The sequence below is a fragment of the Rhea pennata genome, chromosome 6 (genome assembly GCF_028389875.1).
Source record: "Rhea pennata isolate bPtePen1 chromosome 6, bPtePen1.pri, whole genome shotgun sequence".
In the NCBI taxonomy this organism is placed as follows: domain Eukaryota; kingdom Metazoa; phylum Chordata; class Aves; order Rheiformes; family Rheidae; genus Rhea; species Rhea pennata.
The window spans coordinates 12,338,517-12,462,071 of NC_084668.1; the positions used below are offsets into that span (position 1 = coordinate 12,338,517).

The window sequence follows — 123,555 nt, forward strand, 5'->3', positions numbered from 1 at the left end:
GAAAACACCAACAGTGATAGCCCGGAGACCACCAGGGAGAGAACGTATTCTGAATGTGTTCTCACCTGCCACAGTGAAAGCCAGTCATGGTCAGGGAACTACTGAGGTCCTTGCTCCACAACTATGTCTTTCTCAGGCCTCACACAGTCCGTGCATTCATTTAAGCTCCTTAACATTTCCAAATTAGAAACTCAACCTGTCAGGGAGAAACTGTCCCTTGCTGGGTTTTTGTGGAATTGAGCATAACAGCATCTCCATCCTGACTGACTAGGCACAACTATAATATATGTTGCAAAGATAACATGTTAATCTAAATAATTTCAACGGAGTCCTTATCCCGTATAAATAGAGTGTATGGTATTACAAGCTGCTACACATTTTAATGGCATATGATAACATCTACTAGAATGCTGAGAAGTAGTGATTGCTTAATTAGAGGCTACCTAAAGGTCTGTTATAAGTGCATATGTGTGTCATTTTAATTTTTCTACTTCCTGACTGTGAACTGTTATCTTTGAACCTAAAAATTCTCTTGACCATTTGTAAATGTTTTGAAGGGAAAAAGATAAGCATTTTGCATTTTTATAAACAGAACTTTAGAAATTATATACACATCTATTAATTAAGCCTGATGTATTCTTAGGGGGGAACAAAGGTAATGTTCTCTATAATCAGGTGAGCAAATTGGCCCCAAGAGGTTAAATAACTTGCATAAGGTCACTGACAGAGGTAGAAGCAGAGCAAGAAATGGAGTTACAGCTCCAGAGCTTCTGACTCCCTCATGGTGCACTTAAATCATGCACGTTATTCAAGAATTTGCATGGCTAACAAGGCAGTTACATTTAAAATATCTTTCTTCTTGTTCCTTTGACTCCCCTAAGACAATGAAACAGTAAAACATTATTAGAGGAGCACCATGCACTGAATAAATTATTAGTGAAAGCTGCAGTGAAAGATAAAACCAAGAATCCTAAGAACTAAATCCAGTCAGTGTAACAGCAAATAAGTGAAGCAATGCAGGTATTTCTAAAGGAGGAGGAGAGATAGATCAAGAGGACTACAAGGCTGGAATAGATAACATCAAAGGTTAAGTGAGGAAGCTGAACTTTTAAGGACTGTTGCCAAGTAAGTCCCTGTGGTGTCAAAAACCTCTGAGATGACAATGAGGTGCTTATTCATGAATGCATCAAAATAATGAAATATAACATGTGATAGTTTACCGTGTCATCAGCCAAGCTAAGATAAAAACCCAACAGCAGAGATATGTTAGCATGGGATTTATCCCACCAAAGTTTAATAATCTGAAAATTGCCCAGTGTGCAGAAGCTAGTTGTTGCTATTCCTCCTCAGTCACTGCAGGGGGAGCCAACACGACCAACCTGATTTAGATGTCTAGTTCTTAGCTGACTAAAGATAGGAGAGATCAATCCCACCCTTGGGCTCTCTCCACTGTATTTAAGGACAACTTTTAAATCAAGTTTCTTAGAAAAGAAATCTTCAGCCTGAGGAGTTTGTAGTAGTTACGCTCTTCAGTTACAGAGTTACAGGAAAAACATGGAGGTAAAGATCTGAAAGGACCCTCAACAGGTCATGCAAAAAATTGTACCTCAATTTCTTTTTAGCAAATAAAACTGATAAACACTCAGTGGATGTGGAACATATCAGATCACTGATCCCCTTTGCAGCCCATTTTATAATAGGGAAAAATACTGGCATGCCCCTTATCCTCCTTGGATTTAGACTAATTAAATCCAAATCTGTTCATTCTTTTCTAAAACTTATGTTTAGTAAACATCTTCATAATCCCATTGCTCCTTTATCTGAATTTAGTCATTTTTATATATCTTCCTTAAAGACTGGTGCCTGAAGCTGCAGAGATTATTCAAGCCAGGGCTTTAGCTGTAAACCAGAGACTATTCGTTCTGTAGTATGCTTCCTGTTTCTTGTATATGCGAATTTCCATGAAAACACAAGTATATTGAATCAGTTCCTGCCAGTTCGTGTTTGATACAGCCACAACTTCACAATAAGTGCTTAAAGCTTTACATCAGGCTTCCTGGAATCAAGGTATTGGCTAAGAACTCCTGATATCCTAAAAAATCTGCACTTTGAAAAAAATTGCACCTGATTTTAGAGGTTTTAGAGAAGCCTTTGTCCATAATCACAAGAGCTAAAAATATATTAGTTGGAGCAAGAGATGCTTTCTACTACAGCATCAGCAGAAGTGTGAGCAAGGTCATAAAAAAACATAAGCATAGTATACACTTTATTTCCTTGTTTATTTTTTAAAATGTTTTTCCAGTGATACATTCTCAAGAGTCTACTGGGTAGAAGAGGTTCTTTTCATGAAGCAATAATGTTTAATTCTCAAGGACCTAACAAGTCTGAAGCCACCTCACAATGCCACATGAAGCATCTCACTAGTAATAAATGCAGATGTTAAAATAGCATTATCCCAATGGCTTTTGTTGCAGTAGGGTCCAGCATGATCTCTTACACAAAGAACATCATATTTCTGAAAAGTAGTCTTCATGCTGCATCTCAATTAGTTTTCAAAGCGATGTGTTGCTAATGCATTTTTATTTGCAGGGCCATCAGCACTTTGGGCTTCTGGGAATAAAACAAGTGAGCTTTTAGATGATCATGTCCTGAGCCATTCCAGTAGTAATGGTATCTCTTTGGAGCTTTTCTGCTTACTTTATACCTCCTCTGGTAGAAGAAACTAATCTGGAAAGCCACATTAATACACTCCTAGTACACATAATCCCTTTAGTTCCCTACATGACTGTAATCGAACACATTGGCAAACTTTGTTTGTATTTAAATATTTTCATGGAAGGGAAAATCATTTAAAGATGATCACTTTGTGAGGCCAAGAATTTAATTAGGAGCCATTTAAACAATTATAATAAATAAGAAAATCATTATTTGTTAACAAAATTATGTGATAAATCCTTAATTTATATTCCAAAAAGTCTTGGTTCCTAAAGGCATTTGCCTTTGTTTATGATAATATCCACAAGAAACTCTACTTGAGTAGGAGAAAAATACATGGTTTTGTAATCCAGTTAGGATGTTCTATCTGAAATTTAATTCGGATGGATATAAGGGTTTCTTAGGAGTGAAGGGATTATTAGCTACTGTAATATCTAATAAGATTATAATTGAATCAGGTGGAGGTGGTAGCTCACTATAATAGAAACTCACTAAGACATACAAATATACTAAGACACAGGTCTGGCAGGACTTTTTAGGTTATCATATCCAGTCCCCCACTTACTGCAGGCCACTGTATCACATCATCCATTGCACAAATTTTGTGAGGTTCACATTAAAATTATATGTGTTTTTGTCCCTATATTTTCTACACTCTCACTAGCATAAAAATCATCTAATTTCTAGCCTAAATTATTCATGGTCAGTTTATATCCACTTATCCTTATGCCCGAATTGCTCTCTCATTTCAGTATTTTCCTACCTGACGTATTTACAAAGAGCAATCAAACCTTATCTTGGCCTTCAGCTAAATGAGCTGAGTACGTAGAGTTTCCTTTCATAAGAGGTTTTCTAGCCCTCTAATTATCCTCGCAGCCCTTCTCTGTACCAGTTTGAGTGAGAAGCCATATTCCTTTAACTTGGCTGATCAGAATTGTACATATTATTCCAAATGAAATCTTACTGGGGTCTTGCACAAGGGCATTCGTACTTCCCTTTCTCTACTGGAAATGTCTCTCTTTCTGCATTTTAAAATTTCAGTTGTCTTTTTCATGCCCACACCACAGTGGGGGCAAACAGTGAGGGATCTTCCTTCATTTTTTTTTCTGATTTCTTGGAGAATTTTTTTCTACTGTTAGCTATCACACTAGTTTTGTGACCTTACTCTTCAAGGACATTCATTTCTTGCTCTCTGCTATTCTGAACTTTCTCTGTACTAATGATACCTCCTAACATTTGTGACTTCAACACATTTTAATTATCAAGCACCTCTGTTTTCCATGTGGGTCACTAATGAAAACATTAAATAATAATCAGTCCTAAGACTGACTTTTAGGAACTCTGGATAGTTCCCCTTCAACACAGCTCAAGTTTTCATCTGACACCCTGTCCACTTTGCAGTTCCCCTACAAACTCCAAGTAGAAGTAATTTTACAGAGGGCTCCTCATCAGCTACTTTACTGACATCCAGACAGCCAGACTTTCCCTCTTTGTCTAGCTAATTAATTACTGTATCAAAGAAGGCTATTGAGTTTCTCTGGTATTATTTAGTCTTAGCGCCAATGCCAAATGCTAATTCCATTTTTCTCTGTTTTCCACTGACTTTCATGTCTTCTGTAATTCTTTCTTTTAACATTTTTTCCTAAAGCCTGACATAGACATCATTGATGTACACAAAGCAAAATATATTGTGCCTTTTGAATGAATGTCATGTTTTATTTCTCCTAGGCGTGGATTCATTATTTTCCATCAATATGTATATTTAACAAGCAGGTAGGGTTGAATGGGGATTACACATATATTGGATACTGTGTTTGCTAACAAATGTGTATATATTCTTTTTTTTCATTACTCTAAATAGTGCTAGGACCACTTTTAGAAAGGATCAGATTATAAATTTAGCAGCCTGCTCTCACTGGGACATGGCACCATTTTGAACAGGGTCTTTTCACTAAGAGGTTTGTAGTCCAATGCAAACATGATGCAGCAAATCAGAGGACAGACGGTACAGAAATATGATATGTAAGGTGATCACAGGTGTAAACCTGGAAAGAAATACAGGTTCTGAAGAAACAGAGAAGAGTCAGGGAAAATTTGGCCTAGAGGTCCTGGATGATTGTTCTGGATAAAGATAAATTACATATGGTATTGTCTTCTTTATGCCTCATTTTTATTTTAATTATGTGTTGTGTGCAGTAAACAAATTGAAAGAAGAGCCAGAAAGAAATTAAATCGAGACTTGAATTTCAAGTCCATTGCTGACCCACAGACTGTGTGTCCTTGGGCAAAATGCTTCGTCTCTCACAGCCTCATCTGTAAAACAGAGATAACAACACTTCTTTTTTTCCCAACCTGACTATTTACATAATAAAAGCCTTTCCATGCATGACAGTCTCATATATTTGTACAGCGTCTAGCATAATGGGAGCCCGGATCTTGGGACCACAGTGCAAACAATGAACAACAATTAAGATTATACTCTATCCAAAGTATATCTAATGTGCTGAATACTGTGCTAGCTCACTGGAGATATGTGACTTCATGCTGGACTCTACTTCTGTTTTTTTCCTTTTAGTCCACCATTTTATTCTGCTCTTTCAGCTACGGGAGGCTTTGGCAGAGAGGCAGGTTTAATGGAAAGTGAGTAGTCCTTCTGCAGAGATCCTTTCTCCATCTCCATCTCCACTGACTCCAGGCCATAAGGTATCCCGAGAGCTGTATCTTCCACAGGACCTGTTGGAAGCAAAGCAGAGCCACATGGGGGCTCCTGTAGCCCCATTCTTCGCCCACCGGATCAGGGAAGGGCTACCTTGAAGCCAGTTCCCTTCTCAAAAGGGAAAAAAGCCTCTGCCCGCGTTGTTGTTTCCATAGTGCCACTGGGGAGACAACCTCTTCCAACCAACACAGCCTCTGCAGGCCAGGCACAGAGCTGTCCTTTTCCTTATTCTCTTGGTAAGCAAACTGTAGAGGTATCAGTAAATTTGGGGGATGCAACAGGCAACTTGGGACCTGGTCACTCTGTTTCACACAAGTACGGTGGAGTACAATAATAAAATCCCCCTCACTAGCAACCTGACAGCTAGGAGATGGCAGCTTTCATTATCACGCTGCACATTTTCCAAGGAAACGTCATCTCACACAATGTAGAAGTTATACCCAGCTTGGAGGGTGGCTTTCCAGGCCAGTATTTTTGGGAAGGGACGAAAGAAGAAAGCTGGCAAGTGTAATTTATGAGGCAACAGGAATGCGGTGCAGGGAGAGAAGCCCTCATGCTCATGCAGCTCAGGGTGAGGGGGCTACTGCTTAGCCAACCGTGGGATATTTTTTTTCTGACAAGAATTCTGAGATTTTGCTTTCTTTCGCCCTCGCCCCGAGTTGTGCAACAGCCCTGTCCTTCCCTTCATCTGTTCCCTGCCTCCCTGCCCAGCAGGACACATCCCACCGTGATGAAAGAGGCCCCAGCTGCCCCCTTAGGAAGCCCGAACCATCTCACGGCTCTCAGTGGACTGGCACGCACACGTGTAGAAACCCTTCCTGGGGGAAGCGGGCAGCTCTTTCCTGGAGCCCGCGTGGCCCGGAGCTCTGCCCGGGCATGGCTCTCGTCGGAGGGCCTGCTGGGGCTGCGCCGCGATTCCTCTGCGCGCCAAGAAGCGAACCCGGAGCCTGCCCCGCTGCCCCGGGCCCTGGTGAAGCTGGCGCGTAAGCGTGCCGCCGGGTCTAGGCCTTGAGGCCGGGCTGCCGCTTGGGGCTGCAGCTGCTTGGCGTAAAGAGGAGTAAAAGCGCACACAAATTAGAAGCTCTCCAGGCCGAGTTCCCTGTTCTGTCCCCACTGACTGAGGGCTCTCATCTATTTCCAGTACTAGACCAGCCTCCCCGTCCACGAGTGATGTTTTCTAGCAGCTCCCCTGTGACGGCAGGCAGACCATTACGTCGAATTTAACTCTGTGACACTGCTCTTCCTAAGGAAGGCAGACATGTAAAAGTTCTCATTTCAGCAGAGCTGTTTTTCCCTCTGCTCTTTCTCTTCCCAAGTTTGTTACAAATGACAAACGAGCAAGAAAAGCACAGATAACTGGATTTTTAATAACACTTATTTAATAACTGATTTATTTAGTTGCATGTACCATGCAAGGAAGCATGTGTTGCGGTATGGCTATCGTTTTATGGAAACTGAGACTAGGTATCAGACGTCTGTTACAAATGTTAGGCACAAAATTAAACACCCACACATATGAGGAGGACCATCTACACGACAGGAAGCATTATTCATTTTACAAGCAGAAAAACCCAGCAAAGCAGAGCGGTGACAGATGCTCTAGGTAAATCCAGAGCTCCAATGTAACGCATGGGATAAAGACCTCTTTTTACAAGACCGCAACTCTTGCAACATTTCTTACTTCTCCATCATTTAGCTGTGCACATATTTGGCATTTAGAGTGTGACAGATTTACACATTTGCTAGCAAATGAGCTGCAAGAGCTAATCAGCTCACGCAGAATTGCACATATTAATGAAGAAGGCGCTTTCTTCTGCATGCCTATGATGTAGATACCCACTTAACTGGGGCACCAGAGACTAATTTGAAAAGATTTTGTTCTCACAGAAGCTTTTTTCCTGTGATGAATGTTTGAAGGGAATCATGTGGTATAGACAGGGCGGGAGGAGTATGTGCAAAATCTGACTAAATGCTACTTGGTTGTGAGTGCTGGAAGTGCTGCAGGAAGGATAGCTTATTAATGGCCCAAAGCTAATGAGGGTGATTAGCATTATGATGGTTTCCAAACACACACAGAAAAACAGCTTTGTGCACACGGCAGGCGCTCTGGGCAGAGCTGCAGAGGACCTACAGGGGCAGAAATCTTTACAACCAAGGACCAATTTCCACAGCTGGGCAGAGGCACCTGTGCATCCTGCTAGCTTTAATCATGGACCCAAAATTTGGGGCTAACAGCTCAGTGTTTGCTGACCTAAAAGTTCAACTTAACTGCTAAGAAACTACAGTCTGGAAGTTGCTACCTTCAATACAGAGACTTTTTCCCAGCATTGCATCATAGCCACATACTCAAAACGCCTGCCAAAACCTTGGCAAAAGCTGAGGCAGTTGAGGGTGCTTTGCTGGGAGTATTTCAGCAGCTCTGCTCAGTGAGGCGTTCCAGGACTCTTGGCTGCCAGCAGATAAAATGGTATTTGGACTCGTTTCCTTTGTAGAAACACCCAGGTACACTTCTTCCTTAATCAATAAATAAAAGCAGGATGCACAGTGAAAGCAGATCATCTTCTCAGGTAAGCCAAAAAAAATAATGGGAGAAATTTTGTTTTCAAAATAGTTTCCAATCATTTCCAGCAGAGAGTAGTTATGTATACAAATGGATTAGCCAAAGGGCCGTACAACCGAGGCTCGTTCCTTGTTCTGCCTTCACAATTACACTAGAGCCACGAAACACTAATGCTGGGATTTCAAAGGAGACAAAAATGTCAGCCTTTGGCCCCGGTGCTCAGCACCTGCTGAGACAAGCTAAATCCTTCCCCCCTCCCCCCGGCTCAGTTTTTAGAATTTACTCCTGCAACCCCAGTCTAACATTACACACCCCATCACGCTAAAGCAAGCCTGTTAAAGCGAGGTGCACGTGGGCAAGAGTCCCTGCTCTGCAGACTGTCATTTTGATCAAACAGTTAGTTTCATAGTTTGTAAAATGCATGTTGCCAAGGGTTTGGTATTAGTCTAGGAAAACCTTATACAGACCGTTTCTTAATGTAACACGCTCAAGAATATGAACAGTGATTTTTCTTTTCATTTTTTAAAAGGAGAAAAACAGATTTTGAAAACACCTGTGGACTGTAGAGTCACTGGGTTTTGACTTTTCTTCTGAGAAGCAGTACAAGCTTCTGAACTTCAAGTCACCCATGAAGCAATCCCATCAAACTAGACTATCTAAAGCAATCACTTAGAACTTATTTAGGCAGGGACTTGCATCTGCTTTTCTTTTACTAATGAATTAAATACTGTAAGAACACAAGCTTATACCCCTGTAATTTTTTTGATCGTTAATATAGATCCATCTTACTGGATGATTGAGAGAAATCTAAACCAGTGAGATCTGGGGACCTAATTTGGGCTGAGTAGGAGTTTGGATGAATTCCCCCCAACTGGTTTATGCATCTGGGCGTTTTTTTCTGGGTCAACAGGGTTTTCAGATCCTGAATGCAATTTTAAAGGCAAGGGAGGAAGAAATGGAGATTTTCTGGGTTGCTTTTCTTGATTCAAATTAGAAAGCAAGTCTCTTCAAAGCTCTTCTGTGGAAGTTGGTCCAGTTTGAACAAATAAGGAAATATTAATTGGGTCAGAGATCGATGGACAACCTCTTTGGAGTGGAAGCCAAAGAATCCATTTTGGGTGCTGGGGACTGGGATACAGACCTGTGTCATCTCCAGTTCAGTCATTGGACTCCAGTCTGGGCCCCCAGTATCTCAGAGTATTCACTCGACAGGCCAGTGCTCTCTTCTCCGCAGACTGATGTGTTTTGGTGCACTCCATAGCTGGATGAAACAAAGCAAAAGTTTCAGGCTTTCATTAAACGGGAAAAACATTTCCTACCAGCTGCATTCTCGTTCGCACACAAAACCCAGTCCTGCTGCCCAAGGCTCTTGGTCTGGACCCGTGGGCCATCTGTACCTGGTTTAAGCCAACGCTGAGGAATGAAGCCACAGGCAATCCTTGCTCAGCCTCTCTGCTGGGGTGCACTGTTGCACCCTTCTTTGACAAGGGTTGATCTGCCTGGAGTTAACTGCGTAGCAAACGTCAAAGATGTCTGAATCACATCTTAAAGGGCTGAAAGACCAAACCTATAATTGCAAAAGCAGAATCTCTGATTCACTGCAAACTATTTGTTATCAGCAATTAAATTTCTCGCTGATAAATGATTCATGATTTGAAAGACCTGATTACTCATTTTTAACCATAGCAGAAATTCCTGTGTGCTTAATGAATGCCTTGGCTGTGCATTTACTGGAACAGGCTGAAGTCTGAATATGTGAAATAACTATTTAAATGCACAAAATAAGAGCTCTTATATTTAAGATATTTTTCATTCATATTTTGTAGAAATGGGGAAAAATCAATTTTAGCTTAATTTGACTGATGCAAACAAAAATACAAACTGATTTCATTAGAAAATATAAACACTAACTTTTGCATTACTGGATACAACAGATTAACATCAGTGTAACTAAGATTCAGACCTGGTCTGCTAATTAAACAGCCTTGGAAGTAAAGCTTATAGCTCATGATATACTCTAGTTCACAGTAACTAAGACTTTTGGTCAGCCATTACACACAATTTTTATGGTGTTCAGAATTATGTTTTTCCAAAAACATTCAGACTAAACCAGGTGACTCATGACCCTGTAACAGAAGGTAAATTATTCTCAAATATTTTATATTTGTGAATAACACATGATTAGAAAAAAAAAAAAGAAAGTCTAAGTCCAAGAGATAATTGGCAAAATACTGAAGGGAAAAATGAGAATCCTTAATTCTATATTATGGTGTAACCAGCTGTAAGGAATTACAGGTCTAAAGCACAGTGTGTAATTGTCTTATCCTAAACATTTACTAAAGCCTACAATTCAGAATGATCCTGGCAAATGATGTTACCACTGGCAAGCCATTTTTTTTGTCTGCATTTCTTTGCAATTAGTGCAAATATAGGCACAGTGTACAGCTCAAGCATTTGGGGATACTGTATTTCCTTTTCTTAATTTCAACTGCTTTGACTCAGAGATCAAAAAAGTCTGCAATAACTTCCAGACTAGTGATATTTGCTGCTTTGTAGTCTGCTGGTAAGCAAAAAGCAAAACAAAAAACCCTCCCTATATCAATACATATTCTTAAATTCAGGGCAAAATGCATGCTCCCTAATGTGAAGGTAGGTTGAAAGAAAGTTACCATGATTCTTATGCAAAAGCACAAAACACAGTGTGAAGTTACTGTGTTACAAAAAGAAACAGCAAAAAACTTATGAAATTAACCTAGTTCCATACTAGGATATTACATGCAACCAGGTAGATTTTTTTTTCTTTCGTTTTGAGTGGAGAGACTCATCAGGTGCCTAATAAGAGAAAATGCTTGTCCCAGCTCCATCCCCATATCACTCTGCCATGGTTAACCAGCTGCTCACCATACAAGGCCAGTCAGGCTACTGGTATTCTGCATTACTCACCAATGGCTTCAGCAGCCAAACAAGTGCCAAATATATAGCACCGTTTATTAGGCAGGAGCGCAGAGGAAAAGATACCGCAACAGCGGTCGGATGCCTTTCACCTCCCAGCAGCACAGCACAGCACAGCACTAGGTTGTCCATTAAAAATGCGCTTCACCAGGCCACCAAACCAGCAAAACAAAACGTGATCAGCACGCTGGGAGCAAAACGAAGATTTTTGGACCCAAGAAATAGTTATTTCTTCATTGTAAAAGGCCCTTTGATCCACCCACCGAGCGCCAGAGCAGACGGGTGACAGCCCTTGCACAGGTGAGCAGCGCGGGGTGCCGCACAGCACGCGCAGACGCGGGCGTCCCTGGCACCGGGGAGCTGGGCTCCGGCCCCGCAGCGCCTTGTCCCTTCCTACTGCCACGAGCTACGGGTCTGCGCTCGGGCAGCCCAGCGGGGAAGAACCTGGATGAGGCTAACTTATTTATTTATTTATTTATTTGTAGTTCAAAGTGAATCACAACTTCCAGCCTCTCCCTCTCCCCCTCCTTTGAAGACGTAAGTACCTCCAGATCAACGTAACCTCTTTTTTAAGCATCCAGAGTGTAACAAGTTTTGACTGCTGCTTCTAATACAGTTTTTATAGTGATGACTCTTTGTCAAAGAGAGATTCTTTACGTAACTCCTTAAAGAGCAAAAGGAAAAATCCTATATACGAATATAGACAAACTTCTGGGATGTAAACATGTAGCATACACAGCTGCTGCATTATCAGAAGTATTATGCATTAATCAAAACAGTCAAACATAACACTTTCCAATACACATTTCATATGGCCCGATCATAAATTTTAAGGGCAATCCTGTAGCCTATAAGGTAATTCCTCCTACTGTAATTTATAAGGGCATTTAACAATACTGATGCCAAAAAAGGAGGAATTTTATTGGATCTTGTCCATGCTGTGCTGATTTCTGCACAATTAACTCAATACATTCTATAAAAGCTATGTAAACAGTCCTGGCAGAGAGATTAAAACGAAAATTACTGTATCTGGACTGGTCAATGTTAATGTCTTCATTAACTCAGATACCTTATTTATCCCTGAGCACCTTAAAATTGTTCCCCCAAGTTACATGTTCTTCAGTGAGATTATTTTACAAGAATGGAAACAAGAATGGAAAACTGCATTTGGATAAACTTGTTTCTTACAAGTTCCACTTTCCTTCACCGGTTTAAAAGACAGACCTGCCCCCCCCCCCCCATTTAAACATGTACTGCAGTATCTTTAAAAAAACACCCCAACAAACAATATCACCTACAGACACACTACAGACTACAAAAATATTGCATAGGAGTGTCAGTGGGCATAGTCTCACAACATGAGAGAAAATGCTAAGTTTTCTTTCAAACATTATGGCAACATTCTAATTTATTTTCCTTTTAAAAATCAAGTGGTTTCACTTTATTTCAAAATTGTACAAAATGGCCATGGCTGTTTATAAAAAAAAAAAAAGTCTCTGTCTTGAGAGTATGTGAAGTCTCAGGTGCAGCAATGATAGACCTGGAACCATTCACAGTGCAGCGGAAAGCTTCCTTTGAGGCAGAAATTACAATTCATCCTTCTTCTTTCCTACTCTTTCATGGTCTCTTTCTCTAAGGGTTCGCATGAAAGTGATGAATCCAGACTCCTGTTTTTGAAGAAAGAAGAATATTGGTCATATTTTTAGAAATATACAACCAAACAATGCACCAAGAACACTTTTAGCTTCTGTACTGCAGGCAGAAGGAAGCTGGCAGACTATAAACTAGGAAACAGTTATTGCTTCTGCATTGCCTCATCATGTGGTACTCTAGTCCAGTGCTGCTCCACTGAAATGCAAGGGAAAAATATCTGGAGACTCCAAATTCAACCTTTCTTTCTTTTTTTTTTTTCCTAATAAGAAACTCTGAAGAGTTGGGGTACATAGCGAAAGCAGCCCTGGAACTCACAAGACAAGGTAGAATCAGTCTCTAGAAATGCCATCAATGCCTTTTGGCTGAAAAAGCACAAGCACATTTTCATGCTGCATGTGTCATTTTAAAAGTAGTCAGTGTATCATTTGTTGGTTGTACGCACATTTACCACTGGTCTTCATCCTGTAATAATTCGGCTTATGATTTTACTCCTCCTTTATGCATTCAGATGAAGGAAATTTTATCTTTTCGAGTCAGTATCAAAATCACAGTTTCAAACATGGATCCTAGATGCTGCCCTCTGTATTTTGACAACCTGCAATTTCCAATTTTCAAAGCTGTTGAATGCCAAATGTTGAAAGCAGTTCCTATGATCTGACTCCAAGGAAAGCTGTAAGCACAGGGCAAGGAAACCTCAAAGGCATTTTAAAAGGCTCAAAGATGTAATGGTGTAGGGACGTGGGCTTGAACACACTGCCCATTGGTACACAAACATTGTAGCTGTCTAGGCAAATAACCTCACCCAGTGTGATGCATTTTTACTGTTAAGCAAACCTGAAACACATCAATGAAAACTGGTGATAAGGAAGGAAAATACAAAGAGGAGATGTAGAGAATAAACAGAAGTAAAAGTTTGATTAAAAAAAATAGCTGGGATACTTCTGAGAAGGTTGAATGACAAAAGGCTGTTCTAAAAGGAATTCACTATTTTTACTTGAAAAAACTGAAGTGACAGCTCCCGGCCATCTGTGATCTGAAGACATTTGGCAATCACTAGATCCTACAGGAGGACCCTGTTTTTCAAATCTCTGGATCTGGAGCCCATTAAAAGCACATTTAAGTTAGAGGGTGTCCTGGCTCCTCCTTGCTTGAGTTGCTTGGAGTGAAGTGCCTTAAAATCTCTGCCCTGGCACTGTAATTCCCTTGCAGGTGTGGAAGCCCCCTTAGGAGCTACCACAGAGGGTCATGCTGCCCCTGTAGCCAGGGCTCCAGAAGAGAGTAGCAGGGAGCCAACTGCTCGTGCTTCACCTGCCATGGCTCCTGTTCTAGCATGTCACATTGCTCCCATGGTAGCTGAGGACACCACCTCGCATCCTCCCTGCCCATGTGAAATTGCACTATGCCAGCTGGACCACACTGAGCTAAATGTTCATGGACAGGTACCAATGTAGTGGCAGAACTGTAAACAGACCCCAGGTCCCCTGGCTCCTACTACTTTCTCCTGAGACCTCTGCAAGGTATGAGGCAGTAGGCTGAGGTGCTTCAAGTGCTGTTGTCATGCTGATGAAAAAGTCCTTTTACAGCACAATCTTTTGACACTGAAACAGTTGCATGAACAGACCTAGAAACTCTATGGAAGGCCCTCTGCTGAGTACTACCCTCCAGCATTACCATGATAGGAGGTACCAAAATCTAATTTGATGCTGCAGAAGCAGAAGACCTTAAGGCTCAGGAAAGGTGGAGAGAACAGAGTTGTCAGTCAGAGTCTGTGACATTCTGTCGGGTAATTTAATTCTACCCAACAAAGAGTTGACTGCATGCAGGGGAGTAGTCAGTCCTTTTTCCAACACAGTCATCTCCCAACTACTGTGGTTTCAGAGCACTCCTGTCTTGCTAACTTCTTTATCAGCCAGAACAGATACTTCCTTTCATATATAATAAGTATGGGTAACAATTACAAAGAACATTGTGGCTAAAATTTTACTTGTTGGCTATTGCACTCATCTTTACCTTTAAGAAAAGATACACAATCTGTACCAAACGCAGTATCTATTAACAATGCCTGGATCAGCACAGTAATTACTGTGATCATAAAGCTGGAGAAAAGTGGGAGGCAAAGCTCCATGAAGACTTCCCTAAGCTCCTAACTGCCAAAGGACTGGAGAATCTGTTTTTTTTCTTCATGTTCCTCTATAATTTGGTGAGCTGTAATAGCAGCAATGATTTTCAGCCAAGGCTCTTTTAGCAAATAATTGCTGGATGGTTTGCGGAAACCACGTTTTTTATTGTGGTTCCTATCCCTGTAGACAACCCATCACTGCAGAGAAGTAACATCTCCAAGAGATTATGGCAAAGAATGCACACAAATAACTAGATTGCTTCCTTATTCTCTGGCATTTTATAACCACAGAAGGCACTGTGCCATCTCTGCCCATTGTACTCATGGCACATCATTAGGTGGCCACAGGAAGACAAGAGGGAAATTTCAACCCATGGGCTAGATGCCACAACTGGTCTTCCCACCCTAAGCTCCAGGAACGAATCTGATTCAGTGAGGATGAGCCATTCAGCTTTCCCCAGCGTTCAAACGACAGTTTTGGCCTTGCTATAAAACCAATGGTCTGTCACAGTTTGGCAGACTGGTGGAACTATTAACATGTTTGTAGTATATAAGAGATCCAGACCCAGAACTGAGAGGAACAAATTTTGTATTTTCTGACCTTTCTGCACCTAACTGCAGCCCACGCAATAAATCCCTCACTTTCACTTGGTCCACATTCACTTGCAGGCTCTAGCTTAAAAAATAAAATACGTAACAAAGCATTACCAAATCCACTCCTTTTTATCCTTGTGTTCCCCAAATAGACCAAATACATTCCTAATGTGGAGATATATAGGGGTGTGATACACAATGATTCATCCATATAAGTTAGTAAAAGAAGCAGTTAAACATCTTTTCAGCATGACAGAAACACACCCTGTATCTTTCATTTGCAGAGGCAGTACAGGCAGAGGAGGCCTTCCTCCTTTTATAAGATGATGACTCTTGCTTCTACTTACCCCTCTCTCTCCAGTATATTTTTCTATGAATTTCCCATAGTTGTAATAGTTAAAGGTGGGGTAGCCATCAACCCCCTCCTGCTTACACAGGTCATGGTTCTGTTCTTTGGCACAGTCCACCGCAGCATAGGCGATCTGAAATGCAAAAAAGTAGCATAAGGCAGGAGAAGACGAAGCAAGACTACTTTGTGGCAAAGTTGCTGTTGCAGCTTAGACCTATGACTAGAAGACACAAGTGTCTTCTGCCAAAAATGCAACTGCTTTTGTAACTTCTCAGTTGTGGAGGAGAATCAGGTGGTCATCATCAGGTCAAGCCACATGAATGTAAAAGCAGAGCTCTGTCCCTCCCAAGAAAGCGGTGCACTGCACTTCCTTGCAGCTGCAGGGTGTGTTCGAGCCACAGAGTAGAAAATCACCTTTGTGATCTCCACGTTAAATGCCGTTAGACTCCACACAGAAAAATAAGAGAATGCATTAGCAAAAACAAAAAGGAACCAAAGCATGACAGTCAGAATTCTGTCAGTCCACTGTATTTTTCCTGTGCTTTGGTGCTAAGTGACAAACAGTGACAGGGTGACCTTGATAACTGTAATGACCCATCTGACACAACCTTCTTCCTGTGACATGACAAATGCCTGGAGATGGTTCCTCTTCTGTTCATGGACTGTTCATGGCTGATCACTTATGCAGGCTATTAACAGATTAATGATTTCTACTCCAAATAGCTTTAGTAAACCCCACTCCGTTCTCCCAAGGTCAAACGGGAATGGGTGAGGAGCCAGAATGTTGTCTTTTGCATAGGGCATGTAAGGAATTAGGTTGCTTGCTTGCAGTCTTAGCCTGAGTTTATATATTTCCTTTCCTACCTTTTCTCGATGTGTCCTTTGAGGTAGGGACTACATTACGTACAGCCATTAGCAGAGTGGGCTTCCAATTCCTTTTGAAACCTCTAGATGCTACTGTCACACAAACAAACCATTGGTAGGAAACCGGCTGCTGTGCTCTCAGCCTGTTTTCAGCACAGCAACATCCTCCTTCCCTGCCTGCCTCAGGAGCGACAGTCTGAGGAAGCCTGGAGCCCTACAGCATCAGCTCAGACTAACCCTAGTTCAGAGCATCTGACATTTGAAATCTGAATCTATAAATTATTGCAAATAGGCTGCACTTAACATTTTTGATGTTAAGGCAGAATGCGGTTCACAGGCTTTTACTTACAGCAGCCTAGCCCTCTGCTGAAGTTTCACACCAACTCTTCCAATGGCAGATACGGCTCTAAACTTACTTTGTTGTTTATGCAGATTTGCCTTTGCAACCCCATGGTATGCTCTGCTGAAGAGCAAGCAGATTTCGGTACAAGCTATAGAAATAACAAATTAGAGGAGAGATTTTTGCAATTGCAGGTTCCAGTGTATCAAGTGCTAATTTCATAGCAGCCAAATCTTAATTTGAAATTTCCATTCCGTACGCCTCCTTCAAACAATCTGATCAAAACGCCTTTTGTTGCAGTTGAGCTGTTCTTCCACAATTAAAAGATCACTTAATATTCCAGCACCCTCCAGTTTCATCGTAACACCATCAAAACAAGAAAACCTGATCTCGTTATCCTAGCAACAATTAAAGAGATTTGCAAAGTCAACTTCAGTTAGTTTGCTTGATTTTGTTTGGCTTTGAAAGCTTAACAAGACCACGCTCAGTAAGATCTCACTTGGATCTATCATCAGATGGAAAGCACTATATCAACTGTGCAATATTCTTACCTTAAATATTTGGTTTCTGTTTTCCTGTTTTAAACATTAATAAGGCTATTACAGAAACAGGACTCTTGAGAACTGTTAAAAATATGTATGATCATACTTCCCTTCCCCCCTTCCCCTTTTTTTGGTAAACAAAAAGACTCCCATTCATTCAGGGTCAATTAAAAAGAAATATTAGGAATAATACACAGCAAAAAAGGTTTCATCCAAATATTTGTGCGTTTCTGACCTTAGCAGCTAGCCAAAATTTAGAGTCCTGTGGGTTATTTCTGTGTATAGGAAAACTCGCAAAGGAGAGTAACATGTTTTGATGTCATAGTATTAATTCACAGAGCATACTGGAAGTCCTGGTTCCTTGAAAACAGGAAGAATAAATAAAACTTTTTCTCAGTGCTCTAAACATCACAAGGGGAGAGATTATGGCCAGAAAAAACAGAAGGTATGTGTGTGCTCCTCTGGATATTAGTAGCTGATCTGAGGCGCGTAACTGCCATGACCGACGACCCGTCTGTTCTCAGATAACACCTTGGGGATTAGGAAGACAAGTTACTAAGACACTGGAAGGAAGAGAAGCCTCTTGACTATCTCTGTGGAAACATCAAGACTGCCCTTGGCTGGGCCAGAAAGCCCAACTCCATTTATAAAAGGCTTTTGTGACAAGACTCCCCAGCAAGGCCCAGGAGAGGGCACCGTGGAGAAACACTATGCTATAAGCCACTGTCAAGCCTGTTCAGCATGTATTTGCTGTCTCAAAACAGGTGAGCGATGGACTATAAGAAGGTGGCTTCTGAACAAAATGCTCAGTAGATTGATTGAGGTACAGCTCTCCTCTGCAGCACATGGAAATCTAAGTTGATAAATCTGCACTGTCGTGCAGTGCAACAGCGCAGAGAGAACCTGCTCCAAATCTGCCTGCAAGGGCCACGTTAGCCTACCACTATGCCTGCCCGGCGGGACCAGCAGTAAGGGACGCATCCTACGCCCAGGGTAGCGGCTGCAGGATGTTCCCGCGGTTTGTCATGCTCTGAAACATCTCTGATGCAAGCTCCCGCACAGCCCCACAGACTTGCTGCTGCTCCTGCAAATGTCATTTTGAGTTCAGCTCGGAAGAACATTCACATTCAGTTATTTTTACAGTCACTGAGAAAAGAGAAATGGCAATTTCCAAAAAGCTTGCAGCTCATACAGACCTGAGCAAAATTTCAGAGACACATCTAATTCCCAAGATTGTATCCTGAGGCTGGATTTCAAGTGCCTGCTGCCAACAGGAGTAGAGTAAAAATACTTAGGAGAGTTTGCGTGATTATTTTAGAGTGGAAATGTTAAGGCAGCCTAAATATAGAGGTTGCTATCATCTCTCTGCATCATTACCATAGCATCAGTTCTAATTGTCTTGTCTGTGTCACGGTGGAAGATCAAATACAGTACATTACAAAAAGAAAAGTAATGCTGAAAAACACTTCTTGCAGCAAAACCCGTTTCTAGATCAAGGACCAATTCTCAGTTTTAGACAACTGAACTCCAAGACACACAAGAATTTCAGCAAACAGAATCGATGCCCTTTGCTTCATTCTGATTAACATCGATGAAAATACAAACTCCACTTCTGATAGAGAAGTTTCCTACAACAGTTTCAGTGAGGGTCAATCACTTTATGACTACATTGAAATACTGCATATGAAAAGAAGCAGCCCACCTCTCCCCAAAAACATCTTTGCTCAAGTCCTGTCTCAAGTGAGCAGTGATACATTGCAGGGCAGTTTTCCTCTCACACTCAATCTTCTTATCAATTGTTAGTTTTTCTGTGTCATTAAAGAAGAAAAATGAGTCAGGAAAAATGGCTCAACCTCTGCCACAATCTGATTAAAGATTTCTGGGAAACATTACTCTCAGAAATGATCTTCAAATTTAGCCATCAGCAACAAGCTGTATGGAAGCTTGCTGGAAAGCATAGGTTAGCAAGAGCTGCATGGGCTGCCTCATAAAAACGACATATTTTACCCCAAAATTTCAGACAGATTAAGCGCAAGACATCCATGAAGAGTATCCCGCAGCCAAGGAACTCTGCATTAACGCTCATGAATTCTGTACAAATTTACTCTCATCAAGAGAAATAAAAATTCTAAAAATCTGTGAGAGCAGGAAACTCTCCTGACACGGTTGGCACGACTCTTACGTATGTTATTTGTTCATTATGAAATTAAAAAAAAAAAAAACAGCTAACAGCAGTTTTTAGAAGAAAGCTTTGCACTTGGAATAGCTTTTGACTATTAGGACTAAAGTTTAATTTCTTTAGACTTGTTAACTTTCTTGTAGCCGGAAAGCAATCAACCAAAAAATTATTTTTAAATATAGAAAACCAAACCCATAACTGCTATTTCTGCAATACTCACAAAATTGTACAGGGTTATGGAGAATCCATAACCCAAAGTTACATGCCTTGAATATTGATGATATATCAAAATCCTTTCCCCAGAGGCTCTGCCATTCAGGTTTATCACCACCCTAGCCAATAACTGCAGCAAGAACAAAACAGTTACCAAATGAAAAGACAATCAATTGGAAGACTCTGGACCCCAGAGGAAACTCCTTGGAGTACATCCAGCCCTCTTGATATTACTGGCAGCTTCACACAACTGCTATGTAGCTTTACCAGCCAGGGTTTACTACGATACCAGGCTAGCATGCATTTCTCCTGTATTTCATAGTCAGCACAGCTGACTCTAGCAACATCTGGGACTGGAAAATTTTTTTTGTCTTGAAAGGAAAGTCCTGTAGCAGTGTTACAGTTTTACCAAAGAAGTGGGAGCTCAACTGTCGAGTTGCCAACTGCACTGCTTTGGAAAGCGACTGTTGTATGACCAGCTCCAAAGAGGCCTTTAAGAGGAAATAGAGCGTGGCGTATTGTTCAGATGAAGTGGTCTGAAATTTCAAGAATGCCAAGCTGTTGCAAAAATCAAAAGTTTTCATTTAGGTGCTTATATAGAAGTGGTGCTCTGCTGAAAATGTGACCACTGATCTTTGCGTGTCACAATTGTTAACAGAAGGATGATACCTTTTTTTTTTCCCGTGGAAGTGTTAGAAGGAAAAAAGTACTTGCAGGATCATCTAATCATACATCAGACATCACAGTTCCAACAGATTTACAAAACAGCTTTTTGTTCTAGAGAGATCTTGCAAGTAAAGAACACAATTACATCTAGTGGTTCAAATGGATGTGTAGAAAATTGAAAGTGGGATCCCTTGACCTCTCAGGTAACTCCCTCTTTCCGATTCTTAAATTCCTTTCATTTTTAACTGTTTCCCAGTCATCACATGATGATACACTAAAAATACCTCCTACAATCCTAGTTGCTTTCCTGTTAAAATATGTGCCACCATACAATAGCTTATTGATTCAAGGAAATAAATCTCTTTTGGAGCTAATATTGACTTTTGTTATGAAAATGGAAGTGAATAACTGAATATTGATTCAAGAAAGGAATGATACATGATAAGCTTAAAAAATTAATTTTCAGCATGGAAATGAATGATACCAAGCAATGGTTTTAGAGTACATTCAATTCCAGATGACAAAGTCTGTTGCTGCCAAACATCTTAAAAGCATCTATGACTAAGACAGATGCATTACTCTACAGGGTTCTGTTTATATTACCTGGTTCAGATCCCAACAGCAGTTATGAGCTAGCCTGCTAAAGCTCGCTGTGATTCAGCTACTGTTTTCAACGTGAATGGCCTTGCAAATGCAAGGTTCATTATTAGATGCCCTGATGTACACTAGCAGCATTACCATAGCTGCAATTCATCAGCTGTTCTCAAAGTAGGTCTATTTGCAAAGGGAAGATCCATTAGTAGTCACCACAATATATAGTGCTAACGTTACCATATTTAATGAGTCTAATTAAAAAGAAATTCAACACACGCTTTTAAGCAAATACAGTTCAAATTCTTGGCCAAATTCAAAACATTTGCAAAACCGGTGCTCCATATGCATTGAGGACTTACTCCTTTCATCACGGAATTGCAGCTCCCTGATACAAACCAACTTACCCAGTAAGTTGTGCTCTTTCCAACAACATCTGCTAAAACTGGTTCTGTACAACCTCACTATATCCCAATTACAGTGCTTTGATTTAGACCAGTGCTTCTGCTTACATATGTGAACAGTTCTGCAGAAGGCTGGTCAAGCAGCAGCCCCTTTTAGGAAATTCTGGAGATTTGTTAACAAGGAGTCTTGGAAAGTCAATAGCTTTCCGTCTCCAAATCCAAGTTGGAGCGTCACAAATCAATTCCTTCAAGATGAACTTTAGGATCAGCCAAAAGGCAGAATGCAGATTTTTGAAGATTTAGCTGGTGCCCTTTTCAAAGTCCCTGGAGCAGTTCGTGAATATGCCTTCATGCTCTTCAATCTGTTCAGCAGTGACAATCCTCACATGTGCGTTTTCTAAAATACACCGGTCATTGCCAAAACTCTAGCTGTGAAGCGTGGGCCAAAGGCTCTTCCCCAGCAGCTCTAAGCAAAGGCCACAGCTCCCCAAGGCAAGGCAAGAATGCTCCAGATCCCCCCCTTTAAAAAAATAAAAAATGAAGAAAGAAGAAAGTAACTGGAAGCAATATGCTAACTGCTTCATTGCACTAGCCTCTTCAGCGCCAGTAGGACCAGGCTAGGTACATGGAAACACGCAGATCCCTGATTTATGCCAGAGCCCTCACTGGTTACACCCAGAGCTGTGTTTTGCAATAGCCACAACCAGCTGCCTTAGGAAAGCACACAGACTCAGTATTTCTGCTAAAACCACCAGCAGTGATGTGGCCAGCAAGAACTGACATTTTGGGCGGATGTTTTGCATGTTGCATTTTTAACTGCTGACTCCAACAGTGCAGATGATGGAAAAAGTACCCAGCATCACACACATCCCTACGATGTTGCAGGGGGTGGGTGGGTGGGGGGAGGAATTCTGTGCCAGATTCACCCTGTTACTGTGAATTTTCAGAGCCAAAGGCACACTTTAACAGCTTTAAGTTCTGCTTGTCTTCAAAATTCCTATGTAAAGGCTCAAAGTCTCCAATAGGTTGCCTTTTAAGATATCATTCATAACCATTAAGGGCTATAATGTTTTTGATTTTTTTTTTGGCTTCTGCAGAATTAAATGTTTAATTAAAGGACCACCCGTACTGAAAAGATGATGCTATTTAAATGCTACCATACTCTTAAATTGAAAAACTTTCTCCAGAAAAAGAATAAAAGCCACTATTATGGACTAAAAATTAAAATTAGTAATGTTTGCATATTTTCGAAAGAAGAAATACTACCTCCCTCTTCCTCCAGCAGCAATTTTACAGAAGTCTGAAATCCTACAGAACTTAACCAAAGTTTTAAGGCTCAAGTCAATTTGAAACATGGGAGTACGCCCAGTGCTGTTCGTGGGAATAGCCATGTACCCTTCTGAGTTTCCAATAGGTTTATTTTCTTTTCTACAAGGGCACAAACCGGCAGGAAGAAGCACCTTGGCAGGTTATGGCTGTACACAATTAAAGAGGGTTCCCTAGATAATCAGTTCCCGGCACTTTCATAAGTCATTGGGGTGGAATAACATCATTTTTCCTAACTGCACACACCTCTTTGAAACTATACTAGCCTTAATATGCCCTACTGGCTCTTCTGTTCCAACTCATTACATTTTATACCTCCCCACTTCAGCCTTAAACTGAAATCAAGAGTTGCAACCATCAATCACTGTTCTGCTCTTTGAGTCCTTTCATAACCTTCTGCGGTCTCAACCGAAAGGTTCACAAGCCTGCATTATGTTCAATAAACTGCATTATGATTCAGATTGGTTGTTAATGCATCCTGGGGCTCTAATAAGCAAGTTGCACATTGTCTGGTACATTTGCTAAATTTTAATGAGTTTAGGAAAGAGAGACTTCATTTAGAACTAGAAGAAAAGTGGGAAAACAGGGATGCGTTCTTACACATCTTTGAAACAAACAAGTAACCATAAGGTATCCGAGCACATAAATTTACAGCAGTAAGAGAGAACTGACAGCTGTACGCCTCTAAATCCTCCACGTGTGACCTGTGCCAGAGGGCATAAATGATGGACTTCTAATTTTATGCATTCGGTGATACAAGAATGATTTGTATCTTGACAATCCTATGCATCTTGTGTGAGTTGAAAAAAAAAAAAGGTGGGGATGTGGGGGGAGAAAGCAAGCCACCATCGAAATTCTTTCCTTTTATGGTAGCAAGCAGATTAACGTATAGCTGTTTCAAAGCTAGCCATTCATTTCCTTATTAAATTGCCAAATCTTTTCCATGCCACATCTAAATACAAAGCATTCATGAAGCTGGAACAAATACTGAAATGAGAATGAACCACAGTCCAGTCAAAGATAATAAGCAGGTTTATAACAAGGTATCTGGTTAGATCCATTAACTCATGTGATTTGAGCAAGCTGTGTGCTTCAACGCATTAATGAAAGACACTTTTTCACTGTTTTGTTCCCGTCATTTTACTGAGTGAGAAAAGGTATAGAATTTCAAAATATAGCAAGAAGTAAAGGGACCAAAACATAGCGGGGATCCAGAACCGCTCCCCCTTTTTTTTGATTACACATTTTATCAAAACCCAACCTGAAATACTTCATTGGAGAATGATACTTCCCAGGAGAAGGATTCTCAGGTGCACAGCCATACAACTGAGCTATTACAGCTGAGGAAGTTACTACGAATTGCTGAGTTGCCATAACTGTGCAAATCCTTTTAGTCTGGCACAAATGCAAGGCACAAGGTAACATGTCAGATGTAAGATAATGTTTTTTTCTTTAATCCCAGATATGCTTGCACTCAGTTGAAATAGCTCAGCTGATGTAAGGGAAGTAATTTGAGTGCTTCAGCCACCAGATGCATTATCAAGGCAGAAGCATGAGGGACCTAGAAGCACACAGCATCCCAGCCAACGTACATAATGTTGTATTTATACAAGCAAAGATTAGTTATATGAATGAGGTCTTCTAGATCTGTCACTCAGCTTGTGGTTTCTTCACAAACACTCCATTTACATTTGACAAAACCTGGCAGTTAATGCAGAAAATGTAAATTCTTTTTTTCCTCATTAAAAGATTAATAAAAATGTTTTGCTTCTTAGAAAAGGATTCTCACACAAAGAATTAAATGGAAGAGACAACAAATGAAACAGAATAGGTTAAAATTATAACTCAGTTTGACCACAGAAGATACAATCCCTGAGATACAGATACACTTCTATTATTTTAACAGCAATTTTAACTACAAGCCACAACCTTATTGGTAAGCAAAATCTGTGAAGTACCAATAGTGGAAAGGTTTTTAAATATCTCAGAAATGATTAACAGCAAGTTACCTTTCGATCTTCTTTAAAGACGTCAGCAGCAGTTGTAAAATGCGGAATTGAATTTTTACAGTGTGGGCACCCTGTTTGATATGAGAAGAAAAAAACAGCATAAACATTTGTGGTAAATAAGATACTGGGACAAATTCAAGACACATAGGTGAATTAGTGGAAAATTAGTACTGAAAAGAATTCTAGGTAAGAGTTCTCCTGTTTTGAGAAGAGCAGCACTAGGAATCTGTAGACCACCTGTTAGCTACATGAACTTAAGCATGTGTTTAAAAGATATCTGACTTCAAGCAGTTTACGTGTACTTACAGTTAAGCAACATTCCATAGAGGCACTACGGTGCAAGTGTCTTTTCTCTGTCTCCGGCACTTAAGAGCATTGAAAGATCCCTAGCCATAAACGGACAAACCATTTTCATGCTGTTGTCCTTCCTCATGGATATTAGCACATAGGTTATTACTGTTGTTGCCACAGATTCAAGCTGCATTTGGGAACAGGAATAAAGACAGAGCGGTTGTGAACAAGAGGAGGGGGAGTCCACAGTGAATTGTAAAGGAAGCTGTTGGAAGACAAACTCTGTATTAAAAACCAAGATGAGGGGTTAGAAGTGTTAGGGAATTGCTGGTTTTAGAGCCAAGTCACTGGGATCACAGGGGAGGAAGAGAAGAGCAAGTCCAATGGGCAATGCACCTTTCACATTCAGAGGATGGAGATCCAGCTGTGGGTTAAGATTACTACTGTTGGCCTTTCTCCAGTTCCCCTTCGTTTACCACAAAACACATCAGCCAGGTTTGAAGGGACTGGCAACCCCAGAAGAGTTCTACAGACTGCAGGCAATGACCCAAAGCTCTGCACAGAAGACTGGCTAAGACCTGCTTATACCACAGCCATCTTCACAAAAGGCCAGTCTGTCCCTTGCCTGCTTTAACGAATACTGAATTTATTCAGATGTTCCCTTTGGGTGGCTTCTTCTGAAACAAACTGCTCTCTTGATTCAAAATCCAGGTTTGAGCACTCTTAATTCAGAAGCGGTGCTTATTGTCTAATCTAAACTACTTTCAAAATGCTCAACACTAAGTAGGACTTTGAAAAGGAAAGCACCTATGTACTTGTAGTATAATAAGGTTATACCCAAGCAAACTATCAGGAACTTTTTATTATTTTTTTTTGCTTAGATGTGAGGGGTGTGAAGAACAGACAAACTTCTGTCAAGCCCATATAATTCTAACAAAGCCACAAGAGTTCATCTTGCTATTATTTTTGAATAAAACAAAGCACAGGTAAGTTGCTCACAAGCTCCAGTTACAGGTTATCTTACTGCTGCTCATCACTGTAAAATACAGGTAAACAAGCGGCCATCTTATTTTTAAGTCAGTACAGAGCAAACACCCTCTTAGGACACTTAAAACCACTGTTCCATAAAAGGTACCGTCTTTTAGGAGACAAGAAAAACAGTTTTCTCAGCATAAATGCCATATGCCCCTTTTCACAAAGGATAACCTGCACATTCCTTTCATCACAGCCAAAACTCAAATGCATTGCTCACGCTCACTGCTTTGAATTTTAGAGTATCTTTTTTCTTCAGAATGGGATTTTAGAAGTACTTCAGTGACACGTAAGTGTATAAATGCCACTGAAAGTCTATGGAATAATTAAAGAGTAAATCCTACCGAAAGTCAAAAGGATGGTTCACAAGAAACGGAGGCACTTCCACAAAGCCACCTTAACAGCCTCAAATGCAGCATAGTGACAGCAGTGGTCTATCCTGAAGACAGCTGTGTTTTAGTAGGAGATAATGTATGTTCACTGCAGCTTGCAAGCTAACTTTGCTGAGCTGTTTGGTATTTGTCAGAGAGAAAATGGTCAAGAAAGAAGATGAGGATGCAGCAGTGGTTAGTGCTCCAGGCTACTAGGCACTGCTCCCATGTCCATCAACCCATTTTGGTGACCTATTTTCTCTCTCATTATTTGCCCATCCTATCTGCCTGAACAGAAAAGCCTTCGGGTCAGGGATGTCTCTTGACACATTTTGTATAATATACTGTACTGTGGGGTGACAGCCTCAGTTGGTCTGTTAATATTACTCTACAAAAATAAAACAAAATCTGTGACAATATTTAAAAACAGAGACAAAATATGCAAAAAATCAGGTACCCCTAAAACAGTAACACTTCTCCTAGCCCATAGGTTTAAACACTGCAGTTTACAGGAATGCATGCCCAACCATCTCACAAAAATGCAAAGGCTTAAACCTTTCAGAGCCCTTTTCTTACTCATGACCCTGAGCCTGAGATTTCACCAAATAGCATCTTTCAAAACCTCAGTAAAAGATATTGCAAGAGAAATGCAAGACTTCAGGTCTTCCTATTCCCTTCTCCATGCCCCCAAACCTTTACACATCGAGGTCAATGGGTTTTCCAGCCTCCTGTGTGCTGGACCTGCACAGGACAAGGCATTTGGTAAATTATCACTCTAAGTCCTGCTGCAGTGAAGTTGGAGCAGGTTAGAGCTTTCTGTGAGCCACATTCTTCCAGGAGAAGTATGTGTACCCAAATGCGAAACCGCAAGCTTATTCTTTCAGACACAGAAAAGTCCAGTTGCTACCAAAAATGCAAGTGGGCATTTTGTGATGGCCAACAGATTGCCATTAAGAAAACCGCCAGAGTGTAAGAGTTTTAGCTGGTAACTTCTCAGAGGAGTGCCAACTGTGTTCAATGTCCCTTCCATCCTAGCAAGCAGCCACTGCCGCACAGTGTTCTGTAGGTGGCATGAGAAGGGCTTTCAGCATGGCTCTCAGCAAGGATGTACACTGTTTAAGACCAGAAAACAGCAAAGAATTATCCAGATTTTTCCCTACCTTTTTCAAAATACTGTAACAACCAAATAGGCTCCGAAGTTGTGGTCAACAGCACTACACAGAGGTGGTGAGTGCCATGAAATTCAAAACACCTATTAAAGTAATCTATGCTCACAGCTTTACTTGTGCTTCTCTGCTCTCCTCATCTTCCTATTCTGATACGAAACGTTACCTTCATTTACTGATCTGAAGGCTCCATCCCTCCTTCCGTCACTTCTCATTTGGCCCAGCCTTTCTTTACTGCACTGTGGTTGCAAAACCAAAACAGAAACATATGGCTTTTGGCAGAGTTAACTCCAAGTCCAGTAGGCATTTTGTTAGCCTTGGACATCTATCCACAGAACAGATGTGAATGCTGTGCTGTATTCCCAAGGAGTTTCAAGGAGTCACCAAAAAAAAGAGGGAAGGAGCATATCATATGGAACAGCAGAACTTCGTCTGTTACAACTTGAAATGATTGCCAAATGCAGAAAACACTTGGAAGTCACCCAATTCAGTCGCTCTATTTAAAGCGCACACACCAAAAAAAAAAAAATAAAATAAAAGCAGAGGTTGATGTCTTCATTTTGACAGACGGAAAACTTGTTCTTCCCATTCCCTTTTCACACCCACTATCACACATTTATTTTAAGTGTTAACACTATCCTGAAGATTTGAATGTGAAAAGAAAGGAAATATACAGTGCATGGTGGATGAAGAGAGGAAAGTGTACAAGATAGGAAACTGTAGATTTCTCAGAAAGCATTTTCCAGATGGGCTGCAATAGAAACTGATTAAACAGGAGATACCTGAAGGTGCAGGTAAGATGTCAAGGACCAAAAAGTTCTACCCCCTTCTCATTGGTACATATAGGACAGTGAGTCACTGCAGACGAAGAAAGTGGGAAGTGCATCCCGTTTCACTGCACTTAGACAATTTGGTTGCTAAGGTAGAAGCACACGCTCCTTCTGAGGCCAAGAGGTGGACTTCCACCGAGCAGCTTCGGAAGTAGCACTGGCTATTCTGGGAGCAGAGCCCTGCAACACAGGCGCCAGCGCTTTGTGTTACCAATTGTTCTTTCTTCATTTTTAGGTCACTCAAATTTGATCTCATCATGGTTAACAGCAGATGTGAACTGAACAGTAATTCCCCGTGCCTGACTTCGGAAAGCAAAAAGAAATCTGCTCTTGGAACATCCAGGCTTTCCACAGGATCCCAACACTGCCTCTCAAAACCTCTAACCACTCTTGAAAATCTTAAGTTAACTTCATTTCCTAACACAGAAACACACTGGCCCTGGTAGGGAAACAAGAGAGCCCTGCTTGAAGTCTCATGCACATGCAGTAGCATGTGTTAAGGCTATTCTCTGTTCCTGGGCTGCAAACGATACAACTTTCTTACAGCTCTGGTCAGATGTTCTCAACTGTCTCTGTGCTCAAAGTTGTGTGCTTCAGAGGCCTGCCCGTTCAGCCTGTGGTGCACAAACACGATAGTATCTGCTCTTCCTCCACCACTGAAGCCTTCCAACAGATTGGCCTCTTTAAACCACAGGGTGATAGATCCGTACAAGAACACCTGCCATAGCAGAGTTCTAGCCTTTACTTACCTTTGTACTACAAAGTTAAAATTTTACTGCAACCAAGTTTTTTTTCCACTATTCACACCATAAATTTGGTAAAGCACATAGTGGTACAATCGTAAGGAGAACAGTCACATTTTCTGACCTTGAAACTAAGTAGTTCCGGACTTATTTAGTACATGAAATACACTGTTGCTGTGGGTAAAAACTCAAGAGGAATGGCTGATGAACAACAGATGAGAGAAATCAAGCAAGCAAGCAGGCTTCATTCAGATCCATCATCGTTGCGGGCTGGAGAGGCAGTCAGGCTAAATCTCCACTAACTAGAGATGCATTTAAGGCAGGCCAGTGTTTGGTGGGATGAAAAGTGATGGAAAATACATGGCCCATCTTATTTTGTGTGAATTGAGTTTACTGATAGCAGGAACAACTGCATGGTACAGCATCTTCTCACAGCGTTTTGAGGAAGGAACAAATGAACAGACTTTGATTTGAACATAGAAAAGTGTTGGAAGAGGCTGGCATAGAAGCAGGATACATCCTCACTCAACTACAGGCTTGAGATCTCTGAGAAATACCAAATGTCAGATCAGGAGCAAATTTAAGAACTGCAGGGTAGAGCTGGAAGGGGTTTCAAAAAACAATGGCACAGAAAGTTTGTGCAGATGATGTTAAAATGAAGCTATTACATGTGCAAATAGAAAAAATTACTAAGTACTAATGTCACCTTGCAAAGTGATTTGGGGGGAAAGGGGAGGGAGACAAAAATTAGACTGAAGAAAAATGATAAGACATGTCAGGCATGCAAGAAAAACACAAAACAGACTAAAAACCAAGTGCACACTGCCCCCAAATAAGAGTAATCAAGCATATGTTGTGCTAGTAATTCATTAAAATCTAGAAATAATATACTGTATCCATAATTGTAAACATTCCCCATAACTGCATGGCCCCTTGGGATGCAGATGGGATGCCAAGAGGGTTTTAAAGAAATGGAATAGTCAAGTGAATAACCTGCATATTTTTACTAGATTCAAAAGGAGGGTTTTTTTTGTTTGTTTGTTTGTTTTTTTTGTTTTTTTGTTTTTTTTGTTTTTTTTTTTTAAGTGTGAGGAGGTGACAAAAGCACAAAATAAAAACTTAGACATTCTTAAAACTCCAATGTAGAGAAGTATTAGGACCAGATAGCAATGATGTCTCCAAAACAATGTGTGAAACAGATGCACCCTGTTGAACAATATTCAGCTTATTAAATTTAAAATAAAATTGTGCAAAATTTTCAGAATTGCCTAAGGAATCAAAGTTCCATATTGAAAAGACAGGTTTCTATTTGCTTAATATGAAAAGGGGTCTTTAAGTTACTTTATGCTTTGTTTAATTTGAAACTACAAAGCAAGTGATTTATTATAACCTCTCTACAGCTGAACAATACAAGGTTAATTCAGTTTCCTTAGAAGAGAGGATTTTGTATTAGCATAGCACACAGAAGAAAGGTGAAGCTGTTTTTAATGAATATAAATCAAAAGCTAACAATTTGTACAAAACAGATAAAGGAAGCAAATGAACATCAAAGCAGTATCTACAGCCAGCAGAGCTAATAATGATGTTTTAAGTACATAAGGGGCTTTAAATATATTTAAAGCAAAAGAAATCCAAACAATGCTAGCAATATACCTTTAAAAGAAAACGATGAAGTTGTCAGAAGGAACTTCACTGAATGCATAAGTGAAAACGTTAAGTAGGACTGGAGACAGCCTCTATGCCTGGCATCTCCAAAATACTGTTTGTAGTCCGCAAACCAAGAATGAGTTTACAAGCTGAAGGGTACTCAGAAAAGACCTGCCAGAAAGACAACAGGACCGAAAGGGATGTCAGTAACCTCCAAAGCTGGCCAGAAGCCGAATTCAGACAGGAAATTCACGTTCCCCATCCCTGGCGACATTCAATTTGGAAGGGAACGTTTTCTAAAAGCAATGCTTCTGGTCGCTGGCTGCCCGCCCGACTCGACTGCAGCCTGCCCTCGGCTGGGACCTGCTCCAGAGGTCACCTGGCTCTGCTGTCCCTGAGCGGGCGGCAAGTGCCCGGGTGCCTGCAGCGTGACATCCCTGCCCTAAGGCCAGGCGGTCCCTCCTGACCTCGGCTCCACCAGTGCCAAGGCAGCATTTCATCTTCAGAGAGTGCTAGCCCATACCTTTTGCCCACCATTAATACATAACGTGTACAACCTCATCCACCTTGTTTCTGTGTTTTCAGCATCTTGTAACATAATAAAATGTGATAACTAAAGCAACAAAGCTCTGTGCATTTATTTTACATGAGATGTTTTTCAGCTAGATAGATTAAACATGCATAAATTTTAATGCTGTAGACTGCTTCCATAAAAAATTTACTAAATTTTAACTGTTAGTATTTTCATAGAGAAGTCCTGACCAACTCCCCAGAGGAGGAGACCCGAAAAGCTACCAATTTGTGAGACTGTAGCATTTGTGCTGCCAGTGCTCAACCCTCTGCACGCACGGGAAGGCTCCTCTCCCCCGTCAGCCCTCAACTTCCTGTAGCATCTCTCAACAGGTGATCTCAAATGCTTTAACCAATATCAATTAAGCCTCAAATTGCCCCGAAGAGAGACAGATATGATTATCCCCCTCTTCCATTATATATAACCCTGGAATACATATATTCCAGGGTTAAATGGAGTCGGGAAGAGGTTAAGTGACTCTCCAGGATCAAAACCATCTTCAACACGGCTACAGGGTGCTGACTGCGGAGCCGTACAGACCTCAAGCGCTCAGCACCTGGCAGGATGGAGCCCTCAGCGTGCGAACTGCAGTGCTAGGAATGACTTGCTGATTCCCCGCTCTAAATAATCACTGTCTAAATAACAGGGGTAGATAGGGCCCTCCATTACTGGTTTTCAAATGACTACAATTCTGCGCAAGCAAAAGCAGCACATTGTACAGCAATCAAAGCAAACAGAGGAGCTTGCAGATTGCAGAGGAAAGCAAAGCCTGTTTCCATTTCAAGAGTTCCAAGTGATTAACTAGAATTAAAAGAAGAATATTAGTCAGTCAAGGGAAGACAGGCTACAGACAGTAACTGCAGAGATAAAAGCTGAAAATGGATATACTGCTTAAACCAGCACAATTCCTGAAGCCACACAAGTTATTGTAACCACGGGCAGATTTGAGAAAGGCATTTAGAGATGTTACTGAAAGGTTAATTTGCTTTTGTTCTACCAGTACAGAACTGGAGGGTCTTTTAATGAATATGCGGAACCAAAGCTCATTTTATGACATGACCTGACACATAACAATCATATTTCCAAGGCACAAGATATTAATAATTGAGGAGAAAGATTTGTCCTTTGATTTGGAAAAGATGCAGTTAAGCATCAGGTCAACGAGGGCTTTCCTCACTACTCTCAACAATGACAGACAACCTCCTACCAATTTCACAACATGCTGTTGGATTTTGGGTTTTTTCTTCTTTTTTTTTTTAAAAAAAGCTATTTGAACTTTTACTATATCAACTTTAAAAAGAAAATTTATATTCTGCTCTGGACTTAAGAGCGAAATCTTTAGAGAGATGATTTAAATGCAGCTGGCTCTCCTTTAGGGTACCAAATCAACCAGATCTCTTTAAAGGTTCCTTTCAAACCTATTTCCTGATTTTTATGAGAGAAAAGGGGATTGTAACAACTTTCCCAACACATACCATAGAAACACACACAAAGCTGAGGATTGGGAATTCCTGAGCAGTAATCCTAGTTTTGCTGTCAACACTCACTGTGCTGCTCACGGCCAAATCTCAATTTCTCTATCTTCATTTCCTGAAGTGTGTATTCGGCACAATTACACCTACCTCTTACGGATGCTGTGAAGACAAGTTAGTTGTCTGCACAGCCCCATGAATGCCAGAAGTGGAGTGCAAATGCCAAATAGAAATTATTTTATCTACTATTGATGCAAAAGATGCAATTCTCCCTCTGTGAAAAACAGGCACCCAACTTATTACTGAAAGCCAACAGGAACAAGGGGTCCAATTCACTTTGCTGCATGTGAGCATCAAATATTATTCAACAAAAATATTATTTTCCATAACAGAACTGCCCTGCTTGTCTCACAACAGTTTGGGATAGAAACAATATGCCCTTAAGTGGTCTCTGACCACGTGCCTATCTGGAAACCCCTCGTACCGGTCTCCAAAATCCTACTTAGTCAGAAGTTCGCGTGGCATGAAATAGGCAGAGAAATCACCTACCGGTTGTTGAATTTCCTTAGCTCTTGAAGAATACTCATTCACAGATTGAACATAATATGCACTGCATAAAAAACACACCTATGCACTCTCTCTGTGCTACTCTTCTGTAGCCCATTTTGGATATATAGAGAAGAGGGATATGTAAACCCAAATCTTAGACATGCCTTAGACATGAACAACAGCATCAATCATCAGAACAGGGCAAACTGCAAAGGTGAGAAGAGGGGAAAGATCCAGATCCAAACCCCTGGACTACCTACTGAAAAAGGCAAGGCTACAACTCACTGCAGTGAATTACAAGTAACATGAAAACAAATGGCACTTGGCACCAACCAATCCTTTAAGATGCAAAGCTGTATAGCAAGCAACCACCAGACTGAGGGTTAAGAGCAATAGTTACATCCAGAAGAAAAATAACATGTCAATCCCAGAACATCAGGATTTTCCAGATCAACTCTGTCACCAGCCAACAAAGCTGAGGATAGCAGTGGTAACTCCAGTTTTACAGCTAGTCTCTACTCTGAGCACTTCTGCCACAGTTATGTGCAGGCCAGTGAAGTGCCTCAACTTCTCAGTTAAGAATGATTAAAACCTGGTACTAATTAATATCCTCAACACAAGAATTAGGGCTAGCAGCAGCTCTGACAGCCTGATTGCAGAGACCACCAGAGATAAATTCATTCGTTATCAAAACCAGCCTGTTAATGGGCTCTGTAGCATCAGCACTGTTTACACCGATGGGAAGACACGTTGCTAGAAAGAGCCTGCAGCGAGAGCACCACTAATACATGAGAGAAACCAGGAGCCAGCAGAGCTAACAAACTGACATTCTGCAACGCCAGCCCACGCAGGATTTGAAGCCTCATTATCAGAAGGTTCAGACCTACCTTCTCCCTCAGTCAACAACCAGAAAATCCTTCCTGCAAGGGTTTTTGCCTCAAAATGAATTATTTTTGTTCAGCATGTTTTAAATAATTTTTGATAGCTTAAGCTTCATTTACAAGCATGCACATTTTGCTCCTACTCTCTGATAGATCTTTTTAATGAAAACTTAACAAGATGTGTTTGCAAATGAAGGGAAAACTGCTTGTTGTGAGCCACTCGGAGGCTGTTACGGGATACTGGCTTTGTGTCGCTCCTTCGTTCAGAGATTGCTGGGAGATCATTCAAACAAGTGTTGCAGTTCAGTACAACTGTGTCTATTAACTACCACACATTTTAGCCTCTCTGTGCTCCCTTCCCATAAAATTATGCCATCTAGATCGACTCTAAACGCTGAGACCTCAACTGGTGAACTTGGGCACAGGCACTGGCTGGAGCCTCATGGTCACTCTAAATTATTCTGCTTCGTTGCAGCAGTCGGGATTTGCCAGAACACAAGCTAATCTTACCAAACCTTCCTGCAAGCGGTGCAAAGGCAGGAAGGCAGAGATTGGGTGCTGTCAGCTTTGTCGTAGCCTATTTCAAAATGAGAGGAAGGAAAAGGAAACACTACTGCTTTCTCAAGTAAAGCTTTTTTACCGGTGCATGTTAGAAGCCAGTAGGGCTGGAGGATCAAACAGGACCTGCCTGTTAGCATTAATAACCAAAATACTATCTGCACATGCTGTGCACCCAGTGTAATCCACTCTAGCATGGACTCTCAGCTAAGTGCTCTGATGTTATATATTCCTCGATGCATAACCCAGACAGAAGAAACTAGGAAGTCTTCTTCTGCAAAAAGATAGAAGGAGAATATCATGTCACAAGAACAGAGTACCAGGATGAACAATATTTTTAACAAAACCTGTGGGTAAAAATTAATGGACATTGCTGTAGCTCTCAGCATTTTATGCACTACTGCTGAGATGCACAGGGATGGGAAGGGCTGATTTACAGTTTGGACAAAAAAAAAAAAAAATGTTCCCTATCTGATTTCTTACTGTTTGCTATCCACAATAATATCTATCAGACAGTGATGATGTCTCTCTCTCAAGATTCCTACTTGACTTGGAGTCAAAAAACAAAGTTTATTTTTTGTCAAAACAATACCTTTTTTTTTTTTTTTTTTTTTTTTCTAATATTCAATCATCCTTCTAAATTCTTTTGCAATGCCATCAGGTACAAAATAGATAAAGTGCCCTCATTCATTTCTTCCACCCTTAAAAGAAAAAGCATACAAAAAAGTTAAACAAAGAGCCAAGGAGAGATACATGTCCTAATTGCACTGCTATTTGTCACTGCACAGCCACTAACTCAATACAAAAATACCCCATTAAAAACATCCTCAGTAAGGTTTATATCCTGGGTGTTCTTTGCATAACCCCTGTGGGTCAGGCTGCAGAGAATAACCTTTTCCAGCTGACAAAAATAATTTCAAGCAAAATGAAAGTTTTGCTGCTGAACAGAGAGGTAAACCAGAAAGCAGCTCCCAGCAACAAAGTATTTATTAAAAATATCCATTCTGTGAGCACTGTTGAGTCCTACAAATTGAAGTCATTTGGCAAGTTAATAACATTGGCAACCGTTGTCCTTACAAACCACAAAAGGGAAGCATTTTCCCCCTTATTATTTCTCATTGCTGCTGAAAATTTTTATTTTTAAGAACACTTACCTTGCGTTTTTACAAAACTAGAAACTGAATGCATTTGCTCGGCACAAAGATCTTCCCCTAAAAGTATCCAATTAAATAAAACAAGCAACTCTACCATCATTCAGATCTGCTAATTACTGGATTCTATTCTGATACAACTACTGCTCCTGACACAGGTGATTCATTTGTAGCATCACTGGAGGTAGCTCTCTTGACACTAAATAATAAAGCATGTTTTCATGTTGCTCTTAATTCTTAAGAACAATCACCACCAGACAGCTTTTTTTTTTTTATTATTTTTTTAAACAGAAAATGGTAATAGATAGAAAGGGTAAAAACCCCACCCTTTAAATTTGAAACTCTAGTGCTGTTCCTAGAATCAACAAATTGCTGAGGATGGGAGGGATAGAGATTGCTTAGTCCAACCTTGAACAATTTGCATTTCTCTATTTCACTGAAAAATGACGACCTAGATTCACTCAATTACAACTTTTTTGTTAATTCAGTTTGAGTAATGCAGCAAAAACATCCCCAACACAACAGACACTTTATTTACTGCAATTTCTTTGCCCTTTGTGATTCTGACAACTGACCGCAAACTGATTCCTCCCATTTTGCAGTTCTCAGTGCTACATCAGGAGCAGGTTAAAATCTAAAGCACTGGCAAAGTCAAGTCTTAATTATCCAGGGTAAAGGAGTGGAGAGAGCCCATACGAAAGTAAAAATGCAGGGAACAAAACACATTCAGATAGACTACATGAATTAACAGTGAGGACATAAGAGAAACAAGAAGGAAAAGCCAGCCCTTTGACCCCAGAAGTAGCACCAATTCAAACTGGTCAGATTAGACCCCTATGCATTTAATGCTGCAGGTCTTGAAATAAGCACCGGACACAGCACCATAGAGTACAGTGCTCTCGTTTCTAGGCTCAGCTGGGTAAGCCTGGGGTCTAATATTATACTTCTCTGGGCTGGATCTAGTTTCATCAGTTTGGCCAACTTCCTGATTTGGTCCACAGCCCCCAAAAGCCAACATACTAGGCTGCGTGAGCACATCAAACCAAACTCAAGACTAATTGGCTTCTCTGCTCTTTTCTGGACCAAGTCAATCAGTTACAAAAAGAGACTTGTAGCAGGTGGCATCTGCTACTCCAAGAGCAGGTCTACAGAGGTAATATAGACCCATGTCCCTTAAAGTTTGGACATCTCCTAAAACATCTCTCAAATGCCAGTGCAACAAGCCTGGTGCTCTCAAATGCCCCTCAAACCCTTCACACAGGCAACAGGACACATAACACGTGCCTGTGGCACCGTAACTCGTTTTAGCAGATTACGACATTGCTCTCTTATTATTGCAGGGGTTTTGAACTCAGGGCTGAGGGATGGGGAAGAGAATTGCATCTAAGGACCACAAGGGCCGCACGGATCCAGAGAAGATCTAGACCTTGTGCTGTGCAGCACAAATGCTGCCAGCCCTGAGAAGCAGTGACAAGCACCAGTGCACGCCACTAGCCTGCATGGCAGGGTGCCCACCTCGGTGGCAGCCACAGAGGATACAGACCAAATCAAGGGATCCTAGGATGAAGATCAGGTCAAAGGCAGTTATTGGCACAAGCAGCATCAGCTATTCTGCAGCTAGCATTTTGTCCCAAGTTAGTAGTGACCAACTGCCTTTACTGCTGCCCCTTGCCTCAAAACAGGCATTATAGTGCCTGGAAATGCTATCGGGGAAGGATGCAACATGAAATCAGGAGCGTTATTCTCTGTGGGTGCTAAGTCCATGGCAGTGGGATTTTTTCCAGTGATTTCAAGGGTTTTGATTCATATTCAGAGTCCCTAAAAGACTCCTCAAGCACCAGATTTAATCTTTATGCTTTGACCATGTTCAGGGTGATGGACTAACAACTTCTCCATCTTTTCCAGCTGGATACAGCAGTATTTTCCTCTGGACTAAATCACTGTGAAGCACTGCTCAGTAGCATTAAAGCATCACTCAGTTCAGTCCAGAGTTACCTGCACAGCAGTAGATTGATGGTTCTCTTATACAAACTAAGTGATTTGGGTTGGAAGTTGCCACAGAAAAGCCAGATCTCATTTTAATTCACATGTAAGATAAATCAGTGGCCTTTCCCTAAAGGTTTGTCACTAACCGAAAGCTTTAAAAAGTTCAAAATATTCACCTTACTGCTTTAAATTCTAATGACAGATGAGAGATACATTTCTTAGCATAAATATTTATATATAAACATACTTTATATATGCACGCATACACCTCCCCAATCTTAAAATATCTCAGCATATGTGTAAGTGTAACAAATACTGCCAGAGAGTCACAAGTGAATGTAGTAACATACTGTGAGTCTGCATTGACCTAAGATGTGGATCTGAATAGAAAAAGAAAATTACTGGATATAATGGGACCTGGCAATTTTAGCAGTGTTCCTTCTGCACTAAAATAAGCAAGTTAAGACTAATTGGCAATGTAAGCTCCAAGAGGTCTCAGGATTGAGAATACGGTAAACAAAAGCTAATTATCAAATTTAGCAGGAGACATATTACCACTGCAGAAAAGTAGAAAAATAGAATGATTTGTACTGTTCTACTGCATTAATAATTATTTCACAGAAACCAGAGACTTAAAATATTCATTTCCTACTTCCCACAGCATCCAAAAAAGAACAGGTTTGATGCACTCCAGTGTTTGTGTGTGTGTACACGTTATGCTTTGCACACAGGCTCTCTCAAATTTACAGAGAGCAAGTTTGACACATCGTGTCCCACATACAGACAGCACAACAGCAATACTGTCTTTGGAGTTACAGGAAGTCGAGAAGTGGTGTTTTCAGTTAACACTTCTGTCTTGTATATAGGTGATCTCATGCAGCACTATATCCAAAACAGTGCAGGAAGAACATGCCTGAAGGGCAGTTTCAATGAACCCAACTTTCTCACATCATGCAAATCTTGCTCTTACAGCGCATTAGTACACACAGGGCAAGCCTGATCTTTATTCACTCCTCCTGGCGTAAGGGTGGAATTCAGCCTTTAAACAATGCTGTCATAATTTGCCCAACAGGCAAGTTGACGCATGCTTTCAACCCTAGAGAGCTATATATTCATTGCACTTATAAGCACTGTCCATTAAAAGAAAAGACAAGACAAAAATCTTAACTGTGTTAAAGAGATGCAGCTGAAGAACAACAGAGGAGTAAGAGCTCTCTCTTCTCCATGGAAAATGGCTCATTGGATAAAGAGAACTCAAGAGACAGCACATTTCTAACTCTTGCCATTTAGCATACAATCATTTGATTTTGAAGCTACAACTTGCTCTTAACCAGTTAAGCTCCATGAATCAGAAATTCTTGGCACATGGGCAATTTTTAGTCAATAGATGGTGGGAACTGGAGCTGAGACAGGTTTAAGTCCCTTTCCCTTTTCTTTTACAACCTTCCAGAAATCTCCCTTCTGAATTCTACCCCTCCCTTCTTCTCCACATCCCACATCCAGCAGGGCTTTGCAGAAGCCCAAAAGCATTCATGTTTAATTCTCTAACAGAGAAGCAAAATAAAAGGCTGACTGATTAAAAATTAAGGACTTGAGCCTCTTCTCCCTTTCTGGAAAACTCTTTCGTTTTTACAGGAACAAGTTAGTAATTGCTGCCTAAAGGTTATCAGTGAATTGCAGGGATGGTCATGTGATAGGGAAGCATTTTTTTTCCATGTGAAATTAACCTATTTACTATCAAGTGCCAGATTTATCTTCTCCCTTTGACAGTCCCATCAAAAGTAAAGAGCCTGGATTGAACCTGCTGTCCTCTAGGACAATACAGAAAAAGAGACGAGACATTTTTTCTAGTTTAAGTAGTACCATGAGAATCAGAGAGAATATCCAGAGGAAAATGGTACCTGCATATAGCATATATCTAAAAAAGTCATTTAAAATGAAAGGGGAGAGAATCATTTTCCTCACATTCACTTAACTTATAAAGGGCTTGATTCAAAACTACACTGGAAATATGCTCAGAAACTTCAAGAAGAGAGTGTGTGGGTGATGTATGCAAAACAGTTTGGAAGGGGGAAGCTATGCCCATAATCCAGGTGGTGATTTAAATGTAGATTTATTACTAACAAAGTTCCATCAAAATTTGTTCTCAGCCTGTGGGGGACTGATTCTCTCTGCACCACTATATTGATTTCATTACTGAAGTGCTGCACTAATGAGCCAGGCTCTGTGTGTCCATTGTACTATTATTATGGATCACATTTTGTGATGTGGACCATAAAATGCAGCAAAGGAAAATACATTCATTTGCTTTTTGTTTCCCTGCCTGCTTTAGTGTCTGCATTAGCACAGTAATTCTTTAAATAAACACTGTACATTGTTTTGCTTCTCATTTAAAAAGATTCATACAATAGTGTCAAGGATGGTCCCACGCAGTTACATTCAGAATTGGCTTTTTACTCCTATGCAGTCTCGGGACAATGAGTAAATTAATTCAGTATTTATAAGCTGTATGGTTTAATCAAACCCAGACCACATGGAGAGGTTTCTACTCACATGGGGCATAGAACATGACAAGGGTGTGCTTCTTCTTCTTCAAGGACTCCCTGAAATCTTCTCCAGCAAGGTGGATAACACTAGTTTGTTTTTCTTCCCATGCAGGCTCAGGCGGAGGTGGTGCTTCAGGACTAGAGAAGATGGAGAGTGAGATTGGTTTGAAAGCGTTTCTGAAAGCGAAGAGGCATTGCAATGCGGTCATAGCCACTACGAGAAAAGCAAGGTAGAATAAACTTTCAGGGTGCCTCTGCAGTAGAAAAAAAGGTGCTCAATATTTCCAATGCCAGGTAACAACAAAAAATGCTATGTGTTAATTTCTGTAAGTCAGTAAAAATACAATTTAAGTGAGCCTACTCAGGCATATCAGATTGCAGAATAAAGATTTCCTATATTACATCTGTTATCTGGCAGAAAGAACATTGCTCCTGTATCACTTTGTCCATAGTATGAACTAAGAACAGCAGGCAGGGGGAATCAAAAGGCAGCTGATACAGGGCAGCATCTTCCCTTCAAACATTCGCTGCACACTCTCTATCACTATCATGCAAACTTCTATAAAGAATTTCATGACCTTCTCTTGAATTCAAATATTAAAGTTTGGATACAAAAATCAGTATTATTCCATTTGGAAGATGGAGGGTAACAGAACTGGATTTTTTTTTTTTTTTATCTTGATAAAGAGAATGCCAGGTTTTCAATTATGACTGCACATACTGACTAGATCAGAGCAATGCTGTACATCTAGAGCACCTCTAACAGAACTTTGGCTATTCACCAGCTCACAGACGTGTCTCAGATTCATTAAATTCATTCCTGCTGTATCTTAAATAAGTGATTACTTATATAAAAGCATCAGAATAGAGCCAAAGTATAAAGACCTTCCTATGTTGCCTTGGTAATAAATTAGCTTTTCAGACTTTCCTGTCACTTTGAATGACATCATTTAAAGTTGTATCAGGGACATAAAAATTAAGTGGAGAAAACATCAAATTTTAAAGCTTCATTCAAGGCCATTTGTTGGACATCCATCAATATTGATTTGCCCCTGATTAGCAAAAAGAATAGGACAGTTGGTCTGAATCGCCCCACGAACACATTTGGTGTGAGCTATCACTGACTGCAGCTACAGTCAGAGATGTGATTTCATCTCACACAGACCTCCCCAAGCTGGCTTGAAACCAGCTACCCTGCTACCGCTAACAGCGTAGTGAGGCACTGCAGAGTACAGACACCACAGACGGACTGGGAACCAAACCCAAAATCTGTACTGCTGTGACTACACCACTCTAGAGAGGTTTTTCCACAAATATAACTTTGTTTCCACCTTGCACCCCAGATGCATCCCTTTTTTTCATCAGCTGCAGTGGAGCTGTGACAATTTTACCCCAGGTCAGCAAATAAACAGCCTCTCTCTCCTTTATTCCTTATTCTTATACGGATATCCTTATTTCTGTCTCTAGTTGGAAGAGTGGCTAGTGCTTAGGGTAGGAGATATGCCCATATTTCTCCCTGTGTTACTGACTGTCTGAGGCTGTAGACAGAAGTCTTGCAGTGACACAGCTGGACATGGAAAAGTTCACCACCGCTGCCTTCCTCATCACTGCTTCTTTACCTAGAAAACTATGCACAAGCTCTGCTTAGCCCACTGGAGAAAAACCTCAGCTACGGAGCATAGATCACCAGCGTGAACACACAGTATCAGTCTGGCTGCCTAGCCCAACACACATTAGCTAGCACTCAAAATGCTCCAGCAAATGACTAGGGAAAATACAATGGGGATTAATATCCATTACTGACAAAACATCCTAGAGCCTGAATAAGCAAAGTGGCCAAGGGAATGCTGGGTCCAAATGTAAAAAGCAGATAAAACTTCCTAACATGCTACAAAGATGCTCCCAGGCTAGATCTCTTACCTGATTTGAGGCACTTGGAGAAGTAGATTAAAAGAAAACAACAAAAGAAGAACAAACAAAACCAAATAGGGATGTGGAAAAATTATGATTATATTCCTCCAACTGCATTTAATGGTTGAAATGACTTTAAAATGTCACAAAACACAGATGCAGTTATTTTCATTGAATAACATGGAAAATACTATCCTTACAGTGCTTAAACAAAGTACATATTTCATTCCAAAATACTCAAAAGAGAAAATTATGCCAGCAATTTTCCTCTTTGAAATAAGATTATTTTTATCGTACAAACATAGTTATAACACACCTCCCAGGAAAAGCTGGGAAGTATACAAAGGTGCTGTTTTGTTGGTCTCAGTGGCTTTCCTTCAGTCCCACGTAGCTGGTTGTCTATGCATTGACTCTGAAATTGCTGGAGAGGGAAAGTACAACTACAAAAATTAAGTAGCTAAATAGTGAAATCTGCCGCTTAATATAAAGAGTGAACAAGAAATGCTCTGTTTATTTTTCAGAGCCATTGGCATTCCTTCTCCAGAGAGAGGCTTAGGGTATATTTGACGAATATTTATTTTGGGAAAAAATTACCAGGACAGCTATGAAAAACCCCAAGGCAAATAAAGGATTTGGTATATTAAAGACCATAATTATCATACATGTTTGTATGGCTTTGAATACTGGAATTCAATTTGTTTTTGTTAGCAAGGGATTTAAGCAGTCGATGAAGCCAGGTTTAAGATTTACTTCCTTGCAAAAGCAGTCTTCAGGAGCCAATAGCCAGGGACCTGAATACTATCTCAGACTCTTAATACTTACTTTAGCAGCCAGTCAATGATCTTCTTCTTTGTTCTGAGGTGTGGCAGAGTGTATTTCTCCTCTCCATCCTTAAAATACTTCAAAGTAGGAAATCCTGAGATGTGGTATCTTTCTGCTAGTGCCTTGTTGACAGTAGCATCTACTGCTGCAAGGACACCTGGACTCTAAAAGAGAAACCACCACCCGTAAATCACAGCAACACACTCACAACCGCATGCTCCAGGGCGATCACTTACAACTTAGGTGTCTTCACTTTCTCAGACACACACTACAGTTGCAAAGAAAGACACAGACGGAGAATGCAACACCAGGGATATCCAGTGACGTCAATATAACAGTCACGCCGATGTATTACCTGTTCTCTTCCTGTTTTCTGAGGAGATTTCCCTGTCACATAAGTCACTTTGTAAGAGCCTAAGAGCTGCTCCTGGGAGCGGCACTCCCTCCCATCAAATTCATCCGCTTCTTCCAGAGAAAGAAGTATTGTTAAAAGTTTATTTCAAGACAAATCCACCCTTCCCTAACTTGCAGGCATCTCTACATCAGCCACCTTTACAGTCAATGGATAAGAGATATTCCTAGGATACAATTCATCTGTTCTTCCCTAAAGTTCGGGGGAGATAATTCCGTTTCCATTTCCGTTCCTTCGTGGCACATGCAGAATAAGACTGAATCAATAAGAGTAATAATCACGTTACTGGGCCTCTGTTCTCCCCCCAGTCGTGCTGATCAAGCACTTATGACGAAGCTAATGCAGTGACACAACCATAAGACCAGGATATCTGAAAGAAGGATGGACCTCCTTTGGTTTTTTTTCCCCTCAATTTTAATTCATAAATAAAACCCTATGTTTCTTCACACTCACTGTCTTTAAATAAGAGAAAAAAATCCATTTTGGATTTGATCATATTATGTATAAGGCCTACAGCAGAATACATAAACATTTTCGATTTTGTTTTCGTTCAAGACAGAATGTTCTTTCTAAAACTTTGGCAGGGCTCATGCATTACCAATGAGACTATACTTTGGAAGCACATTTTGAAGGGTCCTGTGGGAGGATGAGAACAACTGAATTTGTTGTATGGAGAAAAGTCACTTTTACTACTACAGTTATTTATTACTAATTATACGAAGGATATAATAAAGAAAATTAGCTTACATCACTGGCTACATGGAGAAACTCTGCAGCTTTCTCATATTCTGGTTTCATTTTCTTACAGTGTCCACACCCTGCCAAAAAAGGAAGATATACCCAATTAAATTGTATGCGCCATGGTTACTCATTAACTCATCCAGTCATTATCAAAATCCAAAACCATGTGGTAGAGATTTACTGGAATTTAGTATGATTTACTTGACTCATTTGTAAAGCTTTGGAAATGATCCTAAATCATACTAAAGTAGTCACTACAGCTTAAACAAAGAATTTAATTTATTTAAAAAATAATAAAGCCCCCTGCATTCACACCACACTTTCCCTACCAGTATGTAATACGAACACAATACTCATCAAGTCCATTACTCCTAGCATGCTCTTGGGTAAGACAACCTCACCTATTTCAGTTTTCAAATTTTATCTGCATTAAATAAAAACAACACAAACTCTCACGTGATTTGCTCAATTTAAGCTGAGGCTTATACTAGCATAGCTTAATTAGGTAATGTAATTTGAATTAAACTGCACTGATAATAAGCCCTACTTTATATTGGTGCAGCATGTCCCTGTAGTAAGGATTTGCACTGATTTAATCACATCAGTGTAATTACACCACCACATATGTTCTCAACATAAGCAAGGCCTGTAAAACTGAGATAATGGTGCTTTCTCGCTTGCGCGAAGTTCTCCAGAGATCTCCCATTACTTCATTGCTAAGTGCTGACATTACAATAAAGTTAAATGAATGCATAAGTGAGAAAAACAGATTTAAAATAAGTTATTTGGGTGTAAATTAAACTGCTGTCATCTGGTACAATTCCTTCCAAGGCTTCCAGGCAAGACCCGTGTTCAGGAGCGGGTGAGGTTTCAGTCAACACGAGGAGCTCCGCTTGAGCAACAACAGCGCGACCCTGCACGCAGGCCTTTGCAGTAGCCTCCTTCATCGCCCCCACAGCTCCTTCCACGCCGGCCAAACGCCGCCGCAGCGCCCGCAGGACCGGTGCCGAGGAGGACAGGGCAGCCCAGGCAGACGCAGGCCCCCGCAGGAGGGCTGGCGCCGGAGGCACAGAGCTGCAATCAGACACGACCCAGCGGACGCAAGGTGTTCACCTGCCCCTCGCTGTGCCGTTCTCTCTCGTTTGCAGCACGGAATTGAATAAAGTTTATAAATCCCACCTGAGAATTAAGGGAAATACCGAAATGGCTCGTCCCACACTGAACTCCAGTTTGAACACTAGCTAAGGTCTGTGCTACTTAGCAGCTTGTATAGCGACTGTAGCATTAAAAAGCCGGCTTCCTTCTCGTGAGCAAAACCAGGGTTTTCATGTGGTAGAGTGGCAGAACAAGCTGATCTCAGAAGGGCTGGGAGAGTTGGAGGAGAACGTTTTGCTTGGTTTTCACGTGGCAAGGAGAGCGCATGTGGCCGGGGCTCACGTGACAGTCTCAGAGGTGAACTCGGGAAGAAGTGGGAAAAGGCTGAGAACAACTTACTGTCTCGGCACTGCTCTTGGTTAAGAGCAAGAAAGAGGGTAGGAAAATGATTTATTTGCCACCCACAGAAAACTTGCAGGCATATGGTTTTCTGGAATGGGCTGACAGCTCCCTTTGACACCTGCCTGAATTGATTTATTTCTCCTTTTAGGAGGACGGAACTTTGTTGTAAGTGGGGAAGAGCACAAAATGAATAAAGGTGAAGTGGAACATTACATTAATACAGCGTCACGGACTTCCATAAAGCTTACTCACTCATGAAGAAGGGGAAGAAAGATCTGGTTTCTAAAGACATTTAAATACAAACTGATGCCCTCAAATCTTTCTCATGCAATGCTCATTTCTCCAGTGACAGAAAACAACATCATGTTCTAGTCTGCAAAAAAGTCACCACGTTCCACTGAATCTGGAATGAGAACAACAAATCCCAAGAGCTTCTCCCACAATAAAAATATTTACCTAGCCATCTTTAAGAGATTTTTGCTATTCCCTTCTTCTACATTCTACTGCCTGTTTTCACCTACCATTGAGGGGAGCAGAGATTTGAGTTAGAAGTCAGATCCACACATTGCAAATCAATTCATCTCTCCTATGATTATTTATCCTACCTTTCAATAATCTTCTGAGAATTACCATTAAATTCTCAAGGCCAATGAAAAAGTCATTTAAATGAAATCCAAGGTCACTGCCTTTCCTCTGAATGCTACATTATGCTGTTCAGCAGAGCTGCATACCTCTGTGCTAACCTCCTCTAGTTTTAGATGTTCTTCATTTATAAAAAAAAGAATGGAGAAAAAACAACAATCCTGCTGGTCCTTAACCCAGATGCTCCAATGTGCTGCTTAAGGACTGCGGGGATTGTGGATGGAGGCCTATAGATTTTGCAGTGAGCACCTTTGATAGGTGCGTTCTTAGAAGACACGTTATTTTGTTAAGTGCATACTGGCATTAAAAGTAAAAAACTTAAAAAGAGAAATGATATGTTCAATCCTGACAGAGAAAGAAGGTTACAATCAACAGCAGAGATGTCTTGCAGCCTCCTGTGACCATTGAAGCCTTCTAAGTCTCCCTTGGTCAAAGGCTGCTGGGAGCAACCAAGGGACAACAGGGAGCTCTGGGAACTGCACACAAGGTTGGCTGCGGCCTCATTCTCTGCTTGCAGAACACCAGGAGCTCCCATAAGGTGAAAATAAGAGCTACTTTCTGTCATGTAGGATGAAACCAGTCCTGGACTTGGCTCCTGGCTCTGCAGGCTCCCTGAATGATTTTGGACAATTCACTTGATCTCTCAATACATCATCTTGCTTCACTCACGCAGAGGACACCCAAGTCTGCAAGGCTCCACAATGCCCAAGGGAAAAAGAGTATACAGAGTGAGTGTAAAGCAGTGACATCACAAAACAGGAAAAAAAAAGTCAAAGTTTACAAAAATCAGTGCTAGGACATCTGGTAGAAAATAGGCTCTTGCTCATCTTGTTTTTAAAATGGATGTCTATATGAAGTAAGAGTTCTTGTTTCCCAGTTCGTTTACAGTCAATGTTCTCATTTGCAGTACATAGCCAGGCAGATAAACAGCTCCTTCCTTCTGCGTGGCTGCTGTCACATAGCTCAGCTGCACTCCCAGAGCAGTGGGGAGCAAAGGTCTCCAGGTTGTTCCAGCATAAGAGATCAGTCATCTCCCACCAGAAACCCACCATAGACCAGAGGATGCAGCTCAGCCTGCACTTGTCCTGCCCAGAGTGAAGCTGTACCTGAGCACAGGGCTAGAGACGAGCGTGGACAGTGTGAAGCTGTTTGCAAATGGCGAGCAGCACACGGACAAGGAAAGGCAAATGAACACACCAAACAGCGCACATCTGCAGAACTCACTGCAGGAGTTACAGCAGTTGTAGTGACTAGGCTGCAAATAAAAGCAACTATAATTTTCAGTTTCAAACCTTTAATTAAAAGGCTAAGTAGCATTTTCTCTTCTAGCACAAGAAATTGCACACAGATACCAGGAAGGTGCTAGGAGCAGCAGAGAGGTAAGTTGCAGTTATTGCTCCACCACCACAGACAAGCAATCAAGTAGAAGGAATTTTAGAGGAACTTTTATATTTCAAGCCTTTCCTCTCTAGGATCAGTGTAACAACAAGCTCACTGCCACACTTTCCTTCTCAACTGTAAGATATGTACATAAGCACACCCCCTCCTCCATGGCATCTTTCGTGGCTTAAAAACATCAGGGACTGAATTGAGTCTCTTACACAGGAAAAGTTTTCACCAACCAGAAATGCAACCTTTTCCAAATAAATATCTGTACATATTCACAGCAACCATTCTTTGGCACTACTGTAGAGATTCGCAGTACAAAGCACAGTTGCTCCAAACTCTTGCAAAAGTGAGCTAATGCAAACACTTCTACTGTTAAAAATATAAAGTTTTGTCTGAAGAGGACAGGTAGAAAATCAGTCAGCCACCACCAACTAGGCTACTGCATACGCAGTTTTACGACTGTCCCCAGAACATAAATCTCTCTGCTTCTTTGTCATTTATTGTTTACTTCTTTCAAGTTATTATGGCTATATAAACAAACATCATGCTTTCAGTCATGTCTTCTCATTTCAATACAACGTTGGCTGGCGATCTGAAGTGAAAGAAGGTATGTGACAAGCAAGAGATAAAGGCCAACATCCAGGTGACTGCAGATAAGGAATTTCTGACATGAAGAGCCCTAGAGACAAACTAAATTGCAAATAACGATTTTAGAGAATCATTAAATTTCTGCTATCAGCAAGCTGCTTGGGTACTGCTATCATGTACCAGCTATTTATTGTATTGTGCCGTCTCCACTTTCATCTACAGCTGCATACCACAAATACTTCTATTAACTTGATAGGAAAACATAAATTTGAAGCCCAGAACACGTCCTGCATTCAGCAAGCAGGTCACCGGCAGTTCAGACTACATTCACTGAAGATTTACGGACAACTTAAAAGACAAAGACAGATCTCAAAAACTTCAGATCCACCTTAGTTCCCTAAACACATAACACAAGGGTACCACTTTGATTTCTCCATTCTTAATCCCAGAACAGTGAATTCTCAACACAGCAGAACAGCCAATGTTTGTGTGCGCCCCATTTTTAACTTTGAATCATGTACCTATACACATAGAGTGAGAGTAGGTAGGGCAGGATGTGGGGAAAAAAAAAAGGACTATTCTATGGAGCCAGGGCAAGCACACACAGTTCCAACCTCCACATCACCTATCGAAGAATACAAACATATTCTCCTCTGCCATGGAGGTCCTTAACACACTAACATTTCTTATGCATCACATAACAGAATAGCTCTAAGGTTTGCCACAAGACAGCTTACAATTCTTTACCATTGTAGGAGAGCATAAACTAATGGCTGCAGATTCCCTTGCATAATTTAACCTTCTGCATTGCAGACATCTGACAGGAAATAACCCACAGACTTGTCAGGAAAGAAAGGTGCAAATAAATACTGAAAGCAACTCTTCCCCTCCGTAATCACTGGCATGCCTGTGGAGTTGTGCTGGTTTCACACCTACTTAATAGTTGTAATGGTCCATGAAACTTTATTGCCTTATATACAGGCAATAATCATATCCCCAGTTTTTTGCTTACAAGTTCACCTCATAAAGGGCTGGGGGCCTAAGGAATTGTATGCATCCTTCTCCCTCTTCATACCTACTCTGATATATGTAGGTATAGGCTCAGGGGAAAGGGTAAATATTCTCCAAAGCTGACTTCAGCACAGGCTGCTACCTCCCAAGGCTCCCTAAAGAGTTACGTGGAGACAGATTTCTGCTCTCAGAGAGCAGTCTCTCTCTGCATTTAACTCTACAGGGAGCCTTGGCTGAGCTAGGCTCCCGAAGTTAGCCTTTGAAAAATATATCCTCCTGTCCCATGCCACAGAATCCAGCACATATCCAGGAAAGCTCTTGAAGGCTAATCTTTTTCTCAAAAAACTCATACAGTTCCTTATTGCCATTCCAAACCTGACTTCCATCTTCCAGCTACTAGAGCTTATGCTACATGTATACAGCCTGTTAGTCAAAGCTATACGGTGCAGGTGCAACTAGTAGAATTCAGTGCTGGGAGACAACAGTGCCTCCTACCACTCTCCTCGGGTGGAGAAAGAAACCAAGGAAGGTAGATCAACTGGCACCAGGAGGTAAGAATTACACTTCCTACACCAGCCTCAGGGATCATGGCCCTGAGTAGTGTTGAAAATTGATCTGCCTTAAGGTGAAATTGTTGAGATGATGAAAGAATACCACCAGAAGGTTTCCTTCTTGATTAGACCATAATTATGCCACATCCAAAAAAAAAAAAAATCCTCCCCCAATGCCAGATAATAAAGAACATTTTGCCTTGGGAATGGAAGTTGTACTCCTTTCACTTATATTCCCACCTCACTATGAAAGATTTTAGACCTTAGAACATCACATGAGCAAGGTTAGACCAGGGAGTTGTGACTGTCCTGCTCAGTGAAACAGCGTAAGAAGCAAATGATCAGCTAGGATGTAATTTGTACAAAGCATCAGCAAAATGGATGCAGTGCAAAGATCTTGCTAGGAAAGCCAACTATATCCCAAAGCCAAAACATAAAATTCGGGAGCAGGGGTTTAAAGCAATGGTCACACTGGCCATTACTGAAATTACCAATAAGAGGAGGCAGCAGGAAGAGGAATTATGCAAAATGTGCACTTTTTGTCCAGAATTAGAACAAAAGTAGTTGCCAACTGAGATACATTCACCTACTTCTGAGAAGTGTGGTGGGATGCTCACTAACCACAAGCAGTCAGAACCCCAGAAGACACACCTCCACCATCAGCATAGTACCTCAACATCAAAGCAAGAGATTCATTTACGAGTAACTCAGAAAGATAGCGTCACTTGCCGAGTCACCATCCAAAAGGGCGCAAGGAGCAGACAGACAGGAAAGCAGTCTTTCACTGTAAATTTCTCTGCTTGTTATTTGCCCTTTAAAGTAAGTTTCCTACTCTCCCTTCCACAGGATAATAAAAATTCAAGCCATAAATTATTAAGGAAGATAAACTTGATAATGAAAAGCTCTGCCGGTAATGATTCAAAGAGCAGAGATATTGTAAGGCGCTTTCCAAATGTGAGCTCTGCACCACATATTAAGTTCATCCAGGCAAGGAAATTAATTTATTTCAAAAGAAATAAACCTGGCTGCTTTAATTCTTAAAACTAATTCTTACTGTTAACAGTCATTAGAGGCAAGCAAAGTAAACCTACAAAAAATAAATCACACTTCCCTCCTATCCTATCCCTCCTTAAGGCCTTACAAATACACTGGGGTCAAATTTGCAGGAATGAAGTCACCTGGTCCAGGTACTCAGAGACCACAGCAAAAGCCCAAGAAAAATCTCAGCACTCTGGGTGGTGCCTCCATAACTTCATGTCCGTTTCATCTTGAGTCAAGCTGTGTGTGTTCAGTCAAAACACATACAACGTCACCCTACTGAGCTGACATTAATCCATCACTAAGCAAGACGTTCACCGGACAAAAAGGCCAGCTACAATCACAGCAGTCCCTAAAAGACCACTCAGACGAATAATTAATCTGCTAGAACATCCTAAGCAGGAGAGGAGAACAGGGTGAGTCTTCCTTCTGCTGTCACTTTTCAGTTGACTCTGTGGTTCCACAGGAGCTGGAGCCAGTCCTCTGCATTAATTTCAGTTAGACAGTAAGGACTTTTTAGGAGAGAGGAAAAGCAATAGCAAAGGGAGAAATGAAGCAGCAAATCTCCAAAGAAACTGATGTTCCCTTCACACCACCTGCCATGCATTTATAGGAGGATTTTTTCTGATTAGAATAGCCTTCCTAAATGTCTTCTTTAATAGAGAACTAATTGCTCCCTACTGGAAGCTAGGGGGTAGCGATGCATTTTGAACAAATCTCCCTAATTCAACAGAACCCCAGTATCTATGGCTCAGCTCCATTCTTTCCTCTTCTACTATTCTTCTGCATACTCTTAGCAATTCCCAAAATTGCCACCAAGGAAGTTATTCAGACTCTGTTCCCAGCCCCTCACTGTCTCCAGAGCAGCATGGTGACACAAAGCAGGTCACGTTCCTGCTCCCAGGCAATGCAGCCACAGCAGCGCTGAAGGGCTGGTTTTGCTGGTCTCATCGCAGAGCTGAACCCCAGAAAGCCAAGGCTCCTCCGCTGTGGTTCAGGTGTGGACTTCAGCCAGGCTGCAAGCCATCTGCCCTAGCGGTGGTGGTTGTGTTTGAGCAGTGCACTCTCCCTGGCACATGTGGCTCTTCCTCAACACAGCAGCTAAGCCTGTTTGTCGTCACCAGGTCAGCGAACACAAAGGACGTAGGTTTGTCCCCTCCATGTCAATCAAGTCTTCCAAATATTCTTTTCAGTTACGGTATGCCTTCCCTAACCAATTATTACAATACCAGAGGCTCTCAGAGTCTGTATAGAGACCACTACACAAAACTCACACAAGTTGAATCATCATCTCCATGTCTCAGACTGGAAACAGAGACAGAGGTTTAGCAAGTTGGGTCATGGTTTTATAAACTGAAGCAAGGGAAGGGACTAAATGCGTATATCTCCAGGCCAAGCCTATCATTTTTTTAAATCACTGGATCATCCTCTTTTATGACTTTACTCTGCTCAAATAGCACAAATAGCACGAAAGTATTTCAAAACGACAATCACCCTATACAAATTGTGTGCTGTGAAATCAAAAGATTGACAGAAAAGATACAGACTGTCTCTACTGTTCTCACCTCTTTCATTATGTATCCCATCAAGTTTTACTGCACAATCTAGTTATTAGAATTTTTATACTCTCCTCTTTCTTATTTACATTAAGTACCACTAAAACCCCACATTGATTTTTATTTTTAAACCCTCAAGAAATTTAGGTGGAATGGCCATTAAAAAAAGTTACTATGTCAGGTTCTCCATTTGCCTGGTTTGCTGCATTTTCAATAGCTCCTGCTTTAACATGTGTACCTAAAAGCTCTACTTGAAAACCGTTACTGTAATTAGTTCAATGAGGCACATCATTACATGGAATTCTTTACATCCCCCATGACTTCCTTTGTTGATATTTAAATACATATACTATTAAGCAACACCCTGTTGTAGATTTATATGCTTTTAAATATTGATTAATTTAGTCTGAGTTTTATGGTCCTTATCTTGCTGAAATCAACAGCCAGAACTTGTTCATCTCACTAGAAGCAGAATCAGCAGCCAAGAACTTATCCAGCTGATGTGAAGAATCTATCTGTTCCCAGAGCATGCCAGCAAGCATGTTAGGAGTTCAGCTTAGAAGTATATACATACAGCGAACAGAAAGTTGGCACAATTTATGCTTGTCCAGAAAAAGTTTATTAATGCATTTTTAATGGAATGTATAAGGCAACATTAAAGTTAAGCACCTAAGGGATATTAAAAGTCAGAAAATGTTAAGCCCAAACTGAAGCAGATCTCTTCCTTTCACCTATCTATCCAGACCCAGCAACACTCCTCATTTAAGTGCCCTTGCACAGCAATTCAATCTTGAAACAATTAGGGAATCACAACCTGTCCCCAACTCATGTGCACTTTTCCACCAAGAAACGATACACAGCCAGGCCCTGCCTAAAACTTAGGTGATGGTCCAAAAAGAGTTTACCTTGCTCAAAACTTTCTCCAATTACTCCGAAATCAAGGACAGGACTTTCACTGGCTCGGGTAGGAGCAGGATCAAGATAACAGCAAGCATCTTGACATGTGCATGTTCCCTGTGTATAGACCCACGGACCAGCAAGTACAGCTGTATCAGGTGGGTATGGCATCTGACAATTTTATAAATACAGAAATACACAGCCTTACACACTACAAACTTTCAGCAGTCCTTTCAGTCTGCAGCTAAACAGCACAAAACTGCTTGCCTTCAATCTCCTCTGATTACAGCACTATTAAATAATGGTCACAAATATTTTTAAAGTACTGTCCATATGGAAAGCCCAATTTAAAGAGCAGAGTTCATACGTGAGATTGTTCTTGAGTTTCCTGAAAGGTCTGTTTATAAGCCTTGACAATCCAAATTCCTGAATGAGGGCTACATCCTGCCAAGCTTTCAGCTTTAAACTCCCTGCCCTTCTGTATAGTCAAAACACGGTTCAAAAACATTGGCCGTCTCCATGTTCTCAGTGCTTCTACAATGCAAGAAGCCCTTCTCATACAAAGCTGTGTTTTATCAAGGAATGATCAAACTTATAAAGCTGAAAATAATGGCAAAGAGTGGAAACATGGGGATACTCAAGCAGAAGGTAGTACTGCTACTGCTGACACTGCTCCTGGGAAGCTGAGCTCTAACCACATGGACATCAATAGAGTGCATGCCCCTGCTCTGAAGCTGCCTGACTTGGCTGCTGCCAAGGCTGAGGTTTGAAGACAGGCTTTGGTGGTGAAAGACAGTCTTTTCCACTTGAACTAAAATGATACCATCAATAAAGACAAGTTCAAGCTTCTTATGAAGAGTAATCACTAGAAGATGACAATAAAAATAAAAATAGTCTCCTAACATAAGTTCTAACAAGGACAGGTTTCCCAGCTACCTACTTTTTCCTTCATCTTAGAGGCTATACAGTTGAATGCAGATGGCAGAAGTTGTATACAACCACAGAATATAGCCAACATTTTATTTTAAAGTAACAAGGTGTCAGATGTGGTGAGGACAAAAGAAATCAATAGATATTTCCAGCCATTCCACACATTCAATGCTGTTTGTTATTTGGATAACCCAAAACTCCTTAGCCTCCACTGGTGTGATTTACATCGGTTTCCATTAAAGGGGGTAAGGAGTAGGGGTGGAGGGGGAAGAAACATCTTTGACTGAATCATGAATCAGCATGAAAAAAATTCAGAGGATTTTATTTATTTAAGGGCTGCCAGTCTCACACTCCTGCTGACCTGTGCTGGAAGGACTATTTTTTAAGGCTGCACAGTAAATTAATTTTTCAGCCCTTTCAGCTCATGGTCCTTCTGTAGAGACTGCCAACAGAAACACCAATTAGTGCTAACTGCAATGGTAGCTTGTTTTCACAAGGAACCAGTTGGGGTCTGAAAAGGAGACTTATTTATAGCTGTAAAACTCAGTTAAAAAAAAGCAGATTTGATTTTGTGTACACATTTTGATTTTGCTTTACTTTAAATATAAAATGAGCAATAGCTTACCATTTTCTAGTCTTTCCACATTTAACAGTAGGAAACAAAATCAAGTTCACTGAAACCAATTATGGTGCGTTCTCAGGGAGACATCCAGCCTGCTGCTTGGCTGGATGCTGGAGGCCCTCATCTTGTACTGGGTTAACTGGCTGGCATTCTTAATAATGAGCCCACAAAGTGGCTTAAAAGCTTGAGTTTCAATGGACAGAAAGGAGGAGGGAAAGAGAGAAGGGTGCAAAATGTTTTTCAAAGCTAAATTGATAAAACAGCTCTCAGTGCAATTAAAAACCTGTATAGCTGAATATTTGGCTTTAGAAAGCAACAACTGTATAATTTATCAGGCTAGCAGATAGAGAGGGATATTTTCTCAGGAATTTCATGGACATTTCAACAACACATCCAAACTGCAGTGCATTTTATCATCAAGATTTATTCTTGCCCTCTTTTCCATTAGGAGGGAGCAAGAGGTACATCATGGCTGCATCCCCAAACCAGTTTCCAAGAACAAATTAAGGAGAAAAAAAAGGTGGGATGAGTAATTCCTTGCCTTCCTTCTTTATCAGAGAAGAAAAACTATGACTGTTCCAATAACACGCTAAGGGCATCAACAACATTTTTTCTAACCCTAGGTCCTGCAAATGCAGGTCATATAATGTTGCTGAAGAAGTCCTACGAAGAGAGCCAAGTAGAAGACAGGTTTAACTTGAACGTAAGCTTATGTACAAGGCAGAACTGTTGCAGGACAAAAATCTTACTGTTTAACCCTTTAAAAAGCAAACACATGCTCCCAGTAACAGTAGGGCCATGCTGCCTTTTTTCCTCCATTATCTTTGGCATCAGTACAGGACCATGGACTGTTATCTCTCTGATGGGGTGTGTGACATGGGAAAAAGCAACCCTAAGCAACTATGGAAGGCTCCTGATCACTCATTACCAACAGGGAGTGCCTACTAAGATCTGCACTTGCTGAATATACTAGAGAAGGTTAGAGCTCGTGGTGGTGCCAGGAAGTTACTCTACATGAGGTACAAGAACAGTTACACTCTAAAATGTTAGCAGTGTCATTTGTGTTAACAAAACATAATGAAAAGCAACTCCTACGCATGAAAAGCAGACACTTTAAAAACCTATTTTAAAACTGATTTTAATTTCAATCCATGACTTTAAACATCCTTCAGTAGCATTTGAATTGACTCATCAGTGACTTGGTTAGACTTATTTTGTGCAAGACTGAGATCGTGCTTTGGAGAGAAATGCTGGGAAAAATGCACAAAGGGAAATTCATGGAGTTTTTGTTCCTTGACAAAAACCGATCCAAAAGACAGCAAGTTCCACTAATTTGGCAAGTATTTTGACATTACCTTAAAAATTGCATTTCACTCAGCAAGTAGGTTGACATGGACAACAAAAAAAAAAACCCACCCCAAACCAATGCTTTTTTTGTGCTCAAGTGCCTTGAAAGCACAAGTCCCAGCAAGTCCCTAGCTCACTAAAGCATTTAACAACATTTGACTGGCAATATAAACCAAACTCATTGACTTTCAGAACCCAGCTCTCATTTTGGGCATCTAAATAAACTGACAAGCCTACAGCATGGACATTAAGAGGCACATATGGACAGGGAGTCTTTATTTTCATGGCTAACAGAAGACTACAATAAGCTACACAGGTGCCTCTGTTTATGTCACAGCACATAAATAGCTTTGGCTGGTACGATCTTATTCCAAAGTTGGGTGATTGCATGCCAATTTACAATGATGCATCTTCTGCCACAGCCTCAAAAACAGGTCTGTTAACAAAACCCTGCTATCTCATGTTAGCAAAAATAATCAATCCACAAAACAATTTCCAATCCTTTAGAGGTAGAGGCTGTTATTTGTTCTCCTTTTGTATAGTGTTACATGCCAAGAGTTCTCAGTTCATAACCAAAGTTTCTGGGTATAACAGCAACACACAAAAACACACTTCAGAAGTCTGCAAGACAATAAACAACATTAGGTGTTATATGTGATGAACAGCTACACTGAACACACGCTCAGAATGCCTGGACATATCCAAGACAACAACACACCCACCAGCAATTACAAAATTCTAGCAAAATGCTTAAGAAAGGTACTCTTTTTTCAGAGGGCTAGGGAGGAAGAGTGCCTTCAGACTCACAGTTGGCTGGGTTATCGTTACCTATTCTAAATATTCAGATTTGCAGAACATCCTCTTAAGAGCCTTAACAAAGGAATTTCAGAAGGTTAAAAATCCTGCTTCATGTCCCTAGTGACCTGCAGAATGAAAGCAGGATTAATTCATCCCGTCCACTCACCTTTCTCAGGGCCATTACTAATGACTCAAAACAGTCTATTTTCTATTTCACCTCTGTTCCAAGTTATTTCAGAAAAGCAGTAAAGTCTTTGATATCAAAAGGTCCAAGCTGCATGCAACAGACTTTCCCAATACATTTAAATCACACATAGCTGCTCTAGCAGTTATGTTACACTAGGTTGCACTTAATGCAAAATGCAGTAACATCTTTAACTGGGCTGGTAAGTGCAACTGATTGTAAATAATTAGTGTTATCCACAGGGATGAATATCAGGAGCCGCAGGCATGGAGACACTTGGACATCGTCATCACTGCAAGTAGGAAGTATTTTACCAGGGATGTGTTTGGTTCAACTGTATCTACAGCACTAAGGGATGTGTGTGTGGGGGGGAAATTTTAGACATTTTTAATACTACAGTCTATTAATGCTTTAGCCATCTGACTATGAAACTATAATTAAAGCATCAGTGCCATAATTCTGCCTCTAGCAGAAGAACTTCTCATGAACAAGATTTATAGTATATTAAAAAAACCTCCAAGTCACATGTACCCTGTACGGTGACACAGGGTTTTAAGTACTTGCTAATTCCAGGCCAGTGTTGAAATCCCTTTGCTTATTCTTAATTACAGAGAAGTATATCCTGACTTCTTGGCCTATTTTGTATGTTTGTCTCATTTTTTTTTTTATTAATACTTAATTTTAAAGGAAGATACTCTCACAGTCTTAATTTTATCAAGGTTAAAACAAGTAAGCTATCTTCTGCCTTTACCACTTCTTTTACTGGATTAATTTATCTTCTAATATTCATACGGAAACTCCACTAGCAAATTTAAGAAGTGCTCAGAGAAGATCTTTTAATCATGGAGATAACTGCTTATGATAGCTGTCTGTTAATTAGTTTGCAAGTCCACTCTCAGCTGAGGATGCCCAGAGAGGATTCTTACAAGCACAGATCTCTTACACATTTGTAAGCTGGATTCTGCACACAGGCATGCCACTAAAGTAGAGACTTTCTGCATGTAAATAAAATAAAGTCATTTATGCCTCCAAATTTTCAGGTTGTATTTAAAATGGAGTGGTTCTGGTAAGAAACATTCTTTATTCCAGTTCTGAGCAGCTGAAACATGTTCAGAAGACTGCAACAGCCCAATTCAGGCAACCGATTTCTTTTGAAACATTTGCCAAAACACTACTGTGTTTTAGCACAGAAAGCCCCATAGTACAGAATGTACCTTGTTACAAGTGCCTCTTCACTCCAAATGGGGCACATAGCATTGCTATCCCTAAAACAGTATTACTCTTGTTTCAAAAGACATTAAAAAAAAAAAACCTAAATATTATTCAGACACATAATTTGGAATTACTAGAAATTTAGCTGCAGCTGTATTTGTCTACTTTTAATTTGACTTCCTAAAGCAGTAAGGGTGGAAGAACCAACATGTTGATCTCTGCCCTCCCTCCCTTCCTCCTTCCAAACACTTTCCTTAACTCCTTTGCCTGTTTTCAAACTTAAAAACTGACGGAGCTTTCAAATACAACTGCATCTCTGCAAGTTTACAGAAAAATGAGGCTAGACAAAGAGGATACTTTTCCCAAGCCACTGTTCACAGAGGTGGGAAGAAGGGAAACTCAGCAGTTAGGTTTCTGTTTAGCAGCAGTTGCTCAGCCAAATCAGCAAGCATAAAGCTCCAGGCAAGCAGCAGCCTCCACTGTCCCCTGCACGCCGGGGCACACGGAAGTCTTGGGGAGAGAAGGATTTGGGTTATGAAAGGTGATTCCCTAGCAAACCAGGCTTCATCAATTTGGCTACTCACTCTCTGGTTTTCAAACTAGGTGTTTATGTGCAGTCTCACCTTCATTAAGTACAATCCAGTAAATACAGCAACAAAATAGCAGTCAGTTGCCTGCTTCAGTGGATCAAATCCCCAGACATTTCATTAGGCAAAAGCAAAATTTGTTATGGTATGTTTTCCAAATCAGTCTTATGGGCAGATCTTCAAAAAAGTGCTAACTTCTACTGGATTAAAGGGAAGCAGGATTTCAGCCTCTGTGCCAAGACCCTCAGTTGTGAGAGCACAGCCTACCTCAAGAGCCCTAGTCCTAAATCTGTGATCACAAAAATGAACATCTCATCTAAACACAACTGGTAGCACAGTGGTAGGAGGAGAGAGGAGATATACCACCCAACATAGCTGATTTGGGTCTGAACCTTCAACTGCCAGTACAAAGAATTGGTAGCTTCAGCTATGCGGCTGTAACCAGTTAAATCATTAATAAACAAACTTGTTAATGCACTCTTCCACTCTACAGCATAAAGGAGGACAGTCTAGTTGGAACAGCCTAATGAAGGCAATATCTCAGAGCAACCCACTGTGTTTTTCTCGCTCAACACAAAATCTCAAGACATCAAGAAAATCAGCCCAATTTATTTCAAGCAAAATAGGAAGTAGCAACACTACCAGCTCTACACTACAGTTTTCAGAAGTCCTGGGCACTTTCTGAACTTAATTGAAGTTCTGGTGTAATTCAGCACAATATATAATGACCGTAATCTCTTTTATCACCAGAGAACAGAAATTGCAGAGGAGTGAAAGTGAGTCATTCTAGTGCTCAAAATGAAGCATTAGCAGCCACAAAGGTTCAGGAGCTCTTAGTTCTTAAGCTCTGTCCTCAACTTAGTCAGCAACTTTGCAAGCATTTAACGCCTTGTATATTTAAGAACCAACACAACAAGAGAAGCCTGGACCTTGGACTCAGATCTCTGTGAAACCTGCACAGAAAGTCATCACTGATTTTATTAGCAAGCATTGGGATCAGGGTGTGGAATAGAAAAAGCAAACTCACAGGGTGCGTGGAACATCACTAGCACAGATGAATGATCTTTTATAAACTTGTCGAAGTCCTCATCAGTCAGGTGATAAACTACATTTTCCTCGTCTGCCCAAGGAGTCTCAGGAGCCTGTGGCTGAGGTGCCTGTGGGCTGTAAGACAAACAGACATAGCTGAAAAGCAGCTCTCTGCTGCTGAACAGCAATCGTTTTTGCAAGTAATTCTGCAAGAAACCACTTTGTGCAAATGCCAACGTATGACACGCTATCCCTACTAAATGGCTTCTATAATTGTTCCCCCTCAGAACTGATAAGCGCCAAAAATTAGATAAAAATGGAGGAGGAAGAGAAAAAATCCACAAGAAGCTCATAAGGACTATCAGAAATGGAAGGGGATAGAGTGGAGAGATAAACAGACTACTTTATTATGTCAGGTGCATTTTTTATTACTCTTAACCTGCTCAGCAGGATGCTCCCCACTTTCACAACATTCACAGTTAGCAATTCATAGAAGCCACTGCAAACGAAAGGAAAGAAAAAAAAAAAGTATTGAGTGGGAACAGCCAGTCTAACCACCCACCTTGAGTACCTAGAACGGGATTAGGGCTGAGAGAAAACACAAAAAGAGCCATATGGGGACCATGAGCTAGCTATCTGCAACCTTCACTGCAGCATTTCCCATATACGAGGAATATACGAGTGAATTCTCAACCACCCTATGACCCAGGGAAGCATCACTGTGTCCTCATTTGGCAGTGGGCTTGTAGGCCTAATTCAGCAAAGTTACTCAACTACGTGCTTAATCTAAAAGATAAACAACATGTGCAAGTGACTCCACTAGGAATGCATGTGAGCTTAACTATCTTTGATGGATCAGAGCCAGAGATCAGAGCGACTGCTCAAAGACACACTGCCAGATCTGGAAATCAAACCTAAGCTCCTCTGAACCAGTTCAGTGCTCATCCTGCAACATAATCGTTCTTTATTTTTATTAACGTACATTAAAAAAAATTTGGCAGATATGAAGTAAACTACACTGACTGGACATTTAATTTAATAAAGTAGTTTGTATAAAGTACACCCCAACATAGAAACATTTGAAGCCAGACTATGAAGCTACATTATCTGTGCCAGTTGTAGCAATGAGTCCCAAATACCCTAAAGGAATTCCTCAAATTCCTTGGCAAAATTCAGGTCTGGATGCGACACTATCTTTGGTGAAAGCAGATTTACTATTTTTGACTAAAATGTATTATTGTGTTAACTGTCTGGAACAAGGAATGGCAAGCGGATGGTAACTCATTTATCCTGGCTTGTTCATTTCTAGGCAGAAAATCTAGTTTGATAAAAAGCAGTAGACACATACAGACAAGAGATAGTGAATTCTGTTGATGTAGGCAGTAGGTATGATTCAAGAATATTAAGCAACCCATGCAAAATTGTGATGCACACCTCTGATGCTGCTTATACGATAAACAAACCAAGAAAAAAAAAATATCAAAGCAGGCATCAGTGCCGCATTCTGCCAAGCGGCCTACAGAGAAAAAGAGGCAGGTTCCTACCCACGGAAGTTTACTGTCTGAATGGCAGAGGGAATCCACAGAGCAGGGAGCTGAAACTTCAGGAGGCTGGGGCGGGGGGGTCACAACGGTTAGCCAACAACATATTTGCTTCTTGCCAAACTCTGGAAGGGAAGTTTGTTTCTTAGGATTAGGTGGAAAGCGATGAACGTGGACACAGTTGCCAAAATGTACTGGGAGAAAGCTGAAAGCAGGGCCTAGCATGACCTATTTCAGTAAGGAATTAGTAAAACAGGGCATAGAATGTTTATTCAAATGGCCCAATTTAAAATGCTGTGCATGCTAATAGGCCTACACAGGAGCTGCTAAAAGTACCTCAAGGCCTGGAGCAGACAACAAACAAAATCTAAAATGTCATTTAAGACTGAAACGAAGCAAATGCAACACCTAAAGACCAACCTAGGATGACAAAAGTCTGGAAGTTATCAAGAGCTAATTAAGAACAAAGAACAAGTTCTTGATTTAGCCAAGTAGTTGGTGCTAAGAAACTGCCCAAGGGAAGTCCATGAAAAAACAGAAAAAAACAAAACAAATCCTAGCAAGAGAAACTAAGTGTCCGCTGAAGGCTGCAAGAAGCTGTGTGGCTTGCCTGCCATCCAGACTGATACAGCTGTGTAAGCAGAGTGATTTTAGGAAAAGAAGTGTGGTATGTACGAGATAGCATCTTTTGTGTTAATAATGCTGAGTGCTGGAGTAGTAAGAATCTATGATGGTTTCTCTCTATTGCCTCCTAAAAACATCTGAAACTTCACCAGAGAATAGTCAGTGTCTATTAAGAAGATAAGAGGGGTTAAGTATCTGTAGACTGATGCATTAGGGCACTTCAACACCTTTTCTGCTACTTATTGAAGATGTTTTTTTTCCTTCCTGGAGCTGGAGCCCACCAAGCTATCAGCTCTTGTTCTGAGAGAAAGGAGCATGAAAAACACAAGCCTGAGGTCCTCTCCATACTTTAACTAATTCTAATCTTTATTAAGTTACATAACTTCCCCTTCTCCCTCCAAAAAATTGGCACAGACTAACTGCTTTCAGCACTTAACCAGTACCATTTTGAAGGAAAAAAAGAAAGAAGGGGGAGATGGAAAACAGTTGCTCCTTTGTGGTACACACCTAGTGTTCACAAATTGTTCATTTCATACGGCTTATCTTTGCTGGATTTGCTTTTTCTTCTATGTGAAAGAGAACACATGCGTGCACAGTATAAAAATACCACGGTTTTGCTTGCCACAGATTGCAATGGATGCTGGCACTGCCATACGCCTCTCATACGCCTCTGCTGTTCAGCACTGTCAGCACGTCTGCTCATCAGATCAGCGTCCCGCTCCAAAGCGGCTTCCTGACAGCAGCGACCGTCTTGGCAGGTCTCTCTACCCTCCAGCTCTGAAGTTCCTCTTACATTCAAAAGAACACAGTTTGGGAAACCAAGAACTATTCCTGACTATTCCCAAATATTTCAACATTCCCAAAGTTTAGAGACTGGCTACTAGATCCAGGATTTGGTCTTGGGGCATGTCTAATGCATACAGCTCCTGCCTGTTTCACCATCTTTCTGTGTTTTTCAGTTTCCCCTTTCAAGTGGAAGTGAGAGGATACTGATCAAGATACCAGTATTAAAGGGAAAAAATAATGATAATATGATAATACTTAATTCTGGCTAGAGTCATCTGGTAAGTATTTTAATATTATACTATTTTGAAGTATAGAACATACACCCTGCAGCTATCTAATTACAGTATTTGGCTTTCCTAAAGCCCTTGCCATATCATTTGACTACTTGTAGTCCAGATGCCTCAGAGTAATATTATATTATGTATGTATGTATGTAGCAGATCTATCCTCTATACAGTTTTAATTGCAACATCATTTACTGGCAGAATTCAGCCATGCATAATTTCTGAATATGGTCTCCTTAAAAGTTGTATTTATTATAAAAAACAGAGGCAAGAGAGCTACTACTCTGATCATGTTCTGGGAAACTAATAAGCCTACACTGAACACTAAGTGAGGACAAACAGCTGTCTAACTCTGGACTGCTGAAATATCAGCCAAAGCCCACAGTGGCTTGTTAGCAGAGATTATCATTGGAAAGAGCTTGCAGCTGTTCTACTTTGCCTCCAGTAGCTCTGTTCACTTGCTGTCACAGCACTGATATAAAGGCACTGCATGTTACAGGGATTATCTGGATATTATGTGGGCAGACAGAGGGGAAAAACCCACCCTGAGCATCTAGTGTTTCACATGTGGTAGCCAAGAGATAACCACATCCTTGCAGGAAAGAAAAGCATAATAAAGTACATGTGATGAAGTCATATATCCTGGCTCCAAGGGCTGCTCATCTCCTCAGCGTCACTGCAGTTGCCATATTGATTATTCATGTGTGAAAGCGAAACGGCCTAGAAGAGGCTTAAAAACTATAGTCATTTTTCTCCTCTTTGATCCACAGGGCAGTACTCTCCTTCAGCATTTGTGCCTCCTGAGGCTAACAGGATACTACCATTGCTGCACTCTTGGGTCCCAGGACCCTGAAACATCGCGTCCTGAACCAGTTAGCTGACTAGTGCTGAGGACCCCAGGCTCCCTGCAACTATACGCATGTCCCTAGCCTGTCCCCACTAGTAAAGTGGAACACATCCACTCCTCAGTCAGTTTTAATAAGCCATATTATTTGCAACTGTCTGTTTCTTCCCTCGTTTTTGTTTCCTATATTAGCCTCATTTTAAAATTACTTCCTTGGCTGCAACAAAGAAAGGAAGGTTTCAAAGACGATCTAATGCCCAAGGACCAGGGCTTTCTGTTAAAGGCAGTTCTCTGTCACCACAGTATCTAAGTACTCTCCAGATGCCCTGTCAAACTTACTGATGATGTGGCTCCTTTGCATCAACTGAAGATTAACTACACATGCATGCACTTCTGTCCCTCTCAATTGCTAGACCCACAGGCTCATTCAACACCCAAAATATTTATGCCTGCAAATAGCTGCCTTCAGGTAGAAGCAGATGCTTTCAACACCGCTTCACAACACGACAGGAAACACAGCCTCCTTTTTTAAAAAGGACTCGCAATATGGGGTGCTTTGATCTTCTGCTTGTCTCTATTAAGACACTCTTAAGGCTCCATCTAAAGGTTGAAGAATCAGTAAGAACTAGTCACTTGATATACGCATTCTAATAGATCAACAAAACCTAGACCTTTTACAAAGTATCAAGTTCAGGTACCACAGATGACTGGAAATTTAGGTTGGCATTTTTTAATGGAGAGGAGATCCATATTATCTGCATTAAAAAAAAAAGAAAGAAAAAAAAAGAAAAGAAAAAAAAAACCCTTCAGGCAATCTCTGTTCTAGTTTAACCAGTTTCAGTGCAGTAGTTTTGTTTGTTCTTCCTAGCAGAGGGAATGAGAGAGAGATGGCTGTTTCTAACCCATTACATTCTGCAAATACTCAACAGTACATAAGAGGTGGAGTGCACAAAGTTCAAGGCCTTACTTTTTCAGCCACTCTGCTATATCTGTCGCAGTAGCACCATAGTTCTCAAAGTGGAACAGGAACTTTCCTTTCCTATTAAAGCAACAAAATCAGTTTTAATACTTGTCCTGGAAGGTAAGAAAAACATGCAATTATAGTGAGTGTATGATTTTTAAAGTAGTAGCAAAATATAACTAACTCAAAATAGCAGATTGTAGGATATCCCCGGACATTGTATTCTTCCTTTATCCTTTCAAACTCAGCAGAGTAAACATTCATCCCTGCAAGTACCTGAAGGAAAACACATAAACAAACAAAAAACCCAGAACAGTCATATTGATTCTTACAACATTACAACTTTAAAGAGAAGTAAAAACAATCAAGCCTTGAGGAGATACTGACTTCATTAACACTGCAGTAAAGCAAGTGGGGGGCTCTATAAAATGCACTGCAATTTTTCTAATTTTGTGCTAGGGAAGAAAAAGCAACATTTGAATCCAGTCCACAAAAAACACACACTAACTGGCTTGTCACTCCTCCTTGTCCTGTCAGTATCTCCCTTTCTTTTTTATTCACTCATTGACAAAAATACCAAAAGCGAATTCTCAACACCAAATTAATACATTAATTTACCTGGCTCACAGGGTGTTCTGACAGTAGGAATTAACCTTGTGCCACAGAAGTTGAATGAGGGCCATGGAGGTGTCTCAACTTTTCAGACTAGCAAGTAGAACACAACACAGGGCTCACCTTCCCTTTCCCTACCTCCACCAAACATGTCCCCACCTGAGGCTCAGAACTAGTGCTCCCTATCCCATATCCTATCCAACTGTCCAAATCTCCAGGGTCAAGACCCTTTGAAGATGGGACTAGTTCTGAGTTTCTGTGGGTGCAGGATTCACACAGAGCTTGTTTGTCCAGCCCATTGCAAAGATACAACTTCAAGACTTAGTTTTAATGACACTGATGGCCTAAATCATTTTAGCAGCGAGTTCTTAATCCAAACTCCTCCTCTTTCCCCCTCCAAAACTAGGATTTTCTCCTTTCAGCTAAAATACCACATCAGAATTTAATACCAGGTTCCTGACTGCAGCAAAGTGCATAGAACAACCAAATGTGCCAAGAGCCATCATGAAATAAATCTTAAAGTACAAAATCCTCATTTGAAGGTCAATGTTTTCTAAGAATGTACTGGAAAGTCACAAAGAGATGTTTTGTTTTTCCTCTGCTGACGAAGGATTAAAAAAAAGCTAACTCAGAGAACAGGAGTACAGAGGTAGGATTTATAATGGCTGGTCAAATCTCTTATTTTGATTTTTCCCTGCAATTCTAACAACAAAATCGACTTAGTTCATGAGATATCTATACCCAACTCTCTGCTTCTCTTTCTTCTATGTCACCACTTGAGGAGAGGTGAACGTAACAGCATCAAGACACAATGCTTGCTTTATATGGTAAAAATTAGGATAATTAAGCAGTTCCCTCATATACATTAGCTTACTAGACATAACATTTGCCATGACATTTCAGAAGACTTCCTAGGTTTTACACGGGCATTCCTGGACATTTCAGATGCTCTGCTACGACTTCACCTTGTCCAACTGAACTGCCATGATTGATACAAGTCAAAAACCTAGACTGTGGTGTTCAGGGACACACTTATCTCAGATCAATGTGAGCTTTATGCCCCCAAGGACTCTGGTGGAAGCACAAAGCAAGCCCAAACTTGATGTAACAAATTCTTTATGGTTTCCTAAGAGGAAACTATCCCTTCAACTTCCTACCAAACCCCCCGGTCCCCAAAACCTATTATAATGCGATTCAGTTTAATGAGTAAAGTTACGCTATTGCTTTAGCTGGCTATAATGACAGAACTATGTAACATCAGGCTGGCAGGAACCACCAGAACCATGGTGGCAGGGTCCATCAAAATACACCCCAAGCCAGGAACCTACCTGTATACCTAAACCACTCTGGCTAAATGTTTAGCTAATTTGCTTTTAAAAAATGACTGAATGACCCTGACTACAGTTTAAGTCTATTACCTCTTAAAATATCCCCCGCAAACATAAGGATCAGTTTATTCCTTTCACCTCTGCAGTGACACTCAAGGTATTTTAATATTTCTCCACTCTCCACCTAGCCACCTATAATCTGAATAGACTCCTTCTTAGCTGGGCACATCCTCCAGGCTCCTGATCATTCCTTGTTCTCCCTTGAACCTCCTTCTCACTTGCTTCATACTTTTCTTGATGGGGTAGGTCCAAAACTGGTGCACTGTACCAGCACCAGCACTTGAATTCTTCCTAGAATGCAGTTTAATGACTAGATTAAACAAAGGCTTCCTTTATTTGACATCTGAAATAAGAGCAGGAGCTTTGTGCTTCTAAAGTCTCAGATTTCTACCAAAAAAAGACAAGCACCAAAGAAGGAAACCACTCAAGTACATCCTCCTATCTGTCTTTGCTGAGTAAAGCACTCTGGCACGCTATGCTCATGAAGTCAAGGGGAATTAAGCAGGTGCTTAAGCACTTTGCTGAGCACTGACTCCTCAGTGTGCCACGGAGAGTCATTCACCAGAGTCCACCCTGTTCAAACCACAGGGATCTCTCGTCTCAAGGATAAAATAAGTCATTATTTTCTAAATTGGAGCTGGTCTTTTTCTTCCACATTGCGTGTAATTTAATGCAAATTCTAAGCTTAACGAAACACTAAAAATGCCATCCAGCTTTCCTTTCAGTAACAGTACTGACAAGAAACGACCAGTCCCAAAAGAACATAGCAATCAGCCACAGGTACATTTTACCTTTCCATTTTTACAACCTGTTAAGTAGGCAACATTTACTTCATTTTGCTGCTATATAACAACAAAACTCACTTTTGAGTCTGGCACTTCCTGACAGTTAATGACAGATCAGAATAAAAAGCCAAACTCTCAGCTCATCCAAACCAATCATAAACTTTCCAACAACACCTGACCTGGAGGTCAGCATCACTTTAAGAAAATCCATGGATAATCTACGAGGGGTACAGCACATTTACTTTTAGAAACAGCAAACTGAACACACATCCTACTCAGGAAGTGAATTAGGTCAAATTTAGACCAACAGATTGATTTTTGTGCAAGAAACCACTGGGCACGGCCTAACTAGACTTTTCTCTGAACTGATCCTGCATGAAAAATAGCCTGATGCAACTCATCTCTGGTCTGCACAACTATTGCTCTGCACCAGCCCCAGTGCAGGGCCACAGCCCTGTCACTCAGTTGGGCAGGATCAGGCCAGATCTACAGAGACCATTCCCAAGAATAGGAGAAAAGAAGCAACTTGGAGGAGACCTGGAGCTTACATTTTCTGGTATGAATTTAACAAAATGGAACTGCATGTGGCAAGGCAAGAGGTAACAGGAAAATACAGAGTTCTTTGGCATGCTTTTCCTCTAGCATTATGTGTGTAGGTGATTATTTTTTCTAATTCCTGTCCCCTCCAAGCCTTGCAACGTACCTGCCCTGCAAAACAGGAACAGCTTTCCAAAGGACTCAGTGTACCTTCCACTGCAGCAATATTTAACATGAATGCTGCCTGGCCAGATCAAAATGCTCTTGAAAATGTCTTTGAGGCTTGTACTGTGCCCTAAATAAATATGAACAACTCGCATTGAATTCAGCCCTAAGCAAACAGGGATTTAGAGAAAATGCTTCTTAAAAAACAGCTAGTTGGGAGAAAATGGGGAAGTCTGACAACATTCAGTGCTTACGAGACGTGCTGACTGACCAGAGCTGCCCTAGAATCTCAGAGCTTCATCCTTAGCGTCATCACATGCTGCCTCTCCTGAGAAAACCTCAGCTCCAAAGTGAATGATAACAGGTAGAATCAGACCAAATTCAGGTAAAGCTGTGAAACAGCAACCAAATGCCTTTTGTCAATGAAATATTATTGGCGTAAGTTATACATAAAACACATTACAAAATCTTGAATTGAGTGCCTTTGAACTAATAAGGTATGCTGACTTCTTTAAGCAAGTCAAACAGGTAACTAAACTATTGCGACTTTTGCTAATGGACTTTATAAAGGTCAAAACTTACCTTCATTTCAACCTGCTATGAATGCAGACTTGTTGACACAGCTGTAGTAAATCTACAAAATCTATAAATGATCATGCTTAAGAGGTTCATTGGTATCTAATGCAAGAGCAAATTCTCCCTGCTGTGACACTATGATTCTCCACTGAACATGTGGATTAATTATTACTATAAGGGCCTCCATCCTAGATTCCTCTATGAAAAAGCAGGTCAAAAAGCTGATCAACCCTAATATGGTAAACATTCCTTGGTCTGTATTAAAATGAGGCCAACAAGACTACAAACTCAAAAATTATATATTTTAATTGGTATCATTAAATACTCGGAGTGTTAAAAGGACTTTTTACATTTGTATAAATCTTATCTTCTCACTTACATATTTACCCTTCAGTTCTGTGGCTGCTTGCTGGTAAGATGGCATCATTCTCTTACAAACACCACACCCTGATTAAAAAAAAAAAAGCGTAAGTAATATGCAACTCTATTCAGACTGTTCAAGATCTCACTGTGTTCCAAAAACAAAAAAGACATTTTTTATATATAAAAGTTTTTCAAATAAAAAAAAAAAATCAAACATTTCAGATTACCTTCCTTAGGAAGTAATAATTTTTGTTATGTACAGCTATTTTTGCATGTTTTCATGCTATTCTATTTCAAAGCAATTTCTCATCCCAATCTGGGGAAGAATAATACCATCTCATATTCCCCAGGCTCTAAGCTGAGCCCAAAGTGGAACGCAAGATGAAACTCTCACACATTTCAAAGTCAATGAAAACTGTTGTGCTTGTCAAGCCAAGCAGAAAGCCTGGTGCATTTCAAACACACTCCAGTGACCAAGAAAGTCAGAATACAGTCTTTAATTTGAAGGGAGGGAGGAGAGGAAAAAAGGGGGTGAGGTACTTCAGATTCAGCCCAACTTAAGAGTCTTTGAAACTCAGTTGAGACACATTTCTTAAACACATTACATAGACTTCAAAAGTTAAGTAGCACTACATTAACTGAGGAAGATAACTCAGAAGCAACCACATTCCTGGTAAGACACAAGAACTTTACGTTCTGAGGAAAAGAGCAGTGGTGAGTAAGGAAGACTACTGGTGAACAGCTGGAGTGCACTAAAGCTGTTTGATGACGCTGTGGAATGCTAAGCAGATTAACATTAAATCACCTTATAAGCCAGGAGGTTTCACCCTTGCCAAGTAAAACATGTATATGTGCGCTGAAAGGGAGGAAGGGCAGACAGTGTAGAAGAAAGGAAGTAGCAGCGAAGCACTTAAACTTATTGTAAGGACTCGGGTCTACCATGGGACAGTGGTCAACATTTATTTTCTGGTGAAGAAACAGCTGCAAGAGTTTTTAAAGTATCTTCCAGAAAGAAGGAACAGATTTTGCAACCACTGGTTTAGGATCATATGGGCATGCCTGCGACGGACATCCTTTAATCAGAGGATTTATTTCTATGGTCTTTCCAGTTTTGATCTGTCTGCTCAAATGGCCCACAAGGTCATTAAATTAGTGCTGGTTAAATCGACAATTTCTTGGAGGGAATAAACCTCTCATCTGAGGCCTACTGAGCTCTTACAACTTTATCCAAACCACTGAGCAGACATTAGAAAATATGAGTTGTTAACACTACACCTTCTGAATGGTCTCAGTTTCTGTTCTCTTCAAAAGCCCAAGGCCTCAAACACCCTCAACTACTCATCTCTCTCCTCACTTGCCCTCTTCAACCTCCTGTGGTTCTCTGGACTCCCTCTTGGGAGTACTGGCACATACTAGCGACTTCCACCCAGCTATCATCCATATCATCCTTCTGTTCCCAACACAGTTGCTGCTTCAAACTTGCCACTTCCAAACCCGCTTCAGTACAATTTCTCTTTCCCAGGTATTTCTGCATTATATGGTTCAGAACTCTATCAAGCAATATATGCCCCTATCAAGCAATATATGCCCCTATATGGACATACAAGGGTAACTTCAAAAAACTTCCATTTTCTTCTGTTATTTATTCTTGCATTTTGACCATTTCTAAATTTTTTTTTAATCAAATACATATTAGCTTTTCAGTGTTTAACACTTCCACTTTTAAAGCACTGTTGTCAATGACATTATAAACAGCTCCTTTTTGTTGCTAAGTCCAGACTATTTCCTGCAGAAGCCATCTTTGAGAGAGTTACACTACGAATATAAATCTGAATGCCTGCAAGAATACCTTATTTTTCATATTCAGTGCTGTCTAACTTTATAATATAGGCCAAAAAGTACAGTGAATGGTCTTAAAAATGGTCAGGTAATATCTTCTAAGGAAAGTATGCCTTTGATCTTGGTAGTTTCACCCGGATCAAGCATTCCTGAAATATTAAATACATGACATTTAAGTTTGCAGTCACTTTCACCTCCCTCTGCACTTGTACATAATGAAAAAGCCCACTTCCTATGAATCTGCCACAATGAATCTAAAACCTCTTGCTTCCAACAAAGTTGAGAAATAGTGCAGCTGTCCTGCCCATATCCTCCTAGACAAAGACTCCGATGTCCTCTCTGCCAAAGATCTCCCTGACTCACCCATTAAAGTAACAAGCAGAGCAGGAATCCCTTTAGTGACCAGCCCTGATTTGCTACTCCCTACTATGACAGGTTACACCTGAGCACAAGACAGTAACCGATAACCTTAGCTTACCAAAGTCAGTCTTTTAATGCAACTGCTAGATGTCTTTTGTCTTGAGTAAGTGGAACAGGAGCAAGAAAAGAAAAATTGGACAAGAACCAAGTCAGAGAGTCTTGCGTGTTAAATAAAATACAAGGGAGTGGAAGAACTGTGAAATTAGACAGGGAAAAAGCCTTACAAGTAGGCTTCCTTCACAGCAGTTTATAAAGCAGCAGAAGCATTACAGCACTAAAGACTAGCAGGTATTGTATCACTTCAAAAGAAGAGGAACTGGAAAGAGGGTTTCTGGAGGAATGGTTCAAAGAGAACGAAGGGTTAGATAAGGCACATTTCAAGAAGAGACTTAGTTGTAGAAAACAATTTTTCGGGATGTGGGTAAACTGAGAGCATTCTGGGCTGGAACTCTCCCTAAAGGGATGATCTATGGGCAGAGCAGGAGTATCATCTCCTGCTGATGCTAAGGTGGCAGCAGTGACTGGGAGTTACAGCGCACTGTGCTAGTCCACATAGAACCATGCTGCAGCTGCAGAGTTTGAAGGCAGAGAGCTGCAACAAATTTAGTTGAAGAAAAAGACATTCTCTTTTCTCTCATCAGCTAAATCTTGGGCACTTCTGGCCATCTTGGCAATACTCAGATGAGACTAAAAGGGGTATAATGGCAATAATTGCAGAAAAAATTCACTGAGTAACACCAGAAAATACTGTGATGGGACACTCATTTTATAAGAGAAATAACTAGCAAATTGCCAATGATGTCTAACATCAATTTTGCTATCAGGGCAGAGCTGAGAGGCATTTCTAGCTCAGGTCACACATTTATTCCTTTCTCCTGGCTCCTCTGCTTTCCAGCTAAAGAACAATTCTAGTGCAATAATACTCAGTTTTAAAGAGCTGGAAAGCCTTTTGGTTGCCAGTCACAAAGAAATACAAAAAAAAAGCAGTTAGAAATTTGCAAAATGCAGAAATAAGTGGCCAATGCAGTGGTAAGATAACAGCAATGCAAGGTAAAGGCAACAAAAGAAATAGAACAGCTCCAATGTGTTCTTTCAACCCTGCTCTGATGAAACTGCTTGCTTGAGATATTCCTGCCAACATGGAAAGGAGCCTCCATATTGCCTCCTGAATGGAGCAGGAGAGTCTCTTCCTCCTGACCAGTGCATTGCTTCCTCTGCCTGCAATTGGGCAGGACACATACAGCTTCTTTCAGAGTCATGATCTTCTCCGGAGATTTTTTGTTTGTGCGGAATCAGCTTATTGTATACTATGATCCAAACTGCAAAAGGCACATGCTCATAGTTTCATACTGGCCAGAGGGCCAGACAGACCTTTTAACATTTATGTGCTCAGTATACCTTATTTCACAATAGTTTATAGTACAACACACATTTGAAAAGGACAAAGGACACACACACACACACAAAAAAAAAAAAATAAAGTGGCAGCTTGAAAAAACAATGACTGAGAGTTATCATCACAAGAGAAAGAAGCAAGATTGGGATAATGGGAGAAAATATTGACAGTCTAGAAAGCAAGAGATGGACAGCTACAGGAAACTGAAGACAAATGGGCAGAACAACACAAAGAATTGAATGATAAAGATGAGATAGGATAGGATTAATGAAGGAAGCATACATGAGGTTACCAGTCCGACACAGATATCTCTCAGTGGAGATAGGAAGATGGGAGAGGATGTTGCTGGACTACTTACACGGGGCATAGAACATCATCAGAAGAGGTTTGTCTTCCTTCTTCAGAAGCCTTCTCAGTTCCTAATGAATGAACCAAAGATAAGTTATCAATAAAAACAGATATATACACAAGAACGTCTCTTCTTATTGCTTGTATTAAAATTTTAATAGGTAACTATACCCATCAGTAGCACATAGGCTCATTTAGTTGGGCGAGGGAAGAGGGGTCATCTTTCTTAAGAGATAAGATCTGTGTTACTTCTCCTCGATCAATTTTAACTGGGAAAAAGCAAGCACAATTTATTATAGATTTAAACATTTGCTAAATATCCCAGACCAGCATCTTTGGTGTTGAGATCCAGAAGTTGTATTACTCTGTCAATTCTCATCAAAGAATCTTTGACTACAAACATTTCCCTTCCGATTCCATTGTGGGGGGAAGTACACTAATTCATAAAGTCAAACTTAATAATAGGTAAAATAAGTTCAGCTTCCACACTATGAAACCTTGTCAGGGCTATGAGAAGCCATGAGAATAGATTTTTCAGTACCAGCATGGTAGAGAAACCAGATGAAGTTTATAAATTGAAAACAACCCTTGGAAAGCTAATAACAAGAGTACGAAAGGTGAACATTAAAAATTAATCTTTCTACAAAAACTGAATGTCAAAATAACTGTTCCTAATATCAAAAATGAAAGCTAGAAAATTGCAAAGGCCCTTTATGAAATACCAGCTAAAGTCAATTAAAGTTTTTAAAAAAATCAATAGATTAGAAAACTGATACAAAATATCAAGATGATTATTAAGGAGAAAGTAATGGTCAGCTCTATGATGGCATTGGTTTTTTAAGGCAATTTTATCTTATTCGCTGGTTTCTCAATTAACGCTGAGCAGAAAGTTTCTGTAGATAGTTAAATCACTCAAGACCTAGATTCTGTTCCTACCTGCTCCACACTTCCTGAGATAACCTCAGGCACATAAGGAAACCTAAGGTTTAATGACAACCTGTAGCTGTAAGTAATATTTTGCCTCCAGTTTGCTCCCATCTTCCTATTAGCTGCTACACTTTCCTGAGACACACGGGCCTCTTCTGCCACAACATCTGTGATGCTTTGGTACTTGCTGTGTTATTCTGCCAGCTACACCATGACCACGCATAGGGGCAAGGAAGGAAGTAGGAGACTTTGCTCTGTATTATCATAGTCCACAAATTTGGTCAAGTGACTTAAAACAGTTTGCTTTAAATTTCCATTCCAAAGGAAATAATGGTGCTTCATTAGGTGTTCACATAAAAACACACAACCCTTACACTTCACATACTGAATTTCTCTCCTCTGATGTACCTTTTCACTGTCAACATGCACAACATCTTTGGCTTCGGGATCCTCCTCCCACAATGGAGCACCTTCAGGATCTTTGAGAAAGGCCACCATGGACTGTAATGAATGGAAAGAACAGTTTTTAAAGCACACTGAATGAAAACCATGAGCCACCTTTCATCCCAAATCCATCCTGTCATGGGAACAATAGCCAGGACTCCTTCCAATTAGTATCTTTGCTATTTCGCTCTTACACTTATCTGCTATATTGGAAATGAACACAGACTACTTGTTGCTGAACAGAGTGATAGCCTGGAGTATGCCTTCCTCACAACTGGTATCTCACCTCACCAGAGCCAATTTCCACTCTAAAATTGGGGAGCGCAACATGGAGACCAGCACAGAGACAGCAGCTTCAGTAATCCTTCAGATTACAAGATGGCTCTTTCAATTGTATCAGAGCTGTAATACTTCCACAGCCACTTTGTGGCTTAGGAGGAAGTATTTCTTTCTATGCAGATGTCAGGTTCCTATACCCTTCACAGTTCCCAAGTAACCTTTGAATTTGAACAGGACTAGCCAGAGGGCACATTGCTTTTGCTCACAGTGAGTAACAATGAAATCCAAACTTAGAGATCACACTGCTTGTTTGGTCAAAAGAAAAGTAATCCACTAACAGCTCCCTCTATAACCCATTTACCTAGATATTGACCTCCGTGGATTTTTACGTAGGAGTATAACAAGGAAACGTGACAAGAGAAGTGGGAAATACAAGACCCTATGTTTCTGCAGCTCCCATATTGCACAAGTAGAGTACAGGCATATGCATACTTTACAACTACTCTTCCCAAATGACACACAACCAACCGTCTCTATTTTGGCAGATCACAGACAGTCTCTTTATCATAAAGAAATCCTCTCGAGTGATTCTGATTTCAGACTGAGTCTGAGGGAAATTCCAGCCCTCTGAACTCGATGATGTTCCCTCCATGGGTTCCACTGAGTAGCATTTCTCCACATGTACATCTGAGCTGCAGGCTCAGTCACTGATATCTGTAGATATCTGTGCTCTAGGAAGCAAGAAACACAGATTTCTAGGTTCATTCACTGCTTAGTCTGACCCCATCTCTTTCTCTGTGGCATTGTCTGTAGGACGCAGTACACATCAAGTCCCAGGTAAGATCTCTCTGCCACTCCAGGAACGTAGAGAAGTGCTTCAGCAGCTTCCTCCACTGTAAGGGTAGGGGGACAAAACTGCAACAGCAATGAACGAACTTGAAATTAGAGCAAAGAGAGATATGTTGTGCCATTCACTGAAGCCTTTTTCAGCCCATGAGATATTCTGACAAAGCAGCTCATGTCTGAAAAGCACAGTTGCATTTATACTAACACACATCAAGAGCGTTCATCTTAAAGCCCATGTTTGCATTCCCCTTCTCAGAGCAGGTCAGCAGTGCACCTGGTGACACACACCACCAGTCTCAGAGATATTTCTGCCAGCTCTCCGCCTTTGGTCATGCTGCTCTGATACAACTTCCCAACAGCTTATCAACAGTCAGCTCATTTTCCTGCACCTCAGTTGGTTTTGCAAGACCTGGGAGGATTCAGAGCTTATGGTAGCATTCATTTACTGCATTAATGTTTCTGCCTACTTGCTCAGCTAACACTGAAGAGATTTGTCTTATCGCAAGAGGCAACATATATTAGTCACCAGACAGCAAGCAAAGCACTTAATGTACCCAGTGAGAAGAACTAAGAGGGTGAGTTTGGTGGTGTTGGGACCGCAGACACTTTGAAGAGAAGACATTTATTTTAACGTAGCATTAACAGAGAAAGGAGCTAGTTAGAAAAAAATCGAGTTATAGCTGTAAAAAGCACTGAAACTATAGGCATTAACATCCCATCCAATGCTGGAAGAAGACATACTAATATATGGTGAAAGAAGAGAAGAGGACAAAACAGAGGAGATCATTCTTAAATGTAGACTAAGTTCTGCTCACTCTCAGTCCATACAGATCTCAACTATACACAGAGGGGGAAAGAGAGAGGGGTCAACATTTTAACAGCTAACGAGTGCGATCAACTCTACCAGTTTCAAGAATTCTTATGTGCCAAGTTCAGTCACATAGAAACAGATGTGGTTAAAGGATAGGGGATTAAAGAGATTTAATTCATCCAGCCTCTCACTCTCAGCCAAGAGGAAAAAAATTAGACGTGTAATGTCTTCTGGCAAGGATAGGGAGTATATTGCCTCACGTTCATTACTCTGCTCTGTGAAAAGCTAGCATTTCATCTGTGTCTTTAAAAAGGGAAAAACACCCCACCCCCCCACACACACGCACACACAAACCACATTTCTAATCACAGAAAATCAACAGGCCCCAGGCTGCTGGGGTAGAGTTCAGGGCAAGGTCCAGTCCACAGCACAGCAACTCCCATATTGGGGAACTGGCTACACTTCTGCTGGGCCACAATGTGGTTAAGACCCTCTTTGACCCAAGGGGACCAACGAACCATGCTGAGCTTCAACTCTCTGCTTGAACCCACACAACGGCTTTGAACTTTAAACACCAATTCAGCAGAACCCAGGGACATGTCTTTGTCCAGTCTACTCTACAAAAACCAAGCAAGTCTTAACAGCAATGCAGCTTGCTAGTATATATGACCTGGGTGTTGATCAGAGAGGAGGGGGACAAATATACATGCCTATATTTCTCACTCTGACAAAGTATAATACCATAGGGATGCTAATAACAGATTTCTTGATTTCATTCTCTCACACATCTCTCAGTTTTAAAGAGCAACCTATAAGAGCAAATTTGAAAAGGATTCAGAGTTTAGAGCAGGACTACATTATCGGGTTTGTCTATTCTCTTTACTAGTACTAAGCAGATTTCTATTTTAGTAAGTTTTCTCCATTTTAGGAGAGAAAACTTTCCCTGTACCGTACCCTCTAGGAAAGACTTCATCTTGTATAAAAGACAACCTAGATACTGGCCTTCTAGAAGTATGGAAGATTAGGAAGCAATGCATATACAAAAACAGGAGAACAGACATACCTGTTGAGACCCAATCTAAACTTAGGTCTCCAACAGCAGCTGGCTGCAGATACCTGGGGAAAAACTACACTAGGATCATTCTTATACAGCATATACTGGTATATGTCTTCAATTTCTAGCAATCTGTAAGTAAATTTATGGACTCTGCGTATGCTGTTGTATTTGGACCACCATGCTTGCTAACGCACTTATTCCTTATGATTATCTAATCCTGCTTTTAAGATCTTTAGATTTTCAGCTTCTGCAACGTGGTAATGAGCTCCACAAAGAAATTCCACCATGTAAAAAGTATATGCTTCAAATAAGCTACCACCAAATGCCCCAGTTTTTCCCCACATTTTGAGAAAAAACAGGTAATCATTTCCTTTTTGACATTACTCACCACTGTACAAAGATCTATCATAATTCCCATTAGTTGTCCTTTTTCTAAACTCAAATTCTCATGCAAATATTAAACCAACCATACCTTTAATCATCCTTACTGTCTTTCTAAAGTGCTTCTCTGCCTTTAGAATAGACAGGGCAACCAGCATCATATACAATGTACAAGATGAAAGAAGCCAATGGATTCAGATAATGTAATAGCATTTTCCTGTTCTATTTTCTGTGCCTTTTCTATTCATTTGCCTCTTTAACTATGGCTAAGCACAGGGCCAAGGTTTTCAGAGCAACCACTGTTCTGGCTGGTAACTCAAAACCCATGACAACACTATGCTATTACTCCAGCATCAGGGGAGTTTCTTCCCTTTCTCCCCTCATGTTCATTATCCTGCAGGTTACTACTTTCATATTGACACACTACTCAGTATAATGGGAACCTTCCCAACTTTTTGCAGAAGGATTTTTTTTAAAAAAAAACTATTTCTGGTAATTTTGCTTTAAACTCTGCCATCTTGCTGTTCACCTCCTTTTTCAGATATCCCAAACAGCTCAGATTCTAACAAAGTTTTCGCAGCAGGAGATTCCGACTACTAAATTCCCCCCACTGTGAATACTAAGCTAGTCCTTATTGCTCATCTTTTTAACAGTTAACCTACAAGGTGATCTCTGCTAATTACATAAGGATTTAGTTTAAGAAATGAAAAGCTTTTCTCAAAATCCAAGTACATTATCAGCTGGATCAGCCAAATCTATTCAACTGCTGATTACTTCAGAAGAACCCTTTTAGAGCTGAAGCACTCTCTCTTCAAACTGCATCTATTATCCTCCAAAACATCCTGCTAGTTAATATGTCTACTGGATGCCACAGAAGATCGAGTTTTCTTGCCACGGCCTTGCTGAACAATGTGAAACAAATCTTTTGATCTCCCTGTTCTTCAGTCTTTCCACCTGTCTCTAAAAAGGGTATGACACTCTCCGCAACTGTGTTGCTCTGCTGCTCACTGTATGTAATGTACTGGGAGATTCTTAGCAAACGTATCTGAGGGCATGTGAGAAATGTCACTGCCTTCACCCATGACAAGGGGAGGAAATAGTACAAAGGCAGAAATAAAGATAATATTCAGAAAGTTGTGAGCAGCAGAACAAGTACACAATCAAAGGAGTTCAACAACCAGTGCCAAGTTCAGATGCCACTATGCAATCTGTAAATTACTGGAGGCTGGTTTCACAGGGGACAGTTAAATTACAAAAGAATAGAGCTCCCGGAGTGTGCATGCATGCAGAGGGAGAGAGCTTCAAAGCCCCTCTTCCACCCGTACTGGAATCACGCCTCCTTGTCCAGGGGCTCACCCTAGAACTGCTTAGTTTTGTCAGCAGCCAGGAAACATGCATCAGGACACATGGGGAAGGGAAAATGCTCACCATAAAACAGCAACTAAAAGAGTAAGTGACATGATTCCTGTTTTGCTACGATTGCATCTTGGCCAAAGCACTACGTGGGGCTTTGCAGGTACCTTCCAGTTGATCCAATCTGTCAAAGAATCACAGCACTAATTCCTGGTTGCAGTGCTTTACAGAGGGCAGGAAGGAGGTTTCAAGAAGCATTCAAACCACCCAAATTTAGGCAACTAACAAGTCTCTCTTGCTCCATCACTCACCAAGAGGAAGTTTATTAATTTCATCTCCTCATTAACTACACAAGGAGCCTCAGAAATTTGCTGACTAGGCTGAGTGTCTAACATTGCCCTTCTTTGTCCCAAGCAAGATTTCTACTGCAGGAGATAGAAAGAGAGGCAGTTCTGTTCTCCCAACCTCATCCGTGCTCCCTGAAGCCTGCATAATGATGCCAAACACAGGCTCAATAGCTGACACAGCCGCTGTGCATTTCTGAGACAGCTCCCCTGGACACACACCTACCCGACAACTATTTTGAAAAGTACCAAGAGCATGCTTAGGAGCAGCCACTCTGAAAGACTTAGATTCATGCAGCACCTTACACAGCTCTTCCTTCATCCCAGTTCAAACCTTAGAACAAATCAAAAAAAGAGAAGTGAATGTAGTTATGTCAGCCTGGGTTAACTTCGTCAGGCCTCCACAACACCAAGGATGGTGCAAATGCCAGGTTTGCTCGAGAGGGAGGAGGAAGACAAATGCGAACTCTGCATCAGAGCTGAGCAGAAAATATTTCTGCAAGCCAGGTCAGCATAGGGCTGCAGGTTCATGCAAGGATAATCACAGCACTTCGCCAGTGCCTCATACAGGAAGGCCATATACTTTCTGCCTGTTTATTGTGCTTTTAGTCTGTTGTTTACGCAATCATTAAAATCTACACATTCGTTTCAAGTTTCACATCTTTTTCTTTCTCTTGCCCTCACAGAATGCTGCTTCCTGTTGCCTTATGTCAAAGCTTTAAGGAGAAGGAAGGTCATTTTATACTTGCTGCACTCAGGGCATATCCAGAGGAATCTACGCTCCATAATCAGATCAAAATAAGGCCACTCAACTCTTTTTAAAGTTCGTAAGACCTAAAAAACCCAGAAAACTCCCTTATCAAAATGCAGTCCAGCTAATACTTTTAGTTACAGTGCCATAAACAGCATCTTGCAATCAGAACAAACAAAAATAATCCCTATTCATTACCAGCCCACAAGTCAACTCACAGATTACATTACAGTTTAACACAGATTCAATGTTCTTAATAATAATTAAAAACTCAGCTTTCTTGGATCTGTGGTTGGCAGATGCATAAAGATACAAAGATCTCTATGTCACTCTGACAGCTGTTTATAATGCTTAATCCCCTCCCCTCCTGCCTTTACGAAACAAGGTACCAACACCCTTTTTTAACCCACAAATGTCTCCCCCATATCCAGCACAGAACAAGAGATAATAATCAAATATTTAAATTTACCTTCAATGTGACAGCTCTGTTATACTCAGTATGAAATGCACCGTCCCTGTTGAATAAGGAGTGGGGAATAGTGTTAACTTATAATAGCATTGCAAGAAATCATACAGCTGTTCCCCCAGGTTATCTCACTAACTAGAATAAAATTGTCCTGCCAAAGCCACAGAACTAAACAGAATTCATTGTGCAGCAATCTAAGGAAAAAAAGTGAGGAAAAAATGAGGGTGAAAAAACAAGCGTAAAGCAAACAGGTCTCTAAATTTCTTCTTTGAAGCTTTAACATCTCCTAAGAGCATGATCTTCAGCGATGCAGCTGCTTGGTATATCTTACTCCTATTATTTCCAGGAAGAAAAACTCTTACTCTCACATTTTACTTGCCTTTCTACAAGTACTTTGCAAGAAGTACTGTCTCAGGTCAGGAAAGGAGGCACACAGAATTGAAGCAACTTGCCCAAGGCACAGGCCAGCAAGCGAGTGCTAGAGCAAACAAGAGCGCTGAAATCTCAGGACTCAGTCCTTTCTGTTGGGTAGTTCTAGTCCATTACACATCTCTCCTAAGCTTAGCTCATGCTTTTAGTGTACTGTATTCAACAACAAAATAAATTTATCTCAACACATGCTTACAAATTGAAGCAACAACAACCAATTTCAAACGTCAAAGGGTACAGCAAAAATCAAGTCCTCATGCTGCAGCAGAAGGGAGCTGCAAGGAGAACGAATGGTCCTAACAAAAGCATCAACAATTAGGAGCTACAAATCCCAGCCCAGCACTCACTTATAATGGAGTAATTCCACTCCTTTCTCCTTTGAATTAGGATCTACTTTCATCTTCTTGCATAATTTTCGGCTTTCAGTATCACTGCAAAAAACACATATTGGAAGAAAAATGGTTACAAAAAAGAAACCAAACGTATTCAGTAGTGAAAATTTATTACTTTGCTTCTTCACCAGCAATGTATTTGCAGCTAATGGTATTTAGGACCTCTTTAGCTTTGTGGGACAAACACTGTGGAAATCTGCATTAGCCAATTTAAATTCACAGACTGTTTGGTCAGGACAAGGTGAACTATGTTAAAATAAGTTCATGGGCATATTCCAAAACCAAGCCCTGCTCAGTGGAAAAGGATGTCTGATTACTTCAGTAGATTTTGCACCTACAAGATCAATAGAAAATTCAGAAGTCAAGTTTTCAAGACGACATTGTTACCAATGGAAGGGGGGCAGTTGTTTGTGAAAAGACTCAAAGATTCAAAGAAAAAGAGCAGGTCAGCTTCTGTAGCTTGTAGAAGAGAACTCTACAACAAGGACAACAATCTTCATGATCTCTCCAAGCCCACAGTTTTCAGATGCAGAGTGGCTAGCTTTAAACAGGTGCCACAGAAAATAAAAACCTATTCAAGCTTTGGGCGGGCCAGTCATCCCATTCACTCTAGGTATGAAGGAGGCACTCTGCAGCCACCTCTGAAGAGGAGGAGGAAACACCCATTCCCATTATAGCTCCTGGAAAAGGAGGCAAGTAACAGGCAGGGAGCAGACCCTACTGAAGGTGATTTGTAAACTGGAGTGAACTGCTTCCAGTACAATCCAGATTTAACTAAGGAAAAGAAGAGAGAAGGGCCATAGGAGACTTTAAATGGGTAGGATAAGGGTCTAGGAGACCTAACTGCTGTCCTAAATGAGATAAAAGTGAAGCTATATGGATCCTTCCTACTGAAGCAAATACGAAGGAAGTCAAAGACCAAAATGAGATGAGTGAAACAGTGAAACTACTAGGAAAAAGAGGAAGATTCATATTGGCAAGTCTATTCTTTGCTTTGACAAACAGCAAGATTAAAAAGCTTAGAAACTTGTTTCCAGCAGAGGACAACTTGTACCTTTTACACAGATAAATCAATTTAGAAAATGAAAACACTGAAAACCCATCAAGTTTAAACTGATTAGAGACACTTTAGAAAGCTGAGATACAAGGGTTGCAAGGGCCCCAACAAATTACATGCTGGTAGCTAACTCTCCCAATGTTCTCCAGCTGCCTTTCTGCAAATGCGAGGAACAACAAACAGCAAGTTAGTAGTGTGTTGCAGAGGAGAGAGTGCCTTTGTGGGGATATTTCCTAAATACTTATTGTAGATGGAAATGAAGAGGGGGACTATGGGCACAAACATCAAGATCAGAATGGTACACTGAAGACTAAAATTAGCATTTTAAGGAGTTAATAAAGCATGCAACTACTTCACCAGTAAGGAGCACCTGCAGTCTCAACAGTACAGAAGCATGTTTAACTAAGGAGTCTTACTCAATGCATGTTCTGCATTTTCAGAGTATAGCCAAGGCCAGTCACTGTAACCCATACATGCTTTGCTTCCCTAAGAGGCTGGGGATTCAAGCAAGGACAGAATTTCCTACTGTCTGCTGCATCTTTCTTTTCTCCATGCTGCAGTGCAAGATGAAGCTAAAACATGTCAGCTCCAATGAACAGCACAAACAACCTCCCCGCAACCAAACTAGGATAGAAGGAGAATAGCCCTGATTTAGACTTCTACAGAAGTTGGTTTGCAACACGCAGTTTGTACAGAAAGCCTGTAATAAAACCCAGATGCCAGTACATCCAGTCTTCTCTTATCTGCAGTCTTCCAACTGTCCAGTGGGCTAAATCTAAGGGACTGGAAGGTCACTGAATCTCAGAGAAAACATCAGTTTTATCACACTACCTCCTCATCTTATCCCAGACGCACAGATCTAGGGACATGAAAAACAATTTAGGACACTGCTGGAGTTAACTGTTTGGCAGCCAGCTGAAGTCTGTCGACACCACAGCCACCATTTGTAAACGCTACTCTAGACACTCCCAGATGTTTCCTATTCTGGTCATGCATTTGTCTAAACTGACCTATCTTTGTGGCTATTTCAGCCTTGACAAGAAAAATGTCAGAAACTGATCCACATGAACAAGTACAACAGTGATACCTTTGTTGACAGGGTCTGTCTGACCCTGTGATGAGAAGACAGATTTCTTTTTCTTGGAGCTTTGTTCTGGGGCCAATAACTAGTGGACTGAAATCTGCATTAGGACAAGTCTGTTGCCAGATCTGCCACCAATTCTGTGAAATTTCAAACTATATGAGGGAAAAGGGGAATTTTTCCTTTGTCATTTAAAGATCCTGAGGCTAAAAATGTTTTGCAAGGGTTACAGTTGAAAAAGGCTACAAAATATTACTACTCAAACCAGACATAGGTGAGCAAGATAGCAACTCTTACCATTCCAATTCCTACCAACTCCTTTCCTGCTCACATGCCTTTCTACTAAAAAGAAAGATAAGAACAGCTGTTCCATTGGAAACAAACAGACCCTAAGCCTTTCCTGCTTTCAAGACTGCTCTATTTGTAGAGATCCATGTAGCTGCCTGAATGCACATCCACTACTGCAGGTAAGGAAAGCAGCAGTTTGTTCCAGTATGCCTCTTATGATCTACTGGACAGATTCTCTGCACCAGTGCATTGGGAATTCAGTCTGTTACGCACTGATGCAAGGAATGAAAGAGGAGATGGGGACATCTAAATATGTATCAGTATATTTTTCATGCATCAGTGCAGATTTTTATGTATGCCAGTCCAACTCAGATGCTCCACTCTTTTCTTTTGAAAAGGCAGAGAAGGAGATGTACAGAAATGGCAATGATGGACTTCTGCTTTTTCTTCTGTTTTCATGTACAGGCAGACAAATTAACACTAACCTGCAAAGAACAACCAGCTCTGATAGTATTTGGTAATGCCTCTTATCCTCAACAAGAGGAGATATCAATATGGATGCAATCTCTGCTCTGAGTTTCACCTCCTTTGAATCTCAGCCAACAGCCTCTCTCTGAAGAGTTCTTCATCTCTCACATGGGAGTGGATAATTAGGATTCCAGCTCTCACAATTTAATTATATCACTTGAAGGCGCAGAGTAAGAGTTTGCTATAAAGATGATACGGGTGAGGGGTGTGAAGAAGCCATTCCAAAAAATCAGGACGCTACTACCCGGGCCAAGACACTAAAGCCAAGGTATCAGGCTCAAGAAATGTTAGCTTGAGAGATGAGGTCAGTAATCATGTCCCCAGTAACAGGGCTTGGCTCCCTCCTGCCATTTCCATTCAGAGCAATTTGAACACCAGCAGATCCCTGCTGTGCTAGTGCTGAAGAGCCCCAGCTTTGTCTACTGGAAGTCCTACAAATAAGTCAGCTTTATCTCCATGGAGAATTATCCAAAAACATCAGTCTATCTGCAACACCATAAAAGCCCTAGCCAGCAGCTATTCACAGGGTAACAAGGGCAATCCTCGAGCAGGGCAGTGGTCTGCACACACACGGTAGCATGGCTTCCTTCCACTCCCACAGGCACGTTCCCCCCCACCCCCTCCCCACTAAACCCACTCAGGCTCCAAAACACTCCTTTGCTGAAGCGGCAAACACATAACACAGCCTTAAAGAATGATAAAACAAATGATCCAAGATGACCTAACTAAGCAGTAAGTCTAAACATCAATAAAGGGGGTGTAAACTGCAGATTACTTTGTCCCTCTGCGCCCACATCCCAGAATGCTTTACTGAGACAAGTTTGTCTTCTGGGGGTTACAAGGGAGCTGGTGGGAAGCCCCTTCCGCACTGCTCCCTGCAAACCTCAGTCTCCTGTCAGCATTAGCGTGCATGAATAATGACTTTGCCAAGCCAGCCATCTGTCACTGGGGCAGAAGGAGGACAAGGGGCTTGCTAAGGAGATCTGACCTTCTTTGGCCCACAACTAGCAAAGTCAGAATCCAAAAGCGATGTGCCACGGGCACTCCTCAGGGGCGGCACAGGATTCTCTGCCCATGCAGGCCTGGGAGCTCGCAGCTGGTGGCCAAAACACTGGAGAACCAGCAAGCCATACTGATGGTTGCCCTTGATGGCAGAAGCTACCAAGGGAAATGTTTCTGCAGCAGTGTGGCACAGCAATTTGGAGAGAGAAAGAACAGAGGCTAAAGCCAGATAAAAGAAACAGAACGATAACGTCCAGGAGTTTGGCTGCAGCAAGTCCACGTAGGTTTCTAAAAACAAAACAGTCTTTACTGGATCCTGAATAAAAGACAGTGCAAAATACCATCCTCAGAGCCAAGTCAAAGACTGCTCTGGCAGGTACTGATGGAGCAGGACAAGACTGAGCATCCTGAGCATTACCCTTTCTCCCAAGCACAAAAAAGAGCTTCTGTAATCCCTCTAAATATTTGCCTTATCTTGTAACGCTGACAACTGGCTTCTCACCAGCGAGGAAGAACAGCCCTACAACCATATTGGCCCCTAGGGAGGGAGGATCTGACTGTCAAATCTTCTCTCAGAAGATAGCAAAAATTCCTTTTAAAAAAGTTCATGTCTCCAGTTGACGTTATAGCGCTACATGCATGTGCCACGCAGCTGCCTTACTGAAGATGGTGCTGGCATGAGCTAGTACTTTGCAATGCAGGCCAGACCTAGCCATCTTTTTCATCCGCATCCCCAATGTTCCTAGGCACAAGAGAAACAATTAATGAAAACTCTGTGACAGCACAGATTTAACTAACGAGGTCAGTAAATCTGCCTGCACAAACACTGTCTTGCTTTCCTGACAGCATATCTCACAACTACACGTGAACCACACATCTCACAATCTGTGAGCAGATTTTCTGTTCTATCTGTAAATGTCTCAATTTGAAATGAGGGACAAACAACTCACATAAATTATGCTTTGTCAGTCACTTACACTAGTTGCACCTGCAGACGCCACATGACTGAGTCTCTCCTTTTTCAGTGGTTGTATCAAAAAAGTACTGTCGGTGTCCTGAACAGTCAGAAGGGGTAAGACTGAACAGGTAAGGAAGAAAAACAGGCACAGAGAGAAGAGCAATGCAGTCGAACAGTGGCAGGACTGCACACAAAACAGTATTGTTTCTCAATACTGAGAAAAGCTTTCGATGCTAAAAAGGGAAGTATCAGTTAAGAGTGTCGTCATATTATCAGTGCGCTCTCACCTTTGCCTCCATTGTTTTTCACCATAATATAAGAGATTAAAAGCAATTAAACATCATAAAGATGTTGCAGGGTAACTCCAGTTATAACTCCAGGGAACCAGAACTGCAAGTCGAACTAGCCCTTAGAACTGAATTATCAAACAGGGTTTCCCAGCCCAATGCATAGCCTTTGCAATGCCCCTGGCTATCTTCCAGAGAAGACTCTCTCCAGATGACAGACTGATGAATATCCTGAGAAAGCATGGAGTTGAGATCCTGCCAGACAACTAATTGAGCTTGTGACCCAAAAAAACAGCAATCAAGAGGGTGCCAGAAATTTTCTCAAGCCACATAAAAATAAAAACCACATTTGCATTAGCAAATCTAATCTGAAAGAAGAAGTCGTTAACAGTCAGTCATAGTCAGATTTGCTCCTGCAAGGTTTAGAAATCAAAAATGCAACTCATTAGCTGTCTGTTTTGGACAATACTGGATTCTGACCACACTCCTTCCAATCATCAATTCCATTCTCCAAAGACTGTGTGATCCATTTACATTACAGCTCTCAAGTACTTTGCTGACCAAAAGAGAACAAACCAACCGCTGCAAAACCTTCCTCCCCTCAGACCGCAGGCATTGCTTCCATATCATCCTTCCTCCTCCCTCCTAGTTTGGGGTGGCAGCTGCTACAACTACTGCTGCTTACAGTATGTGACATTTATAAGGCTCCTCATATTTGGTAATGAACCTAGACCTTTCTGTATCACTCTCTTGAGATAGATCTGAAAAGAAAGAAGAAAAAAAATTAGAAAAAAAACTCAAAAAAATCACTTCAGAAACCGACAGCCTAGCTTGCAAGAGCACTTCTCCAAAGAGCTGTGCTAAGCAGCTGCTGGATGGTAATGGCTTACATCCTCTCAAACAGAAGGCACACACACAGCTCTCAGGGCAGAGAGGCACTTAGATACTACGCTGATTGAGTGGGGTTTAAGAACCTGCAGGCAGAACCCAAGAGAGATGGACATGGAAATGGAAGTAAAACACAGGAAGCTCAAAACACAGAAATTGTCTTCAAAAAACAAAGCAACAATTTGCCACCATTCTAGGTTCCTCGTGGAGATTAACTTATAAAAGAACTAACAATAGCAACAGGTTTTCATAGCAAAACACAAATAAGCCTCTAAAATAATGCAGTGGACTGAAAGCTTGACTCTGTTAGGGGATGGGGGACCAAGAAAAACACAACAAAATAAAAACTCACTGCTAGAAAGAATCAAAGATTAGGATTAGCAGAATGACAGAGCAATCCCATCTGAATTTAAGGCTTGATTTTTTCCCCTCAAAACTCAGCAAAAAGGCCCTCTGCGACCTATAGAGCAAAAAGCTATGATAGCCTTTAACACTCCCCTGAAACGTGCCAGGACTGCAAATGGCATAATCTATATGCTGCAGAAACCCAGCACTACCAATCATCCAATTAAAATGATTGTTTGCCCATTAGTCAATTAGAGAGCTCAAGAATCTATAGGAATGAGATTGAAAAGTATTTTCCCAAAATTAGAACTCAGGAGATTAGTTCTCCTAAAAGCAAAGGCGAGCCAAAAAGCAGAAAGAAATGCAAGATTAGAAAGTAACACAGGTATCATCAGACAAAAGCTATTAAGAAAGGGAAAATATTACACAGCATAAGCCCCAGCCTTGCAGAAAGTCTGGAAGTTATAATGAATGGTATTTTCCATGGAGATACAAATTAGTAAGGGGCACTCAGCAACACACATTCCTGCACAGAAACGCAGTGAACACATGCAAAGTAGTTATAAAGGCTATGCAGGAACTTCTAGAAAAGCAAAGTGCGTTAACTATGTTCTTTATAAACAAGAAGCCTTCATCATTAGACATGATCTAACCCATGTAATCAGGGCACAGGAGGATATGACAACGCTGTCCTAGTCCGGGACACAGAGGGCTCATGCTTTATCTTTGAATTCACACTAAACCAAACTCTACGCGAAGACAGTTTTAGAATACATTATCCACGTGCATATGAAAGCTGTAGTATATTGCACTTTGTTATGCCTTTTATGATTTTTAGCTCTATTATGGGTCTGGAAAGTATGCTAGAGGATGTTTTAAATAAAGTATTAAAGGCAAGAAAACTGAGCTACTTTCGATTAAATCTTAGCTGATCTACTATTCATTTTAGCTTGAAAAGCAGTAACATTAGAGATTCACAGCTAATTAGCAATTCTAGGCAAAACAGTCATGGAATTACAAGGTTGGCCGAAACTATGACATGAACCCCATCTTGTATATGTAAGCATTACAGGGGCTTTTAGTTAAATGCTCTGTATTTCCGAATTAGTACGATACATCCAACTCCAAATGGGTTTATCTCTGGCACTAAGCACTTGTTTAAAGAGGGAAAAATATTTCAGAATAAAGTAGTACCTCCTGCATGGTCACTCTTAGGGTAAAATAGAAGGGCTTTAACATGAACTTGCATTAACCACATAGCTTACAACAGAGACAAGAGGAGGAAGGGATTGAAAATCTATGTTGCAGAGTTTGCCCATATAAATTACACCCAAATGAGGATCACGTTGCCAGTGTAACTACATTTGCAAAGCGCTCCTTGTGTACACCTGGCCTGTGTCCCCTGGAAGGGCTGCCACGCAGCATTACTCGTCATCATCTCCTGAACAGCTGCTGTCCGGCACCTGCGAGGTGGCTGTAGCGAAGGACGGAAATCCGGACACGCAAATCTGCTTGGCAGTAAGGACCACATCAACGCAAGGACATTCTTCCTCCTTGCTTTTCTCTCTCTCCCCCTTAGATCTGGTCATTTTTATTTGCCATTTCAAAGCTTTTCATCAGCTTTAAAATCAGCTACAAGGAAGACAGACTTATTTTCTTAAATCCTATTTCTCATTGGTTTTATAAGAGTGAAGGTAGAAACTAAAGAGGAAAATGACACTTAATGCCATCTGTACCAGTAGCCTTATTTCTAAAATCCCCCTCTCCTATTCTAAGGCATTAACCAAATTCATTTCTGATTGTGTATGGGTAAAGCTTTTCTATACCAAAGCATTACAAATTTGGGGAGCAGGATTTTATCTAAAGGCAGATAAACGTGGAAATTGGGGTAACTCCCAGAAAAGGAAACTTATTAGATTTAACTCTTCTGACTTAGCAGAGGTTTACCTACGTAGCCTTGAAAGAGTTGCTTTACCAGCCAAATTCTGATTTGGGTGGGATACCATAAAGGCAAGATACTTTCTTCAGTAAGTGTCACAGGATTGTAACAACTACAAATAATTCTTAGACCTATGTCTGGAAGGGGACAAAAGGAATGACACAGAGGACATGAAAGCAGGAAAAAAATGGGTTTAAAACCAAGCAAAAATTAGTCAGAGATTTTAGCCAGATGGCATTTTCTCTTACTAGCAGTCTGATGTGCTAAAGCCAAGCACATGCACTTGGCTATGGCAGCAGATGGGAATCATACAGCTTTGTCTGTTAGGGAGACCTGCATTAAAGGGAACCATGCAAGTCTGAGCAGGGAATAATTACCCAGAGCCAAGGAAATGGGTGCTTTTATGAAAATACCAGTTTCCACAATCAGGCAGAAGTTACTGCTAAAATCAACTGCAATTCTATGCTAGTGAATTTAACAACAACTTGGTTCTGAGATTACACAAACGACAGGCTAACACCTTCTCTTTGCAGAGATCTTCAGCTTTCAATTCCCTGTTTCACTTGGAAATAGTAAACTCTGAAAATGAAGCATTTCCATTTTCAAAAGTGGTATCAGACTGCTACTAAAAAAAATTCATAAGTAACCCAATCCTCTACCTGCTTAAATGCCTATCCCAATAGCATCTGAATGCACTAAATGAATAATTATTTGTGCTGCTGTAGCATTTCTCCCTTTAAAATTATCCGAACTCTCTATAAACTCTGACTAATGAATCAGGCAATATTTACCCAGTTGCCTAGAAAACAAAGATAAACGTTGTTTTCAACAGCACAAAATAACAACAGTGAATCAATGGTAGAGCCAGGTACAAAAACTGGGACTCTCGGCTCTCATTAATAGAGCGTCTCTCTGAACACAAGTCCCAGTACACTTGCTTTTAAGAAGCTTGATCCACATTTTTGGGGCATGCAGAGGACTTGAGCTGCAACACTGTGCTCTACCAGTGCTACCAGCCAGCCTCAATACAGAGCTGAAGCACTATATATTTATTATAGTGGGGAAATAAAAGATAAGAGAAAGCTCTGTTTAAACCCATACAATAAAAAGAAGAAACTGCACAGAAGACCAGACCTTAACAGACATTATTAATTCAATATTCTATCATCTCTCACACTATTGTTCAGTCAATATCAGTCGCCTCAGCGACTAACCTGAACATCCTAACCTGAACATGGGAAGGCTAAAATAAAATGTATCTTTGTCACATCATTTGTGTCTATTTTATTCGTAACGGAAATAGCATGCATGGCTCTGTATGTAATTAAACGTGAAGTTATCTCAACAGGCAGGAGCAAAACGTGACCACTGTAACACTGTAAAACATGTCAGTGCTGCTCATTCATCTTCAGTTGCAGTCGCTTTATCCGCCTGAACGAATTGGTTCAGCTCTGCCGTGGAACAAGGACTTCCCTGCAGCGTCACACGTGGAGAAGTTCCTTAGGAAAAGTTCCTTAGTGTGTTGCGCTGTGCTGGAGCAGGCCATGCTGAACATGTGAGTGCAAGTAAGCCTAGCTGCATGGAAACGGCAGCGACCTGGCACTTCCCTGCCCCACCACTCAAAGCTGAGCCCAGGCACTCTGCTGCACCTCTGCTACACTGCTGCACAGCTGAAAGTTAAGCTGCAATCTCTTCTTTTCCACTCTATCTCACAAGAGGCCACCTATTTCCCCAGAGTATGCTGGAAGACTAACCTTCCTGGTCTTTCTGAGGCCACTCAACCTGGAATTGAAAGCTCTAGTCTAACCTCCAACTCCGACCACAGACCCCACAAGAGTCGAGGAGAGGGAATGTGGTTTCTATGCAAGCTGGCAATTTGGGCAGCCAGCTTCCAGCCACAAACCTGCATGCTCCCCTGTGCTGCATGAAGCACAGAACACACCGACAAGACTCAGCAATTAATAATACTTTCCATCAGCAGAACAATACGCTCTGGATTTCTCTTGAAAATTCAGGGGAAAAGGGAAAATTACAAGAAAGAAAAAAAGCCCGGCCAACAAAGAAGAAAGACTGTTGTCATCGCCACGGGGAAGCGGAGATACAAACCACAACTCTGCATGTATGCCAGCCTTGCCAATGCTTGGAGCTGAAGGCAAAGAAGTCCGCTACAGCAGAGTGTGAAGAGCAAAGCCAAAACTCCCTGCTAAATACTGCTGCCAAACAAGGCATTTCTTGTCAATATTTGTTAAACAAATTGAGCCTGTGCTGTAAATATCCCTGCATCTGTGCGCTGTTTGTTTCAGTATGAAGACTTGCAAATAAGCTTCACAGCGTACTTGCACTAGGAGAATAGCTTGAGTAACTGGTAGGTCTGAGTAGCTGGTAGGACTCAGCTGTTTGGAGTCCCCACAGATGGCCTTTCGTGACCACTGACAGCCTGCATTACTGCAGCATTTCAGACTACTGCTGGGACAAGGGAGGCAGCAGTTCACAGCCACCTGTAGAAAAACTAAGTAATAATATACAAACACACACACAAATCTTTTTAACTTCTTTTTTCCTTGAAAGTTACATCAGCACATGCTAAGAGATTGATTTCAGAATGTTTTTAAGGTCCAGCAAGCAATCAACCAAAAAACCTGGTCAGATTCAGGTGCTTCTTGTCTGTACGTATTAGGACTTCCTTAGCCACAAGCCAGTCCTCCAGCCCACCTCGCCCCATCCAACAGGGTTCAAAAATCCTCATTAGAAGATCCCTCTGCAGGAGGGTTTAACAGAAGAGAGATCTCTGAAAAATAGCTATTTATTTAGTTGGACAGCACATCTATTTTTTTTCAAGTTCTTCCCAAACAAGCAATCTGAAAGGAAGCACCACTCAGCCTTTTAAAGAGAATTACATCTACTGTCACATTTACAGCACCCTCTCTACAGCACTGTTTGTCACTCAGCAAACAGCAACCTGATTTTGAAAGTACTGAAATTGGAGCAGATTTGAGGAATCCACTGTCTATTCCCAGGTCTGCCAATCTCTTACAACATGACCTTCACCAGGCTGCTTCACTTCTCTGGGAATATCTCATCTTTCACTGTGGATGGGAAGCTTAATTGGATAATAATTGCCCAGAAATTTATGATGGTCAGATAAAAGGCACTGCAGATATCAAACTTCCTATGAAATGTATTAAAGCACCACCTGGAAGAGACTTTAAAATACATTTCTTGCAAGTAACTTCCATAACAAAGTTTGTTTTAGGTGCCAACGCTCAGCAAGAAGGAAAAGGGAAAATGTATTAGGACTTGTGGAACAGAAGTTTATTTTACAGCAAAACTAAGTAACACATTTCCTCCCTCATCACCACCACTTAAACTCAGGACCAGAGACTGATCTATTGAATTAGGTGCCAGAGCTTTCTTGGATTTCAAATAGAAGCAGTACTGGATCTAAACACTGAATATTTCCTTCCCAACTCAGAACTAAAAAAAGACATTAGAGATGGCTATTTCTTAGTTGAATTATAGTAGCATTTTGAAGGACCAAACAGAAATAGCTCTAGAAGCTGTACATGCAAGTGCACGTGCACAGCAAGCAACAAGCCCCACAACACAGAGGTAGTTTAAAACAAAGCGGGGAAAATGCAAAAAGGTAATGCGACCATTCTACAGTCAAGGAGGTTTGATTAGAGGCTGAAGTCAAGAAGCTGGCCCAGAATCTTATTCACTACACTTACTGACAACCAAAAATTGTTTATTGGTGCGTCTGGTAGGCAAGAACACTGGATTTCAGAGGTATGCCAGATTTCTACATGGCTTTTTTTTCAGGGCCAGTATAATTTATTTGCTGGCTTCTCAGCAGGTGGGGACTGGTATAGGCTGCAGTGACCTCAAAGGAGCAGCCCTGCTGTCTGCCAGCTGATGACTTGGAACATTATCCCCATCAGCTGGGCAGGCATGAAAATGTCTGCGCTCTTGGACTAGCCCAGCAGAAGGCAAATAGAGAGCAGAAATGTAGGACTCCACGGGAAAGCTATTTGCCTGAGGGCAGGAGGAAGGCAAGACAGGTTATTTAACAAGAACACATTAACTTGGATTTACCAGTAATTTAGGTCGCTGCTTTCTGATGGACAAGGGTGGTTTCAAAATCATATTTTTAAGGAAACTCCATGCTCTTCAGAGATGGCTCAGATCTGTGCATTGCATACCACTTGCTCACACCATGGCAAGCCACCCAAGCACACAGATAGGCAGCAACCTGTTCCTCTGGAGAACAGGAAGTAGAATTTGCCATCTGCAGGCAAAGCTCTCCAGCTGCAGAGATGGAGAGATGCTACAATGTGCACGCTGAAACCACGCAGGCAATGTGTTATTGGACAGAGCCATAGCAGAGGCTTTCAGATCTGCAAACCAGAAAGTACACACCTGCTCATTCCTCCCCAAATAAGCAAACACTTACAAAAATAAGTCTCCCTGCCTTCACACGAAAAATCATCATGAACCTACTAGCCCAGAAGAAGCTCTTTAAAAGAGAGCACGTTTGATTGAGAAATACTAGCGGGTGGACACTTCAGAGCCAACAAAACAATCCTACTGTTCATGAGACATTTGCTGCTAGAGCAGAACTCCACTGCCCTCCAGCTGAGGCACCACATGTAGGATTCCTCCTCCTCTCTGCTTGTGGGGGAGCTGGAACAGTCAGTCCCCATGCTACTTGACCCTCACAAAAGCAGATGCTAACTGAGGTCTCCAGCTTCTGGCAGAAAAACATGCTGTCACTTCTCCTCTGATAATCATTTCATAAGAAATGATCCTCTACCAATGGCTTCAGGGCAGAAGAGAGATGGTGACACATAGGTTCCCTCCAGTTATGAAGAAACTGTGTAGGGTAATGTGGGTTCATTTTTAGGCAGCAGGTTTTCATAGCTATCAGAAAAAGCTAAGTCAGCAATAAAAGCCAAAAGGGGAAAGGGGAAAACAGAAGAAGAAAAAACAAATCAAAAAAACCCCAGTATGTCACATACCCACAGTCTATCCAGCTGATAGTGCCTCGTCCCTTCACCTCCTGGGCCACACTGGACAGTAACCTGAGTGAGCTATCCGCAGCAGCAGCTGAAAAACCAACAGCAGCATTATTATTCCAAGTAGAAAAACACAACACATACGTTCCTTTGTTCTGAAGCACGGGAAGAACCTTCTCAAGTTTGAAGAAACCAGTATGGGAAAAATGAGTGAAATCCTTCCTAATCTAGGAGGAATACCAATTATGACTGAAGTTCGATGGCTCCTTCCCCATCTCCTCCTCCTTTAACAACAAAGTCGTATCTTCAGGCAGATATCCTGATCTATATTTATGTGCTATACTGTGTCCTCTCCCACAACCCTGCTTCCGTCCATCATTGCCTTTTTTCCCATGGCTGGGCATCAACTGATTTGTACCATTGTCTGCTAATTACAGTACTTCATTTAAGACCTTTGTCTGCTGTAAGGGCAAGTCTTTTAGCATCTCTGCCAGCCTCAACTCCATCCCTGTAAAACACAAACAACAATACACTGTTATGCTCATAATATCCCTGGGAGACACCCAAACCAACAGCTGTGAGGAGCTCTAAACTGTTAGCCAAGAGCACCCAGAAAAGGTCCTTCCAAGAAAATATAAATATCCAACTGAGATTTTTTTTATAGTGCTCTGCCACCTGTGTAGATTTTGAAAAACATTTCTATTCCAAAATACTATTATAAAGTGGTATTAAAAATAGAGAAGAAAAAAAAGGAAGGAGAGCTCGGAAGAGAAAAAAATAGATTCAAGCAAGTATCAATTCCTCCCAAAATACAATACAACTATTTCCTATCCCAATAAATAGAAAACAGAAATTCAGAATCTTTTCCAGATCCACTTATGCACCACTTTTCTTCCACAACTAGTAAAAATATTTGAATACAAGAACAAATATACGGGGTTAGATCAAATAGTCTGACAACCTGTCTCCAACAGAGGAGAAAGTGAATATCCATGGTCAAATTAGAAGAGTAAAGCAAGCACATGGTGGTAGTTCTCTTTAAATAGTCTTCAAGCCTCCACAATTTATACCTCAGTCTCCTGAGCCAGAAACGGTTCTGTGTTCAACAGCTCTTGCTAGAGCCTGTTGCCATCAGAGATTCCAGCCCACACATATTAGCTATCAGGAAACTCTCCTACCCCCAGTGCTGATCCCATACAACTGCTGCCTCTTCTCCAACATAGGGATGTAGATGTGTGTGGAAATATTTCACATGCAATTAGAGCAGAACAGTTTGACAAACATCCTTTAAATAAAGATGGCAAATCAACACAAGTGTTTCCGATTAGACTCCCTTAAGACTCACTAGTCGAGCAACCCTGGCAGGATATCCATCTGGTAGGATGAACTAAATATCTCCTGTAAATGAGGACATCTCCTGGAATCAATGAATTTTCTGCATGAAGAAAGAATATTGATCTAGTTTTGCTCAACTGAAAAGCAAAGATTTCTTTCCAGCAATAGAATCAGTTGTTGGACAACATCTCATCACAGCTGAGTGATGTATACCTGAGATTAGAGCTCTGCATTTGTTTTCATCTCTTTTCTTCCTCCTCTCTTTTAACTGAGTAGCAGTTAGGCAAGAGCTTTCTAATAGTGCAAGGATCACCACTCTAGAAGGAAACGTTATTCAGACAGCCAACTCTGTACGCAATGTTTTAGGCTGCTAAAACTAACCAGTTAAATAATAAAAACAGGAGAAGAAAGAAATCTCCACAACATGGCTTTTGAAGGATGCCCATAGGGCAACATTTATTTGATGAGTAACAGAGCCAAAATGTTCTGATTCTGCTACTAAAAATATTATGCCTAAAAAAGGAATTTTTCCCTTTAAGAAGCTGAATAATACAGATGCTTTTTTCATCTAAAGCATTCTCTTCACAATCAAAAAGTGTTAGAAACTCTTTTATGACTTCCACTTTGAATTTATTACTACAAAACCATTTGGCTGATTTTGAGCACTCAAAGTTTCCCATTACAACTGAATCTAAATATTTTAGCAAGAATTAAGTCACATACTCTTATTTTAGTCATTTCAAAATGAACACATCTCTAGGAAATAAAACTAATTATACCTGTATCTCCCTGTTGTTGTCTGCAAAATTCTCTTATCTGATATTTAGGGGGTGGGGGTAGAGGGCAGAAAAATGCTGGGTCACCACATACTGCTACTATTTGCCACACTATAAATCTAGAGCAATTCTACTGGTGTCACTGTGTCTGAGAAACAACCAAGCTAGAGAGGGAGAACCCAACCCCCAAATAAAATATTATCTTGTATTGTTGTTTCCTTTTCTTTCCTGTAGAACAAACAAAAATCAAAGCCTATACATCCAAACAATATTTAAAAAGGTAACTTAATTAAGACTTTTTCTGTCTACCATTCAGCAAGTTCCATATCTGCAACAGCATTCTCCACTTGCATGTGGAGCTTAAAGACCAGGTCCTTATTTTACATGGGGCCACAAAACATCCCCACAAACAAGACGACAAATGAAAAAAAAAGTACAGCAGGAGAGGAAGGTCCATGAGATAAAGAGAGAAAGGAGTAAATAACAGAGCAAGAAGAAGACAGAAGACAAGAGTAAAAATGAACAACCAGAAAGAATAGCTTGAATGACAAAGCAGATAAAAAAAGATGTAAGGGGACAGGTGGCACGAGGCGAGATGTGCCATTTCTTCCTCCTACACAAGAGGTTGACAGACAACCACAGAACCTCCAGAGATACCAAAGTAAAGATGGCTTCATTCCTGCACTATAATTTTCATTAAGCTTTTCAGCGCTACCAGGAGACTGAAACTTGCAAACTACTGTGACAAATACACAGCTCCGGCTATTACACCAGCCATTTTTTGGAGATAACGCCAGAATATAGTACATTTTCTCCAAGGTGACAGTGCAATTAGAGAATCAAGTTAATAAGAGTCTTTAAACTGAGAACACCAGGAGTCTCTAAGGTAGAATGAAGGCCACTGGTCCTAAGGAAGCCATTTTACTATAGTGTACTGTCATGTACAGTCATGTAAGACAACACTGGACAAACAGTAAATGTAGGGGAAGAGCTTAGTCATTCAAATATGTACACAGATAACTGAAGAGGTGCAGAGATGTTCACAAATGCCTGCAACTTGCTGGATCAAAAGAGCTGTGACATTCAGGAAAAGGAGAACTTACCAGATTTTGAATACAGCACTAATATGTTATTCCGCGTCCTGAGAAGCTTCTTGAAATCCTTGTGGTCACTTATTTTTTCTATGAGTGGGGATATCTTCAGCGAGGACAGGAACGGTGGCAAGATTGCCTACAGGCACAAGAAGTCAGAAACGTTAGTAACAGCTTCCACACTGAGAAACAAAATGCAAAGGCAAACTGATTCGAAACTGCCTTTACCTTTTTGACAGTCTTGAAATGCACTTCCTTAAATAAATTATCATATTGATTTGATCAGCAAAAGCCAAAAATAAACACATGATTTATTAAAACTAGAGCAATACCATTCCCACAAAACATCCATAAGCGGAAAGATGAGATAAACAAAAAACACATTTCTTGACGCTGTGTTTAAGTCAGCTGCTTTACAAGTTTGTTCCTTAATCAGATAAAAAATCCTACATAAATTTAATGTACTGTCAAAACAGAAGTAGCAAATTACCACTTCGAAAGCACTCTTGCCCCTAGATCTCTGAATGCTTTGCAAACAAGTACTTTCACCAAACAGAAGACAAAGCTACAGAAGTTGAGTAACCAGACCAAAATGATTTAGAGCAAATGCACAAAATGAAAACAGAATTTGTAAGTAATCTGGTGGCCACATGAAGGCACTAACTGCGGGCCCCAGCTTTGGCTTTCACTTGCCACATTTCCACTGTCCTCACAGGCAAGTCCTTTAATCTCTCTGCACTTTGGCTCTGCATCTATGCAAAGAAATGATTTGTTGCATCTTCTGCTCTATTTAGATTATGACCTCTTCAAAATAGAGTCCATCTTTTACTCTACTATAAAGTAAAATTCCTAGTGCAATATGGCCGTAACCTCAGTTGGTGACTTCATCACTTATTTGTACTGCAATAATCTTCAATAATAATAATCTTATCCATCAGGCTATGCTGCCTCCCTTCTGCACTGTAATGATTTCATATTAATGGAATGATTATAGGAAGCTTAGCCAGAGAAATTATCTAGTTTACATTCACCTTACAATAAAACCTTAACACTTAATTGCTTGGCTAAAAGCTTTAGTTCATTTGCCTAACGCACAAGAGGTTCAGCATTTCCTTAATTACAGTACTAATTTTTAGTATGGCTCATTCCAACCAGGCTGTAAAATTTGTGTCCAGGGTGGATATGAAAAAGGAAGAGCCCATTTTTCTTGCATTTCATGTATTACTGATTGCAGCATTCAAAACAAGGCACTAAGCCAATCAAAGTCAGAACACTCAGCCCGAGGCACTATATTTCATTGCAAATTCAGTTATTTTCAAATACCACATTGTTGAGACACAAAAACAAAACCTGCATTCTACAAAATATATTTTGCAAGTGCCAAAAGTTTCTACATGCTGGATTGGGAAGCGGGAGTTTGGGAATGCATGAGGTACAGCAGAGAAGCTAAGCTGGAATAGCTGTAGTGCTCAAAGCTATTTCAGGATGTGTTTGGGAATCCAAAGTTACACATGGTACTACCATAATGCAAAATACAAAAGCACAACAGGCTGAACAGGCTTAGAACAAACAAGTTCTCCCACTACGTACAGAAGACTCCCAACATGGGAGTCTAACCTGTTGATTAGATGGTCTAACTGTTAAGAGAAGAAAAGTACACTTGCAAGCCAGTCATTGCCTTCAGTATAAATGTGCTTGATGCTTTCATTTGACAGACAGACACTGTTTCTTTTGAATCCAGATGTCCAGAGCTCAACCTTCATACTTCAGGCCGATGCATGTGAGTCATGTGTATGTTTCTTGAGATAAATAGATAGTGTTGCCAATCAAAGGAGACAAATATAGTTGTGCTAAGTGAGGTGACACATACATGCAAATTCATGCTCAAAACTCACTGCAGACAGAGGCTTTACAGCAGGGATTAATCCAACAAGGTCTTTATGAGCAGATCTCTGTAATCCCAAATATTAAAAAAAGAAAGCGAAGAGAAGTTTTCTAACTTCACATCAGGCCTACCCAAGTGGCTTAGATTTTCATGCCCTGACTTACAGAAGGCTAAAATTAAACTTCACTAAAACTAAGGCTAAGGATAAACACAAAGGAAAAGAGCTGAAAATCGTTTTTTTCTTTTTGCTTAGAAAACTCGAATCAAATAAGGATATTCTAGTCTATGAACTCACTGCTAAAAAAATCGAGCTAAAAAGGCTACAAAGGCCATCTCCTAAGGGACACCAAGTGGTACTACGAACTTGTTTAAAGCACCTGTTCAGATTTACCAATAGCTTGGAAGTACACATATTTCATGCGTTTTCAGTTGGAAAAACTATTTAGCCAATTTCAGTGCTTTTTTTTTTTTTTTCTTATAACAGCAGAGTTATAAACCTCTTAAAAAACTGGATTCTGGAAACAATGACAGCTTTAACTACTGCCTTGCCTGCATTCCCACTAACAGGAAACTTGCTGCACTGGTGGAACTGCAGGTCTTCGATAGAGAAGGCCCTCGCTCTACGTATATCCACGGCTACTTTGCCCGATTCCCCCCATAGCTATCAATACACACCATTCATTTACCTTCCCTGCTTCTGCTGCACCTCTCATTGATGCTACAGTTTCAACCAAACCACACTAGCACAGGCATGGCGCTCACAAACACACTCATCAGCCCTGCTGAATAAATCATCATCTCCCTCTCATTAACATTGAAGCCTCTTCTGGTTATAAAAACCAAAGGTTCAAGCTAAAGGCATCAGGTTGAATAGAAACACACTGACGGCATATCTAAGACTGCTGCAGAAATACTGGGAGGTCATCAGCAGAGCCAACAAGCTCACCACCTCCTAGTAAACATTTGCAGTACAGGATGTTTGCAAACTCTTAAGGATTAACTAGGTCTAAGTTCTCCAGCTTTCTAACGCATGGATTAGCAAAGGTGCCCGGGTAGGATCTTTGCTACCAACTCCGCTGAAGATAAGCAACAGTGAACGCTCATACGCACAAGATGCCAGGCCTAGCCACAGGGTGATCTGCCCTACTCCAGAGTCAAAGCTGTGGATCAGCAGCCGAAGACCCATCAGGGCTAGAGCCACTAATAGAGGCAAGAACACGAAATTGCGGGGGAGCTGGGAAGCAAGACTCCCACAAAGGAAACGATGCACCCCTCCGCCACAGAGGACAGACACCCTGCTCCTGCACGCTCCCCTGGCAAAGCGGCAGCAAAGACAAGGCTCACTTGCCTACACTGTGCTATCTGATTTAAATTGCAAGGTATGACTCACAGGTACATTTACTCCACACATTTTGCAGAAGTCTCTCTGCAGAAGAGCTCACCAGCAAAGCAGCACCCTATGAAGTACAAAGCATTTTGTTTAAATCCAGAACACAGGAGGAGATAAGCTCATAAAAAAAAAAGTCAGGAAAGGTGACAGTCTCTCTTGGGCAAGAAGCCTCTTTTTATTTGCTTCAGAAAGTGCTATATTCACACATATGGAATTTTATAAATAAGACATAAGCTAAACTCTCTTGCCACTTCAGCATCCTAAAGCTTTAAAATCTATTCATGGCAATCACTGAAAAGCCAAGAAAGTCTCCAAATACTTTACTTGAAGGAGTATTTCCCCAAGAAGCTGGGGGACCCTTTAAAGTAGAAGGTGCATTAAGAACATCACTTGAAACATCTATGCCCTGCTTTCCCTACGACAACTAAGCTGACAAGAAATCGCAATAGAACTGGAGAAAGGTCTCTTGCATTTCCGACTGTCTTTGCCCACTGCCTAGGATGACAGGTCCTCATCCATGGCTGGATCTGTGAGCTGTAACCACAACAGTTTCTCTGTGTCCTCAAAACCAGACAGCTTTGCTGGAAACCTCAGAAAGAAGGCACATACGGGGCCAACTATGAAATGCAAATTTGGTAGCACTTGTAGTCTGTGGATTTCCCCCAGCTCAAGATTTCAATCTAAATTTATTTTCACAAAACTGTATTGTGTAGGTCACATTTTAGTCACATGGTTGTAGCGTCTGAGCTAAGATGCATCAAGGATTCTTATGTAAAACCTGGGTGAACTAAAATCTTCAAGACAGCTAATTCAAAACGGCTAAGTTTTCAGAAAGACGGAAGAAAAGAAAATACACTTCCAGGACTGATACTTTTGAAAAATGTGGTCACCTCCACACTAAGTTTTCTCAAAATCAACCAGGATCTAAGAGAAAAGAGTTTATTTCTCAAGTTTTTACTATTCTCAATCTCTTTTCATAATGAAAATCTTTCAAGCAGCCACAGAAAAATTGAATCATAAATGGAATATATGGAAAGATATAAGTGTGGTAAGTCTTAATTGCGGTTCCCACACAGTCCAAATCAATTTATGAGTTGTCCTCAACAAAAGCATCAGGAAAGCAGTCTCTTGCTAAGAATATGCAGAGTATCTGGATGAGAAATTTTATCAAGAGCGAGAAAAACACAGTAAAGAAAAAACACAAATCAAAGTTAAACAAAAAGGAACTATCAGAGGAGTAGCTTTGTGCACTAGACAGAAAAACTGTCCTAATCTGGTACAATACAATACAGACTCCCATTTCCAGCTCAAGAGCTGGAAATATTTATTTCCTTAGACACAAACTATGCATTGAAAAATATAAGCAGATATGTGGCTGAAAGTGCCTGAACTCATATCAACATACAATTTTCATGTACACACTAACACTTGCATATATAATGAGCTAGACAATTTGCACACCATTCATCAGGAAGAGCTTGAACTCTTGTGAACCATGCTGATTCTAACACAATTGCTCCCAGGCAGGAACACAATCTTATCCCTTATCACAATTTTAGTAGTCCATTTTACAGCAACATATTGATTTGGATTTCTGTCTTAACTGTATCATCCACTCACGTTGTTCTCATTTTGGGACAACTTTCAATCCACTGTAAATATGATCAATGAGTAATCTTTTGTGTATGAAGTGGACTGTGCCTGAAATAGTCAAGGCATTTTATGAGAATTTATCTGAATACCAGATTTGCCTCAAAATTCCTAGTAGTAATGGAGACTGCAGACTTTAGTTTCATAATTAGGTTTTTTTAGGAGGAGACCAGTTCAGATTCTGGGCCACACCATTCTAAAAAAGCATCTCACCTGTCAGATCAAAAAGTGGAAAGGAACCCAAAACGGACTAGCAATCCCAAGAACAAGACTGTATCTCACCCTTCCTACTTAGTCCCCCAAATAAGCCTTGCATTACAGTCTGTGCTCACCTGCAGAAGGTAGGCTTGGACAAACATCTCGACAGCCATGACTGCAGCTTTGTGAACCCACAGCCCAGCCAGTGGTACAGCCAGGCTCCTAGGGCACAGGCAGTGTGCCCTTATTGAAAATACCTGGTCTACCAGGTATTGTCAGGTAAGTATAAAAGCAAAACAAACCTGTTGTTCCCCTTCCACACAATTTGTTCTAACGCAAAATTACGAGGTGTTCAAATCCAAAGCCCCCTTGTTTACAAGAACCACAGTTTGAATGCAGATCTTTTATCTTTCTTGTTCATCATACAGGCCACTCTTGACCTTGTGCGGTAATTGCTTGCTTTTCACTCGCCAGCCCTCCCTGTGTTGCTATTTACATTCAGAGTTGTGCTGCTTTGATCACTGAGCCATTTGTAACAAATGTCTTCCAAGATGGAGAGTGATAAAGAGGATAGTCCCCTGTTTTTGCTCATGATAAATATCCAAAATAGCTCTAGAAACATTTTAATCAAGCCAAATGAGGGGAGATGTGATCATCTCTGTTACCTGGTACTTCAAGGTGCCGATACTTCAGGAAAGCCTGAAGACTTTAGTATTTGGGAAGGAGGGTGAGAGAAGAGAAAAGATGACACCTAGGCATCAAGACTTCAGCAGTCACAACTGAAGTAGCCCCTACAGTCCCACTGGGACCATAACATGATCTTTTCCTAACCACAACTGCAGGGGCTCTCAAAATACAACCTGCTGACCACCTACAGCACACAGGGCACAGTACACGATCTGTAACCAACTCAAAGAACTATCCCACCCTTGATCCCAGCCTTTGGGAGTTACTGAGCACTGGAGCAGGTTGCCCAGGGGGTTGTGGATGTTTAAAACCTGCCTGGATGTAACCCTGTGCAATGTAGGTAACCTTGCTTGAGTAGGGGGGGTTGGACTAGATGATCTCCAGAGGTCCCTTCCAACCTCAACCATTCTGATCTACAAGCTCAACGCAGAGAGGTGATTCCAGGGGCCTACAAACGTATGGGACAGTGAGGAGCTGTCCAAGAGAGACTCTGAAAGATGAAGGACTTTTGCATTAAAGATACACAACATAAACTTTAAAAAAAAAAAAAAACATGCTCTTGCCTGATACAGATTTAAATTTGTAGACAGTCCTGTTGGACATGTCTTTTTGTTTTTTTTCATTCTCATGAGCTACATGGAAGAACTGGAAGAATACACTCTTATTTGCCATATAATTCAGATCAATTAATTCACACCTCTAGCCACTTAAGGAATTAAAAAAAAACAAAGAAGTGCTGACATTTTATTGTGGTGGGTCATAACAGAGAGGCAAGTGTCATATATTCTTTTGTTCAAGAAGGAAGGCAAATTAAAATCCTGGTATTCTTTAAACTTACTGAAGAATCCAACAAAAAAGGCATTCAACTTAATATGGTATTTGCAATATTCACTTTCCAAATATAGAAGACAGCAAAAATACCATGGCGACATCAAGATTTGACTGGTCTCTACTGTTCATATTGTTCTTAAACACTGGGTTTTAAAGAACACAAGCCACAGACATAATAGTTTGTATTAAAGGTTGTTCCAAAGCTCTTTGTAGCCAATTAATTATATGGTTTATCACACTGGTTTTAAAATGGATAGTGAGGAAAAACCTGCAAAACTATTTACTAATTAACAGCTGACTGTAATAGTCAATTACTACACTGACAAAGTATTTTCTCCTTATTATGAATATGTAGTTCAATTTCTCTTCAAATCAGGCATTGGTGCAACATATTTCATCAACAGCCTGTTTAATATGTCTCAGATATCACTTCTGAACAAACACATTTGGATAACTTCAGAAACTAAGGGGGTGAGAATAGCATATGCCACATTATCCCTAACTAAAAACTGGGTTTTGAAGAAATATCATCTATTAAAGAAGCATGTAGGAGAGGCTATAAAAAGATGACAAAACCACTATTAATGGGACTTATAAAGAGGAGAGGGTGAAAAATGACAGCTGACAATCCTTAGCATTTTATACTGCACTTGTGATCTTCAAAGCATTGCACAAATACTAACAAAATTAATCTTCACTATTTTTCTGCCAGATGAATAAAGAGAAGCAGCTTAATTTAAACAGCTGGAATAATGTTCACAAGGAAAGGAACTGATCTGCCAGAGGTCATAGGGAGGCAGCATTAGAAGCCACCTACCACTGCGAAGTCCTCAGATCCCGCTACACATGCTCACGGTGTGTGAAGGAGTCTACTGCCAGTCACCCAGCAAATATACTATAGGACTATAAACTTAAACAGAAAGGACAACATCAAGGCAGCCACAGGCAAGACTACCTCTGTTATCTTGGTTCTGCAAGCACTGTAAATCACTGTGCCCTGCAGATATGCTACCAGCCACTCTGAGCTAGCAAGTCCTAACTTCCAGTACTTTGCTTTGTTATCACAGTTCACTCCCATTCACAAGCTTGAAACAGCGGCAGGATCAAGGCAAATCACAACTTACTTCCAGAATGACCCCACTCACATTAAGAAATTTATGGCAATGCTAGTTTGCAATTCTGGTTGCAAATTGCATCACTTTTCCATTCACAAACCTCCAAACATCCTTGTGATAATGTTAGTCTCATTATCCCCATTTTATTGATCAAGAAACTCCATCACTGAAAGCAAAAGAAATGGTCAATGGTGAGCAAGCAGCAGAACCAACACTTTCTACAACAGATTGCCCACAGCATCGGGAAGGTATAGCTGGGCAGAAAAATCACTTCTGATGACCCTACCACACTTGAGGCTGTATTTGAGCCCCTCTGACGTAAATGGCAATACAGCCAACAAAATTCAGAACATCATTCTATAAGGCACAGACTCGTGTAACAAAGTCAGTCCTGAAAGCCAAGGGCTGATTTGGGAGGTGCATCTGAAAGGGCAGAGTATAGCCCATGTCACAGGGTTTACAATTCCATAGATAGAGAACAGAGACAAAGTAGGAACAATATTTTTGCACAAAGCAGGACAATAAGTAAGGGACATTCTCTATCTGCAACATTCTCTTCTGACTTCCAGAAAAACAGTTCCCAAAGCAGTTCCTGCTGTACACGCAGTGCCTTGGAGGGAAGAAGCACTCCCAAACTCAAACCAGGCCCAGCCCTAACATCCACCCGACACCATGGGAAAAACATCTGAGAGCTCCTTTAAAACCTTTCTTTGACGACACCAGCTTTGACCAGCACTCAAGTCAGAAGGCATTCAGGTAGCCTGGTGCTTCCACAAAGACAGCTTAAGGACTTCCTGAAAGCTGTAAGTTCAGCAAACTCTCTTGATTCAGTTTCTGCCATTAAACCAACACTCAGATGACTAACTGATCTTTGCCATGTTGTTCTGCGATAACATTCAGTCAGTATTTGCTTAGCAAATACATCCTGGATGTGTAACTCTGCTAGAAGCAGCGGCTGGCCTCTACTAGAGAAAGAGCAACACCTGATACTATATAGGAAATAGAAAATCCACCTTGTTGGTTGTGAAATTCCTTCCCAATGCCTGCAATAGTAAATTTGGTCCTTCAAGCATGAGATTTACTCAATCACTTGATATACCAAATAGGGAAGTATCTCTAAATTTAAATCACAACTTCCCTTTGACTCTCTAGCTCATTCAAGAAAAATCTTTAGAACATGCGGAGACTACTACAGTATCTTCCTCATTGTGTCACAGATTCGCTGTGATGTAGAAGATCCTGAAGTGTTTTATTCACCCAGCTTTGTAATTTTCCTTTTACAAAAGCAGGAAGTCTCACACAGATAAGGATTTCAATTTTCAGAAGCCGCCTCTTATTTTGCGTTCCTACTTAAAAAATGAACCTAAACTTTCAGCAGCTCTAAGCATAAATATCTGATATCCTAACTGCATCACAGGCACACAGCACTTCCAGGAAAGTAATCATATTTGGGCACCTGAAAAATTTGGTGTATTAACCTAGACTGTAGAGATAGAGCAAGAAAGGGTTGGAAGGAGAGATAGTGTTCTCACTAACCTCTATTCTAGCAAAGAGCTTATATTACCTCTGCTTTAACCATACACACTGAGTACGTCCTGGTTAAACAGCCTCACTGACTTTGCAAACATTGACTTAAGAAAGAAATCTAAAAGCAGGCTTCACAGTGCCACAGCTGTAGGCTATTTTTTTTTAATCTTAAACTACAGTGAGTTACATATTTCAATATGAAAGATCACACCTTCAAGTGCAAGATAATGCGAACTGGAAGAAATCATTTAAACTACTTGTACACAGCAAAGGGGAAAGAATTAGCTGAATCAACAGCTCAATGAAGACATCTGCTCAGCATGCAGCATCACAGAGCAAATAAAACATCAGGGCAAATTAGGAAAGGGAAGAGAATAATGTGGATAAATTATAGCGGCATCATAATTTCTCTGACAATAGCAGGCTCACTCTGCTCATCTCAAAGACGACAGGTCTACAGTATGAAAGGTCTAAAGAAAGGCAACAAGAACGGTTAGAAACAAGAGATTCACATTAAAAAAAAAAAAGATGATTTATTTTATCTGGAAAAAAAATCTTTTAACTCACAAAGATACACAACAAAATGCTTAAGTTGACAGAAAGAGAATATTACAGGAAGATAAAACCTGACAGTCTCAATGGATACAGAGGAAACAAATTGTTTTGTTGGTTGGTTGTTTGGTTGCTTAAAATGAAGGGAAATTCATTCTGCTTGTAATTACACTTGGTCCACAGCAATACAGCGCCACAGCATCACTGAGAAAAGTACGCTACACCTCAAAAACACCCAGGAAAACCCTCAGAAGAACAAAAGCTGCACTAACCTCTCCAAGGAGGAGCTCAAGTCCGACTCCAGTTTCGCTCCAGTCCGACAAAGCAACCGCCGGTGCGGGAGCCCCGTGCTCCCAGGCCACGCTCGGGGCAGGGGCAGCAGCAGCGCCGAGCGAGGGGCGAGCGCGGGCGCGACGGGGCCCCCTCGGCCGCGCCGCTCCGCGCCGCTCCGCGCCCGCCCCGGGCAGCACCGCCTCCCCGCTCGGCTCCGTGCGGGCCACCCTGCCCCGAAACGCACCGCCGACCCGCGCGCGCAAGAAAATTAACGCCGTTTTTAATTATTAACCGCCTGTCCAGGCAGAACCGCCAGGAAAGTAAACACGGGAGCGCTTTAAAACATGCCGTCACCAACCGTCTGAGTTTTCTACGCCAAATTCCGCGGGGAGCAGGGCGAAGCAGCCCGGCTGAGCCGCCCGCTGCGAGCGCCGGGGCGCCCGCGCCGCCGAGGCGCGCCGCTGCCCCGCTCCGCGCGGGCGCCCAGCGCCGCCGCGCAGCACCGCGCCCCCTCCCAGGTGCGAGCCGCCGCCGCCGCCGCCCGCCGGCCGCTCCCCGCGGCGGGCCCGGGCCGCCCCCAACTTTCGCCCAACTCGGCCAGCGCCCGCCCGGGCTGGGCTGAGGGGACGCGAACCCGCCCCAACGCCGGCGAGCAGCGCGGCGGCGCCCCGCGGCCCGCCTCGGCCCGGCCCGGCCCGGCCCGGCACTCACCGCCAGCCCCAGCAGCAGCAGCAGCGGGAGCCGCCCGCGGCGGCGCGCAGCCCCCGCGCCCTGCCCCGGCGCAGCCATCGCCGCCCGCCGCAGCCGGACCCGCCGCCGCCGCTGCGGGCTCCTGCCACGTCTGGCCGCGCATGCGCGCTGCACCGCCCCCGCCTGCCCGCCCCGCGGCATGACGGGACTTGTAGTCCGGCCGGCGCCAGGCGGCGGCGGGGTGAGGGAGCAGCGCGGGGCGGCCCGGCCCGGCCCGGCCCGGCCCGGCCCGGCGGAGCTTCCCCGCCGGGAAGGGAAGGGCAAAGCGGTCGGCCGTGAAACGCCGGGCTCCGCCAGGGGCTGCGCTGTGCCGCGGGGTCACGGTGCCGCTGCCCCCACCTGCCTTCAGCCTCTTCCCCCCAGCTTCGGCCGGGCTCGCTCGCCTGGCCGGGAGCGGGGCTGGCAGGCAAAGCTGTTGCCGGCGTTCACAAATAAAAAGCAATCTCCACACAGTCTGTTTCAGCAGAGTTTAAAAAAAGGGGGGGAGTTCCAGCTCTGCCCAAATGCTCCGCTTACCTCTGCGCTAGGGCTAGCAGTAGGGTTGCTTTTCTGCGCCTCGACCTCGCCCCAAACCCCAGCCAACCTTCTTCACGAACCACCTCGCTCTTGGTGCCTTTGGCCTCCTGTGCGGCTCTTTAAAAGCTTCTGCTGGTCTTAGATCTGGGGTACAAGGTAAATACAGGAAAGCAGATTAAGGAAAGGGGGGAGAGAGTTAAGCAGAAGAAAGGCTTGGAAACAAGGACCTGTTCTCCTCGTAAGTTGTTCTCACTGGTTATCATCAAAATCCTAAAGCAGAGCCTGGCATGTCCTCACGTAATGGCAAGAATGCCAGAAAGCAAAAGATAGAGTCCATCTGACCAGGATCCTCTTGTGCAACGTTCACTATAACCATGCTATTTGAACGATCACTGCATGCAGATGACCAAACGAGCCTGTGCCCCAAGCTAGGCACATTCAGGGCGCCAGCTCTGTCGAGCAAGGACGTCCGAGACATCCTGCTAGTAATCCTGGTGTCAGAGCAGGTCAGTCACGTTGTAATTGGTTTCTCACAAACAGAAGGATTCTCTACATACAGCCCAGTGGCCATGTGAAATTCTGCCTTGGCTCAGAAACATCAAAGAAAATCAAAGGCATCTTTTAGAGTCTGATCCTTACAGCTGACAGTCGCCTGAGCAGGCGACCTAAGAGGTTGGCTTCAAGGGAGCAATTTGTAGACCCATACAGCTGACTGATCACTTCAAGCAGCGACCATGAAAACTGAATACCATCGACATTAACAAGTCCCCTGGTAGGGATGTAATTTGGCAAAGCAGAAATATATGTAGAGAAAACTATTGCTATTAACATTTACACTTTTGTGGCATCTTTTCTGTCAGAAACAGCGCACACTTTCCTGTTGTAGCTGGATAACCTTTAGCAAATCATTTCACAATTCTGCACCTCACTTCCCATTTGTAGGAGGCCTCAGTTAGCCTGCCTTAAAATGGGGTTAGTAATACTTAGTTTCTCTGTAAAATGCCAGTGAATCTACACAACTGGCACATCCTTGCAGCCATCAGGAGTTTAGGATGGGGAAGGAAGCACTGCTGGAGAGAGATTTAAGGAAGGAATCTTTTCACTCAAAAACAGAAAGACCCAAAACAAATCATCCTTTTCCTTAAGTATCTGCACCCCTAAGGTATATACCACTGACCTCTGTCTGCACTCCCATTTTTGTGCCTGCAGTCCTAAAGACTGTAATGGGATTGCTGGAAGAGTGCGCTGTGCTGCCTACTCCCATTGCTGGTGCCAGCCTTCCAATCTACGATAATCGGCCTACTAGAAATAGGCCCAGGGTCCCCAGTTAAAACCCATTTCAAATAAGCTATTAGGAATAGGTAACCTCTTCCAGATGCTGTTCAATCAGATCCCTAGCCTAGAGCTGAAAGGCTTCTTCATGCAACTACCCTATCTCATCCTTGCCTCTAGTCTCAGCTGGATATTGAAGCCCTGAAAGACTGTTTGAATCCTCCTGTGACTCTTTTGTGTGGAAAACTGTTACATCTTCTGACGCTTTGTATCACAGTCACTGGTATTAGACAATACAAAAGTAACCTCAATGTGGTAGATTTTCTGCAGTGTGTCATCGTCATACAGGATGTGCTGCCATTGTGGTAGGATAGGATAAAATGCTGGGACATCGTTGTTTTGTGACAGGAGTACATTCTTATCATAATGGCAAGAGGAAATGTTCTCAGGAAGAAAGAGAAAAAGGAAGAAAGATAAAAGAAGAGTAAGTTACTTCAAACTGTGTTTCAGAAAGATTATACAAAAAATCCAGTTTGTGAAACTGCCATTCTTATAAACAAAACAATATAAAAAAGGTATCCATGTGATAACTACAGCTTCTTTCTTTCAGTTCAGCCAATAATTTGTATTGACATGACAAGCATTGCCAAAATTTAAAAAACAAGATCATTGAGCATCCGTCTCAGGTCAAAATAATATATGAAGTATCAGCTATGGTCAGTGGCAACTACTTAATCAATCCAGTCGTGCATTGCTAATGAACTCATTACGGTGATATCTGAGTGTGCCACTATCCAGCATCCTAAGTTTTATCTGGTATCTACTTGACATTATTAGCATGTGCTGCTTGCTTCTCCGTTATACAAACATTTAATATTTGTATATGGCATCTCAAAGCACCGGGAAAGCATTCATTAATTCACCACTGTGAAGCAAGAGAGAATTACTGCCCCTGGATTATAGATCAGAAAACAGTACTAGAGAGATTGTATGATTTGCCCAAGGCTAGAAAGCCAGACAGTTTCAGATCAGGATCATTTCCAAAGTCTGTGTTGGGACTGCTAATCCTTACTTGTCTATCTAAATTCAAACATCTATTTTACTAGGAATAAAATACAAAACTGGACAAAGAGTATGTCCCTCCACATTTCCTGTGTGTTGCTGCTTTGAAGAGCTTTTTCCTTTGTTCTCTTTTTAACCTGAACAAGTCTCTAATGGCCTCTCGGCAAAAGGTAAAATGAGTCACCTTTACTGTGGAAATGACACCAGAGCAGCTAGGAAAAGATGCAAATGCTCTGCAAGTCAAACTGGATCCAAGGACAATGAAGTCAACACTGGGACCCCCAAACTGCATAACATTTGCCCTAAATGAAAGCAAGATTCCTTCACTGTCTTAAATTCATAAAGTTCTCCTTCTTCATTCGAGCACTGTCTCTTTCATCCTTTAGTTCAGCTTCAGCCAACTGGTTTTGATCTGTGGGCTTAGCTCTTGCGAGCTAAGCTTTGTGACATCTGTGTTGTGGCACTGATTGCATGTGCTGGAAAGAGACATATGAGCTGGTTGTCATCAACAGACTGATGGTACCGTAGCCCTTGGCTCCTCATGACCTTTCCAACAGCTCTTCTGTACATGATGAAAAGAGACAGGACCAGCCCCTGTAGGCCTTCACATGGGAGTGGTCTTGGAGAAGAGGCACAGCTGTACATGGCTTCTCTCCAGCCGAGATCTGTCAGAGAACAGAGCCTGAAGCCAGCTTTCCACTCCTACTCCTCCGCACCTGACAGCGGGGGCTGCAGATAGAGCAGATCCATGCATATGAGCTAACGAATTCCGTGGTGGATCAGGTGGATCACATCAAAATAAGAGATAGAAAGGTGCAGCTCTTATCTATAGGATTGTTTCTTCAGTCAAATATTCCAGTGTTATGCTTTTGCATAAACTCTTTTTTACAATATTTTGTTATCAACAGAAACATATCACGAGCCTCAGTAGGACAGGCTGTCTGCTATACAGTTGTTAAATATCTGTGCTTTTTACCTGCTTCGCTCACTGCAGTCAGCGGGAATGGCATGAAGGCCAAACAAGATGGAGTTTAGTCCAAATGCTTTAGCCACAATACTCTGTAATACTCTGTAAACTTATATGGCTGTATATGCCCATATAACTCAGTGCTTCCATTTTCTGCATTATACCTCTTTACATTTCTGAGGTCTTGAAGGACTATGAACTTTTTGTACAGGCCATGCACAGCACAAAGAAGAAATACACACATGCTGTGTACTTTCATGGGAATCTTACTTTTGTACTTTATTGTTGTTGTTTTCTTCAGTCTAGAATCCAAATACTTTTGGACCACAGGTAGACAGATACTCTTTATATATATGAGGGAAAAAAACAGTAGGTGCTGCAGGAGTCAGTTGTTTTCCAAATATTTCCTTCTAGAAATTTTCCATTACAGTCTTTATTGCTTTCTTCAAGTCTGAGGTCTACATGTCCCTTTACATTTAAGTGGCCCTACTGCTAAAAACACTGTAGTTTCTTTCACTGAATATCCAAAGCTGCATATAATGTGTTCTCGAGTACCATAAAAAACTTCTATAGTATGGGCACCTTGCTGGCAGGTAGTGGATAATTTATGTCTTTCAGTTACCTGCTGAGAGAATGGTTTAAACAAGATTAAAACAACCATTGGAGTCTAGCTGTTGTGCAGTGACTGCAGCACTACTGTGTGTTTCCAAAGTGTTGCAGTCAAGACAGTTTTCTAGTGATTTGCAGAATCTTTATAAATATTTGCCGACTGTTTTACCTTTACCATCATCAAAAGGGGGTGGAACAATGAGCAAATTAAGAAGGCTGAGATTCGAATCTGAATCCATGTACAGCTCAACCACAGGTTTCCTGCATGAGGATTTACACGTCATGATCTAGTGGGAGGCCAACATCTCCACCTGTAAAAAAGAAATAGGTACATTAGTGGAATTTGGATAACACCTCTTGGATCGTGATGGTGCCTCATGCCCTGGTAACAGGGGATCAGCTGTTTATTTTAGGACAAAATAGGTCTCTATTCTGCTAGTAAAATGTTTCTTTCTTAAATATATAAGTTCACATATCAAGATCAGTTCTGCCATGCTGTTAAGAAGTACCTCATGCTAACAGCTAGCAACAGAGAAGTAGATGGGGCTCCTCTTGTGTGTGGAGTGATTATGCCTCTGGTATGGGTACACAAAATATTCATGCATATGAAGGACTAAATATAAAGATAGGTATATAAGTACATTACAAAAATATTGGTTGGTGTAAAACACTATTTGCCCTGCTGGCAGTCTTCAGTTGAGCTATATCCGTCTACAGTAGGTGAGCATCTGTTTCCATATTACGGAAGACCATAGTTTTATCAACCAGCAGCATATATTTGCTGCAGCTAATGTCCTACTGAAATATTTTTCATATACCTATCCTATGAGAATATATATACTATATACAATATATACATATTCAGTACTTTTGCTTCTCTGTACATAAATAATTTTATATCTGCTTCTTTTTTATACATGAGTATACACACATATGTGCACACATATACATGGCATATATTAAATTAGGTAGATATTTTGTGGCGGTTTCTATGATTATATGTAATCAAAGTAATTATCGAGTCTATATGTTTGATATTTTTCTCCATTTTTTTCCGGTTTTCCTGGTATTAATTTGTATGATTAAAGGACTGTCTGTCTGAGCTCAAAATCAGCAGCCACAATTAAGCATATGACTAAGCAGTCACTAGGTGCTGTGTGCAATAATGCAAACTTCAGTGAGAGCGATTTTCTTCCTGAAAGACCTTCTCTTTGCAAGGGCTACTACACCTAGCCATATAAAAAGAACCGCTTCATGGCAAAGCTAGTATTAAAAAAACCTTATGAACAAATCCCTTGGTTTTCTGCAGTTCTGTAGTAATTTAGCAATTCAGTGAGGAATTTACTAGGTCTTTAGAATTTTCTCTCTAAACCCCCTTCCCTCCTGCATATTGTAATAACCCATGTTTCAGTAAGGAAATACCACAAAGAATGCTGCATGGGAAAAGAGATTGTGGAAGAAACAGATAAGCAAGAGGGAATGAGGTCTTGATCCAAAACTCTTTGAAGGTAATGGATTGACTTCAGCAGGCTTTGGCTCAAACCCCAGCTGTCAGAGAGAAAAGTCAGTAATGGAGGAAGGAAAACAGTTGAGAAACAACAGGAAAACAAAGGAGGCAGAAGGAAAATATCCTGAAGACAAAAGGAAGAAATCAGAAAGGGTAAAGGAGGGAGTGCAGTAGTGGACACTACTAAAGCATTGACAGAGGAGAGCAAGAAAGAAACTACAGTGAAATATCCACAAAAAGGTTGTGCAGGGAGAGAGGACCAGTTGCATGCACAGATGCAACGGAAATGGATTTGCTCCTGGTTTTTAAGCCAGTTGTTCATGCAGCACAACTTCGAGACTGCCAGTGACAGAGGCTATAACTACATTTACCTTTTGATGAAGCTTTATGGCATCCCCTGAGACCCAGTTCCTCTGTTCATCCAGGCCAGCATTTCTTTAGGGAATGTCATGGCTCCCAGCTGGTGTATACGTTTAGGTTTCTGCTACAGGGAGGAGGTTGGTGTGCAGCTGCCATTTGTAAAACACTGAGATTTACAAACAGCCCCAACTGTGAAACCCTCTGGTGGGGTCTAAAGTGAGACTAGACCTTCCTACTATGGAGGATCATGGTAGGATTTGCCTGTTCTTTCAGATCATCTTTTTATAATACAGTTGATTTATTAAAATACTTCAAAACAGCTCTCCATAGCTCTAGGTACCGTGCCATAATAATAAAAAGAAATATTTGCAGCATTGTAATGACATTCAACGGGAACTCTGCCAGCCAGGTGAATTCTTTTTTCTCTCTTCATTATCACTGCTGTCCTAATGCCTGCCTTTTCAAAAACCTTGTCAGACAGATGGTTGCAGAGGCTGAAAAAATGTTTCTCTCCTCCTGGGGTTCAGCTTGAGTCTCTGGAATAACAGTGTGGCTCTGGGACAGCCAAAGAACATGCTTCCATGGATACATATGAGTGATAGGGATCTCCAGACAGCACCTCTCTTCTCCTCACCTCTCTGCCAGCCTTGGGGAAATGCTGAGCAGAAGAGCCAGCCAGAGCCTCCAGCTGGACACAGCCAAAGCCAGAATCTTTGCACATGCAGATAATGGTCTGGATTTTGGACTGTTACACCTTTGTTCCATCCTTATTTGCTGCCTAATGCAGTTCTCTCACTCCTACTCAATGTTTTCACTTCTGCTTCACTTTTATCCTCTTATTCTTTTTTCTCCTGGACTCCCCCTTGCCATCATTCCCTGTAATTGCCATTTCTCAAATACTTTTCTTTCCACTTAGCTGATGTCTTTTACATAAGATATCCACCTTACCTCCTCAAAGAAAAATTTAGATGAATAAGGCCTTTGCTGTCCTCACTTTGCTCTCTTTCCCTATGTGGTATATGCATTGTCCCATCTCTTGCTACTCAGACCGTCACGTCTTTGTGCCAGAGACTGTCTGTAACAGTGTTTCTCAGGGGCCTACTTAGTGGGGCTGGCCTTCAAGCACAAATAAAATAAATATCATAAATAATTATGATTCTGAGTTCCTTCAGCAATGATTTTTTCATAGCTCTTGATTTTGCCTCTTGTATATTCTGGCTCCATCAGCTATAAATGAATAAAAATAGGCAGAAGCACTGTTAGAAGCAGAGAACTTTTTAGTAATTTGTAAAGTTGCCATGATGTAAGTGGAACCAGTAACCACATCAGCTACTAAAAGGTACCCAATACCACCTAATTATTTTAGATATGCTTCTATTCACTACAATAAACTGCATGAGCAGCAATTTTCTATTCTGGGCACCTGCTTCAAATTTATTTATTCTGGGAAACTTCTTCCAGAATTATTCAACCATCTCTAAGCATTAGGCTTAGTGTCTGAGGAGCCTCAAAAAATCCTGACTACTTTCTCTTTGAAAAGCTCTAGTTCCCTCCTCCTTTGGAGCAGACATTCAGCCTTCATCACAGAGTCATGCCCTTTCTAGAACCTGTGCAGATTTGTCCAATTTGCCCAAATTAAATTCAGATTAAGAAAAGAAATCAAAGCTGTATTTTGTACATATGCAGTAGCAACTGCCTTGATTCTCAGGGCTAAAACCTCTGATAGCTCCTAATACGCAGCCTTGCAGCTGCACAGGACAGCTGAACAGCCTCCTCCTCCTCCTCAGCCCCTGTGTATAAGCATGGCCATGCTCATGCCACTTGCACATAGGAAGGCAACAAGCTCCCACCTGGCTGCAGATGTTGCTCCCACTAGGCTTGGCCATGCAGAGCTGAGACTGCAGAAGCTGCTCGGAGCTCCCTGCATCGGCATTCACAGACAGTCTGAAGGAGAAAGCAGCCTGATCAGCATGGGAAGGGAAAAGAAGCAAGGGAGGAGGGAAGGATTGGTTAGAGCTTTTAAGATTTGGCTTTCCTTCTTGTGCAAACTGTTCGAAACAAACTTTCCCCATATTATGCCTAAATTTCATTTCTTCTTTTCTGGGTATCCAGCTTGGTGTCTCTGATGAGATTTGCAGCAATGCTGTGCACTGATAAGAGAAACTGAATTCAATAGGAGCAGTGCAGTGAGTATTTACAGTCTATGCAGCTGACCATACTGAAATATGAGATTTTAGGCAGTCAGATTGCACACTCAGAATAGGGACCTCAAACTTATATTGTTTTGTTTCAGTTCCCTGCTTCTGAAGTGAAATGACATCCCTTTTTTGCCCTACTGTGTATTGGAAGGAGAAATTTATCAATGGGCATAAAGCACTCAGGCTCTTTTGTAAAGAGCAATACAGAAAACATCACATGATAGAGAATAAAACTTTTATCAAAGTAATACTGGAGCAGCATACAGTATGGAGGCAAGAAGCGCATATTGAACATGAAGGCTAAATCAAAATACAGATATTGGGTACCACCAGGTACCACTCATCCTGTGCATTGAATGAGGAAGGAAATTGTTGAAAAATGCAGTATAATCAAATATTAAAGGCTCTATCCTAATGCTTGTTTAGCTAAGAAAACAGTTTTGGACAAAGCAAGCAGAGACAAGATAAGAAGGTGTTCAGGAGTATTTTGGCAAGCCTATGCAAAAATGGGCTAGGGAATGGGGAAGTTAGTAAGATTTTCCTTGTTAATGAGGTGCTTTCAGAACTGCTAGTAAAAGATGCGACAAGACTTAATGCGTTCTTCTCTTCACAGGATCTACAAGGTCTTATAGAGTGACTCCAGAATACCTCATAGGATGGATCTGAAGACAATTGCAGTAAGTGGGAATTTAGTTTATTTCATGAGTTTTGGAGCAATATCCACAAGCCATCAAACCATGTTTCATTTTACAAAGTGTCTTGATGTCGTGAGCTGTAGACCCTAGAGACAAAAACACGGATTGAGGTTATTAGGGTGACATAAAGCAGGATCTGTGTTTGGTTTATTTTTTAAACAAGTTGTTTCTTGGCAGCAACCCAGAAAAAAGCAATATATATAAAAATAAGAGGAAGGATAGCACAGTAATAAAACAGCCACTGAAACTAGATCTATGCAGACAGTGGAGTCTGAAATATAAGATCGGGACAGCACTGAGACACTAATAAGGCACCGTCCAGCTGAACTAGTAAAAAGCAATGGAATGAGGTTTAGCTGAGGCTGACAGGGTCACCTCAAGCTCATTTCCCCACGTGCACCACAGAAGGAACACAGCCGAAATAGTGATTTTTTTTCCCTTCTGTCAGTTTAAAGCAGAAAAACAGAGTACCTGCTGAAGGTGCTTGTCAATGACAGGCAGCAAATGGTAGCACTAAAACTACAAGCCAATGCAGCAAATGTGACCTAAGAAATACAGGCTGACAGTGAAAAATGCTGCAGATCTGAAGCACACCACAACTCTCTAAGTTTATAAAAGCACTACATCTGAGCAGCTAGCGCAGGAAACAGTGACAGGCCACATGTCTGAGATGGTACTGGGGACAGACAAGAAGTGCGAGGTCCTCAGCATGTTCAGAAATGGACTCCTAACACTATACTGAAGAAAAGATAACCAGATTCCCCATTTTTAAGCCCTTGTTGCAAAATTCCCAGACCCTGCCTAAGGCTTCATTTGGACACACCAATGCCAGCACTGTGAAATTACCCCGTAACAGGCTAAGGGGCCACAAGCTTCTGCCTCCCTTGGGAACAAGATCTGCTCCACTATGAGCTCCCCTTTGCAGGCTTTTATCTCACTGTGCCCACAGTTTACCTGAGGCACTCGCCACTCTGTGGAAGAAGGTTACATGCCAAATATGTGCTGTAAGCAACGGAGAGTAGTTGGCCTGCAGCTACTCTGTGTAAGGGTTTCATATACCAAGTGCGTAGGCCCCTAGAAGTAAAGGGACCCCAAGTATTCTCCTGAACTGTTTATGCTTAAAGGCTGCTCTGAGGAGAAGGTGAGCAATCCTGGTTTCAGTTAATTTGTCTAAATGAATTATCAAATACCTATATTCTGCTAATAAACTTCCTAGTACATGTACAGTACAGTACAGTACCTTTCACTACCAAAGAAGAGCTGTAAGCTCTTGTAGTCTGTTGTAGACTCTTCAGAAGGAGAATCCTCTTTTTATTAGATAGTATCTAGCGTGATGGCATTCTGATCTGATTAGAACACCTTGCTAATGTATTACAATTGAAATGTAATAATAGCTATTTTCCATTTTTTCTTGATTCAGTCTTGAGATGGTCAGAAAAGATGGAAGCAGAAATATTCAGCTATGTGTGATCTATGATTCTTCTTTACCACAAATCTCTTGGGGCTGTGCTTTTTCCTGTCATGTTAATATCTGGTTGGCTGTGTATTCATAAATGTGAAATTTTACATGGGAGTGGCTTTGTTCTAACATTGTCTGTTTAGAGTAAGAATTTTAGGTCAAGGACCTTTTCTTTTATTGGCATATAGATAAAACTTCTTCATAAGGAACATGGATATATTCAGATTAGATAAATCAGAACACTCAGCCATCTACACCACAAGAGGGACAAGGGACTGATGCAAAGGGAAACTATGACTCTCAAATCTGCTGGAATTACAAAACCAGAACTTGAATCAAAATCTGTTGGTTATGTTATTTTAATACTTAAATACTATGATATATCCTTAAGTGCAAGCAATATGGATTTTTACTGTGTCCAGTTCTGGGCTCTGCAGTACAAGAGAGACATGACAGTACTGGAGAGAGACCAGTGTAGAGCTACGAAGATGATTAGAGGACTGAAGCATCTCCCATATGAGGAAGAGCTGGACCTATTTAGCCTGGAGAAGACTGAGAGGGGATCTTATCAATGTCTACAAATGCCTTAAGGGATGGTGTCAAGAGGATGGGGCCAGACTCTTTTCAGTGGTGCCAAGCAATAGGAGGCAATGGGCACAGACTGGAACACAGGAAATCTCACCTGAATATGAGGAAAAACTTCTTTACTGTGAGAGTGACAGAGCACTGGAACAGGCTGCCAAGAGAGGTTGTGGAGTCTCCTTCTCTGGAGATATTCAAAACCTGCTTGAATGTGATTGTGTGTAATGTGCTGTAGGTGAGCCTGCTTGAGCAGGATGTTCAAATTGAGACAATTTTAAAATCCACTTGACCTTTCACTGTTGATTGGAGCTGCTGAGTTCTTGTCCTCCCCCCAGAGTGCATAAGGAAAACAGCTCCTTTTCTTTGGAGTTATTTTATGTTTTGTATGGTAAGTAATGCGGAGGAAATAAATGTTCTTTGTTTACAAACAAGCATGTTCCATTTGAGTGTTAAACAACTGTTATTATTAATTATTTACATTGTGATAGCTCTGCAGAGACACCATCATGGAGTGTGGCTCTATTACGTTAGCTGCTGTGCAAACATAGATGAAAAAGATGATTGTTGCTGTTCCTGATGGCCTATATGCTTAGTTGCCCAAGGTAATGATTTGTTTATAAAAGGCAGCAAAAAGGCCTGGATTAATCCAAACAAAAAAGCCTAACTGTATAACTAAAATCATGTGTAGCAAGAAAGGAAACAAAACTAGAAAAGAATGTGCTAGATTAACCTCACATCAGTTTACTGTTAAAACAATGGAGAGATCAGCTCTTCTACTGTTTAGAAGGGCCATTAAAAAAAATACAGAATCAAGACGGTCATGAAAGCAAATGTACTAAAAGGAGTAAGCCATTTTTTATGGCTTCTCCTACATCATCTTCAGTCATGGAGAAAAAGACTTAGATAACCAGATCCTAGATAACTTTTGCCAGCTTTAGCTAAAACCTGAATAAGCACTGAGTTCCTGCTGCCACTCTTTTCTTTCTGGATTTTTTTCTTTTCTGTCTGTTTCTTTTCTATCTTTTTAGCTTTTCTTCAGTAAGAATTTTATTTAGTCGGCCAAGATCACAGACCTTGTTGCTGTGATATTAAATAGGTTGAAATTCCTCCATTTAAAATCCTGAATCCTATTTAACTTCCTAGTACTGATCATGAACGCACTTTTGACTTTCCAGGCCCACTTATCCCATCAAAGTTAACACTGATGTAAGGAGCTCACAATCCAGAAATGTCATATTAATCTAAAGTTATAAAAAATATTATTGCATGTCTGAATTTGGGGCCTAGTGCTATTTGAAAGCATTTCTTTTCTGTTAGTATAACATTTCAAGAAGTTGAATTGCTATTAAACAGGTAAATCCTTTTATTACAGTAAATAGTAAGATTTTGTATTTGTTCTGAAATAATGAAATGCCAGTAAATGTTATATTTAATACCTGATTTCTTGGCTGAATGAATGTGTTGTCAATTTTGGCACTTAAAAATTATATAATAATTTTGAATACATGTTACCAGACCAATTTTTGGACTAGGACTCCTTCAGATAGAATCAGTCTATGATCTGCTCTAGATCAAAGGGCAACCCCATTGCTTTGAGCAATTTGCTTTTATCGTATTTTCCAATTGAAATGATTGGAGCTTCTCAGAACCCAGCACGTGAGTTTTGATGGTGTTATTTTTTCAGCATGGGACTGACATGCTGAGTTGAAGGTCTAAATTTTCATAGTGCTTTGGCTACCTAACTTTGAACAAAATCAGCATCAGTAGGTATTAGATTCCTTTGAGAATCTAGGTTTATGAGACTTACACAGGAAGTTTGTGGCCTATCAGGATACTGAAGTCTGTAAAGCTACAGGGTAGCATTCTGATTTCTGTATTACTCTTCCTTTCTCCCATCACATTGCTGTTTCCAGAAGATCTGATTCATTTTCTTTGCTTTATTTTCATTATTATGCCAGTTTCCTGTGCAGCCAACACAATATACTAGTTCCTCTGCATTCTCCAGAAGCAACAGCCTTCCCCCAAATCCCACTTCCTTCAGAGTATCTATTTAAGCATGGATTTGTAAGTTGAGAAAGTAGTCAGGCATGTCTTTTTCTGTATGCTTGCTAAATGATACTTAACGTATTGTGCCAGAATCTAGAGAAAACTGTTTTCTCTTCTGGACTTTTCTAAGAAAAAAAAATTGTTTCCTTTCTTTCTAAAAGAGTCTCTTGCAATACACTTTTGGGGAAGCACTCTCTGCTATAATGCATCATTTCATGATCATAACTGCATGCCAGCATTGCAGTTTGTGTATGAGAATTAGAGGGAGCAGCCCCTTCCATTTAATCTGATCCTCAGGGGGCTGGGAAGGAGCAGACAGAGGCAGTGCCTGATGCATTTATCAGCAGTAAATGTGGCAGAAAATGTACAGTTCTAATTTTTTTTTTGAGTGGAGAACAGAGTTTTTGACAAAACTATTAATTAAAAATATTTCTGTTTGACAGTACTCGTTTTCGGCAAAAAAAAAGCAGAAAAGGATGTGATCATAACCCTAACTATTACAATATTTTAACATTTACTAAAGTCTTTCACACATATA

General features: G+C 41.1%; 1 protein-coding gene across 2 annotated transcripts; it reads right to left on the reverse strand.

The window, feature by feature from the left end:
• Window positions 1-11,371: 11,371 nt before the first annotated feature.
• On the reverse strand, window positions 11,372-109,786 carry PDIA5 (protein disulfide isomerase family A member 5). Of its 2 annotated transcripts, XM_062578484.1 has the most exons (17): window positions 109,706-109,786; window positions 98,899-99,025; window positions 95,688-95,775; window positions 82,255-82,338; window positions 81,482-81,527; window positions 75,155-75,247; window positions 73,830-73,890; window positions 69,833-69,900; window positions 65,575-65,666; window positions 65,397-65,468; window positions 60,349-60,485; window positions 44,479-44,549; window positions 43,320-43,483; window positions 40,594-40,724; window positions 24,793-24,863; window positions 15,657-15,791; window positions 11,372-12,610 (listed from the first exon to the last, which is right to left on the reverse strand). In XM_062578484.1, the coding sequence occupies exons 1-17, from the start codon at window positions 109,781-109,783 to the stop codon at window positions 12,530-12,532; spliced, it is 1,599 nt and encodes a 532-aa protein (XP_062434468.1). In that variant the 5' UTR covers window positions 109,784-109,786; the 3' UTR covers window positions 11,372-12,529. The 2 variants fall into 2 exon arrangements, with proteins under 2 accessions (XP_062434468.1, XP_062434469.1); XM_062578485.1 differs by lacking the exons at window positions 11,372-12,610; window positions 15,657-15,791; window positions 24,793-24,863 and adding an exon at window positions 30,954-31,043.
• Between the last annotated feature and the right edge of the window lie 13,769 nt (window positions 109,787-123,555).

What these genes read in the sequence shown, in the direction of transcription:
- PDIA5 (XM_062578484.1), bottom strand. Translation starts at nt 109,783, where the DNA reads ATGGCTGCGCCGGGGCAGGGCGCGGGGGCTGCGCGCCGCCGCGGGCGG. An exon ending in CCTACAATCTGCTATTTTGA is followed by an intron (nt 65,469 to 65,574) that starts GTTAGTTATATT and finishes TTGCTTTAATAG; the next exon opens with GAAAGGAAAGTTCCTGTTCC. An exon ending in AATATACTGGAGAGAGAGGG is followed by an intron (nt 12,611 to 15,656) that starts GTAAGTAGAAGC and finishes CTTCAAAAACAG; the next exon opens with GAGTCTGGATTCATCACTTT.